Source organism: Sceloporus occidentalis, unplaced genomic scaffold, assembly GCF_023333645.1.
Source record: "Sceloporus occidentalis isolate IW3139 unplaced genomic scaffold, rSceOcc1.0.p SCAF_11, whole genome shotgun sequence".
Taxonomy (NCBI): domain Eukaryota; kingdom Metazoa; phylum Chordata; class Lepidosauria; order Squamata; family Phrynosomatidae; genus Sceloporus; species Sceloporus occidentalis.
The window spans coordinates 5669060-5813238 of NW_028316991.1; the positions used below are offsets into that span (position 1 = coordinate 5669060).

At 40.1% G+C, this 144179-nt stretch overlaps 4 protein-coding genes across 4 annotated transcripts; 1 reads left to right on the forward strand and 3 right to left on the reverse strand.

Annotated features, from left to right (window-relative positions):
• Positions 1 to 5243: 5243 nt before the first annotated feature.
• Positions 5244 to 100352, reverse strand: LOC149305478 (double-stranded RNA-binding protein Staufen homolog 2-like). The gene is made up of 14 exons (XM_089477375.1): positions 100121 to 100352; positions 99257 to 99387; positions 98690 to 98849; positions 97292 to 97427; positions 81372 to 81531; positions 79360 to 79467; positions 77847 to 78059; positions 68704 to 68841; positions 63955 to 64086; positions 63011 to 63068; positions 56023 to 56330; positions 42390 to 42503; positions 6199 to 6287; positions 5244 to 5337 (listed from the first exon to the last, which is right to left on the reverse strand). The coding sequence occupies exons 1-14, from the start codon at positions 100350 to 100352 to the stop codon at positions 5244 to 5246; spliced, it is 2073 nt and encodes a 690-aa protein (XP_089333501.1).
• A 9795-nt stretch (positions 100353 to 110147) lies between these two features.
• Positions 110148 to 120657, reverse strand: LOC149305479 (ubiquitin-conjugating enzyme E2 W). The gene is made up of 6 exons (XM_089477531.1): positions 120643 to 120657; positions 117407 to 117498; positions 113293 to 113395; positions 111929 to 112084; positions 110739 to 110814; positions 110148 to 110161 (listed from the first exon to the last, which is right to left on the reverse strand). The coding sequence occupies exons 1-6, from the start codon at positions 120655 to 120657 to the stop codon at positions 110148 to 110150; spliced, it is 456 nt and encodes a 151-aa protein (XP_089333657.1).
• A 3391-nt stretch (positions 120658 to 124048) lies between these two features.
• LOC149305480 (elongin-C-like) lies at positions 124049 to 125165 on the reverse strand. Its single transcript, XM_089477411.1, has 2 exons — positions 125066 to 125165; positions 124049 to 124239 (listed from the first exon to the last, which is right to left on the reverse strand). The coding sequence occupies exons 1-2, from the start codon at positions 125163 to 125165 to the stop codon at positions 124049 to 124051; spliced, it is 291 nt and encodes a 96-aa protein (XP_089333537.1).
• Positions 125166 to 131108: 5943 nt separating this feature from the next.
• Positions 131109 to 132292, forward strand: LOC149305481 (transmembrane protein 70, mitochondrial-like). Its single transcript, XM_089477532.1, has 3 exons — positions 131109 to 131198; positions 131528 to 131633; positions 131844 to 132292. Exons 1-3 carry the CDS (start codon positions 131109 to 131111, stop codon positions 132290 to 132292), a joined length of 645 nt encoding a protein of 214 aa, XP_089333658.1.
• The last annotated feature ends 11887 nt before the right edge of the window (positions 132293 to 144179 follow it).

Sequence of the window (144179 nt, forward strand, 5' to 3'; positions counted from 1 at the left end):
TAGCTTCCCGGTGCGGTTAAGGCTCGGCCAAAGCTTTGAGGTTCCATGAGGAAAGGTCCACTTTGACTTTCGGATGTGTCACCATTTAATATCCCGTACCTGCTTTGTAAACAATATTCAACACTCCAGAAGTTAATTAATGACATCAAAATATAAACGGTTTCATTCTCTGCACGTATTAGTGACATAATCCATTTAGCATATACAATAAATGGACACTTTATTCTTCAATGCATTTATTGCCCAATGACACAGAAATGTTTCCAATTGATTATAACATTTACCTTTAATTGAAGCCTATGTGTTGTCTAATGCATCACTGCTTTACACCATTAATTGATTTCTGGAACATATTACAATATTCAGCTCCTGATAGATTACGCAGATAGTAACTATATGTCATTAATTTATCTGTTATTCATTGATTTCTTATTGTGTGATAAATTGGGTCATTGATTATATCATTTATCCCGAAACACCTTTAATTGAAGCCTGTACATTTCCTAATGCGTCAACCCCATTAATTGCCTTCCGTGATATCTATGGGATATGGATGCTTCATATGCCAATTGAAAGATCAGGTTTCCGCAACATGACGGGAAACCCACATTAAATTACACCAGACAATTCTTTACTAACACAAGTTGAGTATTTTCATAATGTCATTTTTAATGGGGGTTGCTACAATTCCTCACTATGGCAATTTATGTAATGCATTATTCACTGAGTGAAAGATTTAGGAAAACATCAGTCTAAATAATATGAATAGATCACTTCTACAGCCCTGTTTGACAAGTGGGGTGTAACAAAGCATATAGATATCATGGCACTCATTTTTATATTTCAAGTACTGAAGCTAGGGTTTGCCTTTTTTATTCTATAGCCAATTTGTATAAAAATCTATACTTATTTCCAATACGCTTATTTTCTTATTTTCATGATATTATTCAACCTCCTGGTTTAGTGAAGTGCACTCATGGACCTTCTAAAAGGGGGACAGTCTGTATAAAAGCTTTCAGTATTATTTACAGAGGTACCAAATTCCGTCTCACCATATAAACTATGCTGTGCCAACTTGGCCCTCTTTGTTGGAGGAACTCGAAGGAATTTCAAACATGACATCACTTTTCCTCCAGTGCTCGTTGGCAAAAGAAGCCCGTAACAGTCCTTCAGCATCACAATCGGGAGGTTAAAGCAGTATGGCTGTTTGGGGTCCCAATTCCAAAAGGGCTTGGATTTGAGATATGTTTTATTTCTTCAATGTAAGGGACCCTGGAGAGGAAGGGTGTGGGCTGTTTTTAAACATGGGGGTCCGGGAGGTGGGTGATAATTTTGTAATAGGCTAAAAAATGTCTGCCATATACTCCTACACCCTAAGAGCAAGGTTTCAGTGATGAAGTACATTGTGGTTACAAGACAGGTCAATCTTTGCAGTTCGCTAACTGCATATAAACAAAAAAACATACATAGATGTATACGCACATAAACACATCCACATTTCATTCTTTCTTCTAACCACTACAGTCCTCCTACATCATAAAGCCAGGTGCAGTTTAGTGAAAAGAATGTACAGCACTGTGATACCAAAGTGATGTATGGATCCGTGCCCCCACCCAAGAAAAACTCCCACACGTTCTCAGGATATAGATTTTATCACCTCCACAAATGTTAATAACCACCAGGGGAGAAGACACCTCTCAGTTTATTCTTATTACATTTTTTAACTCCATGTTCACAACGTCGTAACATTTTCGTTTTCCAATGGAGGAGCAAACAGAAGAAAAAAAAAATCACAAATCGTAAGCATGACAGGCTTGGAACAAGGGCGCCCGTATCATAATGGCATGTTTCATTCACATGGTAAGTGGAACACACCATACATTATTTAAAGGCAGTCAATATTCTGGTATTGATTAGTTTTTATCTGTTTTTTAAATGAGGTCTGATTTGATTGAAGTAAATGAACATTAAAATGGCATCCTTATTTATTACCATGTACCATAAAGACCATGTTCGTCACCAAAAAGAGTCCAAAAAAGGTAGAACACTATAGCATGGAATCACATATACATGTGTGTGTATTCTAAAAGAACAGTGTAGGTGCATCTCCCACAATTGTCTGGTATAGTACTGTACACTTTTTTTTTCTTTTTTCCATGGAAATCCTTACTTTTATATTTGTTGAATTATCATCAACCTATATATATTTGTACCCCTGCCATGTCCGGCACCCGCTAGTGCCACAGACTCTGAGGATGGACAGAAATAGGGTAACACTGTGGGTGTTAGTTTGTACCCTAAATTTTATCTGAAAACCTAAGTCACGGCACATAATATTGGCGTGAATGAATATGAACTTGTGAGACCGGGGTTTAAAAATTTTCTGCTTGGTGGTAACACCATGTTAGTACGATGGGATTTGTGTAACTATCTGGATACCGTCCCTGCTGTCGGCTCTGACGGTAACCAAGGTCTCCTGGTGCACAATGGCTGTAAAAGTCATATAAAAGAGATTTACACCCCAGCTGAACATTGTGCTTTCATTTAAGGACAAGAAAAAAAACAAAAAACCATGCGGGGCTAAAGGCTGCCTGTTTATCTGCCTTTAAACCCCTGCAAAGTATTCTAGCTTTTAGTCAAACTGGAAAGAAAAAGGCAATAACGCTAGAGGGAGTGAGATTCTGTGAAACCCATGTCTGTGACAGCATTCACAGCAACACTAATATTGGTAAAGCAAGCGTTGGTTGGAAACTCAACTAGATTAACTTGTTCAACGCTGGGAGACATGGAGGAACAATGCTGATACTTGCAGGGCTGCGCAGAGAAACAGATTCCTGTTTCATTATACAAATATATAAATACCAGTGTGGGGCTTGGACAGGGTGGATAAGCAGGTTAAAAGTGATGGCCAATAAAGCTCTAGGTATAGCCACGCTATATAGAGCCTAGAAAGTGCTTAGGTGGTTATTTCACATTAGTGGCTCTAGCGATGCCAAAGAATGCTGATAAGACAGAGACTTCATATTCTTACAAAAGTGTACATATAATATGACATATGTGTGTGTATATATATATATATGTGTATTCTGGAAAAGTTGCTGCTGGCTGGGGGTATTTACCTCCTGATAGCTGGGATTAGGGTGCCATTAATTATGTTATATGCTTACATGCATGTGGCCTTCTCTCGTTTGGCGTAAATCACATTCCAAATGCAAATATGGGTTGAAAATTGTGTAGGATATCGCTTACAATATCATTATAAAATCGAGTTTACTAACACTTCTCTAAATAACCATATTGATTAACATTCAACTTTTTGGCACAGTGTTTCCATTTCTGGTGGAAGGTAGCGTAATTAGAGAAGTAGAGAAGTTCCAGAGCCTTGTAAGAAAATGGGAAAAATCCTTATTTTATATATGCGCTAATATATTATATGCTCTATGTATATGTATCTCTATTATACAAAAATAAGGATCTGATCCGATACACTTATTAGTCTTCATCTAAGTAAGAACTTGACTGAAGGATAAACATTACATGGTTGAAGTAGAGAGGAATAGATAACTTACACAATATATTATACCCTATTGGAAAATGTATAGTAAAGTTTGGTATGACCTTAACTGTTCACAAGCGCAATGCATCCTTTTTACCAAGTGTACAAGCTTATTTCATTTTTAGTATTTTCTTTTACTTATTTTTTACTTATTTATTCATCCACCGGGAAAGATAATTTTGAACTAGTTGTGTTATATAGGAACAACAAGTCATATGAACTGTTCTAACAGTGAAAATCTATTCAAAAGACCGATGTTGCCAACTGATAGGAAGAAGGCATAGATATTTGCACAGGAGTGAAAATGGCAAATTTTTGTGTGTTTAGTAACACATTTACCCATCGGAGTTCAGGCAAGCTCCAGACAAAAATAGGAATAGAATTCTCTCTCAAATATGGGAATTTATTATTTATTTATTTTAGCCTGTAACCTGCAATTATATTTGTTGGAATGAATTGGCATTTAATAGCTGACTTAAGAGTTAACAGATGACACTTTTTTTTTTTTTTTTAAAGAATTTACAAACCATCACACATTTATTTTTATGCTAACAGTAGAATACTATGTGCAGCTGACAAAAAAATGGGCAAGTTCCCAAACAAGCAGCAGATGTATATACAATGTATTGTTGTGTATTCATATTTGCGGAGTATGGTAAAGAAAAACCCAACTGCGGTTTAAACATGAACTGATGTGGTTTTACTGCATTTGGCCATACACGGTTTATAACATGATGGTGTACAGTTGCCCCTTCCAAATAACGCTTGGCTTATTATTGTTTCTTAATGTATACATGCATTTCTTCATTGGACAAATCGATGTCACAGAGCAAAATGCAGTTATTAAAAACACTCAGTTGATGTAAATTGTGAGTCCCAACAACACAATGGGTGTAAATGCGCTTCACACAAAAGCGTGGCAGTCAATTAAAACAAAAAAGGGGGGGAGCAAGGTCTTTCGGCAGACTAGATAAAATAACCTGGGGTTACGAGGTGACTTCATCTTACAAACATCTGCTCACATTTTTACCCGCTGGGTGTCAGACGGGGAGTGTATGCTGTACGCACACGTCTGGTACCCAAGGGGTTAAAGAAAAAGTTGGTCAGAGATTTATTGTTAGTCTGGATAATGATCTAAACGCCATATATATACTTTAGAGTGGAGACTGCGGAAGGTAAGCTGTGATTATATATGAAGACAACAACTACAACTCTCACAAAGCACTAAGCACTGTCATTGGTTAAAGTTTTAAAATATCAAAGCATATGCTAAAATCAGATGGACAAAAAAAAAGAAAAATAAAGATTTAGACGTATAGGTAAAACCAAACACAAATGCTTTCCCATCTTTTTTCATTTTTTTTTTTTAAAGTTTAGTTTTGTCTCAACACCTTAAGTAATAATTTGTAACTCGAAGCACCGGCCAGATCGGATTTCTACGGCTTCAAGTTAATAAAATGAAGATGTGGTCTCAGATTGCGAGCGAGCGGAAGTGCTTAAAGCTGACATCTTCCCCACTTTGTATAAACAGTACAATGTATTATCTCTTGCTTTAGGATAGTGTTGTCTTCACATAAGACTCGTATAATGGTATTAGTGATTCGTTTCCTTCTACACATACACCCTATTGCGTGTTGACAGGTTTATAAGGATGCAGTGGCGGCCGGCTGAAGATGCTGGAAAGCTCCTAGACAACAGCCTTTGAATCCTTGCAGTCCTGAGTGGTGGTGCCTGAGTTAGCCTGCTTATTGTCTGCCATCTCTCCCCGATGCTTGGCCTGTCTGAAAGATTAATACATTAACAAGAGGCTTTAGGGTCCAGGGCTGCTCATCTCAAGACGTGTTTATTAGCTGATGGCGCAGAAGACTCAAAAGGTCAAACTGAGGGGTGACATTTTAAAGTGAAACAACAATATTTATGTTTAGATGGCATGATGATGAGATCATGACTGGACCTCACTGATGGAGTCACTGTTTATATCTTAAAAACAATTCTCTATCTGCTCAAAATCTGAACATGTCAGATCTGAGGTTGGGGGCTATTAGCCACTACTCTATACTACTTAATGATTTCATTAAATGAACAGAAGAAGGTCGCAGGTTCCGTAACTTCATTATTTGTTTCTTCTAAAAGCAAACCATTGACCCGTTCTATATAATCCGTGGTAGTCTGCAATTACCTTACCCCACATCCTGCCCCCAAAAATATTTTTACAACCGGAGTGAGACTAAGACATGGTTTTAATCTAAGACTAATAGAATTTCAATTCAATTGTCACAGGGGACAGTAGTGATCAGAAAACATATTGCGCTATACAAAAAGATACCAGTTACTAACACTTTAAAGGGAAAATTATTTACACTTAACCATGGTCTTTTTTGAAACCCTTTAATACGATAGTCCAGAAGTCCTCAATTCTTATTGTTGGAGCCATTGTGTGTATATTTTATTTAAAGTCATATTATCATGTAACATTATCCTCATTTTATTAACATTTCCATAGGCCTACAAATAATATGAAAATGCAATTGAGTGACAATTCGAAAAATGCATTAGGATTCCATAAGAAAAAAAGGCAATGTACATTTCAAACTGAATGAATGTCCAATGGACATTTAAAAAGGGAAGCTGAAAATACTTACTCAAAGGGTTTTCCACTTTCAGACATGAGAGGACATTCCACCGAATCCAGCCCTTGTTCTGAAAACTGTTTCAAGGCACTTAAAGCTGCCTGCGTAGAGTCCAACGAAACATGATTTGGTTATAAGGAGGTATTAAGAACACAGTGCAAACAGAGCATGCAATATCAACATAATATCAAACATGAAATATTATCCGAGACATCACCTCACAACTATAATATGATTTAACATGCCTTGTGAAGATCCAATGCTCAACAATCTCAACACAACACATTGTCAAACCATTGTTTAAAACGCTGAAGCATTTCCAGATTCGGATTGTGACCAAAGCAAACTCGATATTCTTTCATTACTACTTGGAAAACGCCACTGATGGTTTTATACCCACTGGGCTTTACTTGTCAATAAGCGGAGATGAGATTCACAGAGAAAATAGTATTCATCTCACTGCACTGAAACTGTATGTATTACCGAGGACCAAACGGGCTCTTCATCAGCGGTGGCTGGGCTAGTGGGGGGCAAATCTTACACTTCTCTGTATCTCGTATAAAGCATTTATGGCGTTTACAGCCAATACTCAACAAGAAAAAAAAGTTTCCAGTGAATATCATTAAGTTGTCCCAAGGTACAGTTATGAGAATTTTTACAGTCAAGGAAATCATGCCATGGGGATTGTGCATATAACGTGATTTGTTTTGGTTTTGGTTAAAACCACCAAATGGACCATAATCATCTCTTATACATAAGCCTAATTTTGCTTTAACAACGTTTGTACATTCAGCTCTGGAACTTACAACGGTAAAATAAATATCAGGCTTGATTTTCACCTCTCACACCTGGGGACCCGGGATATCCTATTTATTTCTGTGACACAACCTATGTGACCAGTGACAATTACCAGTCACCAGCTGCTCAGAAAAGGAAGGCGTAAGTAAAGTATCCCTAGACTGCTGCTTAGGTTTCCCCGCAGGCCTTCTTATTGTAATGGATGGACAAGGTATGCAGGCGCAATAGTAATAAAATGAACTGATCCTTTCAACTGTTACAACAGTCTGTGCGGTTAATATTTCTTTTGCGACACACTAACTGCTTCCACTACAGGCATATTGGGATATTTTGTATTAACAAAACAAGGATTATTCATTCAGGATACTTGACGGCTGCTACCTTGTTTGTGAAATAAGCCTTCGTCAATCACAAATCCATGGAGAACGTTCTCCAATAGCTCAAAAGGTTTCACTTCGGCTTTTGAGATCTCCACATATTAAACAACGTGAACAAAAGATGGGCTCATGAAAACATGACTTCATTATGACTAATTATCCATCGGTTAATGTATTTTGTTATGTTTCATGCATTTAAATATATATATTTTTTCCTTTATAACTACTTTACTTCAATAAATATATAAAAAGTTAGTGGATATGTAAAATCTCTCCTAACAAGAAACACATATATATATTTTTATACTTTCTCCCAAGTCCAATAGGTGTTAACATTAAGGTATTAGTTCATAAAGAGTTTATATGTCCATGTAACATAAGGATACAGAACGTTGCCAATAAACGTGAACTTCTAGCCGATCGTATTTTACTACTTGCGTAACTACATTTATTGGTGTGAACAAGTCAATGGTTTTAAAATTGGATGCCATGAATCGCATATTTTACCATCTTCACCTAAAATCTATTTTTTTTTTGTTAAGTACAAAGTCATCCTTTTTACTAGCATTCTCTAATTCCATAGAAAAAATGAAAACATAAAAAGGAAGGTCTCTTTGCAGGCAGCGTGAATCTAATGTTTTATTTAAATAAGATTAGGACTCTTATAATTGGCATAGTATAGAAGCGTATTTTGCACCGGCGTTTGTATTTAAGCCATTCTGTTGCTGTCGATCCCTTGAGCTAGCCAAGAGGTGGTAGTTTATGGTTTAGAAAAAGGCAAAAAATACCTCTAATTCACTGGATTTTGGAATTTATTTATTTATTTTTTTTACAAAGAACCCAACTGAACTCCATCGCTCAGCCACAATAACTTTAGAGACACTAGAGTAGACGCTAGAAGAAAGCGGTTTTGTGGTGTTTGGCAGGGTATATGAAGAGTTGTCTTTTAATTACACCAACAGTACAAATGGAAGCTGTGTGCAAACCAAAACAAAGGGAATAATGGAGATTTCCACTTCCATCACACGAGTGGGTGCCAAATGCAAAGTGCTGCTCATTGAAGCCACATACACCAAATCATGCTTAATAAACGGGTGAAGGGCCTATCCTGCCATGTTTCCCTCGTTCAGGAGGAAATCCTGTAGCCTAAAGAGTGTTTTCATGTGAAATCCGCACTAGATCACTTAAGTCCTCCCCTTCTGCCTGTAAAGTATCAGCAGAGCTTCTAATGGTGCGTGAAGTTTACCGAGTAAAACATTGGGTATAATTTCTCCTTTAACATAGTTTCCCGATTGCTCTTGTAGTAGGGAGGAGTTACTTGTAACTACTTATATTTAAGTTAATTAATTTTAGGCAATATTACATTTCTGCAGTAGAGAAGAAACATATAATAAACGTAATCACGGCCACCTAAATCCGGCATTTGTTACTTACATGGCCCCTAACTGTTTTCGAGTTACAACTTGTACCAGCCCCACGGTCCAGAGAATCTTTCAAACCCACAAGTTGGAAAGCGACCGGAGCAAATAAGGTAACGGCGTTCAAAATGTTCCTCGCAAACACAGGGGAGCCATTAGCAAGAGGGCAGTGGGGAGTCAAACGGATGATTATGACCCAAAAAGAACTTGCCAAAGTCGCAACCGTGTCAAAATCTGGGCAACGTGTAATACGTTTTAATTATATTTGATATCATACATGTAGGGTTTGAAAAGTCTCCTGCTGATGAGAACTATAAAGCCTCGCAACCTTTACAAGAATAACCCGAAATTCGTCCGGCATTTTCCGGAGCAGCGGAGAGGTTAACAACAGATTGGCAAAGGGCTGAGAAACTATGCGCCCTCGCTTAATTAGTACACATGATTTCTCTAACAATATTTACACACATACAGAACGATATTTCACTCTACAAACATTTTACAATTGCATTGTGAGCTAATTCCCACAGGTTCCGAAACAGATGTTTTGCGAAATGTATAACTTGCTGCAGTCATTTTAGGATTGCCAGAAAGCGGATGCCAGCAGGGCTGCTGTTTGCTTTGGCCCGGAATGTCTTTATAACTATGTGTATCGGCATGAGGTAAATGTTTCCATTTGGGATTTTAATTTCTATCTCCCTTTATGTCAATCAACAATCAGCAAACCACATTAGAAATGTGCAATACGCACCCCGTGACGTTTCCATAGGGACTTGTCATTTTGTTTAGACAATATGGCAACTCTAGAAATCCCAGCACAACGAGACGCATGAGCTAAGCCCTCTTCACGCAGCAACCAAAGAAACTGGATACGAGAGTAAAGTATTTGATCTCTACGGTCTACATTACAATTTGGAGAGACACAGAACGATATGATTTATCAGGAAGGGCGAGGGACGCATGGGTATAAGAAACGAGGTAGTTGGCCAGAGTAGTAGATCATGAGGCTGTGTTATCAGCATGAGATAGAGAGCTTTTTACATAACTGATGGTCTTGGCCAGATACTTCGCAAATGATGTGATAGAAGATGATTCTGTTCCATAACGAGCGATATATCAACTAAAATAAGTGTTTGGAAGATGTAGGTAATAACACAACCTGAGAGTAGTGAAGGCACTAGAAAGAAGCACTCAAACATGGCGCTCGAAACGCTTGGAATGACTAATCGCAGCATAAAAACAGGTAAAACCCAACACTAATAATGCCATTTCTAGATATTTAGCCATAGTTCAGTACACACGTGGATGTGTCACATTTCCCAAATCCTGTATTTTTAAAAAGAAATTTAACAGTTTTCTCAAGATCTGCGTGGTTCCTCCCTATTATGCAATTTCCCACCAAATTGCTGATCATGCTTTGTCATTTTTTTTGCTGAATCTGTAGGCAAAAACAGGTGAGAAGGGTGGAGATGTCAGATGTATCACACACACAAAGCCAAATTTGTTTTGTTTGATGATACGGTCTACTATATAATGTTTTTATTGTTGATTTAAATATTTTTATTGCCCTCAGCTAAGTAATGCAAGCGGGGTTTCTATCTAAATGCATCACGATTTAGAGCGATTTCTCCTTTACTGTATGTCGTGGCTCTGTGACCCTCGTGGCTGAACGAATCTGGTCCAACTCCCTTATCACAGGCTTTTTGACTCATTCACTCCTTCACATTGGGACTATTTGCAGATAAAATTGTCAATCACTCCATACCAACATTTAGGAAAAAGTTTGCTGATGGTGGAGTCATCTCATGCCATAAAATTAGTATTAACAAAACTCAACTACTTAGATGTAGGAAGCCCACATCCTCTGATCTCAGATATCCAACTTATCCGTAAGGCATCAAAGTTAACTAAATCAGTCAACTCCATGCATCTCTTATATTTTGTTCAACTGTGGGACGGTCTACAGGCAGAAGTGGAGAAAATTCTAATTATACTACTAGAGTAGTTGCAAAGACAATGGTGATGTCCCAAAAATATATTCAATGAGAACTTATCAATATTAAATACTAGGCAGCATTAATTAAGGAAACGCAAGACACCTTCCTCGCTTTTATCAAAGTGAGCGGAAGATTAAAATGTGCAGTCAAAAGATTCAGAGACACACACCTGTTGCTAGATCAGCTTGTGTGGATGATTACCCATTGTACAGCACTACAGAATATGATGGCGTTATATAAAATAATTAAATGTCATAGGCCCAAACTACCTGATATACTTTCCTCATCCCCACTCAATTTAGATAAATGGGACAAACTAGTTAAAAAGATTCCCTTGCTGCCTAAGACTTCTAGGGCTACCCCAGTTTAACATTTGGAACATCACATTCGGTGCATGTTCCTATCGGACTGGAAAAGTAAAGGCAGGTGAAGACAGGACAATCTATTTGGCAAAGGCAGCTTCGCTAGCTATGATTTTTTCTTAGAAAAAAATACCAGTTACATTCATATTTGCAAGTTAGGCATCTCCTTCCACCAGAATCTAAAACCAAATAAACCAAATTATGCCACACGCCTAATTATCTCCTTATGTCTCCAAAACCCTCGGATCAAATGGGGCAACCTCAATTTGCTTTTCCAGTTTACTTAATCCATACTATGAGACAAAAATGCCCTGTATGATAACATGGGAACGGGTCTTAATAAGACATTTTTTGGAGGACCGTCAGGAGGTTGTTGAACACACAGGAGGGGTTTTGCACCAATGATATGATACTCCAAAAGAAACGTGCCGCTGATTGTTTGTGCAACATGTATCCTGGATCATCCCTACTATGCTGGCGGGGCTGTTGTCACACAGGGGTCTTATTACACATTCTGTATGGTGGTCTAGCCCTTTGTTACAGAAAATGAGGAACGCCATTCTATTGATAATTAAAGATGTCACAGCGGTTGAGTTACCCTCCCAACCAGAAGTGGTTCTTTTGCACTTTTCCCCTACATTCCAAAAAGCAGGACAACGAAAATTTATAATTTGTGTGTTAATTGCTGCCAAACTTGCTCTAGCAAGATCTCCTGAGATTCCAATTACCACAATATTTTTGGTATATTGGAATACACGGCTCACATGCAATCTAACACAATACCATATCATGAAACATTGGTTACTGAGCACATGGTACCCTCTCTCATTCTCACTCCTTAACTGGAAACAGGAGGGTTTGGCAGGGGCTGCTGCAGACATACACTTAAGGGTTGAAAGGTGGGTCTTAACAGGTCTAGGATTAAGTATGGAACCAGGGCCCTGACACAGGCCCACATAACCATTGCTTTTCCTCCGGTCTTTTGGTATTTGTTGGCATGCGGCGATTGTCATCTTCTTTATTTCAAAATTAGCCCAATGACTATGATGCCTGTGAGTTCACTGCATTACAGGAGCCTATACGGACCAAATGTAGTACTGTTTATATATTTTCTTCCTTTTCTCAAATTTTCTTTAGTCCGTCTTCTGTTCTGTTTTCTCTTCATTGTTATGATGTGCTGAATTCTCATTTTGCGAGGACTATTGTTGCCAGAGACACAGATTGTGAATGTCAATTTCAGCGTAGTTGTAAGACTTGCTCATGGAATCTGGTATCGTTGCTTATGTTGTACCCGGGAAATGCTTACTGTTCAACGTGCTGTATTGACGAAATATGGTATCACAATACCAGCAATGAAGCTTAAAATTAAGCATTCAGAAGATAATACAATTGCAGATCTGTTAAGGTTCATTTGCTAAACATGCTAGAGAGTGATGTTTGGACAGTTCCATGTCCTTTACTGAATTAATAAACTATCGTGCCGTTTATTACTTCAAAGAAACCACTAAAAACCGTGATAGTGTGCACCTGCTTTCTCTGACGTGTAAAGCATGGCAGAAAAGGGTGAAATTGGAGTAAATTCATGCATGACTCATTACAGAAATATACCAGGCTAGGAACGTTACATGAAGAGTGTGCTGACTTAAACATCCTCACCAAACATTAATAATTAAGTACTTAACAAGAACGTTTTCCATCCTGCGTGAATTAAAAAATGAATACACCCCGTGAACTTCCCCTGCGCAATTCCTCCACTTTGTACAAGATTTGTGCATTCAGATTTTTACCAACATAAACTAAATTTGCCAACTTTGTTAAACTGTACAAATACACAAAAACTAGGGGCTACCAAATGAAAACAAAAGAGAATTTTAGTGTGAATTCTTTGCTTTTTCTCTCTTACTCACGCTCTTTCACTCGCTCCAACTCTCTCTACCTTCTCCATCGTCCGCTTCCGTGTCTCTCCACTTCTTTCTTGCATCTTCTTGTTGTTCTGTTTTCTTTTATCATTCACTTCTCCCTGGTACCAGCTCTGTTAACATGACGTGATTCTACCTTTTTGTGGACGTACTCCAAGAAGCCAGAATAATGCAGAAGTATTGGTGGAAATGGAGACAGGGACATGGAAGATGCCATCCGGAGAAGGTAGGGAGACATTGAGAAGACAGCGTGAGAGAGAGCAAGAGCATAAATGGTAACAAATTTTGTTTCCAACTGGACAAAAGCCCTCTGAATATCATCCGAATAAAAAGGAGAGGAAACTAAATTCCTTTAAATTCGGTACATTAATTTTAATATGGTATGATTTTCATAAGGTATTATCAAAAAGTGGAACTCCTACTGGTAAACTTTTAGATGGTAATAGAACGATAAATGAGTGTTTAGAAACAATTAACGTCTGGAACATTTCTGGAACAAAACAAAAATCCAAAAGTGCTGAGCCTTACTACACGCGTGTGCCAAGTAAGACACACATGAACATACTGCTCTATAGCTACAGTACATTCTCTGACAATTATGAGTAGCCATGCCTTGTCTGTGTTTCATCTGTCTGTCATTTTGTTTGTGTTATACTCTGATGTGAAAAAGCTGTTTTTAATGGCCATGATATAAACTAAAAAGGTGGGGGGGAAGTAATTTGTAAAATTAATTCTGATATTGTACAGACAAAACATCCACGTTTTTTTAAATACTGCAACGTCAGAGCCTCTATCAGCTCCCAAGTACTTAAGCATACAGATAGATATACCGTCTACTTTGTTCTGGAACCTGTGTTGAAATATAGCCGTGTAATATAGAAAATATGCTCTTAATAGCACTTCTTTGTGCACCCTTCCAAAAACCATTCCCAGGAACAGTAGGCTCTGTATAACAATACCTGGGGATTCTTCAGGGTTGACGGGGCAGTTTCTTCTTCCTCCGGTCAGCGGTTTGGTGTGTGGCCGCTACCTACACAGATTTTATCCTGTTCTCCACCCAATTTCCTCGCACTAACCCAAGAAGAGCTTTGTGGCTTCACAACTCCACTGACCCTCAGCCAGGACAACGATTCTATACGATGCTGGCTCAGAGTCATGCGAGTTTTAGATTGGAGACTTGTAAATCACACATTCCACCGGACGGCTTTAATAAATATGACCGAGACTGCTTATAATAAACAGGTTTAATACTGGTAGAGGATTCTTGGAAATAGTTATATAGCAGGAAATAGCTGCAAGTTCCATGGAAAGCCCAACAGCTTTAAGCCTGGTTATAATGAACTGCAGCTCCAGTCATATTGTGAGCAAGGTCTAGACCACGTGATAAACTTTTCACATGCGTCGCCTACCTATTTTTACAGTCTTTTCTTCCCTGAGTGCCTTATTGGGGTTTAATCACTGAGAGGACTGGGATGGTCCTTTACTATGCATAGTTAATGCTATGAGATGAAAATTCTTCTGGTTGGGTGCTTAAGCTGTCAATCATTGACAAGAATACTACCTTTCATTAGAATTGAAGTACTTTTGTGCCACTGACTGACAGCTTCAAGCAATAAATGTCAGATCATGGAGGAAGAAAGAAGATTTTTCCCTTTAAAACACCAAAACATTGGCATGAGTTCCAGCTCCTAAAATCCCCAAATTCTGCAGTATGATGTTTCATTTAGATTCAATTTGTGAAATACCTGCCACATTGTTCTATAAAGGTATATAAAACCCATAGACAAGTGTCCTATAAAAAGCGTGATTTCACACGCCTAGATGTATACTGTATAAACTGGACTTTAAGGGTGTTATTTCTCTCATAGCTTTTACCATAAACTAAATGGATATACCTATAGTCTGCACATGTCAACTAGTCAGATTGTTTGGGGCATATTTAGAGCAAAATACCTCAAGGAGGTGAAATCAATGGCAAAGCCAGTATAACCGATCAATATCCTATTTAAAATAATGAGAAGATGGGCATAAGGCAAGGTGAAGGGCAGGATAGGTTTTCAGCTCGTGAAAGTGGTAGAAAAATGGATGACTAGATGTTCCGGATGAATGTTATCTGCTGGGATGGAAGGGTGAACCCAGCATAACACATTATGTCAGATGACATGCTTATTCCTATCCAATACACATTGACACAAAGGAAATGTAAAGAAAACCTATAAAGGAAGCACCAAAATAATCATGTAGATGCTGCATAAAGCCCTTCTTACCTTGGGAATTTAAAGTCAAACACACACAAACTATTGGAATAGCACTCACCTCTGTCTGCCAATATGTTCTACATCCTATGACTGCACATTTAAAGTTACTGAGCTCTTCATTATATTACCAATGTTACCAATAGTGCAATGACTGCCTATATGCTTGATTTTAGACACCTGTGGTGTATAACTCAATATATAACTACATACATACATCAGATCTATTGTACAGAGGTTATGTATTATAAGACCTTGTTCTTGCTTTCAGGTGATGTTAGGAAATGTCGTTCAGGTTGGTACACAAGAAAGCCTGGGTCTGATCAGCAAATCTCCCTTATATAAAACATTCTCTCTCCTTCCATCTTCCAGTGATCTTCGGACACACAGCAAACTCATTGTCTGCTCACATAATCTCTAAGACCCAAGCGTCTAGAAATTAAACCAGGTCTGACAGCAGAGAATGCCTTGTTATGGGGGCACCTACCCCTAATCCCAGAGACTTCTGATCTTTGTGGGAACGCATATTTGGGCTCAGATATGTTTTACTCCACAAAAAACAGACTCATTTGGCAATTTCAGCGAGCATTATAAAGAGACTGTATATAGATGCCATAGAATACCTAAGAATGGTCAACCAAAAAATAGTATTAATTTTGCCATCCCTTCTGATAGAATAGTTATGCAAAGGATAATTTCATCGCCCACCTTTGCACCAAACAATCTCCGCTTCCTACATCCCTTTTAAAGAATCACGTATAAAGATCTTAACTGAAATGTGTTTTTTTAGTACACTTAATGTCGGCTAAATGAAGTCCAGATGTAAAAGGCTGTAGGAAAGGTTCTCAGGACTGAAAAAAATGACATAAATCGTGCAGCTGACAGAGATCCCGCTGAGCTCAGTTGGGGAAACTCACAAAGGACTTGTTTTGGTCCAGGAAAGCTGCTGGTATAAAGACAGATGTGTACACTCCTATTAAAAAAGAATGATTAAAAAAAGAAGTCTGCAAACAAAGCCCTACCAATATTCCCGAAGTCCGGGCTATACGAGATTTATTTGCTCGAAGGTGGAAGTCACAAAAAAAGTGCTCGGCCTTATGATAAAATATTTGTTTTAATTAAAGAGTCATTGCATCAAAGCTGAAACAGGGAAAACCCAATGACATCTCACCCTCAATCTGAATAAATAGATCCAATTGTTGTTTACAGATGAGCTCATTTTCCCCATTTTTGACAAAATGCATAATGTTCACATCCTTGTTTATCCAGATGCCATGGAAAAAAAAAAGATCTTTTAGCCTGTTCCAGACTATTCAGCATGACTCAGTGTGAGCACAATGCACTTTGGCATAAGATGGCATGTGGACAACTAATCCTCCGTGCCAGACTTTGCGCTGGTCACACTACAACTCTGCCCTGGTATGTAAATGCCACTCACTTTCATTACACTTTAATGGTTCATTTTCTATACATCCTCAATTGGAGATTGTCAGCCTCTTACTGTAATTGTGGAACAGCTGCATTTTAATGAAAGCATGCTGTCAAAACACTCAACGCAACAAGCCTGCGTTAAATTAACGCAGCTTCCTTTCATAGTAGACACAGGCACCCTCTTTGGTGTAACTGCGTTTGTTTAGGGAAAAATGATCAAACAGCAGGAATGGTGGAAAGAAAAGAAATTGATTTGTCACGTAAGGTCAGAGGAGTTTATTGTCATATACCGCTTAAATTGGTTTTGTCATTAAATCAGAGAAATCTAAACTGTGTATAAAAAAAATAAATAAATGAAGATAGATGATGACATCATGCTTCCTCTGCTCCCACTTACATTTGAATTAAATTTAGTCTAGAAAACCTCTAATGAATACCATGCAAAATTACAATTACATATATTAATTAAAAATGTCCTCTTACCTGATCTCTCTGCCCCGAATGATTGATACATGATGTAAGTTGGGTTTGTCCAAAATAGTAGGCAAGCTTTTATAGTTGGTTAGGAAAAACTAATATATATATATATTATATTCATATTGACCAAACGATAGAACCTAAGCTTCAGATGCTTATATAATTGATTTCTCAGCATACACATTGCATATAAAAGTATATTTTATTCTGTAGAGGTACAAACTTCGTTAATGGGATCTCTAATGACAAGCGTGTGCCAGCAGAAACCACCACTGGCTTGTTCATACATTCTGACACCGGTCCAGAAAAGGCAGTGCTGGCCTATGCCACCTATCCGCAAGGATCTGCTGATTGTTTATTTAACAAAACTAGTAACAAGTATGTCGGTTTTTGTATCCCAGTCAAAGATAATGACAATTTCTGGACAATTAAAAGAAAAAAGTGTCAAAGCACAGAATATGTACTTTGTGAAATATGAAATGAAGCAACTAAAGAGAAGTGACAGCTACATTTACAGAAAAATAACTCTGGGCTTGGATTTGGGATTTCACCGGTAGCGGCTGCGGAGACACTCATGCGCTGTGAGTGATTCAGAGGTTCATTATAGACGTGACTGTGACATGGGCCTTCACTTCTTATTCACAAATGTTGCTCAGACGGAGCCCCTTGCCTTTGTACATTGTAACAAGAACAATGAAACACCCCAAGAAGTCTGTGTTAATAAACTGTCGGTTTTGTGATTGGGGAAGCTTTAAGAGCCAAATAAGAAAAGCAAGAAAATTAAAGTTTCTAAAACAATCTGAAACAGTAATGTTCACATTAATAATTCCTGCAGCGGGGATATAGAAAGATCTTTCTTCAACAAATCTGAAGACAGCCCAAGCAGTAGAAGGGTAGTCACCATCTATTGATATGTATTGGAACCAATCTTAAATTCTGCCTACTGTTTGCGAACAATACAATCGGAGATGTCCTGGTGGACTGACAATCCATGTGAAAACCTTACTGTATCACTAAATATAGCCTTTTGGATATATATATATATATAATATATACCTTATATTTTATACCCTTATAGCCATTTAGATGCCATTTGCTGCTGGTTCCTATCCCAACAACGCCTACAAATCTTATATATTTGCATCAATGGGTTAAAGATGGTTAACTCATTTTGTTTGGGGAGGTAGCCTGTTAGTTTAAAGAAACCAGGATCTGCATACATACAATGAGCTCACCTTAAGTCTCCATGTGACCTACATGAAAAGGTCAAGAATGCTGCCCTAGAAAGTCTCCCTGAAGACGTGACCTGAGCGAGACAAGTCTATTTAAGCTGATCACTCACGGGGCCCGATTCACAGAATGACAAGCAGAAAGAAGGCATTTTGCAGAATGTGTTTTATTGATGTCTGATGAACTAATGATGAGTTTAAGGATACACACAATGGAAATCCCAACATGGCGTGAAACTGGGAATTCTAAATAATCTGGGGGCTTTAGATAATTGATCTTTAGCAGAGAAAACCTTTTATTCAGACGGTATCTGAAATGGCAGGGGCACTGCACATAATGCGTCAAATACATAACACCGCCATGTGCTTTACGGTATACTTCACAGCCGAGTTTTGTTTCAGCATGATAAAGGCGTATGGACTTTAGCATTTTCTTATCCTAATTCTAAAATTGCGTTCTCCACAGTATGTGATGACCTGAAAGGATGAATCAAGAAAACTTGACATCGCTCATGGAATGGAACTGCATGCCACTTGCTGCAGGGTATCACTTCATACGTGCTGGCTAGAAACACGTGAAATGAGGGTATGTCCTGGAAAAAACGGGTGATGTGCCCACCTCTTTACACAATTATTTACATACATTAGCAATAGACTCAGGAATTTCATAAAACACAAATTTTTTATATTTAGGCTGGGGAAAGCAATTTTGTACACCCCGCAGTGTACTAAAATCACTACAGTCTCATAAAAAAAGACTGGTGAAGTTTATAGATGTGCAGTAATAATGGATGTTTGCAAACCAAGACACAAAGTTAACCAAATCTAGGACACATCATTTGTATATGCAAATTCAATTAGCACATCTGCTTTCTTCCTTCCTACCGTCAGGGACCTAGGTGGAAGACTGACTCCTCCAAGTCTGTGCCGAAATTAAACTTGAAAAGACCAGAAACCATTAGATCATGTGGGTGTCTGGCTACACATGAATGCCTATCACTTCAGACAACTCACACATTCCTGCTGGATGAACACAACAAAAGCCTTATTAAGCAACCACAAATATCCCCGGGGAAAGAAAAATCTAATTTAGAAAAAGATTAGTAATGCTCCAAACAGAAAAACGTTTGGGGTGGTCAAGGGAAAATAAATCAAAGGTCTATATTGTTAACCGCATTTTTATTGTAATGACGTTGTGACAATTGGGGCAGGTGGCTCTCTCGCAAAAACACAAAGTTACGCTTGCCAGCATGTAAAGTTTTCAGAGGTGAGCATAGAAACCTCTAGCTTAGAATTCCATGCATTTCCAGGTTATTTAGTCTGCTCGGCAATTATTGTTATCCATAATAATAATCAAAATGATGCATGTTTAGCTAATAATAAAAACCTGCCTTTAAAATTCATTTTTTTTCTTTTGATCTGGGGAAAAAAAAAAACTATCAGACAGAAATGCATCACAGAGCTGTAGGTAAAATGAGTGTATAATCCAGTGGAACCCAGGATATCAAAGACACTTTCCCGTTGGGATACCTGTAAACAAAATTATTGGATAAAGTCTTCGTTGTGAGGCTTTCTAATAGCTCTGAAGGAAAAAGCTGGCAAATGAAACGCTTAGAAAACGTGACTTTAAAAGCAAGTAAAGTAGGGCCGTGGACTACTCTCCACATAGATACCAGCAGAAGCCAAGGTTCCTCAAAGGATATTGCTGTTATCTAAAATGTATTACTATTTTCCTTCCTAAATTTAGTAATCTGAAAGAAACCGCAAAGTTGATGCCTCTCAATCAAATATCACACCTTGCAAAAAGTCTCACTTAGGATCATGGTCAACACGCACTAAACCTTTAGAACAAATCTGGTAAAAGATTGTCCTGTACCAGCCCTCTAATGCACCCAGCTAAATCTGGATTTGTGGCTGGGGACTTGTGGACCAACCTGGGATTCTTGTCCATTCTTCGCACCTGTCCATTAAACCCTGAGGACTCCACAGAGAGCATACAGTGGGGCAAAAAAGTATTTAGTCAGCCACCAATTGTGCAAGTTTTCCCACTTACAAAGATGAGAGAGGCCTGTAATTTTCACCATAGGTACACTTCAACTATGAGAGACAGAATGAGACTACAAAGGCCATAAATCACATTGTCTGATTTTTAAAGAATTTATTTGCAAATTATGGTGGGAAATAAGTATTTGGTCAATAACAAAAGTTCATATCAATACTTTGTTATATACCCTTTGTTGGTAATGGCAGAGGTCAAACGTTTTGGACCATTCCTCCATGCAGATCTCCTCTAGAGCAGTGATGTTTTGGGGCTGTCGCTGGGCAACACGGACTTTCAACTCCCTCCAAAGGTTTTCTATGGGGTTGAGATCTGGAGACTGGCTAGGCCACTCCAGGACCTTGAAATGCTTCTTACGAAGCCACTCCTTCGTTGCCCGGGCGGTGTGTTTGGGATCATTGTCATGCTGAAAGACCCAGCCACATTTCATCTTCAATGCCCTTGCTGATGGAAGGAGGTTTTCACTCAAAATCTCACGATACATGGCCTCATTCATTCTTTCCTTTACACGGATCAGTCGTCCTGGCCCCTTTGCAGAAAAACAGCCCCAAAGCATGATGTTTCCACCCCCATGCTTCACCGTAGATATGGTGTTCTTTGGATGCAACTCAGCATTCTTTCTCCTCCAAACACGACGAGTTGAGTTTCTACCAAAAAGTTCTACCTTGGTTTCATCTGACCATATGACATTCGCCCAATCCTCTTCTGGATCATCCAAATGCTCTCTAGCAAACTTCAGACGGGCCCGGACATGTACTGGCTTAAGCAGGGGGACACGTCTGGCACTGCATGATTTGAGTCCCTGGCGCTGTAGTGTGTTACTGATGGTAGCCTTTGTTACTTTGGACCCAGCTCTCTGCAGGTCATTCACTAGGTCCCCCTGTGTGGTTCTGGGATTTTTGCTCACCGTTCTTGTAATCATTTTGACACCACGGGGTGAGATCTTGCGTGGAGCCAAAGATCGAGGGAGATTATCAGTGGTCCTGTATGTCTTCCATTTTTCGAATAATTGCTCCCACAGTTGATTTCTTCACACCAAGCTGCTTGCTTATTGCAGATTCAGTCTTCCCAGCCTGGTGCAGGTCTACAATTTTGTTTCTGGTGTCCTTCGACAGCTTTGGGGTTGTGGACAGGTGTCTTTTATACTGATGATAAGTTAAAACAGGTGCCATTAATACAGGTAACGAGTGGAGGACAGAGGAGACTCTTAAAGAAGATGTTACAGGTCTGTGAGAGCCAGATATCTTGCTTGTTTGTAGGTGACCAAATACTTATTTTACAGAGGAATTTACCAATGAATTCATTAGAAATCCTACAATGTGATTTCCTGTATTCTTTCCCCCCATTCTGTTTCTCATAGTTGAAGTGTACCTATGGTGAAAATTACAGGCCTCTCTCATCTTTTTAAGTGGGAGAACTTGCACAATTGGTGGCTGACTAAATACTTTTTTGCCCCACTGTATATACGAAGAAACAAGAAACTTGCAGCAGAAGAGACAAGGACCAAAACAGGTCCAATAACCTAAGTTAATAAACCCCAAAAGTGAGACCATTTATTTAAAAACACTAATTCTATTTAGAACTCATATCATGGACAAATTACATTTTTTTTTGCAACATTTTACTTAACATTCTCTTCTATCGTACATTTTTTTTTTTTTTTTTTTTTTTAAGAGAAAGTGTGTTATAATTGCTATGATTTTTTTTAGCTGTGGAATTTTAACTGCAATTTCACAGAATTGTAACTATTTTTAATTTCTCAACACTAAATTCAGAAACCCATTAGATTATCCACAGATTATACTGAATGATCACCACTTCTGAAGGGCAGATGTACAGTGAAGTTATCAAGAAAGCTTCACGTGGCTTTTTTTTATTTTTTATTGTTTGATGCCATTCTAGTGGAACCTTTGGGGAATTCCTGTAAGTAATCAGCATGTATTTACAAACCGTGTGTCTGAATACATTACATTATTTGCCTTCTGTGGTAAATACATAACTACATCCATCAAGGAACGTCTAGGGTATTAATGCAATATAACCAAATGCTATCATAAGAAAGGGAAAAACATTTTTATGGAAGTTGACGTTGGGGTATTTCCAGATACAAGTAAACACGGTCAAGGACATCCTTACTAATTTATTAGAGATTCAGTATCTCGCATTATAAAGGTCAGTTAATTCCCAGAAAATAAAATGAAACTGAAAACACTATCAATATCAATTATTTCAACATTGCTTGCTATAAAGACCAACTTTCCATCAAATTCATTGCAAGAAGTCATCATTCAGCAGAGGAAACGAGGAATGTTGTGCCTTGAAAGGCTATCAAAACCATTGATAGGAAAAATAAACTATCAAGATTGATCTACGTGGACAAACCACCCCCTTGTCCCACCGCTCCAGTTGACTTTCTATGGCAGCATCCAGTCTAAGGCAGCCACAAGAAAACAATAAAGCATTTCTTACAGTTAAGCACAGCAATGGTCTAGAACAGAGCCGCGTATTATTCTAATATAACCAAAATATTTACTGTTATGCGGCCAGCTGGTCATGTTTATATAATTAATGTGCACAGCGAAAAGCCTTAATTGGTTGACAAGGAATCCTTACGTCGTCAGAAATGGTTTTATTCAAGTAATTAATCTTTTAATTGCTGGATCGGGAGCCGTTCCACAATTTTAAAAGATTAAAAACATTTTACGACAGAGGCAGTGATTTTGTATTGTATTCAGCTTTGGCTAAATAGTGAATACAAAAGAAAAGGAATAAAAAGAGGAAGAGAAATAAAATAATGTCCGAATGTTTAAATTATATGAGCTGCAAATGTGTTGTTGAGAGTGGAAATTTTAGCTTATATTTTAGGTTTTGCATTTGACAAAGACAGAGATCTATCTTTCCAGTTTTCTTCAAAAGGGCATATAGTACTATGCTCAAAAAATACCAAGGAAAAGCAAGAGTTAGTAAAATATGTATGGTAAAGCTCACTGGGAGCAGCTAATTTTTCTACAATTGTACAGTGAATCCTAATAATTCCTTGGGTTGGCTTGATTTGGCCCTGTGCGCTTATAGTTCCATATGAAGTGGACTTGTCTACAGATGTTGGTCAGCAGGGTAGTTTTTTCCCGATTTGTCTCTGAACAGCGTTAATATGTTCTCCTATATAATGGTATGGTTGCACATGTGTAAAATATGCTTAAGTTAGATAGCTTGACTGGTTGTGCACCTATTGGATTTGGAAGCCTTTAAGTTCACCACTGATGGTGCCCTACTATTTGCATATAATTCGTTTGACAAGCAGTATGAAGCAAGCAAAATGATGACAGCTGACAGAAACTAAACTTAATCTAGGTTTCTATAAACTTCAATGAAATTACATCAAAAACAGAATGCTTAGCAAAGGGGTGTTAATATGGAGACTTAAGAGGTAACAGGTTGCCTGCAGCAGTTCTCCATGTTTAATGCTTAGTTTACAATGATGTAGAAGTGAGCAAGAATTTTACTGCTAAGGTAAGGTGGAGATGCCAAGCAGAAGAGGGTGCTAAGGTAGCGATGATCTGTAAGAATAGACAACCTTGGTATCTGTGGTTTATATATAAAAAAAAAAACATTTGTGGTCCCAGTGAATGGTGAGATCATCTGGTGGCTTCAATACTGCAACAAGGAAGCTTTCATAAAGGTCATTCAGTTTTATTGTAAGGGAAAAAAGCCTGGTTCTCAATATCAAAAACAATCACAAACGACTAATCACACGGATAACACTATATTTGAAGTTCCAAGAAGAAAACATTGGGGAAAGTCACTGCACTTCGTAAAGAGAGGGAGGATGTAAATCTCTCCTTTGGCCCCATAGAAGGTAACAACAGCAGTATAACCATAGCCAGGTGTTCTGTTTTACTTTTTTCTTTTCAGGCATCAGTAAAACAAACCGTTCACCTCACTCACACTTTCACCCCGCTAAGAAGCAGGGTCTTACCAAATAACATTGTTTAGTTCACCTGCAGCCGCTGCCCACCATGTGACAGATTTAGTGTTAGGATTTTACCTCAGCTTGCTGGTTCATCTATGACATTGAGATTGATTTGTCAGGTGTTGTCGCCATGCCTTGGCACACATTTGAAGGCAGTAAAAAGAAATGTCTCCCTCATGAACCCTTAGTCTGAAAAAACTATGGAGAGCCCTGAGAGAGAAGGCCTTTAACAGTCACATTACCATTCAGTTGAGCTTCCAGGTACCATGACCACTAGGACTTAGATGCTTCTCTCAGGGGAGCAAGTCCTAGGGATAAACTTTTTTTTTTACATTTCCAAACATGTCAAAGGGCCAAGCAAGCTAAGCACATGGGGGGTCAAAAGGAATGGCCAAGGTCAAAAACTGGAGAAACCAACAAAGACAATATGTGTAGTCAAAGATCCACACACAGCCTTGGAAGCGCAAACAGTATTAAAAAAGTGCCACGGCAGGTGAAAGCTCAGCATTACGCCACCCAACTCAACTCAACTACCTGCTGGCAAACTAAGAGTAGACCCATTAAGGCTACCAAGAAGCATAAGGCTAGATGCAGGATAGATGCCAGCTATGATTGTTGAAAGTAATCGTCTTATTGCAAAAAAAATGTGGCTGTATAAATCAGAGGAAAAAGTAGCCAACATAATCTGTAATGCAAATTAAACCCAGTCGGAGCTACTTGATGGCTTGCCCTTGTTCTAGAGGAATTCAGTGTTTTTTTCCTGTTATCTCTCAACGCTGCACATGATCATTCAGTTTACCTTTCTGCACAAAATTAAGCTTTGTGAATTTATACTGTCAACTCTTTTGCGGGAAGGAAACTTCAATACCACTAATTTAGTGTGAGTAGGGAAGTGGATATAACAAGCTGCAGGCATTGTATCTCTGGGCAGGTAAAATGGCCAGTATATCATAAACTTATATCACATGCATATTTTTCTTGTTTTTTCTCAGTATGCACACATTTAGGCTCTGTACAGGAATCTAGATGTTGGAAAGGCAGTCATTAAAATAGTAAATTGCACATTTATGGGACTCATAGAAGAGTTTCTCATGATCAAGGGGATATTTTGACCTAGGCTTCTGCTGATGCCGCACGTAAATGAAAGCTGGTATCTGCTTCCTGGACACGTCTCTTTGTTACCTCCTAACAGTGCCGAGGGTCAGAATATGATATAATTTCCTACAAACTGCATTGTATTGCCTATATAGGATGCAAGAGATTATGGTCCATGCTGAAAAAGGCATTGACTAGATGACCATGGAGGAGACTCACCACTGAACTGAAATGGGGGGATTCTGCATGAAATGCCAGGTGGTCATGTTTTCCCAGAAACAGGGCTGTCAGACCTTACTGTCTAGCCTGTGAAGAATTTCATAAGCATCTCCTATTTTTTTTTTTAAAAGATAAGTACACTTTATAATAATTAAAGGTAACAAGTAGAGGAAGCGAAAGTAACAAAAACATGTTTACACAAAAGAATTAGCCCAATCAAGCTTTCAAAAAATAACCACTATTTGTTAATAGCTTTCTTCAAAAATATACCATATTTGCTCGATTATAAGACGACCCCCCAAAATCTGAATATTAACTTAGGAAAAAAAAGAAAAAGCCTGAATATAAGACGACCCTAAAGGAAAAAAGTTTTACCAGTAAATGTTAATTCATGTAAAAATTTTTTTTAAATAAAAGCAATGATTGAGAAAAATATTTTTTTTTGTTTTTATTTCCTTGTATTTTCCAACCTGCCCCCCAGTTACGCACATCTGCCCCAGGCTTGCCACACCAATATGGCACTGTGGCCCATGATATGCCTTTTAACCCTCTATATGCCACTGTGCCCCATGGTATGCCTTTTGACCCCCTATGTGCCACTCTGCCTCCAGAAATGCCTTATACCCCTATATCCCATTCTGGCATTTAGGGGGTTAAAATGCATATTATGGGGCAGAGTGGCATATAGGGAGGTATAAGGCATTCCAGGAGGCAGAGTGGCATTAAGGAAGTTAAAAGGCATTGTATAGAGCACTCTGCCTCCAGAAATGCCTTATACCCCTATATGCCACTCTGGCATTTAGGGGGTTAAAAGGCATATTATGGGGCAGAGTGGCATATAGGGAGGTATAAGGCATTTCAGGAGGCAGAGTGCTCTATTAAATGCCCCCTTAACGCCACTCTGCCTCCTGAAATGCCTTATACCTCCCTATATGCCACTCTGCCCCATAATATGCCTTTTAACCCCCTAAGTGCCAGAGTGGCATATAGGGGTATAAGGCATTCCAGAAATGCCCTATGCCCCCATTTAACACACACACACACGACACACACACACTTACCGGTGCTTCCAATTTCCTGCTGTATTGCCGGGGCAGCGGGTTGACGTCTCCTTCCGCTGCAGCCGGAAGGAGGTGGAGTTGGCAGCGGGGGTTTGTCTGCGTCCGTCGCGGATACCTTCCCCGGCTGTCAGAGATCAGAGTTCCCCGCACCGGCCCGCTGCCCCGGCAATACAGCAGGAAGCACCAGTAAGTGTGTGTGTGTGTGTGGGGGGGGGGGACAGGAGGATCCAGGTCCCCTGCAGCGGTGCGGGGGATCTGGATCTTAGTCTCATAATCAGACCTCTATTTGAGGTCTGATTAGAAGACGACCCCGATTAGAAGACGAGGGGTATTTTTCAGAGCATTTGCTCTGAAAAAAACCTTGTCTTATAATCGAGCAAATACGGTATAAGATATACTGGTAACTTAAAACTGTAGAATATGGAGGCTCCCTTGGTACCCAGGACCCTTTAACTTTAGATAAAAACCAGTTGACTGAACACTGTACTATAAACAAATAATATATTTTAGATGTTTCCTCAAAACATTACGTTTCCAAATGGACTTTTATTTACTCGGATTGTTCTAAACCAATACCATTGATCATACCATCTATGATCACCAACAGCTCTATACATCCTAAATCCGCATTGGAGGGCCACCAAGCTGGCTCCATCTACAAGTTCCATAACCTTTTGCTAATTTTCACTCATTTTCTGCTCCGCTAACTTGAAAGTTATTTCCTAAACAAAACAAATGATGGACAGCTTGAGTGAGTGATTATTCTGTTGGATCACCTTGTTATTCTAAGAGTCCTTTCTTTAGGAGTTCTGGGGTTGGTGGGGGCGACAGGGATGCTAAGGCAGAAGACAGAGAGTTTTACATTTCATTTCTGTTCAAAGACGAGCTAATGCTACTCCACTGACGTGCAATCAACTTGACAAATGGATGCTGTGCAGAACAGTGCCTCCCACTGAAACTCAATAGCTTGATTTATACAATATTCTCCCTGTAAAGTGAAGGGAGCCCAAATTCCAGACAGACTTAATGCTGATGTGCCGGGGAAAGAGCTCATCAGATAATTCTTCCCATATAATGAAATCTGATAATACTGGGAAAAAAAAGTCAAGAAGGGTGGTGTAAGCTAATGAGTATATAGCAATACACACGGAAGTTCTGCCAAATTGGAGAATTATATATTTTGCCAATTTTTACATTAAGCAATTCAACCTGTTAATGGGACAGATGGAAGAAAAGTGCTACCTTGGCAGGTACACACTTCAGTAGCGCCAGGAAGACTGTAACAGTCTAATAGCAGTTGGGGAGCTATGGACACCTAGCTGTTGATGTAATGCAGCTCCTCTTAAGCTCACCCAGCAATTGGCTCAAGGTTATGAGAGTTGTATAACCAAACACCTTCAATAAAAGTTGTTTCCAAACCACAGATTAAATAATTGATTAGTATTTCTAAACTGTTTAGCAGTTTTAACACATTTTAATATGTTCCATGAAATCTATATACTAAGGAACAAATTTGTTCATTGAAACACTCAAGCGCTGACAATTCCTGGCAACTGGCCACAACATATATTATTTTCTATATAAGAAAAGGCTTTGCTATTATATATATATATATATATACACACACACACACACACACTCACACAAAGGCTTTTTCTAGAGCCAGCCTGGCTGAAATGCTTTACTACAAAGGCTAGAATAAAGTTGGATCATTTTATCTGCTGCCATTTTTCTTTTCCAATGTATAAATACTATACAAAACACAATGATAAAAACAAGATGAATATTATGTAGGCAAACTTCTTCCTCTCTTCTAGGAATCGGCGTGTTTCATACACTTATCTGGCAGGTGGCAGCTCCACGTCTCTTAGATGCATACAGGCAATGGCCGCACACATTCACATGTTCCCAGTATACACACCCTTGTGGTTGGATTCAGAAACGAGGGGCCTACCATACATAACACACTTTGCAATAGGGAGAGAGTATAAGGAGGTAACAATATCAAAATAAAATGTTTTTGTTTGAACAGGATGCAGACTATATTTATGCTCTCTTCATTGGTAATGTTTTAGCCGAAGCACTTTCATTTATAGCAAAACAGATAATGAACAAATTGTTAGATGCCGCAGATCAGCGTCGTATTTAATACAAACAACCCGTCCGAATCTATGCTAAAGGGACACACTCCAGTCATGAATGCACTTTAATGCATAGGAGAGCTGAGCGATACCTTTATTTTTTGGCGGATATACTGCCAGTTAGCTCCAGGCCTGGCTCATCGGGGTTTGCGGTGGTCTAGACAAGATCCCCCAAAGGTGCTCCTATTGATTTCAGTGGGAATACTTTCTTGCCACACTTCTGCTTCAAGCAGCCAAATGGTCAACGGTGCCAAATGTGGGACTATGGAGGAGGCAGAGAACTGCAGCTTCTCCTAAAGGTAATTGGTTTTTTTTTGTAGGTTTGATCTAAAATATATATTAATGTAATAATAATAATAATAATAATAATAAAACATTTAATGTGGCAGATTTTTTACAATATTAATCACACACTGACTGGACTAAAATACTCAATATATATAACTTAAAAACATTTAAAAATGCAACAAACAGCCTCACAGCAGTGCTTACCACAAGAGATAGATATAAGATTGTTGCACTTACAATCCAGCAGCTAGTAGGCTAGAGTTTTGGCTACAACCTAATACCAACGAATGATAAATAAAATAGGGCCGCGCGTATCACCTTCATTACAGAGAAGGTGAAATTGATTGACCTCTTTAGTGAGGAGATGACATCTCAGGCAATCACAGGAGTCACTGAGTGAACTGGAGTCAATTCCCAATGCAGCAGGAGATCAGTGCCATATTTACACTGCCACCAGTTTGTCACGGACAGGGCTATATTTACTCTGCCACCGTCACAGTCTCAAACAGGCTTCCCTTCCCAAACATGTCGTGCTGGACCCAACGGATTATAACAGCTGCTGATTAAGAAACACTGACAAAGCCAGTGGGATGCCCTGCTCAATTAACGTCTTCAAATGTTGAGAAAACATCAAACAGAGCTTGGAAGGTTTCTCTGTGCGGGAGACTGGTTGCTGATTATAAACAGCGTGTACGTACCCAACAGGTGTGGGCTGCCATGTCATGCCGATTTGTCCATTACAAACTTTAGACAGGAGGGCTTGATTAGGGCTTCACACTGTACTGCAGACTACCTCCAATTATACTATCTATGCTAAGATGCAATTATATCTAAATCAACATTAATTTACTTTGATGATTAAGCATCTGTCGATTGTAAGCTGCTGTGGTCAGGGACATCAACACACGTGAGCTCATCCATAAGGTTATACTCTCCATTCTGTAATAATGCTGTAGAACATGCTGTCAAAAAGTACTAACAAAATCCATGCATATATACACCGCATGTTAAGCAAACCAAGGGCCAATCCTGTTCACGAAGTTAGGTTCCCAAAGATGAATACAGTCAGCAGCGGTGCTAGAAAAACCTAGAATTTCTTTGTGATGGAGATGCCACTAGGGCAGTGATGGCTAAGCAGGAAACAGCGAGATCAAAAATATGATTTACACAAACCTAGTCATAAAGATGTACTGTTGTGGTGTGTGTATATACTATTGAGGGGTTTATTGCTATGGAGCTCTGTGACACATTCATACCCACAAAACATTCTGAGTTCCTTGAAGTTGGGAAAACAAGGTGGAAATGTCTGACTTTTTATTAAAGAAAAAAAAAACATGGGAATAAGAATATGAGAGTATGATCATGCTCATGATCATACAGATAAATTAGTCATCTGTAAAAAGATGATATAGCAATCACAGGATTAGAATAAAAGTGCTTGAAGGGCACGTGTAGTATGTGGTATGTAGCGGTACTACAGGTAGGCTGCTGCTTGCCTCTCCTACCAAGGCTTCTTGTTGCCCCGGTGGGCCCATATGAAGCTGACACAGACATCTACTGCTTCGTAATTATCAGGTGTGCAAAGAAGCATGCAGGTTCCGCACTCCAAATGTAAAAGTCAAGTATTATTTTATTGAATAAAGTGCCAAAGAATCGGGATGTCTGTATACTTCATCGTGCTTCTTTGGATAGGCGCCGTGGACCCCAAGCACCCGTCCCCAGGGGTGTGTTCAGAATTGTGAGAGTGAAGAGTGTGGCGGTGAGCAGCCCGGAAAATACACTTTTTGTTTTATAAGAAACACGGCAATGCATTTTTAAATATCCAAACAATGTTTTAAACCTTTATACCTACTTGCGATTTTATTCTTGCCACATTTAAAATGCACCTCAGTTGTACAGAGTTTTATTAGTTGGGCATTATATGAGACTTGCAGGCATTTCGGGAGAGTTCTGTAATATTTTAACAAATATCTACACAGAGGAATAGGCAATAAATAGGTTAAGCTGTGTAGTACGGAGGAAGTTACACGGGCAAACATGCATGTAACAGCTGCTTTCATACACAGGCAGCTGGATCTTTCAAATGACATCATAATGTCCTCAAGTTTTTTCAGCGAGTTCAGTGGAGCTGCGCAGACCAAAACTCCATGGTTGTAGCAGAAATTGAACATTTCAGCAAGTACTGATTTAATGGAGATTCCTAGAGTCCTTATGTCTTCTGGAAATAGTTTGTAAACGTACCAGGTAACCCTCGAATAAGGATAGATTTTTGGTCCATTTGCACCAGTCTATAACACATTACAGAATGATGAACATCACAACTCCCTCATAACTAGGTTGACCTTGCATAAGACATAGTGACCTTGTCTGACCTTGAAGCAAATCCAGAAAACCGGTATGACCAATATGTTCTACAAATCATATGCATTTATCATCAATTATAATTGTGCATCATAAGCCCCAAATAAAAAAAATAAAACAAAACCTAATTATTGTAAAGACGAGTGGGTATTCACTATGGTGGGGGGATGAAACCTTTTAAATTTCCACAAGCCTTACAATGAATCAACCTTTGACTTGGGCAGAAATGGCGCTATATAATGCGTAGTTTAATCAGTAAAGTCTCACCATATTGACTACGCATTCTGCGGGGCCAGCGCAGTCTTTCCTGCAGGTGGTTGAACCTTCATAACGCATTGTGAAGTCCACGAGATGACATGTTTGCATTCTCTACAACTTAACTGCAACCCCTGGTTTAATGAATGGAGCATATTCAAACGGGTCTCATTTTTACATCAGTGAATGCCTTTAAGGAATCACAACAGTGATTCATTTGACTTTAACGTTACAACCCGGCACTAGCTGCCAAAATTCTATCCAAATCCACATGGGATTACAAAGGTTAATTATTTGATAATGCAACACTAGGGGTATTTTATGTTTTATAAAATATAAAAACCGGGCTCATCATGCTGATAAAAGCACATCAACTAATTTACCGGGAGCTGATCCCAAGTGGATCCTATTATATAATGTGTAATGAGTTTCCATCATAAGGATGTCACACCACGTAAGTAACGCTGGTGTTGGCTGCAATTTTTATATTTCAAAGAAAACAGTCGAATCACAGTTCATTAATCTAAAATAAATGGGGAATATATATAAAAAAAGACCCTATCAATAGAAAAAATGATATTAATGGAGATAGTTATATAGTATGGTACCACCACTTCAGAGGAAGGCCAACAATGGCCAACACCATTAAGTAAACAGCTCCTAATGGAGTTTCCAGTATGTCAGAACGGATTTCAATAAGCTCGTTATGTGTAATGCGCTAATCGGTCTGCTGAACACATCAGGAGTCTTTTCTCATCAGAGTTTGTCAAATGAATACAATGCCTCTAGCGGAGCTAGGTGACTAATGAAGCTTTACGACACAGAATTAAAAACAGTTCCGAAATAAAGCAGGGTGGGTTTTAGGGTTACTGAACCCCCAAATCTCACTTGATAGCCTAAAACGAGAAGCTACAGCAGATAAAGTACATTAAAAATGCCTTTAACACTATAACGCTGCACTACCTGGACAGTTTATAGTTTAGTTTTTCTTTACCTAACCAGGAACATTTTTGGGGGGGCTACTTTAGTGGTACTTGCACAAACATACCATATGCATAATAGATTTAAAAAAATGAAGAAAAAAAACCCAGTATTCAGATCCTGTAGCTATTACCACAGGTGTCCATGCCTTATTTCTCCTGTAATTAAGATTAATATTTACACGGCTAAACTAGAAATATGACCTTGTAAAACTTCAGAAATATGTTGTATGTCCTATAAACGTAATGACTTCCAAATGCCACAAGGCTTCAAGTCGTTCTGCAACGTAAATTTGGTTCGACTTGATCAGATTTCTAATCCCACGTCAAAAACTCTTCCGCATTGCTGGCTGACATTAAAGAGATTCTGCTGCGCCTGTCTCCCTGCATCTAATAACGTGGCTCTGTACTGGTTTATCTGCGACATCAATAAAGACAGGTTTACCACCTAATTGATATTTCAAGGAGCAGAGGTACACAAAGCACTTCGTATCGGATTTCACTAGTCATTTCTCAGAACTCTTTGGAGTTAGGCTTAAAAAAACAATACCATCCATCTTCAATAACCAGTCGAATGGCTCAAAACAGACAAATGTCTTAATTGATCCCAATAATTATGGGTACGCTGATCGAGAGCATTTAGAACCTTAGCCTCCCAAAACAGGAATTGCCTGCAAATGACTTTTGTAAAAATGTATCGTTGCTTGGAGTAATAAACTCTATTGGATAATGATAAAAAAGGGAGAACCTGGGGGTGCTTAGAGAGACCTTAATTCTATACTTATCTTTCTCGCTATTTGCTTTAAATTTGAAAACGTATGCATGGGGGGGCTATATGGTATAACCCGCAACAAATATCAATAGCCTTGTCTTTGTTGCATGGGTGTTGACACAGAGCAGCAATAATACAATATTGTTTGGGTTTTGAGGCAATTATGGAGTCTATAGCTGAAGTTCATACCTTTCCTTGGGCCAAAGATGTAGAATTGCATAAGCTTTTGGCAGCTCAGAGATCTCTTCAATCTGTTGCAATCAAACTGGTCTCCTGATATTTTACTTTACACGGGGACCCCCACATATTGTTTGAGTAACTTGTACCATACGTACAATAAGTTGTATATGAGCCTCTGAAATTAGGTCTGGCTGATGGTGATGGACCATGAGAAGTGCCACAGACTGCCAAATCCTGTATATTGGACACCAAAGTGTTTGCCAATAATAGTCCCATAACTGTGTTTCCATGTTGACTAAAATGGATTAAATTCCCAAAGTAAGATCCAGCCTTTCCAATCTGTATAAGCCGTACCAAAGACATTTTTGTGTGTAGAATGCGAAATGTAAACAACTCATTTAACGCTTCTGAAGACACAAACAAAAGAGCACAATCTAACTTAATGAGGCAGAGCGCTAAAAAAAAAGCCCCAGTATTATCCATGGAACCAAAACAAACCTATCAAAGCCATTTCGACAGCTTTGCCTTCATTCAACAATAAACAAGAACATCGCAAAACAGCATGAAGAAGGATAAAATTACAATGGTAGCTCGCTCAAATAAAATTACGTAGCTTAAAACATGCACCCAGCACTACGCACAGTTATTTTTTTATGGTCCATGCATTTTATCTTTATATTGACCAAACATTACTACTCCAGTAATATTGGAAAAACAGATCAGTCCCTATATGGAGCTATCCTCCGAGATTACATACACAATTAAGTCAAAAACATTTTGTGGTCAGCTCTGCTATGTGCCTTAATATGCACAATATTGCTCAAATTTAGCAAATTACTTCAGTCAGAAGCATGGTCAAGAGCCTGACAGCTGCAGTTTAATGTTTATAAATGTGAAATAATGCACTTGGGACATAGAAATTTCCAAGAAGAAAATATAACATCGGGGACATTGTTCTGCCGTGACAACAGAAAAGAGGAACTATTAGGTAAGCAGGCAATGCTACAAAGTATCCGAAAAAGTAAGCATGGGTGCTGGGTTGTATAGATAGTGGCATTAGTAGCAGAAAGAATGAGGTGGTTCTGCCACTTTACAGATCTCTGGTCAGACCTCACCTGTAATAGAGTATTGTGTACAGATCCAGAAGAATATACTGACATATTAGAGAGAGTTAAGAGGAAGGCTACAAAAAAGGTGAATGGCTTGCTGGATAAAAATCATGAAAGACTAAGAAACCTCATATGTATAACTTGGAGGAAATAATTGACAGATAAGGTACAATAGAAACACATTTAAGAAAAGTACACACGGATAGAAGGTGATAATGTAAAACTAGAGGGTCTGGAGCTTACATGTAACGTGAAGGAAGGTAAATGGAAAGCCTCCCAGCAGTAGTGGAGAGGCAAATACAGTAAAAGTATGTAAGCATGCATACAATAGGCATAAAATTATCCTTAATTTAAGAGCGGGGAGTCCAAATGCAGCCCGCAGCACGTCGAGGTGCGGACCGCGTGAGATCGGCAGCCAGGGCAACCGGGATCACAAGAGCCCTGCTGCTTACCTGTGGAAGGGTCTTTTGTACTGCACAGAGGAAGCGGAACCCAGCAGAGTCACGTGAATGTACGTGACATCACATGACTCTGCTCCAGTCCTGCTTCCTCTGTGCAGTACGAGAGAACGCAGAGGGAGGCCGCGCCCCCTGCTGAAGTCTGTGAGAGGCTTCGAGAGAGCTGCAGTGCAGGTAAGGCGGTGGGTGTTTGAATGAGTATACGTGATTGAGGGAATGAATCTGTGAATTAATGAATAAGAGTGTGTGTGATAGCATGGTTGTGCAAGTGCTGGAACCTAGGCATGATGGGACTGTGATTGCTGTTAGCAATCACACTCCTATCATGCCAAGTCAGCCAGTACATGCTGAAACCTGGCTAGCTGGCCCCCTTGTGTATTGATGCTGCCAGCAGTATGGGGTCTGCACATCACTTACCAGCATGTACTGAATGACTTGGCATGATAGGAGTTTGATTGCTAACAGCAATCACACTCCTATCATGCCCAGCCAACCAGTACATGCTGGAATCTGGGTATGTCTGAGATTGCTGTTAATCAGAATATATATATATATATATATATATATATATATATATATATATATATCATTGTTATGACATTTTTTTTACAATTTTGGTGTGTAACTTACTTTTATTAAAAGTGTGGGATTTTTATTATTTTTAAAGGTGGGGGGTTGTTTTCGGTTTCAGCTAAGTGAACCCTGAATTTTCGGTTTTGGTCCAGAATTTTCATTTCGGTGTATCCCTAGGATAAATAGAACTATTTCATTTTTACTTATCCAGAATCCTGAATTTTTAGTCACAAAACTTTCTAGGCCCAGAAATCAGTGAGAGGAAAAGGTTGTTTACTTTATTTTAATCTGCATATTTTATTAAAAGGCCATATTTTCTCACAGTGAAAATTTAGTGTGAAGTGGCACACTGCAGAAAAAAACTTGGACACCCCTGATTTAAGATGAGAGCAAGGGCTGATTAAAGTTCTTATCTGCCATCAAATTTTATGTTCCCAGGTCAACATAGAAACACAGGATTTGATGGCAGATAAGAGCCATTCAGTCCATGCTACTTAGATCTCTCCCACTCCTAGGGGAGTGACTCTGCGAGGGGACACTGCTAGCCCCAGACAACCTTAAGCAATCAGGGAGTATGAAGGGAAATGGATGGATAAACACGACTCCTCTGTACTAAGAAGGGGGAAACTGACTGGGAGAGTCAGAGAAGTGGTGCTTCACCCGAAGAGTCTGGGTCATACGTATGTGTAGAAAGTAGCAAACAAGAGAAGCCATCCAACAGTGGGTAATTAATACAAAATTGACATATCATGTTTTTGTGAAAAACAGTTTTAAGTGTGAAAATAATTTAACTAAATGTAAAGTGAGTGAACAGAAAATAAATGAATATTTGGTGTGACCAATATTTTGGTTGCACACAGTTGTTTTTTTAAGAAACTCGGCAGGTAGGTTGTTCCAAACATCTTGGCGAGCTAACCAAAGTTCTTCTGTGGATTTCGGCAGCCTCTGTTACTTCTCTATTTTCGTGTTATCCCAGACAGACTTGATGTTGAGATCAGGGCTCTGCGTCGGCCACACCATCACTTACAGGACTCTTTGTTCTCTTTACACTGTTGAAAGTCCTTAATGACTTTTAACTGTATTGTCATGCTGCAGAATAATCTTGGGGCCAGATGCCTCCGTGACCCGCCTCACCTGTTTCTGTAAGTCAAATTGTTATGTTATAATACATGGTATGTCCTGTCTACCCTTTGCACAGCGCTACAGAATTTGATGGCGCTATATAAAATAAATAATAATAATAATGACGGTTAAGTATCTGCTTGTACGCTCAGCATTGAGAAGACCATTAATTATGGTCCAATCCCCAACTCCTTGCAGCCCCTGACTTGCCAGGAATCTCCACCATTCTTTTCTGCTGCCTGCAAACACTTCACACTTGTACTGCTCTCTAGCCCTTTGGTGAAAAAACTGCCTTCTTCTACAGCCAAGTATTTCAGAGTTTGACTCATCGGTCCAGAGCCTCGGCTGCCATTTTCCTCTAGCCCAGTTCCTGTGTTTTCTTGAATAGTTGAATCGCTTTGGCCTTGTTTCTACATATGGGTTTTGGCAGCAAGTCTTCCATGAAGGCCACTTCTGATCAGACTTCTTCTGACAATAGATGGGTGCACCAGGGTCACACTGTTTTCTGCCAATGCTGATGGCACTTCTGGACATCTTCTGTAAAGGAAGCAAGCAAGATGGGTCCTTTCATCTGCTGCACTTCGTATCCTTGGACGACCACTGTGTCTACGGTCCTTAACATTGTCCATTTCTTTGTGTTTCTTTAAAAGAGCTTGGGAAGAACACCTGGTAACCCTTGTCTGCCCTGAAATTTCTGCATTGGAGAGACTTTGCTGAAGCAGTGTATTGTTGCTGTGTTCAGTCTTGCCATGGTATGACTATTTTAAACCTACATATTACATTGATGATGACTAGCACCTGTTTGGTATAATTGTTTAATCATACTATATGCTTACAAAATCCATGACTTCTAGAATAATCTGTTTTGAAGGCAAAGGGTGATCACATCAATATTGATTTAATTTAGATTTTTAGGACATGTAAACCAACATGAACTTTTGTGACCAAACAAGAGTATCAACAACAAATTAAAGTCTTGGAAACTGCAAAATATCGTTTTGGTTCATCATAATCATGAACAGCATCAACGATGATAAAATAAGCCTGTGGAATATACGTAATAACATGCTTAGAGAAAATGAAGTAGTCCTGCAAAGTTTGATACAGCAAGCAAAAAATAATCACTTGGCTAACATTACAAAGTACATTGCAGGAGAACCCAAAATGTAATCCCATCCTGAATTTTAACGGTTATTACTTTTTTTAAATGATGTGCTTTGAAAGTAATAAAAGCGTAACCGAAATACGTATTTTCCGAACCCTCAAAAGGGTGTAGCGCAGAACATATAGTAAGAATGATACTTTTACAGATCCAATTTTGAGATCCAATATCTCACTTTTCTAGTGTTGACAAACCCATTTATTATACAGTATGGAAGGAGTGCTGCGCTATATAAATAAAATAACGGTAACAACAGTGTAAAAAGCAACAGAACACATAAAGGCGGAATGAAGCGGCTCAAACGGCAGACTGGCATTTGTTAACTACCGTCAAACATCTGGTATAATAAACGCCCATGTATAACAGGCATGCTTAATTTTAGAACTAAAGTTGCAGAAAAACTATACACAGATGTCCTTTTAATTTATATTTCTGCACACTACACCCCCCCTCCCCCGGCCAAAGAAATTCAGTTAAAGAGGGAGGCCGCAATGGTAAGAGAACAGAGCATTATTCGGGAGCTGCTCTGACACAGGGCACATTTTCATTGAATTACATTTGAGATGAAATAACGTCTAGTTAGTGGGTAGCGTTATAAATATAACTAGTATCACTGAATCCTATCTATACCCAGTAGAGGGGACGGCAGCCAGGCTAGATCCCCTGTCCGAACTCCCCAGTTTTACAAACGTTATGGATAATGGGTAATGGTAAGACTCCAGTTGCTAGAGATATTTTGCGGTTTAACATAATTTGCACCATTTTGGGTTAAAATCACCGGAATATGATAATTAAGGAACAGCTGGCGTCACTACCGCTAACACAGAAATGAGACTTAAGCCTCACAAATAAGCCTAAAGCCACCCAAATGAATCAGAATGCCTGGGCTCCCTAATGCTGTGTCTTCCAGTAAGGATCTGGACACTTATACCATGTGGAGTTGTATTGAATTATACCAATCCAAGCTTGGCGTGCCCATTAGTACAAGGTAGAAGAAAACTGTTGAACGTGCTACACTTTCATTAGCAGTCATGTCTGGGTTTTCACCCATGTGTGGTTCGGAGAAAATTAACCCCTTCGTGACAAAGGCTGATTTTACTTTTTGTACCCTTCGTGACAATGGCCGTTTTAACATTTCTGCGCTGCTCGTGTTTAGCTGTAATTTTCTTCTTTCCCGTTTACTGAACCCACACACATTAGATATTGTTTTTTTCAGGACAAGAAGGGCTTTCTTTAGATGACATTGTTTTGATTGTATCATATTATTTACTATTAAAAAAAGTGTAAAATATGGTGTAAAATTTTGAAAAAAATGACTGTTTCTAACTTTTAGTTGAAAAATCTTTTACTCATCTATAAAAGGTAATAAAAAAACCTGCTAAATAGATTCTACTATTTGTCCTGAGTTTAGAAATACCCAATGTTTTTATGTTTTTTTGCTTTTTTCTGCACGTTATGGAGCAATAAGTACAGGTACCGTTTTGCTATTTCAAAGCCATTTTTTCCAAATCTGGTAATTCTTCCCCCCATGTGCCATTTCGGGTATCTTTGAAGCCGGCCAATGCAATTTACCCCATCAAGTCATATATTTTTGAAAACTAGACAGCCCAGGGTATTCCAAATGCTGGTATTTTAACCCTTTCCAAGCACTTATTCTACCATCAGCCTTTGTCAAACTTTATGGTAGTAATTTTTTTGCATTTGTTTTTTCACACACATTTTACTTTAGGTATAAATAAACAGGTTCTGGTAAATGTCACTATCAAAAAACACCCCAATATGTGTTTAGCAACATCTCCTGAGTACAGCGATACCTCACATGAATGATTTTGCCTGGCTGTTTGGGGGCAAAAGGGCCACATTTGGGGCATGCACATTTTTCAATGTTGCACTTTGGCATTTGGGGATCCACTGCCCATGCCCTATTTGGTACATCTTTGAGCCGGGCCATTTCAGTGTGCCCAATAAAGCTATATATTTTTGAAAACTAGACACCCCAGGGTATTTCAAATGCTAGTATTTTAACTCTTTCCATGCACCATATCTACCACCAGTCTTTGTCAAACTTTGTGATAGTCATTTTTTTCCATTTGTTTTGTCACACACATTTTACTTCAGGTATGAATTAAAAAGTTCTCGTATATGTCACTATCACAAAACACCCCAATATGTGTTCAGCAACATCTCCTGAGCGCAGTGATACCCCACATGAATGATTTTGCCTGGCTGTTCGGGGGCAAAAGAGCCACATTTGGGGCATGCACATTTTTCAATGTTGAACTTTGGCATTTGGGGATCCACTGCCCGTGCCCTATTTGGTACATCTTTGAGCCGGGCCATTTCAGTATGCCCAACAAAACCATATATTTTTGAAAACTAGACACCCCAGGGTATTTTAAATGCTGGTATTTTAACTCTTTGCATGCACACATTTTACCACCAGCATTTTTTTTAAAGTTTGCAGTAGTATTTTTGTGTGTGTATTTTTCCCACACACACCTACTTTATGTATGAATTTACAGCTCCTGGTATATGCCGCTGTCACACGACACCCCAATATGTGTTCGGCAACATCTCCTGAGTACAGTGGTACCCCACATGCATGGGTTTGTCATTTTTGGGGGGAACTAAAAGGCCACATTTGGTACGCGTGCATTTTTCTAATTGGAAATTAGATGTGTGGCCATCCTTCCCCCCGTGTTAATTGGGACCTTGTTGAACCCGGCCAATTCAATTTACCCCATCAAATCATACATTTTTTAAAAGTAGACACCCCATGGGCATTTAATATGCCAGTATTTTAACTCTTTCCATGCGAGAATTGTTTTAAGCTAATATGCTAATTTTAGGACTTGCTCACAAAAATATATTTTTTATATATATATATTTTTTTTTTGCCTTTTTTTTAACATTTTTTTTCAACTTGAAGGTTCCCCTGATAGTGACATCAGTGGGAAATTTTTACATTTTACTGTTTTTTTACTATTTTTTTTTCTAATTATTATTAATTTTATTTTATTTTTAATTTATTTTTTCTAATCACACTGTGATTAGAAAGCTGAGCTCCACTGACTTGCATGGTTGAATGCAGTACCTATATTCAACCTGCAAGTGGAGCCAGAGTTCTCTAGAGGGTCTGGAGACCGTCTAGCGAACTTGTTAGACTTTATTGTTTCTGTATTGAATTTTCCCGGACCGCCGCCATCTTGCAGATGGCGAAGATCACCGGCAGCTGCGGCTGTGACCGCTCTCCGGAGCGGTCACAGCCCATCCAAAGGTAAGTGTTTGGTGTCGCTGGATGCCTCCTGATCGAGGCATTCCAGCGACACCATTTAAGTTTAGGAGGCGATCGTTGATCGCCTCCTAAACGCTTTTGAAACGGGCGTCCGCCGCCATACAAAGTATGGCGGATGTTGACGCCCCGGGGAGGGGCCAGAGATGGCCCCTTTGTGCCGATAATGGCGTTGCTGAATGCCTCGAGGTCGAGGCATTACAGCAACGCCGTTTCGGTGCAGAAAGCGAAAATAGATCGCTTTCTGCACCCGTTTAATGACGTGCCGGTCCTGGCACGTCATTTGTCGTTATCGACATGAATTTCCGTGACGTGCCCGGACCGGCAATTGTCATCAAGGGGTTAAACATTACAGAAAACGACTCACTCTTCCCATTGTCTTCTATTCAAATATTACATAATAATGTTTCAAAAGCATAAAACAAAGAACGTTACACTGTCCTGTAGACTAAAATTGGCCAGGATATGACAGACAATGGGCATTTAGAATGAATGTGTGTGGCATGTACTGGCCCACTAGCCAACAAGGGCATTTATCTGACACCCCTTTATGGTAACTCCAGGTCACATAAGACGGGTACTTATAAAGTCCAGTGTGAACGGACGGACTGGTTAATGGTTTAAGCACAGAATTTATGTTTGTTTCAAGTATGTTTCAAAACATGCATAGTTTAACAGTACTCCAGAAACAAAAATAACGTCATGTGCAATCAATGTGATGTTCAGTTCTTGAACAATGACTGATGTGGCCTAAATACAATCCGCTTACGACAGGTTTGTGCTATTGCTAAAAATGCACTAAACCTAAAAGGTTAAAAAAAGTAAAAAAATTCTAGTGATGGGTACCTGGTCGTGGCTGGCTTCCACAGAGCTGCCAATGCCATGGAAAGTCATCTGTATTGGCGACAAAGTCAAGCAGGTCATGAAATCATTGCCGTTTTGTCGATCGCTGTAATTTACCTGTAGAAAAAAGCCAGCAAAAAAGAAAAAGACTTGACGGACAATTTCAACACATTGTGCCGTAAAATGAAGGAGATGGAAAGAGTCAACGAAATAAAAACGATTCCCCTTTAACTTGAATAGGAATCCATCTCAGGGCGAAACGCGTTGTATGGTACTGATGGCCTGATCTAGTTTCAAGGACTTGTTTTCTATATTTATTTTTATTTACTTTGTTTAGCTGGATCTTATGCTATGAATGATTGATGTTGCACATTTTACATGTAAGCTACTACTTTTTTGGGGGAATAAATTAGTTTATTAGATTTATATTGATTCATCTTAGTCTCACATTTTCTGGAGGTCAATAAGATCACCATTATTGCCATTGAGGAGCCTCTACATTTTCATCAATATGTAAGCGCATTATGTAAAAGCACCCGCTTCTGACATATCTGCATTAAGATACTATACATTTTATGTTGTTTCTGTTTCATATATCTCCAAAATATTTGAAGTTTGACTACATCATCCATATACATTTATGGATCAAATATGTAGACTTCTGGCTGATGAAAACAGGTAAACTTTTGAGAAGGAAGAAAGCACATAACATTTCGTAAAAGAACATGCGCAGCTGTGGAATGAAGAATGAAGATATCTCCTTACAGCAGTGATGTCCCTTAAGACCCGACCCTTTCCTAATCACCTCTCTTTTATCGCTTTCTGTCGAGAGGCAAGAAAATCATGAATATAGATGTGCAGCTGTAGATGCGAGATGACGCTTGGACGCAAGCAGATAAAAGCAAGGTGAGAAGTCAGGCCGTGCCTCGCAGCGCACCCTCAAATTCCCCTCGGCCCCTCTTCTCTTTAGTCTGATACTTTTAACCACAACGTTGTTGGTATCGACCTTCCAAACAAAACTCAAAGCACACATTCCTTTGTGAAAATCCGCGTTCCTGCGGCAGTACAAAGTGCGCCAAACTTTAAAGATTTTCCTATCCCACGCAGATTCTTCTTTGTGTAATTATCAAAAGGGAAATCAATCATACCTACCAGAGAGGCTTTATTTATATACGGCCCGTGATTAATACGCTGAAGGCTCAGGAGATCGCGCTGATTTTGCTTTGCTGCTCTCTCGTGTTTAATGGAACAGCTCGTAATGGATCAGATTGTTATCATCACGGACGATCAAAGGAACGGAGAGCTGCTTATGGACTGAAAGCGTAACTGACGTCAGGCACGTAGCTCTGACATTGAGGATTGTTAGTTTTAGGGATATCCACCTCCGTGCTGCGCATACCTGGGAACTTTCTAAATAAGCCGACGCTGAGACTCGTGTAATATTAGCCCTTTAATAGGCCATTGCGCAGATTCTACGTAGGGACTCGCACAACATACTAGCATAAGCAGAAACTGGGAGTCTTCGGTATAATCACGGCAGCGTAGAATGGGAAGGAGTCAGCTCCAGTCCGTGTGACCCTGAGGGTCTGCCCTTCAACCCGAGACAAATACTGAGAGTTCCCAGGTATGCCCATCGGCTTTAGACACCTGTAGAACCTTACACTGCTTGGCACATATAAAAGGGGTACAACGTGTGGCACATGTTTTATACAACAGAAAATATATATTCCTAATCCGGGGGTTTGCATTATAATTGAGCTCCCTGATAAAACTACACGTTATTCAGGGAATTTAAAGCTCTTTGGGTGTCTCTGGAATATAAAAGGCAAACAGTGTCCTGGAATCTTTGTGGTCCAGTATGTATGTTCTCCCAAGAGAATCTTTACATTTTATATTATGCTCTGTATTTATAAGGTAATATGAAAATGACATAAGTTAAAAGTCCGATTAAAGGGACATTTCAGCTATCATATGCAATTTAATACACATGATCAGGGGTGGACTGACTCATCGGACACTCGGGAATGGACCAAGGGCCCGGGAGGGTCGGAGAACTGCGAGGGGCCCGGTGGGGTCGGAAGGACTGCAAAGGATCTGGGGGAGGGGCTGCAGGAGCAGGGTGTGGCTAAGGGAGGGGCATTTTGTTGCCCGGGGCCCTGGATGGTCTCAGTCCGTCCCCGCATATGATAGCTGCGTAGCTGCATTGTCCCTTTACATTTTTGTGGTGTGCAAATGCATTTAGGGCTGCAACAACTAATCGATAAAATCGATAATAATCGATAATGAAATTCGTTGCCAACGAATTTCATTATCGATTAGTTGAATCGATTATTATCGATTATAAAATGAGGGTTTTTTCAGAGCAAACGCTCTGAAAAATACCCCTCATTATATAAACCGTTTCAGTGACTCACAGCAGCAGCTCCTACTTACCAGCCCCTCCCTGTAATCACTGTGACAACTGGCCCCGCCCCCTTCCTTCTCCCAGAAGGCCAGAACCACATGGCTGTGACACTCATCTAACTGTAAGTATAACATTAATATTTGGGCTACTGAAAGTTAGGGGAGGTGGGGGTTAATTTAGGGGCAGTTATGGTTAATGGGGTGTTTAGGGTTAATTTAGGGGCAGCTATGGTTAATGGGGTGTTTAGGGGCAGCTATGGTTAATGGGGTGTTTAGGGTTAATTTAGGAGCAGCTGTGGTTAATGGGGTGTTTGGGGTTAATTTGAGGCAGTTGTGGTTAATGGTATGTTTAGGGTTAATTTAGGGGCTGTTGTGGTTGACAGGGTCTTTAGGGTTAATTTAGGGGATGCTGTGGTTAATGGGGTGTTTAGGGTTAATTTAGGGGCAGTTATGGTTCATGGGGTGTTTAGGGTTAATTTAGGGTAGTTGTTTTGATGGGGTATTTAGAGTTAATTTAGGGGTAGTTATGGTTAATGGGGTGTTTAGGGTTAATTTAATGATGAGGACTGAGGGTTAATTTGATTAATTTAATAAAGTTAACTTAAGGCGCAGTTAGAGGTAAAGGGGGGCCAAACTAAGGGGAATCTAAATCCTGGGGGCAGTGAAGATTAACCCAGTACTTATTTAAAAAAGTATGGTGTCGGTGTGCTGTGAACGGGTCTGTGACTCTATGAGGGGACTATGAGATATCTGGGGGGTATAAGGCATATCAGGGGAGGACGGAGTGACATATCTGGGGGTATAAGGCATATACATTAAATAAGGCATATGTGGGGAGGGCAGTGTGGCATGTCTGGGGAGGACGGAGTAGTGTATCAGGGTGTATAAGGCATATCTGGGGCCACAGTGGCATATCTGGGGGTAGACTGGAGTGGCATATGTGGGGAGGGCAGCGTGGCATGTCTGGGAGGTAGTGTGGCATGTCTGGGGAGGATGGAGTGGTGTATCAGGGGGTATAAGGTGTATCAGGCACAGTGGCATATGTGGGGGTGGAGTGGCAGATGTGGGAGGCAGCGTGGAGTGGCAGATGTGGGAGGCAGCGTGGAGTGGCAGATGTGGGAGGCAGCGTGGAGTGGCAGATGTGGGAGGCAGCGTGGAGTGGCAGATGTGGGAGGCAGCGTGGAGTGGCATTTGTGGGAGGCAGCGTGGAGTGGCATATGTGGGAGGCAGCGTGGAGTGGCATATGTGGGAGGCAGCGTGGAGTGGCATATGTGGGAGGCAGCGTGGAGTGGTATATGTGGGAGGCAGCGTGGAGTGGTATATATGGGAGGCAGCGTGGTATATGTGGGAGGCAGCGTGGAGTAGTATATGTGGGAGGCAGCGTGGAGTGGTATATGTGGGAGGCAGCGTGGAATGGCATATGTGGGAGGCAGCGTGGAGTGGTATATGTGGGAGGCAGCGTGGAGTGGCATATGTGGGAGGCAGCGTGGAATGGTATATGTGGGAAGCAGCGTGGAGTGGCATATGTGGGAGGCAGCGTGGAGTGGCATATGTGGGAGGCAGCGTGGAGTGGCATATGTGGGAGGCAGCGTGGAATGGTGTGTGTGGGAGGCAGCGTGGCAAGCCTGGGCTCAAATGTGCATAAATTGGGGGGGGGGGGCTGGTTGGGAAATAAAGACAAGAAATGCATTTTATCAAAGTTTTTTTTTATTCTGCTGTTTGTATTTAATATTTGTTTATTACATTATTTTAAATAAATGAAAAATTTACATTCATTTTTTTTATCCGATTAATCGATTAATCGAAAAAATAATCGGCCAACTAATCGATTATGAAAATAATCGTTAGTTGCAGCCCTAAATGCATTAGAGGGATTATTATTATACTTTATTTATAAAGACAGACAAAGACAAGTACAATACAGCAATTGACATACAGATACATGTACGTTATGCTTTGTTATTCGGGTACTTCAGCAAATGGGCAGAAGCACCCCAAGAGGCCAGAACATTGCAGACTGATTTGCAGAGAGTTGCAGAAACGCTTCTTTTTATCCGCAAATCTGTCTACAATATTCCGGATTCTTGGAGTAGTTCTGTAAAAGTAATTGGATAACAGAACTAATACTGGGGAGAAGCGGATGAAGAAAGAACAAGAAGAGGAAAAGGAAGAAGCAGAGTTGCGGAACAGGGGACAGCAGTCGTGGGGAAGGTAGGAAGACAATGACAGGGAGTGTGAGCGAGTGAATGACAGTGTGAGAGTGAGAGTGAGAGAGAGCGAGTGCAAAGAAAGCAAAAGCAGTCATTTTGATTTTTTATCTAATAGGTTTGTTATATATTCAGGCCCTTCCTTTTATTAAGATCCAAAGTTTGGGGTTTTTTCTTGTAATTGAGGTTGTCTTATAATCGAACAAATACAGCAGTTTTATTGGACCAACAAGTATTAGGGTGGGCTTTTGAGATAGACAGTACTTTTTGACTAAAATCTTCCATTAAAAAATATGACCAAAAATAAATGTACTGCATTTATCCTGTACATAATACTTTAATTCATATAACTGCATGGCCCCTTCTAATTTTTGTGGTGTGCTTTTTGCAAATACATGGGGGGATTCTGCAGAATCCCCCATATGATTTCCACCTTTATCCAACACCCAGCTATTTTCACCCGCAGGAGACATGGTCAGCCGATTTCTCTATGCACAGGGTATACTCGCCTCCAGCGCGGCCTCGGGACACATTCTCATGCGTGGTAAGAGCGGCCATAGATTTTCAAGTATATCACCTGCTGGGAAATGTGTTCTTGTAAATGCAAGATAGCTGAAAGTGGAGTAAGAGGCAAATGCATATAGGAGGGTTCTGCATCATGAAATTGAATGATATGAAAGTGCATACGATGGCTGGAATGTCCCTTTACTAAAACAGACTGAAAGGCACTTTATTTCAGCAACTGTATACCACTTCTGTATGTTTAACGTACTGAAAGCGTAACTGTGTTTTAATAGCAGTATTTTAGAATCCGCCGTGAACTCCTGTAAAGTGTGCTTAAAGTAGACCGAATACAGAGTTGGGTACGTAGCCTCAACAAATATCTCCAGGAATGCTATTGTCCCTCTAGCTGTCCTTCGCCATGAATTCTTTCTGTATTAAATTATGTTGTTGTTTTCACGTTGGTAGATTAACTATGAGATAAATCAGCATAATTAAAAAGCAGAAACAGGCCTGAGCACTTGGGATTTGGGCTCACAGTTTGAAAGAAACCCTGCCTGGCAAGACTCTCGCAAAATTCATTCTCACTGAATGCACGTTTATTAGGTTAGGGCTAAATGAGACGGAGGGAGGGATGGTGGGGTCAGACAGAAGCAAAAAAATATTGTGTAACAAGGTGGCGTTCTTGTTCCCAAATCTGAAAATTGCTCTGTCTGATTCAGGGACCAGCGGGAGTCTTTGACGGTAAGACAGAAATATATCAGGCAATAAAAAAAAAAAAGTGAAAAAACTAAAACTGCCTGCTCGGACGTTCACAAATCTCCAGAATTAAATGGGCAAGACCTCAATGTCTGAACAAAAGACTAGGGCAGCTTTGAAATGCTTAACTTGAATTTATACAATCCTATAAATGCCCCAGATATAATGAAAAGATTTGCTGCACATGCTTTCCTTGTAAATAATGGGGCAGCTAACTCATCCGGACAGGGCAGTTAAACAGTATTTCTTGTGCCCTATGCCTGTAAAAGGAAACTATGAAATCACTAACGCATGAAACAATAAATGTGATTAAACGTACACATAAGTGTGACCGCACCTGCTTATCCCCCCGTCAGCAGTGCACATACTGGTTTGCGTAAGTCGCAAAACGTCTCCATGCGCAGCTAACGCACCAGAAATTCCATTTTGGAACCAGAAGATGAGGGGCCGGGAACAGCTGTTGCCAGTTACTACCAGAGGAAAGGCCAGGCAAGGGGCAGAACCGACAGAGAAGAAATAGTCATGGCACTAAATGCCCAACTCCTTACCCAGTGATCACAAGACTGCCCCAGAAGCCCAACAATCGGCCGCCATATGCAAAAGCAGGAGATTTGATGCTTTTTGGATGATGAGTTTCATGATTTGGCTTTCCTATTCGGTGGCTGTAATGGCCGGACAGAGAGGTGGAGTGGACTACAGAAAAGGAAATCAAGTTTTATGCTGGTAGTGCCAACGTTCACCGTAGATCATTGCTTCCATAAGATAAAGCATTTCCTTGCTAATGTACCATATATCTCCAGAACAAGCCGCATAGCATAAAAGACACACTTACACTTAGTTAACTTTCATTTGTTCTTTGCTCTTACTAAATAACTTCCATCAGACATGCCAACTCCAATTCACCAAGGACGACCAAATTCAGTTAGGACAAGGTAAAGGTTGAGGAGCACCAAAAATGCTCTACCAAAAACTAAGATTTAAACAGAAATGAATAGAGGTTCTATTTCTGTTAAGTTCTGCTAACGATTTTTGTTTTAAGGATAAATATCAGTTTTAAAAATGGAGTCTGTAAGCACGACAGAAGAATGAAAATTAGGATTTGTGATCTATTCATAGTCACCTATTGTCATGAAGACAACCCAGCATACACGTATGTCTTCCGAGTGATTAGAAGGGGGAACACGAACTGGAAAACAAAGGCCTACGGATTAATGCCACTTCGGATGCGTGCGCAATGTGAAGTGCTGTACTCATGGATTTGGAACATCTGTTTTCGAAAAGGGCTCACGAATTTGACTATTCCCACAGAGAGAAAACAAAGCCATTACTGATTTCCAGCCTCGGATTATGAAGTGATGGCTCTTTCCGAGGAATCTGGTGCCAGCAGAGGGGATTTAGAAGTGTGTGGCAATGCGAAAAATAATAAATATGGAACTGCAAATTTTACAATTTTTAATCCTTGTTACACAGACTTTGTTTTAAAACGTTCCATTAAGTTTGCTAGCTAGCCAGTGGGTTTTTATACATGCATGACATTCTTTAACAATCGCGAGCCAACAATTATCACATTTACAGAATGATGTCAGATTTGTCATCAGTTAAGTGTTTGAGAGGCCAAGGAATAATCACACACACTGTGTTCTGATGCAGAACATTAGAAAATAAGTGTTTATTTTGTCTCCAATATTTGGTTTAAAAGTAATAACTATTTCTATCAGGGATGCTCAGATCTGGGGCAGAATTTTGGCTAAGCTAGCAAAGTAATAGGGCTGCAACTAACGATTATTTTAATAATCGATTAGTTGGCCGATTATTTTTTAGATTAATCGATTAATCGGATAAAAAAAACCAATATGCAAATTTTTTGTTTATTTAAAATAATTTAATGAACTGGATGTTAAAAAACAACTTAAAATTTACATTAACATTCTTATTTTGTTATGATGTAATAAAAAAACAATATTTTCAAAGTACAAAAACCCAAACACAATATTTATGAAACAAAATAACCCCAAACATTCTGAAAAGAGGTGGACTATTACTGTTCAAGAAACTTTGCCCCAGCCCTGGCACTTTGCACCCAGCCCTTTGCACCCAGCCCTTTGCACCCAGCCCTTTGCACCCAGCACTTTGCCCCAGCCCTGGCATTTTGCACCCAGCACTTTGCACCCAGCCCTGGCACTTTGCACGCAGAACTTTGCACCCAGCCCTGGCACTTTGCACCCAGCACTTTGCACCCAGCCCTGGCACTTTGCACTCAGCCTCTGCACCCAGTCTCCAACTCTGCCCTGCACCCAGCCCTGCCCCCACATTCTGCCCTGCCCCCACACTCACACCCTGCACCCACTCTGCCCTGCACCCACACTCACACCCTGCCCTGCATCCCCACCCCCACTCTGCCCTGCACCCAGTCTCCCACTCTGCCCTGCACCCCCACCCCCACTCTGCCCTGCACCCAGTCTCCTGCCCTGCGCCCCCACACTCACACCCTGGCCTGCCCCCCCACCCCCACTCTGCCCTGCATCCCCTGAAACCCCACCCCCACCCCCGCGAATCGCTCTGTGCGAATGGAGCCACTCGCACAGAGCGATTCGCACAGACATGAAGAATACTTACCTCCGGAACGCGTCACATCCGTCACGCAACTAAAAGGCGGAGAGTGCAGAGTGTGTAGCGGAAGCGGGGAACGCTCACGGAGGTAAGTAAAAGGAGCCGAGTGCTCCAACAACGAATCGATCGCTCGATTAATCGATAACGGAAATCGTCAACAACGATTTCCGTTATCGATTATTATCGATTTTAGCGATTCGTTGTTTCAGCCCTACAAAGTAAAAAAAGATATTCTTAAGAGAAGAGAAAAAAAAATGTCCAAACAGGAGGAGTAGTAGCCAAGCGGGGATAAATAACCATACAGATCCTAGGAACAGGAGTTTAAGATGGTAGCGCCCATGATGGAGCTCCTTGATGGGGTTTTAATCACACTCTGATATACCAGTCCTAAAACTGTCATCCTTGTGCTACTTAACGTCTCACAGAGATATATACATGATCTACAAACCAAGATACATCCTATCGGTCTTTCCGGTGTCATCTGGGCCTTGCTTTCAAAACGCATGAGTTTCACAACACTAGACACATGGCAAAGTCCAGCTTAAGTCCAAAGAAAGTGAAGAGAGTGCTTACTGCCCAAGTACTTAGTATTACATAACTATTTCGTAACATACTGTATACGAATCGTATTAAACAGACACACTGTCAAACAAATCAACGCACTAACAGTATGTAAACTAGAGGTTGTCCGTGCGCCGACAGCGCACCGGCTAGTAAGGCAGTTCTTTTACTAGTCTCAGTGGGAAGCTGGCTAGCTTCTTGGCTGTCTGATGTTTTGTGAGGGTCACCTCCTGTGGAGCGAACCTAAGAAAAGCATGAAAAAAACACCCACATGTAAAGAAAGGCTGCTTACTCTATCATTAAAGGAAAATAAAAACAGACATTCAGCACTGATCTGGAACACAATCATTGTGTCAAGAAAACATATGTTTGATTAGTATCCCTCAGGACTATTAATCGGCCTGTCCAGTTCCCAGTGGGGGGGGGGGGGGTAGGTTCTTGAATTGTAATCGCTACCAGCACAGTTACGGAGAACTAAATCCTGACAACTAAATAAACATATGGGTGAGGTTTTTAAGGTCTTTCTTTAAAAAGCTAATATATTTACTTTCATTTAATAATAAAAGGGGTGGAGGTAAATTAAAATTTCCATTAAAAATAAAAAAAAAACAATTTTATTATATATGACCTTGTACTCTATTTTGACCTAAGTAGTAAGGTAAATCAGGTAGCACCATGGATATGTGTGCGCATGTACAGTGTACTGTTTACAGCCATAGTTTTTATATAGAATCACTTTAAAACTTTGAAACAAACAAACCAGAGCCCCAGAGGAGCGCCGGGAAAAAAATACAGATCTCGCTAGTGAAAAAGGTTATACTAAACTATTGGAACTGTTCTGCTGAGACAAGGATTTATTAGGAGGGGAATGTGGACTTTGTACAATAATACTATCATTAAGTAGAGGTTTATTACTAAAGGGAGTTTTGGCAACAGATTTGCGGTTTCAACTCCTCTATTTCACTATACATTCTGGAGCAACCTCAATAAGCTTCTGCTGAAGTAAGAGCTTGGCTGGCCCTGTAAAATGCATAGTTAAGTTATTGAGATTTCATCTGTCTCCTTATCCATTGAATTATACATTATACAGGGCCAGCAACCCTTCTTGCTGGAGAAACTTGCCAGTATTGGTCCTTCAAAAAGAATAATAAAGTGATGGAGTAGAAACCAAAACTCCCTGCCATTAAAGGGCTCTCCTGTGTCCAAGGTATGAGTCTCACCATTACTATAAAACTTGAACTTATGCATTTTAACGTAATCATTAACACAACTCTATATTAAATAGCCATCTTGTCAATTCAAGCATTGGAAAAAGACACATGCAGGCTACAGGTATGTGAAAACTAGAGCTACGCAAAGCAATTCAATATCCCTGAAGACAGGTACACGTTAGCACTGAGCTTGTTCTGGCGTCTGAATTTCTACCAACAAACTCATTTTTTTGGCACATTGACTAAACACGTTACAGGCTCTTCTCATGGGGAAAAGCTTCAGCGGTCCCTCGTTAACTCGGACCTTGGAACGTCTCACGGACATGTATTTAGTTCTTCTACACGTTGCTCCATTCGAAGAAAACTCAGTGCAGCTCAGGCTTTGCAAGCTCCCTACGAGCTGTATTCTAAATTCACGAACATGTAAAACCAGATCACCAGCCTGCAACAAGTGGATTACAGGCGTTTCTAGTACGGAAATACAGGTTGTCCTCAAATAGTATGTAGTGGACCAGGATCACAGTTTGAGGTTTGTGAAGATGTGCAGGGGGGTCGATATCCACCCCCGACTCAGACATAAATATGAATCCAAATGTATTATTTTGGTCATATAGTGAAGTAAAGACCCAGAAACTTTATAATACATGGCGCTCTCAGGTGTACACACCCTATGGAATTCCGAGACACAGAGAGCTTTCTCCTGGAGTAATGCTCACCGGCCATGTAATTAGAACCCCTCCATACCGAGCCATTTCCCACAGAGATTTGGTTCACAGTCTGTGTTGCTAGTTTGTAACCGGCTAACTGCATTATGTGGCAATACTGGGAAACATCGGGGTGCAGAATAAGAAAGAGAGAAAAAACAGCAGAGCTCGCGTATTCTTTTCCTTTTGTTACAATCCAGGTCTAAGGTACAGTTTGTATAATGCATTAAGATATAAAAAAGGAATAATGTGGCATTAACCCTTACAGCTGGCACTTTTATCACCAGGACTTCACATGCACAGTTATGAAGAGAAGTGTTTGCCTTTAAATCATGCAGATTACATCTTATTTATATTTACTTGTTGCTTTCAAGCTAATCATGTCTGCTTCCCTCGTGATAAACATACAATGTGGTCTCTAGTTAATGAACACCTTCTGTTTATTATCTGTTTATTGATCGCTGAAGTAGCATCCCATTGTTCGAGAAATAATCTAAACCCTTGATGAGATAAAAAGGTGCTGTTCCTGTTCTACAGACAAAACATCACAAAAGTTTCCGCATTTTAACAAAAGAAAAAGCTATGTTGTTTCATAAAAAAAAACCAAAAAAAAACAGAATGGCTCAGTCTTAATCACGTAGTGGGACTAAAGAAAATCTATGGTGGAACTGCCATAACGATGCTCCATGCTGTAATGATTTTCAGGTCATATCATATCCGTGAAGATAGTATGGGAGCACATATATGTTACGTATATTATGTATTTATTTAGCACTAACAGATGTTATTAATGCTTTACAGTTTCTTTACGGTGGCCATATAGACATTTTCATTAGGGTATATAAGGCCCCTTCCCCATAAATTTCAGTGAAGGCTTATTAAGGGATAATATTCAGGAATTCCTTGGGAAGAACAGTATTATCAGCGAAAATCAGCATGGTTTTATGAAACATAGGTCCTGTCAAACTAATTTAATTGCATTCTACGAACAAAGTAAGTAGAAGTGTAGATCAGGGTGTTGCAGTGGATGTAATCTATTTGGATTTTGCCAAGCGATTGACACGGTTCCACACAATAGGTTAGTATTCAAACTGAAGGAAATTGGTCCAGATGCAAATTCTTGTTCTTGGGTAGAACATTGGCTTAGAGATAGAGAACAGAGAGTTGTTATAAATGGTAAACTTTCAAGCTGGTCAAAAGTGGTAAGTGGTGTCCCTCAGGGTTCTGTTCTGGGACCAATTTTATTCAGCATATTTATAAATGACCTGGCAGTAGGCGTGAAAGTCATGTTTCTGTGTTTGCAGATGACACTAAACTAGGTAAAGTTATACAGGGCGAGCAGGATATTACTGTACTGCAGAGCGATCTAGATAGACTGGGGGACTGGGCACACAAATGGCAGATGAAATTCAACGTAGATAAATGTAAAGTTATGCACTTCGGGGTAGTGAATGCACAAGCAACCTACACCCTAAACGGTAGTGAATTAGGGGTCACGACAAATGAGAAGGATGTAAAAAGCAAAATAATTATATTGTATGGGTGCACTAATATTTTCTTACTTAGGCTTTGGCCAGGAAAGCTTACTTAGGTCTGACTTTAAACCTGACTTATACAAATGACTGCTAATACAATCTGTGTGCTATGCGTTAACAATGCAACCTTTTCAACTCACAGTCTATCATGATGAAAAGGCAGGACACCATCCCTAGGAATGATGATATCATCTCCTTAGACAGCATCTAAATATAATTAAAGGTAGTTACTATCATTATCGGAGTGATCACATACTCGCAGCAATTCTGAGGTTCTCTTTGGAAAGTTAATAACACAGAATATTAATTTCTGTGGATGAAGGTCTAGAAATTGTGTACACTCTACATGAAAAGGAGACATTTTTCACATCATTAGTCAAAGCACAAGGCGGACATTGCTGGGTAGAGACAGCCAGCAGGTAATGAAGGTGTATCAGTTTCGCACAGGAATTACGGAAAAGGCATTGCGGGTGCCAAGTGAAGAAAATATGTTAAAGAGACAGCGTAGAGTTAACTCATGAATAACTGAAAACAAAATCAGTAGTAGTTTGAGAAGAATAACTGGTCTGCAGTTTTGGATCCCATTATAATAATTAAGGCACTTTAGGCTAAAGGAACTAAAATTGCATTAATTTACATGGTGACCTTTAACAAAATAAAGGCAATAAACCTAAGCATCACATGGTTGAGAATTCCATAGAAGAGACTTAAAAGTAAAATCTAGAAAGGGTAAGCGGTACTTTTAATCACGGGTGTACCATAGACGAGGCCTGGACTAACCCTCTGCCGAGCCAACAAATATCTGGTGTGCTGATGCCTGACGGCACTCAAGACTTACCCAATCTGCCACTCCAACGGCAGCTTGGGTGCTGTAGTGTGCAGCCGTTGGCTGAATATCACTGGCCACAAACCGCGCAAGATTAAAATTGTAATTGCTGCACTTTATATCAATTGCTGGCCTTAGTTCCTGACTGGCCAGGAAAAAAAAATAAAAACACAACAGGGGTTTTATGCATTGTCATATTATACATTGACTATTAATTTTGTCCCACCTTAAAAATTTTGCCATCAATTGTAAAGACAAATACACATATAACTGGTTCATGAGACTCTTCCAAATGAAGGACGGCAACATGGAATCCTACCTGTAAGCCTTGTATTCCAGCCAGATATTCAAGCTGTTTGGAAGGTTGCACCGTAGAACTGGGACCAGTCAAAATGTTCCCAGTGAATCCTATGGCTTCTGCGGTTGGGGATGTTCCATTTGTTAGAAGCTCTCTAGCAATTGCAGCTGTGCAGCCCTGGCTTTCAGATGTGCTAAAAAATGAGCTGGATTGTTGGCCTAATTCTTTGGATGACAAATAGTTGACAGTCGCAGGAGGAACCGTCTTAGTGCGACTTGCCTCCATCTCTTGATAGACATCAGGGGAGAGATGAAGAATTCCTTTAGGGGCTGATAAGATAAAGACATTGCTGTAATTCCGGCAACAGTCTCAAAAAAAGATTTCAATGTCTATGCATTAACCAAACAAGTCACCCAAAAATAAGATCAGATTTATCTCCGAAACTACTCTTCAGATTTCAGAACCCTTACATTAAAAATGATTTGCTCTTTAAGTATTCACATCATGCCAAACCAAATATTATGTCAGACCAGGATCAGCAGTAGATAAAATGTAATAAAAGCCATTATATGCCATACTGGTGAGCTAGGGCCTATCCATGAGAAGACATGCCCAAACTCGGTGTCCTTCACCAGCCTTCATGAACTGAATAACTATGATCTAAAGATGTAGACGTATATTATGTGTGGACAATACGTTGTATCACCTTATATATTTTAAAGCTATACAGCGCCAATATTGATTTAATAGCTATTTTCCAGACCCAAGAAATAAATGGCTATATTTGATGAGCCTTCTCATTACAGTTGTTTGCGAGAGCACATACAGATTTACACTATGTTTTTTTTTTTTCTATAGGCGCCTCTTTTTGGGGCGCAAGAAGTGTATGCAAAGATTTCCCTATCAGTGCTTCCAAGTGAAAAGAGAAATTCATATAATATACACATCGACGTCTCTCTCCCCATGGTGCACCAATCCCTTCCGAACAACAATTAAGGCTTGAGTATAGATTGGTGGCTCAGACATATTAACTAGCGTTACCGGTGGGGGGTCGGGAGGCAGGATGGGTTTGAGGGGAAGGAGATGGGTATTGGGGAAGGAGGAAGTCTATAGTTGTACTAAAACCCGTGACAGTGTTTAGCATAACTCCACTTAAACTACTTATAACTTGTATTAACTATAGCTTTATTTTCCATGCAGGGTGATTGCTACAGACTACTGTGGCCAAAAATAGAAGATAGAAAACAGTGGGGAGGAATAACTATAGAGATACTGGGAAGAGGTAGTTGAGACGACTGAATTTAGACTTTTTTGTGAATTTATGTAATTGTTTTGGAGTCTTGTAAGCGCGCATGAGAGCTATAAACCAGAGGAGAGGACACACGGAGATCATCGGATGAGCGGTGAGACCGGTTAGGAGTGTATTTGGAAACGAGTGATGAGACTTAAGTAGAGGAACCGCTGCGAGGAGCTTTGAAATGAATCGTGAAGCGCACAGGCAACCAGTGAAGAGATGACAGGTGTTAGTAAATCCATAGGAGAGGAAGATAAACTCAGCAGCAGCAGTCATGGTGGATTGTAGAGGGGCGAGTATGAGGGAGACCAGCTAAGACAGAGTTACAATAATTACGGCGGGAGATAATGAAGGCATGGACAAGAGCATTAGTGGCATCTTGTGTTAGGAAGGACGCATGTGGCCTATGTTTCTAAGATGGAGACGGCAGTTTTTAGAGACAGACTGAACGTGGGGGGGGGGGGGGGGGGGGAGAGGTCAGAGTGACACCAAGGCAGTGAGCATGAGGAGACGGGGAGATGACTGCGCCATTGCCAACGAGCAAGACTGATGAGGGAAAGTTAGAATTGGGGGGAGAAGAAATAAGTTTGGTTTTGGAGAGATTGAGTTTTAGGACTTATGAGGACATCCAGTTAGAGAGAGAGGCAAGGCAGTTAGTTATACGATGTAAGAGCGAGAGATAGATATCAAGAGAGGATAGATAGATAGATAGATAGATAGATAGATATCAAGAGAGGATAGATAGATAGATAGATAGATAGATAGATAGATATCAAGAGAGGATAGATAGATAGATAGATAGATAGATAGATAGATATCAAGAGAGGATAGATAGATAGATAGATAGATAGATAGATAGATAGATAGATAGATAGATATCAAGAGAGGATAGATAGATAGATAGATAGATAGACAGATATCAAGAGAGGATAGATATATAGATAGATAGATAGATATCAAGAGAGGATAGATAGATAGATAGACAGATATCAAGAGAGGATAGATATATAGATAGATAGATAGATAGATAGATAGATACACAGATATCAAGAGAGGATAGATATATATATATATAGATAGATAGATAGATAGATAGATAGATAGATATCAAGAGAGGATAGATATATAGATAGATAGATAGGTCTGGGTGTCACCGGCACACAGGTGGTATTGAAAGTCAAAGGTTTATTCATTTACAGAGCTGTAACATGTGGGATTTGCGGCAAGTGACATTTCGCTTTAAAGTAAGCAGACTGAAAACTCCCAACAATCTAAATGTGCCGCCTGGAAAAGTAAATATAATCAGAATTGCACTTTATTTTACAGAAATCGAAAACCTCTACACCCCCGGGAACAGCGAATATGTTGCCGTGGTTTAAAATTGCTGGATAACTTAGATATTTCATATTTTTACTGCAGTGCTTAAGATTTTACTGAGCGAATAAAAAAAAACAAACATTTACAAAGGAAAATCTGACAATTTAAAAAGTGAATGTGTACAACTACACTTAAAAGCAGTCGCTTCAATTTGTTTGCCATGGTTTTACATTAATACTGCAGTTTATGAAATTTCCACTTCAATAAAACACAAGTATATCATAAATTCCATTCGTATGAGGTAAGAGTTACACTAAACAAACAGAAGGAACAGAACACGATGCTTCCAATAAAGCATCCCCTCCAAAAAAAGGCCCTTAAAGGAGTACGCTTTGAAAACCGAGAAATAACGCCTATACAGTCCACTTGCCAAATGACTACGGAATATATTTGCCTTAAATTTTGTGTTCGTATGCAGTTGTCCATATAGAGGGCAGCAGGTGCAAGCGCAAATAAACACTTCGTAATGGAGGAAATCATTGTGACTTGCACACAAAAAGAGAAGGAAAAACTTCATACAAAATACTAATCTGTGTGTGTGTGTGTGTGTGTGTGTATATATACATACACACACACACACACACATCTCACATTCACGTGGGATCTTTAAGCGCTTTTCTTCAGGGTGGATTTGCTGTCGGTTTTTCTTAGCTTTGTACATCTGAACATTTTATGATTTGCTATAATTGAGATTCTACGATTGATAACACAGATAAGTCACTTTAGGAATATTTATGGAACAAAGTGAGTTTGAAGAATAAAGTCTGCTTATAACGCTGACTGTCATCATTTATACAGTATGGGATTATTATTATTTTTATTATTATTATTGGTTACAGGCCAGTAAAGCATTGGTACAGACGGTACAGCGTCCCTAACACGTTTCTCTCTTTTGGACTTGATGTTATGTTTGGTGGGCATCATAATCTATGATCATAATCAGTGTTCTGATTATAAAGTGTCAGTCTTCTTAAAAATATTGTATAAACGGGTCACAAAAGCATAGTTAAAGACTTAACGGAGCCTTGTCCCCCCCTACCCACGTCCTCTAAACCTATCCCCTCTTTGGACATTTGAAATGATGATAAATTAAGCGGCCAGGAAATTATTATATATATACGCTGCAGATGTGAATGTCTATACAATGTATCATGCACGGTGATAACGCCATCCTCCACACAGTAACACAACTACAGAGGCGACACTGGGTAACGATCAGGCATGATAAGAAGTACAAACAAAAGAAACCCAAACCAAGCAACTTTAAGGGGCTTTTTTTTTTTTTTTTTTTAAAGGGAGTAAAGAAGTGTACACTGAGCTATAAAGACTAATCTTTCAAGTAAATTGGGGCTGGACACCTTCCAAACAAAGCTTTTGAGGATAAGGACACCTCCCAAACAACATGTATTATTCAGATGCAGTTTAAATGACTGTTTTGGAAGCACCTTCACAAACAAGCAGAATACGCTTTCCTCTGATCAGTATGGATATTCAGCTGATAAAACATTGGAAGTTCTATCAAAGAGCGAAAAAAAGAAAAGCTCCCCCCTGCGGGTATAACAAACATCTTCTCTCTGGGAGGAGGGACTGATTCCAAGGGTGTGAGCACAATTTGGTGTTCATTATGCAACCATGCACCCTGCAATGCACACGAATACATGCAAACGCACAAAAAAAGGGATTATTTAACAATCTCTTGTTTTAAATGGCATATCAAAGACATAGCAGATAGCACAACCATGTAATGAAGCCTAATCACTGACCCATGGGGTCCTATAGTCTCTAGTCCACTTAACTCCGCGGCTACTGTAAAGAATGAGACATTTAGTCTTAGTTGTGTTTTAGCTGATTTGCTGGAGGGTGAACCATTAAGTACATTATAGATATCAATGGCGTGCTTTTACAGTTGTTGTTGAGGTCCCCATTAATGTTACTTGGGAGGCACTCGGACCAGCAAGCGGTAACAAAAGGGAGCAAAGAGACACAGAATTTGGTGGTAGACACGAGCCATAGTCCATCTAATCTGCCAATGTTGTTCCTATTGTAAAAACCTCAACCTATTTGGTCCTCAATTTTGTCTTGTGTTCAGAAGAGCCGTATGTGCCATGCATGTGTGAACTTGCCAAAAGATTGCCTTCTCCTTCACATCGGTCTAGTGAGAGAGCCAAGAGATCTGCACTTCCAGTCTATATCTCTGTTATCCCTAAACCCTAGCAATGAGTTGGCTGAATGTTCAAAATGAAAAGGAACCACCAGGTATGATTGAGAAGTGAACTCAAATCTCTATGCTGTTTAAACCAAGCTGATGGTGAAGCATAAAAGTATGGTTGCCGTGAGCCATCACCCTAGTTTTCTAGCTGATAGAAGTACATTTCTTCTGTGATCAGAAGAAGTGATCAAGTCCATACACACTACTCCAAGTGCAGCTCCAAGTAGAATTAGACAATGGCTGCTCCCTAAAGGTCTTTATAAAGCGAAATATTTAGACGCTCAGCTGGCACCTATGTATCAAGAAGGTTGTAACATACAAAGCCTCAACCTCTTTCAGCCTTTTGCTGCTAATTCACTATACTTCCTTTCCCATAAATTACTGCCAATAATAGTTAGCGTAATCGGTGAGTCATGCATCACTTTGTTGTCCAAGAATCAGTATATCCAAAGTCCACATTATGTGTACGCTTGTTGTGAATTCCACACATTATAACTTAATATAGAGGAGCGCATTGTCAAGATAAGTAACTGTTACATTTCAGTTGGGTTCAGACACAATAGGTCATCACATTATATAACGTTTTCTTGCATTCCAACGTAATGAAGCAGAATAAGAACACTGAAGCCATCTGGCAGCCACATAGGCTAATGTCAAGTTAGGTAATGAGAACTTGAGGGATTGTCATACACAGAGAACACATTTGGGATGAGATTCCATACTTAATATGCACTATTGACATATTGCTGATTGCTACACAATAAAAGGAGGCTGTTAGTGTACTTTAGTTCCTTTATTGGAACTTATCCATTCTGATTGACTAATACTAACTGAAACACATACACAAGAATACTTTTAAGAAAGCTAAAAAATATATGTATACCCAAACTTAAAGGGGCACTGTCAATAGACCGTCACTAAGGTTTTTTTTTTTTTACAGAAAATACATATAGCTTGTGCTATTTGTCAATTATTCCAACTGTGGAATATTTACTTTAAGAGCCCAATTCATAGAAGCTGATCCAGATATCCAGATACTGAGAAAAGGGAGTTAAGATGGCTGCCCCAAACATATACACATTTGATGGGTTTCTAGAATACACACACACACATAGGTATATTTCCTATAGGTATATTAAGTGTAAAGAACAGTAAAACAGGCAATTTGGAAAGTGACAGCCCCTTAAATGTTCTCTTCCACAAGCCTATCTTATGCATTATACTGTACGATTAATAAACTTATGGGAGATTGGGCATTACCAGCTCTGTTGCCATAGCAACCCCATAAATGTCATATCTTTGATAAGGTTAACAGAAATCAATACCTGCGCTGCTTTATTTTCTTCCAATAAGCTATTGCACTTTTAATGATAATAGGGGGGATGTCTCATTTAAATCTCATAAAGCAGTCTACTATAAAACAAGCACAATTGTGCTCATCGTAAATATTGACCTGTGTATATATATGTGCTACAAACCCTTCCCCTGCCAGAGAATGTGTGCTTAGGGGGGAATCTTCACTGACGGACGTCTACAAAACAACTGCGCTTCACCCACAGCAGCCATGTTTTCCAGGACACGTTATTTTGCCAAATTTCTGCCCCACAGCGAGTGGGATGTATAAAGCCGTGAAAGGGAATCAATTACTCAGTTATACATTTCACACACTGCCAGGGATCTGTAAAAACTGTTGATGAATCCTTAGACGCTGTACATAAAATCAACCGAGGTCCATGAGATTTAATATATTAACAGGATGAACTGAATGACACTTTGAATGGAAAGGTTGTATAAAAGTGAAACAATACATAATGCACACAGGGCTGGAAAGCATTTCCAGCTCACAGGATCTGATACACTGTCACTAGGATCATTTCTTCTACTAGATATATTTTTTCCTATATTTCGATATCCGCTTTAAGTGCCACAGAGTTGAGTCAAGATTGTTCCTTTATGTCAGAATTCTGTTTGTGTATTAAATACAGATTCTGTATACAGATGATACAGAAGTCTTTTCATCGTAAGAAACCAACCTGTTTCCTCTTTTCAGTTCCTTAGGGGTTACATTACCTTGAATTCTATCCTTACAAGCATTCCCTCGTATTCTGTCTGCTGACAAAAACACTTACTGTTTGTCTGCTCAGCAGTCCCAGAGTTTTGTTCATTCCAGTCCTGGTTTTCACCTGTCTGAAAGAACAAAAAATTACTTTAAAGAAAAAATTATATCCAAATGGCAATAGGTGAATTTAGTCTTTGCCACATGTTTAAGATGAAAAGGTTTCACAACAAATATTATTTGAGATTTTTCACGTATTGCTATATATCAACACCACAATTTCACAGATACAAATGGAGGCTTTGCAGCTCTTAATTAAACCCTCTGGAATGTACCTGTCTGCATGGAACTCTGTTATGAAAGGTTTGTTAAATGGCACTGCTAAGTTGTTAAAAACAAAAGATCAACTTATTGAGACATTGAATTTTATTTTGACATGGCTGCTCCTTTAGGTTAGCGGCCTCCGTCGAGCCACCCCTTACTCACGTCACATTGCGTAGATACTTGGTAAGGGTCGTGACAACCTGTACCTCTCGTGATGTGGACATCTATGTGACTGAGAACGGAAATGTCCGTTTACACACTTGTCTACTGGTTTACTGTGGAAAGTTTGTACCTAAATGTTGTCTCCCTCAGCTGGTGCATCTTGCCTTCTTCATTATTTTCAGGTATATGAGCGTTGACTTTGCCCCAGAGCTCTGCAGTCTGCTACATGCCCTAAACCTCTCTCTCAGAGAATGAAGTCTCCTGCGTGTCCTGTCCTGTCTCCAACAATACACAGCATACCACTTGCCTGGACCACTCATATCATAATGGTTCATCTATGAGCATCTCAACCAACATGCAGTTGGTTGGAAGACATAACCATTACTTATTTATTCATATGGTGCCATCATTTTCCACAGCACTGTACAATGGGATTTACAAAGCATACAAATGTAACACACACACACACCATAAAGTATTGAGCATACACACTTTTATGCCATACTTATGTAGTGTTATCAAAGTTCTCACCTTCACAAGTTTATCTGAAGCCGGAGACGAAGCCTTATAACCAAGCTGCAATAACATGGCTTCTGCAGAGTTTCTCTTGGCGGTCTTCTTGTTGGGCCCCGTTCCTGTTGCAGTATGCTCACCAACTTTTACCTTTCAGAGTTATATGTAAAAGTGTTACTTTTCCATTTTTAGATTCTTGATTTTATAGAAAGAAATCATATGAGGAAGACAGTTCTCAAGATCACCCAGCCACATTTTTTCCAGAATTTGTTAATTCTACCCATTCTTATTACTAACATGGCAAGGCTCTAACTAGAGACACAAACATAACAGATAATCTGTTGTGATATATTATAAATACATTGCATAAGGCATCAAGGTAAAATCATATTTCAGTTAATGTAAAGTTTATTATGAACATTATATATATATATATTATATATATACACAATGCAGTTACAGTCAAGCATCATGTTGCTCACAACTCCCTCCACCTGCTAATGATTTATTTTACTTGGGTCACAATATTTAATTTACAGGGTTTCTTTTTTTAAGGATGACCGTTTGCTTCCCTCTAGTGGACCAGTGTTATGTATGCTGTGTCAGTTCTTATCCACACTAACCTCGCTGGAACAAAGGAAAGATATTGGGGGACAGTATACACCCAAAAGCTGGGTGACTGCCTCAGATGATAGCATATCCAGAAATGATCTGTTTTAACCCTCTGCAAACGAACAATATTCATGCAGAACCACCGTTCATAAATAGTTATCATTGTTAAACGTTTCCGATCTTGGATTTACCAGCCAATTACTGATTGTCGCTCAGAGGTGCTTTTACCTTCAGCTACAGCTCACCAACACATGGATCAAGATGCAATCTATGACATCACATTTCACCAGAAAATACTGTGAGACTGAAACAATGGCAGCAGTGCTATCCGAGTCCCTGTGAATATTAGAGGTATATTGATAGCACCGCTCTGCAAAGTATTGCCCAACACCATTTAAGGAAAAGTAAAGAACGTTAACAAGTAGGGCAAGTGGTCCATGTAACTTCTGCTTGCTGTGAAAGCTCATAGAGACATAGAAGTTGATGGCAGATGAGAACCATTCAGCCCATCCAGTCTACCAATTCTTCCTGACTCAGTCCTTAATTGTCAGGGTAGAGTTAGGATAGCTTTATGCCTATCCCTAGCCTACGCTTATTTAAGATTAAACCTCCTTAAGTGTGGAACTAGTCCATGTAACAATATGCTCACGCGTACTGGCCCTCTACTCCGCAGTGATCAGATAATTCTGGTTATATCATACTGGCTATAAAGCAGTTACAGGGGAAGAAAATTTATACAATCTGGCACAAAAACACATGGAAAGAGACCACAAGCTCAGCCTCAACCTCCGGCACGGGAAGAGTTACAACGCATGTGTGTCCTGTTAACACAACAATGAAAGCATTACAGTGTATGTGTGTCCTGTGATCACAACGATAAATCACCTAGTCCAGCTAAAGCAAATAAGAGTGATAGTTTTATGGGTATTGTTTTAACTGCTTTAGTGGACTGGAATCCATGCTAATAGGGAAACATTTTGTCTTTAAATAGGCCAGTGTGTGACACCTCCCCATGCAAACAGCGGCCTGATTTATGGCTTTTGTCACACACAGCCAGTGGGTTGTTGCTGGACATATTGGAGGAGATGTACTAATCTCTGGTATACAATGCTGGCTTTAGCACTTCCAAAATGCGATGCTCAGTACAATTAAACACTTCTGTGTGTTAATTCAAACTCGCAAGAAAATACTAAAGTATCAGTTATTGTTTACCAGGATGCCTCTAAAGGAAAAGAATGACCAACTTGTACCAACTGGAATATTCATGTTCTTTAATGGAACCAATGTATTCATAGACAGCCATTCAGGTTGGTTGATTATTGGATGCGATTGCCCTGGAACCCTGATATCTGGACTTTAATATCTGGCACCTCACACAAAAGCTCATGTATGAGCCCCACAGACCATCGGTTTGATTGCTCAATCCTAGAGCTTGGCCACAGGTTGGGAGCCGGGTCCTCTCTACCTAATGTATCCGTTTGATTCAGTCAATTCTAGCCTTTTCATATGCCTTAAATATATGTACTCTAAGAAGCGCTACGTAAACGGAGAGATAATAATAATAATAATAATAACTATAATAGTTGGGAAAACCTTAAGGTTCTCCAGTTATGGTGAGGTCTTTTTATTTGAAAATCATTCACCAAAGCCAGGCCACTAAGTACACAGTGATAGTCAACAACATGAAAATGTTAACAAGCCATCTTTATACCATCTGGTATGTACAATCGTAAAGTCTTCAGTGAATCAGTCTGCATATACAGTCTTCTCAGGCATACACCGCTGTTTTATTATCAAAGCTGTCTAGGATAAATGAGCTAGTTTTAAAAACTGCATGAAGCTAAAGAGTTAAAACGCCTTCAAACAAAGCAAAATTTCAACGGAATGCTAGGATGCGGACAGCCAGCCTCCCGTAAATGGATGGTCATTTTAAATTAAAAGCTGCCTTAAAAATCAATGGAGGTCAAGAAAATAATAATAAAAAAATAACATTAAAATAAGCCACTATTTTCTATATTTTATATTAAAAAGCTACATATACACAGTTGAATGTAATGAAGTGATAAATTTATGTAGGTCATAAAACTTTAACGGTCTTAAATTGGGCATAGATAAGACATTAATCCATCACACACAGCATGATAAATCAATTAAGTCTAGCCCACAAAAATTTTTAATGGGTTTAGTCATTCCAGCCTGGATTAAAGGTCTAATCACGATCAAACGCCATTCCTCACCGTATTTGTGTGTATTTTCATGTGTGAACACTATGAACTTGCCAGCCTCTTTTTTCTGGTCTCTGGTCTTCTTCATACCAACAGTCCAAAACCGCATTAGATCCTATTCCAATGTCTATTCGTTTTTTTCCCCCCCAATTATTTTTTTTAAAAAAGAATACAAATTATTCCCAGCTACCTACTTCTGGCCTCAAAGGATGTCGTGATTTCCAATTTCCAAATCTACTTTTGCTGTTAAAGATTAATGCTATAATTGTCATAACTGGAGCAGAAAGTTAATGGCCCCCACATTTCCATAACATACGACAGGCAGTAAAAAAAAAAGGTGACCTGCAGTAAATGGGAGGTCTGGTCACATTAAGATTCAAACTATTATTATGATTAATGGAGAAAGCCGTAGGATCAAAAGCACTCACAAAATGAATGATGCCAATAAAACTGATGCAATAACATGATGCAAACGAGGGTATTTCACAGTAATTTAGCGACAAGTGCACAATATGAAAGCCACACACCAAATGGTCTCCCAACTGCTTCGAGCATACAGTATAAGAGTCCAACGAATTGACATTATTGAAATAATCACAGAAAAGATGTACAGCCGTCCTTAATGTGCATGACATCCTCAGTGCTGTACAATAATTCACTTTCAAAATTAATGTAAAGCTCTTCACTCTCAAAACGGCCGCTTTGCAGCAAATATATGTAACAGAGAGAACGCTCGGATTTGAAAGTATCTAAGAAAACAAAAACCGCACTAATCTGAGTAGCAATAAATTTCAACTCTGCCAAATTTGTTGCATTGACATACTCTCATTTTAGGGCTATCGAGGAAAACACCCTGAAGGACATTCAAATTTATTTTATTCATTTCTATTCCAGTGAGACCATCGGCATCCATACCGTTGTAACATTGTGACTAATCAGTCCAGTTCAAACAGATTTTATAGATGTCCTTCAAATACTCCTAGACCTTGTCAGAGATAAAGTCCTTACACTGGACAGAAAAAACCCATCACACTCACGGTAGCTCATATATTGATACATCAATAATGAATCTAGAACGTGTCCCAAATACTGCCAGTTGCCACATCTGGAACGACATTTCATACGTAACTAAAGGAAAATATACTGGTGGTCCTTATCCAAACCAAAGAACAGAGAAAAGGGACATGTCAGGGGCCAACAAGATGTACTTTCAGAATGGCCAACTTGGCCGGCAGCACCGTTCTACAGACTCTCAGACTATTGCCTTTTATCGTAATAGATGGCAGCAAACCAAGATGTATGAAGGGGGTGGGGGTTCTTAATACAAGCGGCCTACTGATTTGATGCTTAAATTTTTTAGCGACCTTGTGAGGTGTAAGTTACGCTAGATTTTCATATGCAAAATGGCAATGGGTGGCAAGGCTGGTGGAGGAGAGACTTTAACTGTCTGTAATTATTACTGGAGTGTTAATGGCACCAGTGGGTACTTAACAGGTGCACTTCCAGGACTCCTATCACAGTGTTTTTGTAAATGTTACTGCTACTCTACTACCGAGACTAGGCTAATTATTTTGAGATTAAGATGTTGATGCCCCCAGACCACACTGCATGTGTGATCAAGAAGCCTAGAGCTACCAACTCCTGAAGGTCAGCCAGAATGGTACTGCTTGAAGTGCTGGATACTAGGCATTTAGTGAATGGCACAGCTCCCTGATGAACAAGAATTTATTTGAATAACCAAATACCTACCATCATGGAATTGCATTGGGTTCACAATCCCAATTAACTATTTGGCATCCAATCTTATTCTATGAACCTTGGGGCACTAAAAAGGTATGACCCACTTCTTTGGTCTGTTATTTCAGCCCACACGTAAAAATTAGACAATTGTGTAAATGCAGATTGTGTAAATGTGTAAAAGGCATATTACCTGCATAATGAACTCCCTTCTGCGCTGTATGCCTCTTTCTGAAAGCAGCACATACTCGGGTTCCTTCTCCTTTTTAGCCTGTTGGATTTGAGCCAGGCGACTGATCGGATTCATCCCCTGTCCATATTCTGGGGAGGCCTGCAGAAAAGACAATTAACACGCTAGAAAGCCACTTCACTAGACACAGCAGCTCAGAGACAGCGTGGCAGCAACAAAGTGTTTAAATCATGCGCTTAGTTGTTTGACCAAACACGAAAAAGAGAGCAAAATTGAACACAGATGTAGCACAAGCTCAGATGAACATTTGATTTATTTAGTATTCCACATAGTTCTGCCGTAACTTGCACATTTAGATGAAAACCCACAGCAGAAGACAGGCTTGCTTTTTGGTGATTGCATTATACAAGTAACATGTTCCTGAGAACATTGCGGAGTGGTTTCATACTCCACTAATGAATTGCTCCGTGAGGCCACGGTTTTCAGATCAACAGCATAAGAGGGGTAAACATAAAACCTTAATGGCAAGGGATTCTTGGAAGAAAAATCACTAAGGGGCTGAGAGAGCACCATCGCACCTAATGCAAAGATAAGAAGAAAGCTAGAACACAAGTGGCTACCAAGAAAGCCCCTCATCACAGCGGTGATATTTTAATAAAGCCTTCTGTAATTATAGGGAAAAGGAAAATACCGGAAAGCAGAACAGTAAATGTGATAAAAACACGTATATTACGTATTCACACACATATGTATGGAAAATAATTGCAAATCAAAGAGAGAGTGATGTACCTTCTCCTGCTACACACACAGTCCGCCAACATGGGCATATTAAACAGAAATATGTCCTTCCTCAAAGCATTCATACATTAAAAGCATTCATTAGCGAGCCTGCTTAGCGTATGTGACTTCTTTACAGCCTGTATCTTGCAGCTATATACACATTGCTTCAATATTTATATTATTCAATTAGTCATAAGCTAAGGAATTCTGAGTTTAAACCAAAAAGCCACAAACCAATCATAAATTCGGAGTGTTTCACTTAAACCGATACCTCATTAAAATATTTGGTTTTATCCGGCAGAGATAAGAAAGAAAAAAACCAATGGTGGCAATAGATGACGGGAAGAATCTGCAGGAGGAAGACATTTTAAAGAGGTGAAGGAGATAGGGAATGTGGTCAGGGGAGGAAGCGAGAGTCGCAAAGAAAAAAAGGCCATGGTAGGTTACATGCATTAGAGGTAACGAGAGAAGAAAAGTTATTCTGCTGTCCGATGATAAGTGTTTTTAAACAGGAAACAATGGATTTCTTGCAAAATTAAGTCTGCATGGGAAGCAGACTTCGGAAAAGCTGTTAAGCGCATTCTTCCTTTGGAACCTTGCCAAGCGTAGAGGGAACCTCTATAAAGCCAAGAGATCATCCACCTTTAAATGGCGTTGTAAATTCTTTATTTTCAGAAGACGGGACCCCCATAACTATTTAAATGCAGAAGTCTGTAAGCCATGCTTGTATTTCAATGTAACTGACCAGGAAGACTTCAGTAAATGTGCTAATGTCCGTTTTATGGACTTTTTTATGGCTTTGTTAGTGGGCTGTATATCTCGAAGTGACATGCCATTACCAGCTAGCACTGCCAGCGTGCGCCGTGGGCCCATTACACAATTATTTCTTTAGGGGCAGGTTGCAGCAGAAGACACATCGTAATAAATATGTGACGTTAAGAAGGTCGTCTCGTTAAAATGAAAAACTGGAGACCGCCTGAGCTGAAGCGCTGACCCAACCTGATGGCACCTTCTTGTTAAATCATGTGTGGGTTGGCTTTAATGTCAGCAAATTAACTATTGGACATGGACTTACAGAAACATATATTTAGAAGCACTGGATTTCACAGGATTAGACATATTAGTTAGTACTCGCAGCAACAACTATATGTTAAGAAAAAAAGGGGACACTCCAATGGCTTATGCAGCTCCACAAAAAAAAAAAGAATGCACATTAACGTACTCCCATATTCATTCTTTAACTGCAACATAGTGCCATCACTTAATATTGTACAATTGTTGCACAGATTTTGGCTGCTTGAAATAACCAATCACTGGCATGTTTGTAGGGGCCTCATGAACCCCTAGGAACTCTTGTGCAAAAGGAGCACTAGAACACATGGAAGCCCCCGGCTGAACACACCACCTGCAAGCCAAGGAGCAAGGAAAGAGGGAAACGTATGGGAATATTTTGATCAATCCCGCCATGCAGGGTAAAAATGCTAAAATAAAGAGCACACCAAGCTATTATATGCATTAAAGTGCATACAATGTCTGGAGGATAGATTTAATAGTACAATGCTAAAGAAATCCAGTAGTAGGAATTCAGCTGGAAAAAAACATGAAATATATTATATACTACATTATATGACCAAAAGTGTGTGGACACCTGACCATCACACCTATATGAGCTTACTGGACATCTCATTCAAAAACAATGTTACCCCCCAGTTACATCCTCACCCCTATCTTAGATATCATGTACCACCCCTTCCTTTCATTCACAATTTGATGTTGAAGACATTATCCATGACTCTAAGGCTGGTAAGCATACTGTATCTGGGTGTTTAGAAGGGATTGTGGTGCACCCAAGTTAAAAGAAAGGGCGCGTGGCTCAATTAGCAGAGATCATTGTTGTGTGGCACCGTAGGAAACACAGATAAAGAGGCATGGAGAGTTGGGCCATCAAAAATGATCCCAGATGGATTCTTTGGTGCACTGTTTCCGATGTGGGTGCTTGGCAATGCTCTTTGTCCTAGGAGTGAACACGTGTATGATGTGCGGTTAAGCTATAATTTGCTGTTAGATCAGTCTTGTAGCAGATGTAACTGGAGCCTACAGGTTGTGTCTGGATAATCATGAACCCTTAAACTAGACCTGCAGAATATCCAGAAGTTCTCCTCTGCATACTCAGAGGTTGTACACAGTAGGTCCATCAGGTTTTTTTTAGCAAAAAAAAAAATGCTTTCAAAAATAGTGCCATTTTCTTTTTTCAAACAAATAAACCGACAGTCAAATTCTTCTCTGTTTCTAGTTTTTGCATAATGTTTCCGGGCAGCTGCATATTACCCATTTGTATGTGTGTGTATTGGCTTTGTAATCATAGCATTATTTACCAAATACACTGATTTGTTACCATACGGCCTGTATGACTAAACAATAGAATGGCTCAGTTCTAATTACCTACCCATATACCTAGACTAATTAAAGTGTATGGAACAATAAACTTCATTAACCCCTTAAGGACCGGGCTCATTTTTCGTTTTGTACCCTGTGGGACCGAGGCTGTTTTAATACTTTTGTGGTGCTTGTGTTCAGCTGTAATTTTCTCCTCACCCATTTAGTGTACCCACATAAGTTATATATTGTTTTTTTCAAGATGGGCTTTCTTCAGATACCATTATTTTGATCGTATCATCTTATTTACTATAAAAAAAATAAAAAAAACATGGTGAAAAATTGAAAAAAAACAAATTTTATGACTTTTATTTGAAAAATCTTTTACTCACCTAAAAAAGAAAGTAAAAAAACTAGCTAAATAGATTCTACTACTTGTCCTGAGTTTAGAAATACCCAATGTTTTTATGTTTTTTTGCTGTTTTTTGTAAGTTATAGGGCAATAAGTACAAGCAGCGTTTTATGATTTCCAAATCTTTTTTAACAAATCTGGTCATTCTGCCTCCATCTCCTCTTTGGAACATCTTTGAAGCCGGTTAACTCAATTTAACCCATTCAAACCATATATTTTTGAAAACTAGACACCCCAGGGTATTCCAAATGCTGTTATTTTAACCCTTTCCATGCACCAATTATACAACTACACTTTGTCAAACTTTGTAATAGTAATTTTTTTTCACACAAATTGTACTTTAGTTATAGATATACAGGTCCTGGTATATGTCACTGTCAAACAACACCCCAATGTGTGTTCAGGAACATCTCCTGAGTGCAGTGATACCCGACATGCATGGATTTGTCGTGTTGTTTGAGATTTAAAATGCCACATTTGGGAAGTGCGCTTTTTTTGTCCATTTTGGAAAGTCTGTACCTATGCCCTATCTTTGAGCTCAGCCACTCCAATTTACCCCATCAGCCATTTTTTTTTATATTAGACACCCCTTGGGTATTTGAAGTGCTTTTATTTTAACTCTTTGTTGAGATTTTTGAGAAATTTTAGCACTTGCTCAAAATAATAAACTTTATTTTTTTTATTTTTTTTTTAATACTTTTTTTTTTTTATATATTTTTTTTACACATTTTGCTGGATGGTTCATCTAGTGACATCACTGCATAATTATTTTTAAATGTTAGCACTTTTAATTTTTTCCATATTTTTTTTTTTTTATATTTTACTAATCACATTGTGATTAGAAAGCTGGGCTCCATTGACTTGCATGGTTGAATGCAGTACCTGTATTCAACCTGCAAGTGGAGCCAGAGTTCTCTAGACCATCTAGCGAACTTTAAAAACTTGTTTGTTGCTTTTACAGGGCGGCCGCCATCTTGTTGATGGCGAAGAACACCGGCAGCTGCGGCTGTGACCGCTCTCCGGAGCGGTCACAGCCCACCCAGAGGTAAGTGTTTGGTGTCGCTGGATGCCTCCTGATCGAGGCATTCCAGCGACACCATTTAAGTTTTAAAACGGGCGTCCGCCGCCATACAATGTATGGCGGTTGTTGACGCCTCGGGGAGGGGCCAGACATGGCCCCCGATGCCGATCTCGGCGTTACTGAATGCCTCGACATCGAGGCATTACAGTAACGCCGTTTAAGCGAAGAAAGTGATCGTTGATCACTTTCTAAGCTTATTTTACTTTTTGACGGTTCAGGACCGTCAAAGGTCATTTAGTGACCTTCATGTCATGACGGTCCTGAACCGGCAAAGGTCGCGAAGGGGTTAACATTGCATGAAGAATCAGCTCAGTGTCACATGACTGACAACAATGGCTGCCCCCACGTCTGCAGAGTAAAGGAGTTTATTGGAACACAAAAGAGGTTTTTGTTAATGTTACGTTTGCTCAAGGAGGAAAAAAGGTGTTTTTTTTTTTGTTTTTTTTTTTACATAGGACTTCCCCTTTCAGCAGGAGGTCAGAATAATACTATATCCGGATCCCAAATTGCTATGTACCACCGGTCTGTTGCTACCTCTAAAAGAGGGCCCATGTTTCACTTTCCCACCGACCGGCCCCAGCTCTGATCACACATTTCTCGTCTTAAAAAAGAAAGATATATGATGAGCCACTACTATACATTAGAAATTAAAAACAACACATGGGGGCTAGCATTTTAGCAAAAAAAATAAATAAATAAGTAGATCTCCAATCACAATTACAAATGCTGCCCAGCTAATCATTTTTACATTTGGAAAGGTTTCATAAAGAAATCAACCCAGACCATGGCTTGCAAAGATATTTCACTAAAAGAGATGGAGAATAAGAGCGCTGCCGATTAAAACAAAAAAACATTAAACACAAAGATACGCCAGAACAGAAATGCATATACGTGTGTGTTAAATAAACACAAACATATACTACCCTATATCAGCAGTGAAAAAGACGTACCCATCATTGATTTTAGGACATGAGCTGAATGGACAATCAGAATGGATAATTATCTTTGGAGATGTGATGCAAAATAGTTTCTCTTCTTATTATCGAGGTCACCGGAGCGCTTTGTTTGACTACACATTAAATCACCAAGTCCGTTCTTAATCCAAAGGAAATGTGTGGATGTCTGCTCTCATAAGCACATCTGTCTGGGTTCTTATGTGATGAAATATACGATCTTGGAGGTCAAAGACACGGAACTGTGGATGGATCAAAGACAATAAAGGAATCAGGTGCACATTAGCAATGTCTGTACTACGTGAATGTGCACTGAGTTATTTGGCCATCTAATACTTAAAGTCGCAGAGTTAATGCACACAAAGGTACATTTGTCTTTGCAATGATTATTCTGGCTGGCTCCTGTATCCTAATGCATGATTTCAAGGTCAATCCATGTAATGCCAGCTTCCGCAAACTCCAAGTACTGGCGTATGATGCCAGACGCAAAGCAAAGGGGGCATTCTACGGGCCCAGGCGCCATTACGCTAATATGCAAGCCAATGGAAGCGACAAGCAATGAGACAAAAGGCTCTGGGGTATATTTACTAAAGTGGAAGTTGGCAGGAGAGTGGCAGTTTCAACTCACAATGCCCTACAAAGAACAAACCCCAGCGAGTTTCGGCTTGGCTAACCCCCCATAATGCATAGTCATAGTGCAGCGACATTTCTTGAAAGATGCCTAATGAATAGACTATGCATTATGCAGGGCCAGTTCAGCCAGAGATTATCCTTTACAATGTATAGTGAGTTGAAACAACTGTCTTGCTATCTCCAGTCAGGACTGTGCTGATCTAGTTAAGACACTTGGCAACTATGCGCTAACATATAGCTTCTCTTTCACATACGCTACGAAAGCCAAATAATAGTTTTTGTTTTTAGAAAGTCTTGTTAATGATGCTAAAAGACAAAAGAATAGCAAACTTAAATCAGATTGAACATGTTAATATTTATCATAAACTAATCTTAATGTGTTTTAGCCAAAAAAACAGAGCTTTTAAGACAATGCAAATCAAAGAAAACTTCCATCTTGAGTGGAAAATACCGTATAGTTTCCCGATAACCACATCTGTACGTTTTGCCTTTTTTCCCCGCCGGATAGCCAGTTCTTACCCAAGACTATTTCTATGTCTCATGGAAACCTAGCAATGGAAAGTACAATACTCTGCCATTTAAAACTGGAAACAAAAATCCGAGCTTCTTTGAAAACCATAGCTATCAGTTATTTACACAAGTTTCTTAAGAAAATAAGAGGTGCAGCGAGGGAACGTTCGTCATAGCCAAGCCATTGATGCTAGCGGCAACCACAACATCTGTGCATGGAATCCCAAGCTGACCCTGGCACGAGCGCAGATTCCTCAGACAGTTAATAGCTTATTATTCCAAACACAATTCCTCCTTCGTTTTGGAATCTGAGGGAGGTGTAAGTGATTGCGAATACTTCTGCTGAGGTGCCCGGCACAGTCTGCCAAGTAGGTAAACATATTTTTTCCCCCCCAGGGTACGGATACCTTGATTACAACCCTCCACCTGTAGTAAATCCCCAATGCTGATGGCTCTACACTGGGTATTTGTCACTTTTCACTTGGGGGCTTCATCAGGAGCTAAAAGCTTGAGCCCCTGATAAAACTAAGTGCAGGAATTAACTCCTGGAATTATATCTAGCAATATTATTGGAGACATTTAATTAGTTTTTACTTTCACGGTATATGAGGATTGCGCAAGCTATTGAGAAATTTTTTTCTTCTGTATTTTAATTCTATTGTTCTCACAAAAGTAACTTTGGTTAGCTACTGTTTAGATGATTAAAGAAAATATCCATAGGGGTTACCAGTCTGATGTAGAGTACTATATTAAACTCACTCACTTGGGCCAGAGCTTTTCCTGCCAGTGTGTATCTGCAGGCATAGCATAACGCAGACTTCAATGAGTTAGGTCAGTGATGGCAAATGTTTTTGGGGCTGAGTGCCCAGTTTTCTGCATGAAACCAAGTTGCAGACCTCAAAGCACCAACTGCACTGCAGTACTTTGATAAAAAAAAACCATATCACCCAAGCATATACTCACTTAGGAAAAGGGCAGCAGCAACGGCACGGGGGTCTCGCCTGCGAAACCACCAAACACATTGCCCCCATCCTGTTTTATCTAAATGAATATACATATATATGCAAACACCTTGCACCCATCCTGTTTTATCTAAATGAATATACATATATATGCAAACACCTTGCACCCATCCTGTTTTATCTAAATGAATATACATATATATGCAAACACCTTGCACCCAGCTTGTATGTATATATATTTAAATTACACACCTTGCAACCATCCTATTTAATCTAAACGTATATAAATAAACAGAATGGGCGCAAGGTGTCTGGTGGCTTCTGAGATGGAACCCATCTGATACGGCTGCCATGATCTCTCCTCATTTCTCAGCAAAAGGCGGCTTAGAATGCCGGTTGTGGCACACGTGCCATAGGTATACAGGTTGGCTCTTTAACAGTATATTTGCAATTTCATTCAATCTTGTTGATTCTAAATGTCATAGCCTTCTGCCCACCCCAAGCACAGGTATAATAGTATAATAGGTAGCTAGGTTCCATACCCTTTACTTGGTGGACAGTATAGAATTTCCTTTAAACACAGCGACTAAGAAGCATTCACTTGGGGTCTGCAGAGACACGTTTACGAAGACAGTATATGTGTACCCATACTTGGCACTCAGTCGTGTTGTCTGGAGAACTCTGAAATATTCTATTAACATCCCTCTATTCTTTCGAAATGCTTTTCTCATTGTTTGCGCCATACAAGTACTGTTATGTACGCCTTGCTGCACAAGCAGCGTAGCTTGTAATATCTTGGCTTCAAAGCAGTCTAAGACTTTTCATGTTAATGGAAAACCGCAGCAGAGGCTTAGAGACGGGATCCTTCCATCACAGATGGCACTTTGGTTACTCTATTGAAACCACGTGTGGTTAAGTTAAGTTGTACTTCCTCGTACAAAGAAAGGGAAAAAAATAAAAAGAACCAGCAACGCTTCGCTCAGAAATGCATTGCCGGGGACTGCAATGGCTCTGCATAGTGTTTCATGCAGAACATGGGACGGGATATGATTTCCCATCTCCATTGGGGAACCCACTGGTATTCAACATGTTAAAGATATGTCACAAAAGCCATTAGAGGTATAAACTCTCCTTAGGAAAGAGTAGATTATGCAGACAGGTAGCAGCCTGGTTAAATAAACATTCAATCATATAATATAGATCAGGACAGGGATTTAGCAGCAGTGACAGATGGCAGGATAGAACAATGTAGCCCTAATGTTCTAATTTGCACTAGTTATGAAAATGAAAACCAAGAGAATAAAACAGGAGCTAAGAGACATTCTCAATAGATGTATTCACATTGAAAGGACCCTGCATGTTGATCCATTTTCCAAACTAAAATATAAATGCAATTATTTTTGACAAATATCTGTACATTTTGGAAGAACGGTATCTACCTTTATTATGGTTTTGGGTCGCCTTTTTATGTAAAGTTTTGGTTTTTCTATTATAGGAAGCGGTGGGAGCGTTCGGAGTTCCTGTAAGACCGCGGCAGCTGCCCTCCTCTTAGCGAGCTTCTTGCTGTTACCCTCACCTTCAGCCGTGAATTCTCCCACCGTGACCCTGGTAACAAAACTCTTCATGTGTGGAGGGCCACTTTCTTTAGTCACCTGTTACAAAGAGCATATAACACCAAAAAAAATGTCACTCGGAGCCAAAAGCAACGTTCTAGCTAAGAATCACAGCCGCTAACAGCAGCCCTGTCATTGAAAGTTAAAGTAGTATAGTGATAAAATGCATGAAATGTCCATCACTGTGTAGAAGAAATGATCATTTCTGGGAATTAGTGGAAATGTCCCTTTCTGGACCTGGACAGAAACATTGTAAATAGATAAACCAAATGCTGTACAATTGAATAACATTTCAAAAGAATCATTGGTCCCTTGATCTTCTAGCTACTGCCACACTTAGCAGTAAATTCCAGGGTGGTCAGGACTCATAATCACTATTTTTTTTTTACAGAAATAACTTAAAACACGACTTCAACAACTGTCTGGTATTACATGTAATTGCTTTTTAGAGTTGTGTTGTTTGGCTTCCATTGCTACATTAAGCATGTGCAGTCTTTTTTCCAATTACCAACAGCAATCTCGCAATAACGTCAAAGTATACATGTGTTTCTATGTGTCTAAAAGCCACGAAGGGTTCCCTCTTAAGAACCCATCACCACTGGTCAATCCATGGCTGAAAAAATTAGGTCATATGTCTGCTCAATATACAAAACAGGTTTCGGAAAATAACACAGGCTCTTGACTTTTACAGTGCAAGACGGTTATTATTTTATTGGAATACCAGGACAACTTAACAAATACTGCCCCAAAAATGTTAAACAAAATTTAATGATTTTTATACTGAATAAAAAATCCCATTAACAACCATGATGATGCTCACCAGACCTCCTGTTACGCCTGACACATTATGTTTTAGAGACTACATTTACCCTAAGGAATGCTTAATGAAAAGCTTCTCTGCTCTTGATTAAACAAAGTCAATCATTTCAGGGCGGCTTCCCTTGCCGATTACATCAGAGTTTGTGCATGCTTCTGAATAATCGATAAAAAACAGAAAAGTAAAAAAATAAAATAAAAAAAAAGAATAATCGAAGGATAGTAAGGTAGCATACACAACTCGCACAAAATATTAAAAATTCAGTGTTACAAATTCTTTTTACACGTATTTACGACCTCATTTTACCTACTCATTGTAAATATCACTTACCATCAGAAAAAGTCGCCCCCCCCCACAGAAACCCACTGCACCGACAGACCCACAAAAACATGCGTAATTTCCAATATATACAATAACATATTCAAACACTATTATAGCCAACTGCAGAAACAAAATCCATCCAAATGACCATTTTATATAAATGTACATGCACTACTGACACTTGAGTTGTGCAAGACTTACCTCAAAACTCAGGGGAAGGTTGCGCTTCAAAGAAATCTCAAATACAAGGCTGATTTCTGATTTGTTTGCATCCTTGTCTTCATCAGTTCCTCGGTTTGCATCACCATTCTGGTAAAAAGAAAAGTAGTAAAATAACTAATAAAAACATTTTAGCCTATAATGAGGTTTCAGAAAATACAATAAAAATTTAAACAGACTGTTTTGTCTGCCAAATATATGGAACTACTCAACTAAAAACACAAGCAGATGTTAGGGTGCGTGTAGTGTACACAAATACTTAATTTTCATCTTATGTAGAAAGAAAAAAGCCAAAGTATATGAAGAATATGTAATCTAGGAATGCTGAGGAGAAATATTAAAGAGAAGGTGGGACTGGTGATGAATGGAGAGAAGGTGGACACATATAAAGGAAAATAAAGAAAGGAAATATTGGGTGGAAAATTTAAGATAGACAGACAAGAAGGAGAAGGGAAAGTGGGAGTGATATAAGGAAGGGAATCACTATGGGAACAGGGGTAAACAGTTTGTGGGTTTCCCAACAGTGAATGAGGAAATCATTTAGCTTCTAGAAAGTTGGCAATCCCTTAAACAAATCAAAAGAGAAATTAGAAAGAAGAATGGAGGAAAGAGAAAAACACACAAGAAATTAGGATTAAAAAAATGTAATGGAAGGCTGTCGGGCTTAGAGAAGAGACAAATGGCAGTGTTTATCGATGAAGAGAATGGTTCGAGTGGCCAAAAATTATCACAGCTGGATAATTGCAGAGGTCAGTTGCATCTTGGGGTTAGAAAGTCTCCAACATCACCACAAGTTGTTTGGAAGGGCTTCAAGAAAAAAACCCTCTACTCTCACCCAAAAACAAACTCAGCCATCTTCGGTTTGCCAGACACTACTGGCAATAAACACCAGAGGTGGGTTTGGTGTACACAGATAGGTAGCCATATGGAAAAGTACCCCACGCCCACGGTTAAACATGGTGGGACCTGGACATTTTGATAGGATGTATGGCATCATGCAGTCTATCAAATATCAACAGATATTAAATGGCCCGTGGTTGGATCTTCCAGCAGGACAATCATCCAAACATATATCAAATTCAACACAAACACGGCTTCTTGACTACAAAATCAATGTTCTACCATGGTCATCCCAATCCCTTGACTTGAACCCCATGGAAAACCTGTGGGGTGAACTGAAGAGGACAGTCCACCAGAGTTGACATCAAAACTTGAAGGATCTGGAGAAATTCCGTATGGAGGAATGGTCTCAAATCCCTTGCCGTGTATTCTCCAACCTCATCAGGCGTTATAGGAGAAGACTCAGAGTTGTTATCTTGGCAAAGAGAGGTAGCACAAAGTATTGACTAAAAGGGAGACGATAATTGTGCCACACATATATTTAACTTTTTTTTTTTTTTTTTATAAACCTGTGTAGTGTTTGTAATTGTTTGATATCCACAAGAGTATTTTGAAGAAAAGATCAAAAGTTAAATAATAAAGACAATTTTTCACAGCCTTCTATGCTCATATTTACCAAGGGTGCCAATGTAAGTGGAGATCAATGTAGGTGGAGAATATGTACTATGGTTTCCTTGTTTTTAGAATATTATAGATGTTTTGTATTTATGTCAATTAAAATTGGGGAAAAAAGATTATCTCAGATATTTGACTACTGGAACATCTGAGAACAGCTGCCACACATAATCAGCAGAAGGCTGCTCAGGCAGTGAGGTTCATAGTTTTCAGAACACAAAATCACAGGCAAACATCAACACATTCCAGGACGTATGTTTTCCAGTTCAGCTGCAGTATGATTACCATTACTATTTTTCAGTTGTGAATAAAAAAAAAAAGTTACTCAACAGAAGTATCTTTGACTGCACACGCTCAAGTTCTTGAAAATGCATATAAAACCAGAGCTGGGAGTAAAAATGAAAGCCTTATTGTGTGGTCTTGTAACAATTCCCAGAAAGGAAAAACTAAGCACCCAAAACCTTGAAGGTCAAACCCACCACTGACGATCTTTCTGGAATGGGCTCATTCCTCAGGGCCTGCAGAGCCTTCAGGGCTGCGCTGTGTCTTGCTGCCTGACGCGTCCTTCCTTCTCCATAAAACTCACTGCTGCCAACGGTCAGCTGGACATAAAAGGTTTTCATCATCGGACATAGGTACCTGATAAAGAGAAGTCAGCAATTTATACGTTTCCTACACTCCATCACTAAGACTTTAAGACATTTTAATTCATTTCTAAAGTTCTGTTCTTGAGGACTTATAGACCAACGTTTTATAGCAATGCATGTACATTCTTTAGAGTTGTATAGAATTGTCACATTAAACTATTCAAGCGAAGGCATGTTCCATCTTACCAACAAATACAACGTGCCAGATCTGCGCTGTTCTGATAAATTTAAATAAACAAAGGGTTATGTGGCGTGTCATCAGCAATTCCTGTGCATACAGTGCCAGAAGAAGCAGGAACACAAAAGATGTAGGAATGATGTCAGAACTCGTGACCTCATTACAGGGTAAAATTTATGCAAATATTGTTTTGTAAAAACAAAAAAACAATATGCCAAAGCTAGCATGCAATACACTCAGCCTAGAATTACTTTCTAGGTCTGACTTCATTATTGTTGTGCAATAAACTATTATTCAAGTACTGACATTATTGCTGCCAGGTCAACTCCTGACAGTTTGTTTCTGTCATATGATAACATAATACTAGGGCTGAAACAATGAATCGATAAAATCGATAATAATCGATAACGGAAATCGTTGTCGACGATTTCCGTTATCGATTAATCGAGTGATCGATTCGTTGTTGGCTCCTTTTACTTACCTCCGCGAGCGTTCCCTGCTTCCGCTACACGCTCTGCACTTCGTGACGGATGTGACGCGTTCCGGAGGTAAGTATTCTTCATGTCTGTGCGAATCACTCTGTGCGAGTGGCTCCATTCGCACAGAGCGATTCGCGGGGGTGGGGGTGGTGTTTCAGGGGATGCAGGGCAGAGTGGGGGTGGGGGGGCAGGCCAGGGTAGGAGACTGAGTGCAGGGCAGAGTGGGGGTGGGGGTGCAGGGCAGGGTGTGAGTGTGGGGGCAGGGCAGGAGACTGGGTGCAGGGCAGAGTGGGGGTGTGGATGCAGGGCAGGGTGTGAGTGTGGGTGCAGGGCAGAGTGGGTGCAGGGTGTGAGTGTGGGGGCAGGGCAGAATGTGGGGGCAGGGCAGAGTTGGAGACTGGGTGCAGGGGCACAGTGCAAAGTGCTGGGTGCAAAGTGCCAGGGCTGGGTGCAAAGTGCCAGGGTTGGGTGCAAAGTTCTGGGTGCAAAGTGCCAGGGCTGGGTGCAAAGTGCCAGGGCTGGGGCAAAGTGCTGAGTGCTGGGTGCAAAGTGCCAGGGCTGGGTGCAAAGTGCCGGGTGCAAAGTGCCAGGGGTGGGGCAAAGTGCTGGGTGCAAAGTGCCAGGGCTGGGTGCAAAGTGCTGGGTGCAAAGTGCTGGGTGCAAAGTACCAGGGCTGGGGCAAAGTTTCTTGAACAGTAATAGTCCACCTCTTTTCAGAATGTTTGGGGTTATTTTGTTTCATAAATATTGTGTTTGGGTTTTTGTACTTTGAAAATATTGTTTTTTATTACATCATAACAAAATAAGAATGTTAATGTAAATTTTAAGTTGTTTTTTAACATCCAGTTCATTAAATTATTTTAAATAAACTAAAAATTTGCATATTGTTTTTTTTTATCCGATTAATCGATTAATCGAAAAAATAATCGGCCAACTAATCGATTATTAAAATAATCGTTAGTTGCAGCCCTACATAATACATAGTTATGTTACGCATGTACAGTAATATTCAGATGGAAAACAGACCGAAATCATATTTCTTAAATACCTTGTACAAACACGCTACATTTAATTATTAAGGTCTAACTCATCAATATATGTCAAGGTCAACCTTTGCATGGCCATTTTCAAGTACCTTCCTTCTATTCTAGCGTGCGACAAGTCTAAAGTTCCAGAAGAATAAGTAGAAGGTAAAATAAGGGCAGATTTTCTTTATTTAGGGAAATTACCCGTCACCCACTAAAAGCAGATCTATGCATTGTCCCAGTTGAAAAGGAGCGTGGCATTTCATTTACATATCCATATCTGTATGAGGAATGAAGCGATAAGCTTAAATCTCCTTACAAAGAACATGGCTAGCACAATAAAGATACAAGATTTCCTCTGTGTATTTGATTAAGGAGGACCCTTGAACAACATAGAAAAAAAACTCTTCACGATCGATAAGGATCCGGAAAAGAACGTGCAAATGTCTGGATAACAAGCACATTCCTTATGGCTCTTGAGTGACGGCTCTGACGTTATCAAGTAAACACTTTTCGCAGCACCATTTGATAGCTATGTGCTTATTTATCTTCGCAGATAAAGATGTAGATGAGATGTCGCTTAGAAAGAGGACCCTTCAGGGCTTTTTCTTGTTTTTCCTTTTTTTGTGTGTAATTAATAGGTTTGGCTGAAAAGCAACAGATTGTTTCAGCATGCTCCTCATGTATGATTTCACGTTCCAGTAAAAATATAATGAACAACAATTTTTCCTGTCGCTATGGCAAACCCAGATTAGTTCCGCAACAAGCCCGAGTGATTTAACTTAAACACGTGCAAGGATTTTTGGCATCGTCTCCAAACCCGCTTTGTACTTTTATCTATATTCTCTCTGCTCAGAATGTTTGAAACAGCCTGTATTTGTGAACCCCACCCCAACATGATTATCCAGAAAGAAAACGCTTACTACTCACTTTCTGCCAGCATCCAAACCCCACATACTTAAGGAGACTGCTTTCAATTGTGTATCCAGCCGCTCAAATCCACAACACAGGTTTAGATAACGGATAACTTAGATGTGGTCTTTATGGTTTTCTTTAAGACACAATAATGCCTGAATAGCTTTTTGTATCCACATGTAGTAACGTACGTTCACGCGGCCGGCGGGCTTCGCATTGGTATTCCAGAACAGATGCTCACCAGGTTTACCTACAAGTGCGTTTTCTAAGGTGTAAATATGTAAGAATAAAAAGGTCATCCTAAATGCTCCCAAAGGACGAACTAAAGAACATAGTTCCATCAGATTCATTTCGATTATTTTATGGTACAGAAACATATTTTATCCCCCCCCAATAATGCCATACAGGCAAGGCTGTAACATTTTACACACATAAATCAATGACCCTAACATCTGTCCTATATCTTTCTCCTCTTTCTCGGACGAGCATTCATGTATTTAGTGCTCCGACTTAAAGTGCTCATGCTATTCGTTATCTATATTGTGATATTATATTAAATATACATTTATGTTAGAGGTCTGAACGAAGACAATTACAACTATAAAAGTAACATGTTGTTTTATAACACTACAATTGGGTGTTTTTCCAACTTATTGTTCTCCTCCATTAAAGATTCCACACAACTTTTGGTAGTCCCAAACTTTTCCTTTCTGGTTATTATTTTACTTCAAAATGTTTGCTCTCCGTTCTATTAATGCGTTAATCTTACGTTCAACTCATAATGCTCTACGTGAACCCCATAATCGTCAAGATCCATTTCTAATCGCTTGCTTCATATCTTTGGAATCTAATAGAACATCTACAATAGATGGCTTCAGGAACTACCTTAATATTCAACTCATCAAAAGTGCATTTCAACACACTCACATAGGGCGCAGGTCTTAAGTGCTACTCTCAGCTGCAAAAGCACGGATTTCACTAAATATCCATCCCTCGTGGACGTCAGAACACTTTCTATCAATTGCTTTTGTAGTATTGTCACTTTATATGGAAAAATGCTGGTTGGAGGCATAGAAAGTTTGTGCAATGTATCATGGTAAATTAAGGTTTTAACCTAATTTAGCACAGCATTGTGATAGTAGGTTATAGTTTACAGCATTACCACTACCCTAAATATTCAAAATAGCCTAGAACGTGCGCCTAGAACGTGCACGACTCCAGGCTGTGATGGGACACAGCTCTAGTCTGACACATGGCAAAATACAGTAGAGAACACTGGATTAAGAGATTTGGATTTTATGAATCTAGGGGTGCTAAAGTGAGGATACAAGCATTTTTGTTTACACAATTTAATAGATTACATTCGGGAAGTACTGTACTAACAATTTTTCAGTTATTTACATTTTTGAAACATTAAATGTCAGGATAGCCCAGTTAACTGCTGCAAAGCTAAATTTTCGGTAACTTCTAAATGCTGTTGGCCGATTTCAAAGGCTCATTAAGGAATAAGCAAAACCGCAGCCATGTGATACGCTTCACTTCATAGCTATTTGAGGCTTGGCCAGAGTAAATTTCACAGACTGCACCAGCCAGGCAGGGAGAAACTGGAAAGGTCATGCCAAAGACAGCAGAGGTGGCAGCACATAGTTGGCTAAGGGCTCAGATTTGGTGTTTGCTTCCATGGCGCAAACAAAACTTTTACTGCACAAGATTAAAATTTATAGAACATTCAGCGCTTCCAAGACTTGAGCTCATTCATGTATGGATCTCAATAAAGGGACACGGCTCAGTGACTCCCTCTGGCTAGAGCCCACAAAAGAAAGAATAGGTGAAGAAAGCGTGTGCCATCTGGGGCAAAGCGCTCTGCTCCCACTTACCCACCAAGAACACTTAGGAGAACTGATGTGTGGCCCTTGAGGGTTGAAGGACACACATGTTCCTCCACTAAATAACGTTTTGGATTAAAATGCATTACTCCAACTGAATACATAAACGTAAATTAAATGAATACAAATACATAAATACACTTAAAATGTAATAGTTTTAGTGGCAGTAAAAAAAGGTACATGAGGTAAGGAACACTACCAAGAGCAATGGAAAATACGATAATGATTCTAGTAGATGCATCATATCACAGTTAATCTTCATCGTCATCTTCATCTTCATCATACAGGTTCTGCCAAGTTCTTCCTCCGGCAGAAGCTCACTGGGGTGGACCTTCACAACGTATCATGAATCGTGGGAGCTAAAACACAACTCTCTTGCAACCTCTCCTGTCAATTCTCCCTTTAGTGAATAAACCCCACTGATGCACCAGAGGTTATGCGAGGAGATCTCCAGATTGAGAACAAATTATATATAGAACTTTACAAAGCAGATGACTCCAGGAGACCAAATACTACTTGTTGGATAATTGACAGATTAACCAACGCTAATGGTAAGGATCACCACTCAGGTCATTCAGTACATTTTTATGAAGAGGGAGCTCATTTTCAAATCCCAGTAAACAGGACTGTGGATGAATGGGAAAGTTAGTAAGCTTGTTTTACCTGTTGTTTCTGTAAGTCAAATTGTTATGTTATATACTGCTTGTTACAGCGCTGAAGAATATGATGGCACTTTATAAAACAATAAATAATAATATAGGACACCTAACAACTAGAATTGTTTCTTTTTTGGGTTTTTTTTTGGGGGGGGGGCTGGCTCTTCTGCACATCATTTGTTGAGCCCTTATCTTATCTATCCAAAGTATGCTTAGTCTTAACGACTCTAGTTAAGAATATCTCACCCCAAGAGCTGTCCATCTGCAAATATGTGACCCTCGTGTATTTATACATTCTATAGCATGTGTAAAACTACCACAGACTTGGTCGCGTTATAACAAAGACACTATGTAGTCTACTAGTATGTGCCAATACTATCAAACAATACATTGACCCATTAAAGTCTTTATAATAGGACACAAGAGACATATCTGAAATGCGTCTTGGCATTTTAAAAAGTCTGAATCTATTCTAGTTATACAAAAGACGTTTAGGTGGCCTGATGAAAACCACTTTGCCAAAGATTTTAAACTGAAGAATTTTCCTTCTTACAGCCGCTGATGGGAAATTATTAAATTCACTGTGTTGCCTACCAAGTGTGGCATACGGTGTACATGCAATTTATAAAACTTACCAATATCTTAAAGTCAAAACCCAATGGTTTTTAAACTTACTTCATCTACATCTTAAACCCACAACAGCAAAACAAAACAAACGGTGCAAACTACACAGGGGGCACAAAAGGTAGCTTGTAAGGATGCCTGGACACCCCCCGGGGGACAGCGCCCCATGCGGTGAACACAACCATAGGGAAAATTCCAGGGCATGTGACAGATGTGCGCTCCAAACACGGCCCTATCCAGGCTCCAGCCAGTGAAATGAAAATTTATATTATATATAAATTTATATATAAATATATATACTGTCTATATGCAATAAATACAAATATATTCAATGGTAAAAAAGGAGTTAGTGTGTAGCACGATGTAAGTAGTCAAGTATACGTAAACCGGAAGAGCATCTCAATTAATATATCATTTTCATTATAACGAGGTCTGTGAAGGCATGGTGAATGGTATATATAGTGTGGTGGTTGTGCTCACTCTTCAAATATGGAACAATGGTTTCTATAACAGCACGAGAAGTCAACGATTTATGAAGTCTTCATCAGAAAATCAGATCAATAATAAAAAGGTATGTACGAAATACTTGCTTTTTCTCAGAAAACATCTTGATTCGTGATATTAAATGGAGTTCTCAGACACTCTGTCATAGTTTGGAGACCGTTCCTTGGCCATTTCCTGTCTGTTCTGATTTTATCAAACTCCATCTCTTCATTAACTTGGCAACCTGGCTTATCGTTTACTTTTAATACCATTCTCAAGTTTCAGCATTTCTCCCCCCACGAACTTTGGCTTACTTTAGTAAATCACAAGCGTTCCCTGGGACTTGTTTTCCCCAGTTTTGTTACAACGTATCAGGACTAATTAAATATTTCTACAGTTTTATCAACCGACTTGTCAGGTTACGGATGTAAAATCTCAGCAATGGTAAAACGCATTGTAGCCCATGTTTAAGACGATACATAACAGAATGCGTGTTCCATGAAATGCATCTCTTACTCAGCAGCATGCATGCGCGGCATACTTAACAGCAAGCGCTGACCCTCAAAAGAGTTGTGTGTGGGGGGGTGACAGAAGGTGCTCCCATTGGTTTCCAAGCAAGCGCTTTCCTGAGAATGATTGACAACACCAGCTTCAATGAAATGCTGAAGGTTAAGTGTTTTTTTACATTCATGAATTTACTAACAAACTAAGTACCAATTTGCTTTTGGTGACGTGGTTGGGGTGGTGAACTCTCCCTTTTCTTGGCCTCATTTTCATCAGAATTGTATTTTTGTTGCAAACTACCTAGTTTCCTCTTTTTGATATTTATGGATTCAAGGTAAGCAAAAGAACAAGGTTCATCAACTTTAAGAGATTTATGTTGGGCAAGAGCCATGCCATCTACATTTTAAATGGGTGGTGGAGGTGACTATGATGTGTCAACGACAAACAAAACGGGACCAATAACTTGTTCCAAATGTGAATTACCACACAGCTGTCTAGTGTTTTCGGGCATCATCCAACCTAATCATCTTTGTGAATTATGCAAGATCATATATATATATATATATATATATATATATATACACACACACAGGTATATATATATATATACACACACACACAATCAGTAAAAAGTTCTTAATTACATATAGAGAGCATTTTCAACATACAGAGCTCAACGATCGATAAAAAAAATTCCAATAACGAACAAAAAAGGCTCTTGAGGGCATTAAGTAAACAAAATGTACTTTAAGTACTTACAATAAATTGCTTCAAATGCTGCTCGCGAGCGATGAGACAATTCAGTTTTCTTTAAGAAATAAAAAAAAAAGAGCACATATGTTTTACCTTTATTAAATTACAGACTTACTTTTCAAACAACTGAAATAGTCTACAACATAAAAGGAGCTCTGTCATTGCTTCCAATGCTTTGAATTTATAAATTCACCAAAATGACAACCGGAACAAAAGTATAGGAGGGCGAAAGCTGCGGCCCACCATGCAATTTCCTTCCACAAGTAAACTATATGAACCGTGTTGTGCGTCAGCAAACTGGATAAGAGGTTGAGGCTTAATGACACCATGCAATCGCGCAGTGCAGAGGCAGTAGTAGTAAACACTCTACTGACTAACATAACTTGTTATTAAAGGGCAAGTGTCACGCCAAGTTATTTTCTGATAGCTTCGTGTCCGACAATTGCAGCCAATATCCAGAAAAAGAGACGGCAGACGCAGGTAGGAGAAAATGACGAAATTTATATATTTTTATACATAATGTGACCGGCCCCTAATGTTGTTTAACACTATAGTATGCCAAAAGAGTGGTGGAGCCAAGTGGCTGATGGCATGGTACCCTGGCTATCACTGGCATGGACAGACCACATTGGGGCTCAGGCCAAAGTCTACGTAGGCGCTCAACGTACCCAACACACGCACAGAGGATCCAGATAGTGACGCTTACCATATTTAATAGAAGTTCTCCAGGAAAACTGAGGTGGGCCCCTTTATCACTTTGCATTTGGTCAACTATGCATTGGTAAGGCAGCCGGGTATCCTGAATCTCAGATGAGACCAGGGAACGATTAAGGTTTATATCTGAAAAAACAGGGGAACAAGATACACCAAATGGTTCTCTCATCTTCAATGTTTCTACCTGGTGCTATTTAGACCTAGACTTGGATTAATACCACAACAGCTGCTGGCCAAAAAAAACCAAAACAGAATCTTTACATACCACCCAAAAAATGTATGTAAAGGTTGTGTTTGTAGAAACGGGTGCTATATTAACAAAAATTATGAATCTCAAAAAATAAAGTATTTGAGGAAAGTCGGGTTAAGTTGAATAAAAGTTACTCCTCGCTTCCGGTGGCACCCAGAATAAAACCGTAGCTCTAGACAAATGCCTTGTCTGCCTGATTTCCACCCTATCGTCACCAGGCACTATCCTATATAAATATGGACTTCAGTAGTAATTGAAAATCCTCTTTTCTCCTAAAAGCCAGACTAGTCATTTGTTTAATTTGATGTGTAATATAACCTTTAGTCTGCTCTACATAAAGAAGCTACGTTTTACAACCCAATTACAACCTTGCTACGCCGTTGCTGACATTACCAGCAAAACTAAACTAAAACGGAATAATTAGAGCATAAATAGGTTGAATTTTAAATCCTTTTAACATACTTCATCTATATAGATAATAACCACCATTGCAGCTGGCATGGAACTCTCATCTCCCATGAAGTTTTGGTAGAAGATAAAAATAGGCAACAAGTAGGCTCTAAACCCGTTTTAGACTTTTGGAAGGACCCCACGTTCTACTAAGTTCTCTTAGCTAATTCAACATACACATTTCTTTTTGTATGTACTTTGCCCTTTGACAGTTCACAAATAATTTACACAAGAAATGGAGCTCATACCAATTATAGCTGTAGTATTGTTTTGTGGTGATTTCAGGGTATCATCTTGATTTTTGTATCGTAGAACAAATAAATGAATGGATTTCTAAACATGAGACTAATTTATAGGCGCTGGCAGCGACACCTCTTGGTAGGCACGGCTCTCGGGCTCTGGAAAAACATATGCTATAGTGACATTGCCCACTACAATGAAAGGATTTTGCCCGCACAATTTCCAGAATGACCAACAAGACCTAGAAATATGATAAAAGCGACCACACGTCACATCTTAAACCCAGCTCGAATAACTGTGAACCGTAAACAATGCAAACTAAAAACCGGTCTTTCAATGAAAATGTTGGTGGAAAGAAGGTTAGTAGGCGCCAGACCGGCCATGGCAGCTGAAGGCCATTCTGGACAGGTTACTCTGCCATTACGTAATCAGAGAACACACATTTAATGACAAACAGATGTTTAGGCTATCAACGTGTGTATACAGTTTTATTTTTTGGGCGGTTAGTCATAAATCTAGGCTAATGGCAATGAGCCGCGGTAAAATATTGCTGCAATAATAGGGCAATGCCACGAAAGAAAAATGGATTGACGATTGATGTCCACACATGAAGCAAAGTTAAAAGGATGAGCCTCTGCCAAATCCGACACACAAACCACTTTAACTCTATGCGATGATTACTTAAAGCCAGGAAACAAATCCTTGACAGGTTCTCCACCACCACAAAAAGTTAAATGGTGGTACATCTAGATCTATAGAGCTCTAGGTATTCAACTTAAAGACTGCTTCAGTAACCATTGGGTATTGAAGGAAATGCTGTTGCAATAAATTATTTAAAGGACACTTTTGGAGTTTTTAACATAGAGATTGCGTTAAAAGATACAAAACCGAAAGATCAACGGTTTTGAACGTATGTGGTTACACTCATACAACTTATGAGGAAAGTCCAGCTCCAAGAGCCAAATTATATTCACACCCAGGGCCGGCCCGACAATGGAGCCGAGTGGGGAAACCGCTCCAGGCGGCACTTTTGAAGGGGCGGCACTTTGCCGCCCCAAGCCCTTTTTTTTTTTTTTTTTAAAAGCGAAAGAGAGAGAAAGTGGTTTTCGCTTACCAAGCTGCCAGTACCCGCTCGGCGCCCCTCTCTCTCTCTCCTCTGCGGCGAGTCTTCCTGTTCGGTCTCGGTGCCGGCTTGTAATGCTGAGTGCCGGAAGATTTCCGGCGCTCACCATTACAAGCCGGCACCGAGACCAAACAGGGAGACTCGCCGCAGGACTGCTGAAAGGTAAGTACAGGGGGGGGGGGGGGCGGCAGGGACGGAGGGAGAGGAAGGGTAGATAATGGGGGGGGGCGGCATTTTAAAATTCGCCCCAGACGGCATTTTGCCTTGGGCCGGCCCTGTTCACACCAGAAAGGATAGGAATTATGCAGAGATGGTGGATGTCTATAACTATGGAATATAACCTATTCTAAACACACAGAGTCCCAAATCTAGGAGGTGATCGGCAACCCAACAGTTATAAAGCACGGAGCCATTGGCACTTTGGTCATCAACCGAAGGACATTGTTTTCAAACATGACTCAAACTACCACACACTTTTACTTTTCAAGTTTGAATAGTGAAGGCGCTGGCTGTTACAAAGGGATTTTAAACACTTGTGTAAGAACCGCAGAGACATCCAGACATACATTAGACAGCAGTGTAAGGCAAGCCGACACACAGGGGTTTATGTACAGGAAGGATGAACGCACGCCTTGTTTTTCTGTGTCTAGGTGGGGGGAGACTTAAATCTGAGATACTGCGCAACCGCAATGCTATTCAGCGACGAAGGCCACTACTTATATTTTTGTAGATCTCCTCCTAAAACTTTTTACAACTTTTAACGTTATTAACACAGATATCTTAGAAAGGAATGGCATGTGATGTGCCCCCGACTCATCAAAAGAATAACGGGTAATTATCTTATTAGCAACAATTTTTTTTTTTTTTTTTTTTTTTTTAAGAGATAAGTTGTAATTTTGTGGCTTCTGCAAGTTTTACCGGTTTGCGGGAACTTGCATTGAAGGATACTCTCTTTTTTATGGGACATCCAGCCAATTATCAACAGACAGAGGCCTCCAGCCCAGCCAAACCTCAGTTCTAAGGCTTTAATAGCCGGGGCCTTCTACAATGAACATGCTAACCTGCAGTTGCATCACACTCAACGTATAGAAGAACTCTTTTTGTATTAGGATTTTTTTTTATTTTTAATTGTACGTTGGAAGACACAGTAATAATCCATAGGCAGCAAACTACTGATCAGTTACAACATCCAAGACAGGGGGTCCGCAGTCCAGCCAACCTGTAGCTGGCTAACTATTACCTAAAACAAAGTTAATCCTACCATGTTGCCCTGGGCTAGCACCCTTTTATTGCAGAGGTCTGCCATCAATTAGGCTATTGGTACTTAAAAGTTCTCTGTCACACAAATCAAAACCGCAATATGAACCATGATTCGGAGTTTATCTCTTCATCATACGCCATCTCCCAGAGCCCTGGGAACAACTTCTTTCAGATACCGTCTGATAATAAAACAAGTCTGGAAACACTGCGGCGGACGCACTATAGAGAATACCATGTTCCATACTCCCTGACACTACTTCAAAAGGCTGGAAATTATTAAATTAGCGTGTCAACTATTTAAAAAAAAAAGCCTAAAATAAACCAGGTATGAAACCCAAGCAGATAACATCTCTGGAATGCGCTCTATTAACATTCGCAATGAATCAAACCTTCGCAGGCTTTTCTTGTGCCTCCTGATGACTTCAGTTTGGGTAAAGATTGTTAAAAATGTTTGACAGTTTGGAGCTATTGCCTTGGTGCTGAACTAATGTCTCTCTTTTTTAACCTTTTCTGCTCCTTTTTTTATTATTATTAATTATGCTCTGTTACGGGCTCGGTATAACTGAATAGTAAGCGTAGGAAGCAAACTGTCTCTAGGTTTACATCATTAGTGGACGAATAGGGCTGCCACGTTGGCCATTAAAATTTGCACGTAAATTGTGCGGATTTTAGGACAGTCTGACATATATAAAAATATATTTATATAAAACAAAGTTAGTTGTACAGTTTTAACAAAATACGTCCTAAATTTTCAGCTTCATTTATTTATTTTTTTTGAAACCATGGATCAGCCAAGAATAACATGCTTACTAAAAGCAGACAAACCATTAAAAAAAGAAAAACAACCCAATTCTAATCACATCAAGGCAGCTGTTAAATGGCAGCAAATGGCAGATGCCGACATTATCACATATACCAGAGCAGCTCATACTGGTATTCCAATAAGTTTTAATTTTTCAGTATTTATTTTGATTGTCGGGTCAATTAAGAAAAACAGCTGAACGAGACCCTGCCAGGCATTCATTAAAAGATTCAAACGATTTAAGAGGCGTCAGATTAAAAACAAGGTTCATTGCTTTTGTAATTTATCTTGAAATATGGTATAGATTTGGTGTTGGTGTTAAATATTATATATATATATATATATATATATATATATATATATGATCACCACTGTTTAACTCCAAGATTGCCAGCTACATAGGAGGCACACAGGGCATAGCTGTCTATGTATGCCCTGAACAGTCTCGCTCAGAGATTATCTTCATTGCCTGCTAAAAACGCTTTTCCGTAGAATTAGTTAGGCTTCCAGAAGGCTACCGAGCTGACCAACTGCCTTCCCCTACATCCCAATAAGAAGTCTTGCGAGTTTACGGGTACATGCGAGACTTTACTAATTTTCATAAAATAGAAATGCTTGGAATTAGGACCCAAAACAAATGTGAAATTCATACAGTGCAAAAAAGTCCACCCAAAATATGTCACAAACGGGAGTACTGTGTGATTTAACACACATAATACTGATAATTTGTTTGAAACACAGGGGGCTTTTTTCATTATGCAGAAGTCAATCACAGCTTCATATGAGAAACTGACCTAAAACGCAGCTTACAGCCAGAGAAAAGTTACATGAATAACAATTCCATAAGTATCTGCCACCTATATATAAGGATTTTGCTTGTATTTGCCTTTGCCCAAATGTTTACATTGACATGTAGTCCCCGACCAACACATACTGCACTTGGTTTAACGCCTTCATACTTCATGCCTAAAATGCTTTCTCGTTAACCTTAACATATACAAAATAACCGCATACTATGACATCCATCCAAGGAAGCGTACACGGACAAACTCATGGTAATCACGGGGGCTGGCCAGCTAGGTGCCCTGGGCGCCCCCTGCCTGTGGATAAATTATATGCAATTCAACATTAGGAGTGCAGGAACGTGTCAAAGCCCCCATCAACATGAGAACTAGCATATCAAATAAGGTTTTCTGCTAATACAAAATTTTTGTGAGTTGAAATGTACCGGAGAACCAAAATAGTCTGTATATTAAATCCAGGTGATGTAACTTATCTAGCTGTACAAAAAAAAAACTTTTATTCCTAAATAGGATGAAATTGAAAATAATCTAATAAAAAGAACCCTGTCCGAAGCTGGGAAATCTTACGCATTATTAGTCTAAATGTTTAACTGACCTCCGTTATAATTTATAAGACAGGGCTGTATAGGGAATGGGTTGTTGGTTGTACCCCACGGAGTCGCGTTCTGTGATCGTGATCTCCGGTCTCATTATTTAGATATGGTAACAGAGGTTAATGAAGCATTTATACTAAAAAAAAATCCCTGTTTTTAGATTTGAACAGGGTTCTTTTTTTTATCCTATTTAAGTTTTAATGATCAGTTGGTTTTTTTTTAAGATATACTTTTTCTTTGATTTATATTTAGTGAAAGTTAACCCCTAGTGTCTCTGATTGAAATCAGGGACCAAGTTAGTTACTGTAATGTGCAAACCAAAAGCCCTGCAGGGTTTGAGATATGGATAAAGTTGTCTTATGAGCTTATGACATATTGTAGTGTTCTCTAAATGCATTTGCTTGGTGACGTATAATCTGCGAAACACCAACAACGAGCACAACATACAAAGAATGTTACCAGTCCGGCGTAATAGCGAGACGTTTCATTTTAAAGCATGTGGCGGCCTCTAGTGACAAGTTTATGAATTACAGACATTAAATAACGCGAGTCAAATCGCCAGTCGCTCGCCCTCGGGATGCCCGTTCTGACATAACATATATTGATTTATAAAGCACCATCACATCCTACAGCGCTTTATAACGCAGAATTCACATCAAATAAACGACGGGGCATGTCAGCAAAAAAATCTCACAGAGCAGATGCTCTCAAGCTGTTCAGACCGTTTTCAATGAAAAATGTAAAAATAGGTTACAAAATGTAAAAATGGGTTATAGTTAAGATTGTGATTTTTCCATATGTCCATACAATATTACATATACAATATTTTTCAGACATAGAACAATAATTGGAGTATAAAGCAAGCTTGTTCTGATAGCGTTTTTATAAATAACATTGTGGACAACATGGACCGCAAAATAGTAAACATAAGAGATTAATGGATAAGAAGTGCAACTATTAAAGGCAATTAGAACCAAAAACAAAAGATAGAGCGCAGATCTGTAGGCCCTGTTGTAAGACAGTAACTATAAGTAAATAATTATCCCATTGTTGCATTAAATGTTGTTTTTAAAAAGTCAACAGATGGGCCCGATATCTCTATTTAAAGTGTGAGGGGAACTTACACATTTTACATATGAAGTCACACATCTGACAATATCACACTATTTTGTTTTTTCTATTTTTCCTTTGTGTTATTGCGCTCCCATTTTGGACACATTTACCCAAAAATATAACTGAATATTCCTCACTGAACAGCCACATCGCCCACGTCTTCTACTCACCTATGGAGTTACCGTATGGTAAACCTCTTCAAGCCTCCTATGTTCTCCCAGAACGGACACTGGAGATAGGAGCTAGGTGGGGGCAGTTCCACCAAAGGTAAAGCAGGAATCTCACACCAGGGCACGACTAGGAAAAAGGTGCGTGCATGTGGCCCAATCCCTCTCATATTTAACAGAGAACACTGTTGCAAGTAAACTCTGGCAGCATACATATTATTATTATTATGATTTAGTTTTATATAGCGCCATCAAATTCTGTAGCACTGTACAATACTGAACTCACTTGTCTGCCTTTAGGATCATTAAGGCGTAGACGAATGATCGGAGTGAAGGGAATGCAGCAGAAATATATATTCTGTTGAAAAAAATCTAGCTTTCCCCAGATTTCCAGAGATATCACCGCGGTTGGCAGTAACGTGCCCAGCGTGTGTCCAGTTTACCGGTCATAGGTTTCCCACTCTTAAGCATGAAGTTTTAAAAAGCATGGAAACCGAAAGCCATTTTGCCAGATAAAGGGTTAAGCAATTATCGCTTGAGTTCCTTAAACACTAAAGCAGGATGGATCAGACAACAAGATGCATCAGAGGAAAAATATATTTTTTGTGATGTTGCCTGCTACACACCTCAACACACATCAGAAACCAAGAATTTATGCTAAAAAACGAAATTTCTCCCAATCCCGATTGTTGTCGTTACGAGACAGGAGGTGCAGCGACACGAATAAGACTAACCTCTGGTTGTACATCCCTCTGTAATTGTAATTAGCCCGGTGGTTCGGTAGCGGTTTCGGGTCCAGTGGTCTGTAAATAGCAGGTTCCCCTCTCTTCATGGCCAGCCCATTTAATTCAACTGTTGGAGTTATGCTCCCTGTAAAGAAAAAACGGCACATTGCGTCACCCGTGGAAAAAGTCACAATCCTCCGTCATTAAAAGCTGGTTACTAGTTATGGTATTTGTCTTAATGAGTAGAGGGCTGGATTTACTTTTATTAATATATTGTACAGCAGAGTCATCAGGTGCTGAAAACAATCCAGGTAACCCTGTATCCCTGCCTGCATGTTCCTTCAGTAACTGGTTGCCTGTGCCCAAGCAGGGATATCCAACACCTGGGGCGTTTTTGTGGCCCTCGGGGATTGGAGCCTTGCGACCCTGATTTACAGCTTGCCAAATGTACGGGTCACTTAATAGGAAAAATATAATTTTAAGGGCAATCACAAGGTCGATAATTTGCACTAAAGAATTAGTCCAGATGTGTGTAACATGCGTGTGCTTATTTTTCCCAACTCCTGTGTACAGAACATAGCATGTGCCAGCATGACCCCAATACCATCCCATCTCTACATCTTTACATACAGAATATGCCTGACCACAACATAAAGTCCGAGGTAGAAAACATTTCCCTCTCCAGACACTGCGCCGCTACAGATCAACTCATCCAGAACATCTAATGGCTTAAAGGTCATCACCGAACCAACAAATACAAACCAATCCCGGGTATCAGAAGGTCGATCTAATGAAACCACGATCACAGAGAAACAGAGCATAATAATTGCCAAAACAGTTTAATTCCCACGCCAACCCGTGCATTGTTCCTAGACACCATGTTGTCTATTCACAACGCCTTGCATCACACCAGCGTCATGACATCACTGCCTTTCCGATCAAATATCGGATGCACACAAGCGCTAAAGAGAAACCTAAGAGCAGAATAACTTCCAAAGGCTGGAAAACATTTTCACATATTCAGATTCCTGGACAGAAATCAAAGAGTGGCTAACAAACGTTCCATTCATTGATGATATATAACTAGATGATGTGTCCGTCACATCCGTGTCCTCCTCTCACGCGGCACGCTCGGTGCAGGGCTCTGACGCTAGTGTTACAGGCCAGGTTTGCCTCTATGTTGTCATTGTACATGATCGTGGGATATGCATTTATATAGTTCAAAGACGCTTAATGATATTTTTAGCCTACAAGCAAAATAAAATGATCTGGGGGTGCCTACGTAACCACCTTCTCTCCACTTGCCATGCGCATGGTAGTGAGTTAACAACCTCCTGGGCCAGCTTAAGCTGGGGTGGCATTACCGGCGGGGACAGGTTACATAAAACCTTACGCGGACAGGCTTACCTGGGTTATTGTTGATATTGTTCTTGGTTTGTCTGGCTGCTGGTTTAGGAAGTGTTGTTTCAGACAGTGCTAGGCTGGCAGCCGCATGCTGGGCTTTCTTAATGCTGGTACTCTCGGCTTCCCATGTCTGACCTCCGAGAGTCAGTTGCACTGTAAATAACTTAAAAACAAATTAAGAGGAAGCACATTAATTGTATGCAACTCTGGGATGATTTAACCCGATAATCACGATAAACCCAAAATGAACATTTTTACACAAACATATGCAGCCGACGTACAGAATACCTACTTCTACTGAACACAATTTAGAAATATATTTTCCTAAAAGAAATACAGTTTAGAATGAACATATAAAATATATATTAATATAATATATAAAAAGAGGATATATCAGGAATGAGTGCAGGTTCTCAAGCGCCTCATTCTTAAACCTGTATAAAGATATTCCATCTGACTGTTTTAGTAAAAGAAAATCCTATGATCCAGTCTTCAATCACCTGCGTATTGTTGTGTGAAACACACTTTCCATTGTTTGGTGAGGATAACGTGGGGTTGCTCAGACTCTACCTTGGAATGTGCCGGTCCTCTCTCCTCCAGAAGTTTATACTGTGGCTGAATCCTATTGAAGCGGGCTAACTCATTTACCAAACACATCGGCGTTTTCTCTTTGGGGTTTGTCATGTTTTCTTGGAGAGGCACTGCAAAAAAATAAATAAATAAATAAAGATGTCGCCAGCAGCTTATGAAAATATCACTAGATCCAGAAGAGTTTTTTTTCTATTGACTGACTGGGACATGCGATGGTAAAAAGAAACATCATTAAAACATGCGCCCCCTTAAAAGCACCGCGGTAACCATAATGGGGCAGGGTAAGCGGCTGTTTTATCAAACTGGGTGCCAAGTTCTATGTACATTTGTTCTTCGCTATATAAACGGAACATCTCAAAAAGGTTACTGGGAAAAGACATCAGTCGCTAACAGCATTGCTTGTAAAACGATCCACAGGACAGTATACTACTTACGTCATAAAAAAATGCACATATAACACAGGGGGGTCCAAGAAGGTGGATTTGGCTGGTTCATGCAGCACGGGATACCGCACGGAACAGCTCTTTTCGCCCAATCGTTATTATGTCTAGCCTAAAACTTGGGATGAAGAGGCATTCGTATGTCGGTGTGATATTTCTACTCTGAGTAGTCACTCAACAGGCAAGCTGACGATAACAATATTGGCTTTTACGATTGTGATTGTATTGACGATTACAATTCTTGCTTTTAAAGCATCTTCCCGGATTAACCACACTTTGACTGGGGCTGTTTGTAACACCAGATCTCCAGTACATTATTCTCCATAACAAGGGCGCACACAGCACCGAATGTGCTCGTTTGTACCGTTACATTAGAACAGCATTTAGTTTCCACTTTGTTTACCTTCCAATAATTTGGTCTTCTCATCTTCAGTGGCCACACCTGGGGAGCTCCCAGAAGATGAGGAATCCACCAGACTGTCGGTGGGACTGGTGTCTGTGGCGGTTTCTGTGGCAGACCCATTCACAGAGGACTGGAGACTCACTTGACCGGCACTTGTGGCAGGAGGGCAAAGCACAGAGGGAAAGGAAGAGTCACACACGGGAACTGATGTCTGCGCCTTCATGTGTGCCATCCTCCGTTTCTGAAGAACACAAAGATTTGTTAGAAAGACAGCATCCTACAAGTAAATACACATTCCCCATCCCACCTTCATCACATCCTACACGCAGTTACCAACAGACACTTAACTTTCTAGGAAGTCTCAACAACAACTGCACATCTGTGAACCAAGTTAGTTGCCTCTTTAGTTCTATTGAGCGTTCCCAACCAGAAAGACTGCTGAATGCACACGTGACGAAGTGATAGCATTGAGCATCTGGTCTCCAGAGAACTGTTCATTGACAGATCATTAACTTAATAAAATTCACTTTGGCAGGCTCAGAGTAACGGCAATACCAAGTGGGCTATTGCTGAAATGATGGATGCCTTCCAGAGGTAACATTTGGACTACACTTCCCATCATGCTTTAGCTGGATTATTCAAACTGTAGTTATGGGCCACAGACTCCAGCTCCTGAGGGCCAGGAATTCTGTGTACCCCTGCCTGAAAACAAGCAGTTTAATGGATTTTTAATTTAGATGCTTGAGCTCACGCTGGGTAAAACATTGCGTACGTCCAGGAGGTCGGTAGAGAGAAGAAATGTATAGAGTGAACATCAAAAGGAGAGGGAATTGATGGGACCCTGAAAGGTGCAGTAGCGGAGATAAAGGATATCAACATACCCTCTCTATCGGCCACAAGCAAAGAGCAGTAGAGGTAGTGTTAAAAAAAAACAAGGTCCAGGTTTCAGCGATAGAACGCCGAGGTGGTTAGAAACAAAGATGCCATGAGTAGCAGTAAGTGTGTTCCAAATAGAACATGCACTCCGGAGGAACAAGAGAAGAGGGAAGCAGGGACCCAACGAACAGGTGTGTATTCTGGGATGTTGGGAGGACCAGTGTTGGGTTTCATGTTGACTGAAGCAGAGAAGATTGGGATTGGGATTTGCGGGGATGTGTTATCTTACCCTTAAACTGCTTAATAGCAGGCCAGGTGTTACGATGGGAAGAAAGTGGATGTGGAGTGAGATGTGGGGTGAGCTGGGGTGATGAGTAAGGAGGTGAGATGCGAAATGCACTGGGGTTCTTATGAGTGGTGGAAGAAAAAGTACATTCAGGAAGAGAAAAGACAAGAAGGAAAACCTGATAATAGTTGGAGGAAGTAAGATGAATAAATTAAGCACCCGTTTAATTCTTCATTACTGATTGAAATAAGGCCTACCAATTTATACGAGTTCCTCACAAGAGACAAGCTGAAGATATTTCACACCTATCCATTATCAAATACAATCAACACGGACTTTACAACGCAGAGCGGTGGTTTTTAACAAACAAACTCAGCAATTAAAGCGTACAATTTACCAGCCAAGAACACCGGGGTCAGCTATTCCCAGAGCACAACAGAACTAAGTGGAACCTGAAAGTTGTCTGCAAAGTTTAGCTTTAGTAAAAAAAAATAAAAAAAAAAATTCTAGTGTTTCCTGCTAAGCCAATGCATTGTATCACCTGTCTAGCTCTGCCATCTGCTGTGTATTATAGCCCTTTGCCGTGTATACAAAGCACTATATATACAGTAAGGCACATATACATTTTGTGGACATGTACAGTACTTCAGGGACGTGCACCCTACAAGAGCGCGGGGATATGACATAACTTCCCGGCCGCTCAGACACAACCAGCATGTGAGCGGCCCCCCGGGGCCAGACTTCCCTTCCTGAGCAAACAAAGCTTAATTGCAAAAAAAAAAAAAGAAGCGTGTATGTATTTTAGCATGTAAGTACTGCGTGCTAGCGTGTGTATTAGTATGTACGTGGGCATGTTAGCAAGTATTTTGTAAGAAACATATATATAAAATGTTTTTAAACAGAAACAAACATAAAACAAAGTTACGTATCGATAAGCTGTCAGAAATGTTGCGAGCAGAGGCTAGAAAGAAACCTTGCCCTGCATTTTGCCCAGGAGCCCCTGGCGCCTGCTTTGGTATGTCAGGGTGTTACATGTAAAGCTGCCCCCCCAAAATAATAAACACTTGCCACTAAACGGTTGGCGCTCGAACATGCATCATACAGGGTGGAAAATAACCCTTTTCTCAGGGTCTATGGCAGCGATGATAAACCATGCAGTAAATTCCGTTATATGCACGGAACGTACGCACTTATGTGACCAGATTCGGGTGAATATTGGCGAACCTGCTGAATGACAGTGAATGAATAGGATAACCCCTGGCAGAGGGTTACCTTCCACCGGGTCCGGCCCATTGGGTTTTCTGGACAGAATTTCCCAGATAGCGGGCTGTCCAATTGAGAGCCAGAGCCCGGGTCCCCCCAGCTTATTGACTGAATACTGGGTCACTACTGTGCACCATGATGGCTCCCTTGAAGTGGTGGTGCACTACCCACTAAACGGCGCTCATCATTTGCACTATCCGGATGGTGCTTGTGACAACAATGAAGCATGCATGGTCTGTGGCACCTGCCTGGAGTGAGTGATGCAGTGACACCCGGGGATATGTATGTTGCTTTGACATGTCTGCTCCTTCTTGCACTGCCGCCATTTCTTCCCATTGCGTGTTTATCGTGCCATTTCTAGCCACATATGACGCATTGCACTAAGATGGCATAATATCGTGTAGCACAGTTACCTGGCTGTCCCGGGCCGGGCTGCTCACACCTCCAACATTGACAAACCCTAAAGAGAATGAGCGTCTTCGTACCGCCCCCTCCGCTGACAGCGTTTGCGCACAACCAACGCATTACGCGGGAGGGAATTAACTATATAAGCGAGTTATGGGAAAATAACAGTATATACATAACCTAGATGTTTATAGATAAAATTATCTAAGGCAATTTCTAACGCCCCCTCATAAAAATATATTTTGATAGGTAGTTTACGTTGCTTGAAAGGGAAAAATTGATGATATCCCCCATGTCTGACACTTGGTACAGTCCACCGCCCTCACGTTAGTCGGCACTGAAGAGGAGCCATTGGTGACGGCAACAGCGGCTTCAAGTGGCAGGTGGTGGAACTGCACGGAGCGAATTCCCTAGAGAGGAAAGGTAGGCTGTATAGCGAGTAGGAGGAGGCGTGTCCGGTGGGAGAAGCGGGATCCATATTAAAAAAATGATTGCAATAAATTGGGGCTTGCGTGGAATTCTATGATTTTAGTAAAACGGAAATTGTCCCGGCCAGATGAAGCACCCATACCGTTACTGACATATGTTAGATGAGGAAGCTTTTTTTTTTTTTTTTACAGAAGATCACCAGTAGCTGCTTCCTGCATCAAGAAAAAAAAAGGTCAACTTTTGGAATCATTCTAGATGAAAGTCTCATAGTGATGGTTCCTTATTCTGACTGATTCAGAATTAACAGATATGAGTTCATGGAAGGGTTTATTTTAACTTGTAATTTTTTCAACCCAAATAAATGTTGAAGCAAATGTGGAGCAGTCACCACGGAAACGACAGGACTGTTCCTTTCGTTGAATAATATACTTACCCTGTAGTAGGAAAGAAGTGACCTACGGTATGTCACAGCTATCCAGTGTTAGAACACCAAATCTCCCAAGCACCTGTTTTTTGCTTTTTTGGACACAAATCTTTCTTTCCTTCTTGGTCGTCGATCTGTTTCCAAAACCTCAGAATCTGTGAGTGTATAAAAAACGCTGTGTATATAGTCAACAGAAAATATGTTTTTAAACAGGGCTGCGTGAAACGTTTTGTCCATCTTCTTCTAACCACACCGACCAAACCCAGTGTTCCTTTACGGCCATTTTCTTTGTTGGGAGGTATGGAGCACACATCACACTTCCCAACCAGCCCATTCTATGTGGAACAGATGGCTCGATAGACCAACTTTGAGGAGAGCCTCCTTTGTGTGCAACTCTGCTCGGAACGCCATGTCTCGCCTTTACTTGCTCCCTTTTGGATGAGCCTAAAATAAGACACGTAGGACAGCCCCATCCCTGACACCTGCCACACGCCCTGGTTTCACCAGGATCTTTTCACGTTTGTGAAGGAACAGGAGCTGGAGGGGGTTAAGCTGGACATTTGGTCCCTGAGGGTGATCTATAAGCTCACCAGAGCCAAATAACAGATTCCAGGTCTCCCTGATGGAACAGCAGAGTCGGTTTGGACTAATGTGGCATTGAGCAGGCTGACCAATAGACACAAAGACATGGCATGGAGGGCAATTAAGGGGGCCTCTCTCTTTTTGCAGGCTGAGAGCTGTGCAGGTGCAGACACTGCCCACAATGCATTGCAGCGAAAGAAACTTCACTACATCAGTTCTGGCAGTGTCTTTTTGCACAGGCCTTGTTTGGTAAATTAATTCAAAGGCTCTATCCTACCACTCTTTTTTGTATGGACTCTTTCCAGGAGCTCGCACGAAGGGGGCCATAGAAGTTTGGTGCTTAATACGTTGCGTTAAGGACGCTTTGTGGTTTGCCAGAAACCGCCTGATCCTGGGTAGGGAACACGTCATTATCAAGGACTGTTTAAGGCTGACCCTCAGCTTGCGAAGATACTACTTCATCATTAAGAGTCTTGAAGGAGATTAACCCCCAGCCCTTGCACTAATATTATCCATCATTGCACCTCCATCCTCGTGCTGTGCCTGTCACAAACCCCCTATATTAGTTCAATGTTTTTTTTACTGTCACTTGTACTGTTCTGTCAGCGACAGTACAGATTCCATACTTTTGATTAAGCTGTTTATGTTGGTGTTCTGTTCAGTGTTACATTTCGCATCATATGTAATAAATGTTCAGTACTTTAATACATTTCAACCATTCCCAAATCTAAGCACCTCAAGACCACTCCTAGCACTTTTTATTTTCATACATTAGCCACATTCTTTTTGGCTAGGGCTGTGGTGTATTTTTTACACCACCAGTGTAAAGGCCGTAGTCACACAGATTTTTTTCTTGCATTTAAAATGCACTTATTTGTATTGAAATATTTTACGGATACACAGATTCTCAACGATTCGGCATATCCCACAGTCGAGTGCCATCGCAGAAGATGAGGACTAAGGGAACTAGCGCCCATTGTGGATCTTCAATGACACTTTGGGCACCTGTTTTACCTTTTTCTTTTCTTTTTTTCAGCAAAGCAAGAAGCCAGAAAAAATCCCACTTTTCCAGCACTGTCCTGGTTAGAGGCCCTATTACATTACAGGGATCATAGATCAGTTGGGAAGATCATCTCTCAGGGTTGGGCAGGGAAGAAGTTGCCCCACATCTGCAGGCAGCGTGGTTAATGGGCCAGCTTTTACAGCACAGACATTCTCTGCAGTTCCAAGATGGCCAACTTGCAACACTCTGAAGCTGAGCGCCACGAGGAAGCTCTTCAGGCAAGGTGGACAAGGTGACCACATAACCCACCACATATGTACAGCTAAAACATTGGGGGTTATGAGTTACGTTCGCTGTCCTCATCCTCAACGATATTAACCCAAGCAAAACAGCAGGTATTTCAGCTACAACTATACATCGTGAAAATGTATCAATACATTTATAACTATAGCTACAGAAAAGCCATCTTCTATTTTAAGTGAAGGCTGCCTGTCTTGTAGGAAGCAGAGGTAGAGACATTCAAATTACACGTTTGAAAAAATGGGGGAAATCAAATCCAGATATTGAGAATGTCCTTATGAGAAACAAACATGTTTCCCCAAGTCTTTCCAGCAATCATCATTTTCATTAAAAGCTCATTCATTCCCGTGCCTGCTGCGTGTGTTGTGTGTCATGTTTGCATTGTTAGCTATGGGACGTAGGCCAATTTTTATTACCTGAAGCAGAATGGCAGGGAAATTTACCTGCGATTAGCCTGCAGGATACCCAGGGCTCGCTACAGCTGCATTACCTTTTGTAGCTGGACTTCGGACACTAATGGCAGTCCTAGTGTGTGCCGACGACAGAAGCACCATACAGTGCAGTGAACAAGTATTTGCCACAGATTTTTTTCAATTTCTGCATTTGTCACACTTTCAGATCAAACTAATTGTAATATTAGACAAATATAGCCCTAGTAAACATAAAGATGCCATTTTTAAATTAGCTACCAAATCAACCCATTAACCACATTTCATTGATAAATAATTAGACTTAATTGTACTAGACACACGGGCATAATTACTGCCAGCCCTGTTGAATCTAAACACCAATTAAAGTGGACTTAAAAGGTCTCAAAAAAACAGCACAAGATGCCACGACCTAAAGAAATTCATGAACAGATGTCATTGACTTTTTTGAAGTTACAGAGCCATTTCTAAGGCTCTGGGAATCCAGTGAAGCACAGAGAGAGCCTTATCTACAAATGGAGACAGCTTGGAACAATGGTACACCTTCCCAGGAGTTGGAGGCCTATCTATACATCCACAAAAGAAACCAGACTAACATGTAAAGAACTGCAGACCTCTTTGCCTCTGTTAAGGTCAATGTTCACAATTCCACAATAAGTAAGAAAAATGGCATCCATGGCAGACTGCAGGTGAAAACCACTGCTGAAAAACACAGCAAAGGCTCATCTCACATTTGTCAAAAATATCTTGATGACTCCCAAGACATTCGGGATAAAATTCTGTAGACTAAGGAGTCAAAACTGTTTGGAAGACATAAGTGGTGTAATATCTGGCATGAAGCACACGTCATACAACAATAAGATCGTACCAACAGTCAAACACGGTGGTGGCAGAGTGATGGCGGGGGCTGGTTTGCCATTTCAGGACCTGAGTGACTTGCCATAATAGAACCATGAATTCTTCTCTCTACCAGAAAATCCAGAGAATATCCGGCTATCAATTCGTGACCTAAAGCTTGAGCGCAGTTGGGTTATTGCGCAAGATGATGATCCGAAGTGCGCAAGTAAATCCACCTCTGAATGGCTTTAAAAGAAACTTTAAGGTTTTTTAAGAAAAATTAAGGTTTTTAGCTTAGTCAAAGTCCTGACTTGAATCCGATTGAGATGCTCTGACATGACCTTAAAAAGGCAGTTCACACTCAAAAACCCTCCAATGTTGCTGAATTAAAACAATTCTGCCAAGAAGGGTGGGCCAGAATGCCTCAGCAGCAATGTTAGAAGTATTATTAAACACTCATCTACAGACACCAGACAAGCCAGAAGGCTTGTTTTTCCCTCAGAAATCTCATGGTGCTTCCACAACCACAAGGGATTCTGGGTAGGCACATGCAAATAAGGTATTTTTCAGCAGCGATGTAAAAGACTCATTGACAGTTATGTTTATGGGGACATGTGGGTGATATAGATGTTGATTAACCCTTAACATCAATAAATAAAATGCTATCAATAGAAATACTTGGAAAGCTGCATTTGGTGCTTTATCACGTTGTCTTATATTAAAATTACTTGTATGTTCTAAAACATTTAAATGTGACAAGTAAGCCAAATATAGAAGAAATCAGGCAAATATTTTTCAAAGTACTGTATGTGAAACCAGAGTATTGTCACAAATCCAGATGCATTTTGCTAAAACATAAGGACGTTTCATGCCATTGGCAGCATATTTATGCAATTATATTGCATTCTGTAGCACATTTGATGCAATCTGTGCCATGTTCTGATCCCCAAGTTGCACAATTTAACTTCACTAATAGCAGGGAATCATTGGTAGGCAAGTACTCACATGGAACAAACCCACATATACATTCCTCAAAACCACCGGATAGCATATTAAAGTACCAACCTTAATATAGAAAGAGACTTACCTCTAGCAGGAGCTGCAATTCCAGAGCTGCAGCGAATCTCCCCTCCATGGTCTCATTTTTGCGCCACTGTTTGGCTTCATATAACAGGTGGGAGAGCATTTTTGGCTCATTCGCATTGGATGTCTCGTTGGATCCCCCCCATAACAGTATAACAGTCATGAGCCAGAGCTTGGGATGAGTGGCAGTGAGTATACCCCACGGCCGCAGGGCACGTGTTCAGTCACACACACATCTGCTGCCAGCCAAGTAGCTATGGGTTCGGAAGGTTGTTTTAGCACGTTTATAAAAATATCAGATTTTTACAAGTGAAATGCCTCAGACAGGAGACATCTCTCGCTATATAGCAGAACAGTATGTTAGTGCAAAGTAACAGGAATTTTAAATTCTATCATTGCTACTTGTATTTAATATAGCCCTAAATATAACCAAACCACATTTGATTTCACTGTGTTTGTCTCCAATACAGTAAAGGTAATAAATGGGGTATCACGCTTGCACACTATGAAGTCACACTGATGGTTTGGGTAGTATGACTTACAGTCCAGATTACGTCGGAAGTTTGTAGGTGCAATTAAATTATTTCCTAACGCCTGATGCAAAGAGAATTCATAATAAAGGGACGAAAATTAGGGCTCAGAAAAATGAGCCTGTGGAGCCCAAGCCACGGCCGCATAGGGCTAGTTCTCTGAGTTTTTGAACTACATCTTCTGTGATTCTCATTTTATGAATGACAATCATGGAAAATGCAGTTCAGGAGAACAAGGTATCTGATTCACCTAAGCCCTAAATACTAGCATAAAAACAATGATTTGTGAAGACCATGCCATCCTTTATATTTTATATAATAGAGTCAACTACAATATGGTAATAAATAACATAAAAAATAAAGAAATATTTATTAGCACTGCTTTTAGTTTCAGACAGCTGAATTTCAGTGTTTTAAAAATAAACCAGTTGTTACAAGTCTTCAATCAACAATGAATATGTGGGGCTTTTTCGGGGAACGCTGCTATTGATAAGAGCACTGTGTATTAAGAAAATATAATTTTACTTATACTGTATTTATGCGTGTCATTGTTGACCTACAGTTACTAGAGGAACCTGAACAAACAAGATGTTTTAAATATTAGATTTGTATTTTTGAAACATGACTTGCAACTTGAAAAAATTAACAGTGACAAAAAAAATTTGTTTCTTTAAGATAAATGAAAGAGGCCTTGTGGGGCTCATGCTGAAGGCTAGCAAAAAACAAACTAGAAACTAGTTATTTAAGAAAAGAAAACTATAATTATGTGATACTATGACAGGACAGGCAACCTCTAGCATTTTGAGCTGTTGTGGACTACAATGCCCATTATGCTCGGTCAGGAGTGGGAATCAGAGTCCACGGTGGTGCTGGATACCACGTTTTCCTGGACCTACACCGAGAATGCAGACTAGAATCACCACCCTTCCTGATAAAGCCCTGGCAGACGCACCTAAACGCTAGTATTTCTCCTGCGCTCTATTCTAGATCAATAGCTATTTACAACTTCTTATTTATAGTCCCATGCTGGCATGAGATATTGTACATGTCCATTGCCGTCACCAGAAAACAGCCTTACACAATCAGACATAAAAAGCAACAAGTCAATAAATATACAAAGTGTCCTGTTTTGCATCCTTAAGTCAAGCATGTGGAGCTACTGTGAACGTCGTGATCACGGCGCATAGTATCCCAATATCAGAGCTGGAAGGCTTCTTCCTTATTCCGATGCATTTGGTAAACATATCCATTAGGCCCTGTCATGCATTTATCATTGTTATTGCACAATACATGAGGACCTTTGAGATTTTGGAAAGCATAAGAAAAGAAAAAAAAAAAAAAAGGAAAATGGACTTCCATCCTGACAGCTGCATTAATCCAGTATGACTAATAAGGTATGTCGGCCGCATGTGCTGAAGCAGCTATTAACATGCGCCTGCGGTGCACGCTAGTAGAAATGCAGTAAATAGGAAGTAGTCTTCATGTTTAAGTCACCTTTAGTCATAGGTTAAAGTTCAAAGGATCAAAGTGCTCGTTTACTCAGTAGGACTAGCTTCTTCTAAAGGGGTCGTAGTCGTGGCATCAACACGTGTCATCTTTATAAAAGGAAGAAAGAGAAAAAGTTAGAAGCAATATACTGTGTATGACCAGAAAGAACACTTCAGCTCTGTCTGTGAGTGAAAAGCATAGACCCAAATACAATGAAATCTGTTATAAAAATTACAAAATGCAACTTCTCTACTCAAGCAGTCAGTGTACTTAACTACACAGCACGTACACCCATGGTAGCACGTGACAACTCAACCCCTTACACTGGGCTTCAGACCACATCATAGCGATCACATCCTTCCTTTAAAAAAAACATAATACATTCATACACACTTAAAGCCAGACACATGTTGAGCGTAGTCAGTTCCCGGGACAGTACAGAGAATCCACCCGTTTCTGAAAAGCCCACAGGCTCACAGGCAAGTATTGGCGCATAACACTAAACTAGCACTACTAATATCTAGATAAGAAAAACATGGCCATACTAATTACTTTGTTACCAACAGTGACACAGAATCATTCGCAATTTCCAAGAAGAACTATTTCCCAATGCATGAATGAACCGCGCCGAGACGCTTCTCTTCGTTCCGCTTGCCAGCCATGTTCTCCAAAATCAAGACTTACCGTGATACCACCATTTTGTTTTCTTTGGATTTTTGTTGCATGTTCTTACATAAAATGAATTATCTGGAGGTCTTCTCTACAAATATCCAAAAGAAAAAAAAGACATTAAGTATATAAAAGCATTTAAACCACGAAAATAAAATGAGCTCTGATTAAAATAGTGGAATTTATATTTAGAAAAATGTAACCGTTAACATTTTACTATACAGAACACATACGTCTGCAGGTATGGCGACTGCAGATACAAAGTAATTAGTCTTCTCCGTGATCTGTAAACCATCTACAGAAAAATACCAAGTTACATTAGGCAGCTTTTTCTCTCTCTCTCCCTTTTTCATAACAAAGATGTTGTTCAACTACTTTGCAATAAACATCAAATAGTATCCTAGATACCATGTAAAGCAGCAACCACAGATTCCACTTATACCCAGCTCTAATGAGACGCCTAATGTGGTAACAGCAGCCTTTGGAGGTTAACAGTATATGTCTACCATATGCATGCGCGCGCACACACACACACACACACACAATCCACTAACAAAGTAGGTAGAATCGCATGATGAGGTGTCTTGAATTTGTGGTTTTATGCATTTTTTGTTTTGTTTTTTGCAGTAAAGTATGTGTGAAAACACACACTACATGTGTAACATACGGATGTTTAATACACGGACTGTCCTTATATGACACTCTACTTTCGCTTTGTGATGCCCTCCACTGGCTCTCTAATTCCTCAAGAACTTAATTTAAAACCCTTCTCCTAACACACAAAGCCCTCCATGGTACATCTCCCTATACATTCCTGCTCCCCCACTCCATCTTTATGTTCTTCCCTTTGATTATAGCTTTCCTCCCAATCCCTCTGGAACTCCCTTCCACCTAACCTCCAGCTTCCATCTTTCCACTCAATATTTAGGGGGAAAAAATAAAAACCTGCAGAAGTTTACAATCTTATCTGCCATAAATGAAACTCCCACATTCATCAATTTCACACTTACACTTTCTCTATACCTCGTGTCTCTCGACACCCCGTCCTCTGAAGGTTATGAGCTGTGAGCAGGACCCTCTGTCCCTAATCTCTGTCACTTCTAGTTCTGTCAGACCCTTTGAACATATACCTTCTGTAGGAAGCGCTGCATGAATAGTTGGTGTAGTAATTGCAGTCGGAATATATGGAAGTTTTCCGCTCTTACCTTTTCTTTGCAGCTGGAAAGCATGCTGATGATGCTAAGACAAACAGACTGCACAGACAGAGCTGGAGACCAATCTTCTGTTAATATAGATAAACAGATATGACCATTGCTATAAACATGAGGATGGACAGGGATATTGTCACCAGTAAACATAACCTAGAAAGGAACAGAAAAAAAATATTATGTATTAAGACAGTATTAAAAGAAGAAATGTTTATTTGTAAAGATCCAGCAAACCCTGCAGCGATGAACACCATTTTCAGAGAAATACCACTTCAGCGTTCTTAGCGGTTCATTAGTGTTCGGTGATGAGAACATATAGAACGCTGGAGATCACAGACTCATTAGATCTCACTTAATATAAGAATAGTAACATCACTAAGATTTTTTTTTAAAGGGAGACATCTGCCATCGTATGCACATTTATATGGCAGCAATGTCACCTTTAGATTAAATGTTTTCCCCCCCTTGTAAAAGCATTGAAGGCTTCATAAGACTCCCCTCCATACGTTTGCAGAAGCGTTCTTGCGTTTTTCAGGGGGACTAATAAACACTCCGCGTGCAGAAAGTGCACCCACTGATTCTAATAGGAACACTTTCCCATCGGTAACCGGTCGCTTTTATTCTATCCTCCTTACAGGTGGAGAATGAGGAGCAGCCAGGTGCATGCTGGGAAATATCAACAGGCCTGGGATGTTATAAAGCAGTACAATGTTAAGACTATAAACATTTTATTATCAGTGTGACACACAGTAAAAAGCTCTTTCTGGAGACAACTCAATGGCTTGATTCTATACTTCAGGAGCCCCCGTGTCACATGCAGCTCAATATCCAAGATCCGGAAATTTGCAAGTTTAGGGCGACTCTGCAGGTCGTCATAACTTTAAGGGTTGCTAGAACCCAGCTGATCATTAGGAAACGTATTGGCCAACTAGAGGACTCCGTCTATGAAGGTTCTACATGGAGTTCAAGCTGACCCCGACTCTGGACCAGTCCAGTGGCAGGTTGTCCGATGAGCTGCCGCAGTAGCAGGGATAGGAAGATCTCTTGTCCTTGGACCCCAGCACCGTCCGAGCTGGAGCACCTGGATATCACGTCATTACCCACCATTTGCATAAAGCATGGAGAATGTAAGGAAACAACGCCACAACGGCCTTTAACTTCTATGGGAAGGTAGGTAAATGTACGTACATTCTTTGGCCAGTCCTGCTTCCAAAACTAAACTGGAAGGCCAATACATAATTTTAGCAACGCTGAACTTGCACTAAACGTCATACAAACAAATATGGTTTCTAAACGTGTTTTCCTTTGTTTTAATTGACACATTTTATTTAGATGCTTCGTATAGATAGAGATAAATTTACCTGAGGAGAATCAAAAGGATAACGGCTGCTGAACTTAAATAAAAGCTGAAATTTTTCCCCCTCGTATAAGGTTCCCGGTGCTCCTTCCATATCTACAATCCACCTAAAATATAAGAGACACAGGTAAAGGCACGAGCGAGACTTAACGCCGGTGCTTTATGGCACTTTACATATTCTAGTTTAATGTACACATTTTAGTTTTTGCTGTGAATTATTTTCTCAACAAAAAATATCATTATTTCAATGTTTCCCAAACTGAAAGGCCATGGCGATATGGAAATATGAGTCGAGGAGAGGGGGTAATGATCAGAGTTTCTCTCTTTTTCAGGATCAACATTACTCCTATACCATTCCCCAAAACTCAAGGGGGGACCCAACATAATCTCGGCCTATAAGCTTTACACCCGAGCACTATCACCATGTGTCCACCAGCAATGAAATGGTTAAATAGTCCCCTTTCCCAACAGAAATAATAAAACTGTCAAGTAAGATGAACCTTTCATACAGCATTAAATTACCGTAACTAATTATACATTGTATGTCATTGGCACCTCATTAGAATATTGCGCAAAACAAAAACGTCTTGGAATGACAGATAATCCCATTAAAGGTTGATTTTATCAAATGATCTCTCATTCGGGTTATTCCTTACTTTTAAGTTAGATTATGTGTTATATTGTGTAAAATGTACGCATCAACAGGGCGGGGGTGCTTTATGTCACGCCTGTGACCATCTGCATGGTCTACATAGGAACACTACCTGGTTTCACTACTGGTAGCCAGCAGAGGCCTTAAAGTTCTCCTGACTTAAAGTGACTCCATGCCTGCGTCACGTGCAGTGCAGGGAGCCAGCCATATATTTTAGAGCTCAAATATCTTTACGCAAGCCACCTATTGTTGGACAACTGGCCAAACCAACCTGTGTTTCTAAAATACTCCGCGTACGCAGCTTCCGAGGTCAGCTCAGGCTAGCAGCGCACCTTGGTGTCCGGAGTCCGGCTAGGAAAGGCCATACGCAACCGTAGAGAACGATGGATTTACTGCCTATAAATTATACTGGGAAAGCAGGAGCTACATTTATGTACATTTTCCTGCTCTTTTGCTTATCACACATTGCAAGGCGCCCACCTAGGTCCAGAGATCCCATCACATCTTGGAATTATACGGCCATATCTACTTTCCGTACCAACAATTTTAGGTCACAGGCTACATTGATTAGGGCAGATACGTTCCTCCAAGAGCACATGAAAAACCATACAAAACAGCTACTTTCAAAGCCACCCTTAAAGCAATACTCCACTTTAGAGGCGAGAGGTCTATCCGACGATCTATGTACTGAGACGAGGGGGCTACGTATTCAGTAACACTAAAATAAAAAATAGGAATTGCTACATAACCGTACAGACATACACTAACATACACCGCAAATCCTGCTCTCTACGTGAAGCTATTAAAATAAAAAATATCTCCACGCGATCCCTTTACAAGACACGTATTAGATTTCACAAGCGCCAGATCGTACCCAGCTATAAACCGAGCCGTTTTCATGAACTGATCAGGCTTTATTATTATCCCTAGAAGGTCATAATAATAAAAGCATCTGGATTTGTAAGCCTTGCAACAACCTCGCATATTCCATTTCAGTCACGTTCTCAAGAGGACCGTGAACTGTTGAACCAAATTAACTATGGAAGGGAAAGAAAATAAATGGGGTTCACTGCATGGCATCTTCATTACAGGTATTAAATAAGTGACCATTTCTGTAGCATTTGGACCACCCATCAGTATAAGACCTACCAATGTGAGAACTGGAACACAAAGGATAATTATTTATTATTTTTTTATTAAAAGTGTTTAAAACACAACCGAATATGATCCGGCTGTCAGTTCTACTGACCGCTTAGACAGCTTATTTGAGAAATATCCCTTACCAAATCTTTGTAAAACCCATTTTGGAATCTAATCTTAGCACGGCAGTAAGAAGTCTCCGAGCGTGAAGTCTGACGTGTCCTGAGGGCATGTGGCAGACAAAATTGTGCACATAATGCATAGCGAACAGCCAGCTTATTCAGCAAAACGTCCAGCCCTAATAATACGTATGCTTTACTGATTCACAACAAGCCGATACGAAGCAGCACTTACTGCATATCTGCTTCAAAAATAAACATTTCAAGGATAAGTCCGTTTTTTGGGGTGGTGGGATAGGTGTGTAGTGCGCAGGGTAACTAGTGCTTAGACAGTGTCGGGAGAAGCAGGGCCTTGTTTTCCCATCTGTATCCTGCCCGTCTTGTACCCTCACAGCGATCTAGTGTCCCCTCTGCCAGCCCGACCACAGACCAGCAATGCTTTCACACATCCCTTGTGTAAAGCCATGTATTGCCACCATTTGCATCTTCCATACAAGATTTAAAGAGTTTTTGGCCACGAGGCTTCTATACCAACGTATTACATGTGACAACATTGCTGCAGGGTTTGGAGCTTAAAGAGGCTTCCAAGTTGTGAGGGAAGAGATTTAGAGGTTGGTGCATCAATGGAACAGCTTCTAAGATGAAGTGGTAGAGGCTAATGCGGTGAGAGAATTTAAGCATGCATGAGACAGGCATGAAGCTGTCCTGAACCTAACGCGAGATCAACAACTGATTAAAGGTCTCTTTATCAAGAAAAAGGGACAGACTAGATGGTTCGAACGGCTGACAAACTCTGTTGCTATGAGTGCCAGAGAGTCATGGGTAGGCGAGTATTACTTACATAGGGGTGGTTGGAGTTCACCTTTAAAATGTACCTTTTCGACAACAAACATTGTCATAGGTAACAATAATATACAAACATTCAGACTTGCTTGATTAGAAGGTGTGTGCAGGGTAATTTAGAATGAGGATAAAATATCTTTCGGACGTCAGCATATTTCAGTGTGACACAGCATGGAAGTGTGCCAACAGATAAATACATCCATGCTGTGTTGAATTCACATGGAAGTGTGCCAACAGATAAATACATTAATATGAATAAAACAAGAGATACAACACGGCATGGAAGTGTGCCAACAGGTAAATACATTAATATGAATAAAACAAGAGATACAACACGGCATGGAAGTGTGCCAAGAGGTAAATACATAAGAGCTACAACACTGTACGTGTTCAAGAACAAAATGTAAGAGAAGCACTTGCATAGCCAGCACACACACACATCACACAAATACTGCAAACCTCAAACAGGCCATATAAATGCAAATCTAAGATAAAAACTCTAGGGCTTCAGTAATACATATTTATGCACTCGTTGGGCTGCCACTATATCAAAGAACCACATTTCAGTGGGTTTCAACAGAGACAGTACGGCGTCCTTTCCCAAGAGAAGCGGCTTTAGGCTGTAAAGAACATTAAGTGACATATCAAATGCCATTCAAATATAGAATTACTGCCATTTATTACCAGACACATGGGAAGGAAAGAAGAATAACAAAGGGGCATTCACTCAATGGCCTGCTCAGCAGAGCGGGGAGCACAACCAAACTTAACCCTTTACATGTGGCATTAAAGTAACTTTAAACTATATGTATGCTGGCATCATCCGGAAGAAAATGTGATGTGCAGTCCTGGCATCGGAATAATCCCAGGAGTTCTAAAAATGGCTCAGCTGTCTATTTTCAGAAACCATTCAGAGGCACAAAGGACAGTGAATTGTTCATTTAACATTCCGGCCCGGATTGAGAAATAGAACAGACTTTTAAAAATATATATTTATATATAGACTATTCCACTATTTTACAGAATGAAACCCATTATCTGCATCTTCACACAGATGATTGTCAAACTGTAGTCATCATACCAGCTCTACCTTGTAATTAAACACAAATACACAATACGCCCGCTAGTCTGAAGTCATAGTAAATATTGGAATTTGGTTCAAATATTTTCATTGTAAGGACTCATTCCATGTGTTTTCTACCCCTGTCAGAGGGGTTAATGCTCCCTAAAGGAGCCACCGCCAAACAATTACACCAACTGGGGAAAAAGCAAACTTTATACATAGTTTCAATAAATGATTTTAATGGAAAAAAGATAGAAACGCACGAGACAAGGTAACTGCTGAAGTGCTTCCCTCTACTTACTGCGTGATAGAATTCTGAACGCTTTTCTCATTCAAAGTCATGCCAGGTGGGGGTTCATTCTGCAAAGCCATCAGTTCCTTCTGAAGCCGCTTCTGCAAGAAATCATGGAAACAAAGGGTTAATGGCGTACTTATTACACGTCTCCCATGCCATACGTCCTCTACTGCAGGGATCATTTAATAGTAATCCGTTTCAAGTGCGCGGGGCGGCTTCATTCATTCACATGCAGCGGTATATGTGACCATAAATAGGGAAATCTGGGAGACTGTGCTTTAAGAATATTGGCTAAACATTCAGAGCTATTTATATAACAGAACTACGTGCAATAACCATATAACACACAATAACTGGGGGCAGGACGGGGCCTATGATACATAATCACCGTGTTTTCATACGCCAAAACATCTGCATTTAGGAAACCAATAGCAGCCAACTTTAGGAATAAGAATCCAACATCCATTTCACGTAGAAGCAATTATGTTATGACTTCGACCTTCAAAAGCGTCTGATATCCAACTCTCCCACGTAGGTTTAGAACCGTGACGCCCAAAAAACAGTATTTTACTGACAAAGCCTTCTGAGCCAGACCACAATATCCCAGCAGACCCCTAAAGACTTACTTCCGAGAACTATTAATCCCTTAAGGACAATGGGCGGTCCCTAAACCCATTGAAAACAATGCATTTTGAGCCCCTACATGTACAGGCTTTGTCATTAAGGGGTTAAAAGCGAAAACTGTCAACAAATTAATTAAAAAAGGAAAACACACTGATGCATCGTCCACACGTCCCAACCTCCTGACTTCTAGCAACCAGTAATTTAAATAAAACCTAAAAAGAAAGGGATGAAAAGTCAACATCAACTGAAAAATACTTCATTTACATTCAGGTTTCCGACACCCGAATTTTTAAATCGGACAGAAGCGAACTTCATTTACTTTCGTTCTCTTTGGCATAAACACGTTTTCTCCGTTGAATAATTGCAATTGTTCATCTGAACATCTCCTGAATCCATAACTGGAATCCACCGAGGACACGCGACGCAAACGTTTCATCAGATCCCCGGAAACGCAGGCGCGTCACTAAGCACAGCTGCCGAGAGGCGTTTAGGGAATAATGCCCAAAGCTTAACCCAATTCAACCCAAGGCGTACCGTCCGGAGGTCTAGAATGTATAATGTAAGCAGCGTGAGCGGCGGCATGGACGCGTCCGACCTCCATAACATCACACGCAGGTCATTTAGTGCTCAATGCGCTTTGGTTGGACCAGCTGATCATAGAAAACGAGATCAGAAGCAAGTAATCCCGAAAAACCCAACAAGAGATGTAACATGCATCGTTTCGGAATGTATACGTAACTTTAAATCCAATGTCATCGCCCGCATGCACACAAAAACAAACTCAAAAACATTTTTAGTTGCAGGCTTTAGAAATATAAATAGACATGAATTCCAGTTTTTAACCCTGCAGGTCTCCCTGGCAAGAGAGGCCGGAACATCGATAAGAGAACAATGCGGAACCTGACTTTCTCCCTCAATCAACATGACTCTATACACAAAGATTATATATAATGTATATATACCACCTTGCTTGTATACTATGGGACAAGCTATCTTGACTTCCTGTTCTCTGGATCTGATTATTCCTCCCCGTTAATTCACGCCTCCCTTGTGGTTGTTGCGGACTTGTTCAGGCACCCGGTGTAAACACACTGAACCCCGCCATACCGACACTCGCTTATCTAAGGGGATACCTGGAAATAACAGCAACTGTAGGGGGACTTAAGGTAACAAGTATGCAAGGATGGGGTCATGAGAAGAAGACAACAAGGAATTGGGAAACGAATGCCCACCGTGCCGCCCTAAAACAACGTATACGTTTAACTGAACAGCCTATATGGTTGAGATTTTGTGCTAAAGCCGTAACGGTAAGCGATCCCCTTTAAGGATCCCCGCATTAAAGAGGAACTCCGAGCGGGTATCAGATGAAGAACACCCATCGGTGATGACCTATATTACTGTCCTGTGTGTGCAAGGAGGGACTACCCCTTTAATTACCTTTACACGTTACATTACGATGATCTCACGCCTACGCCCTGGTAACACATCGGAGACGAGATTACGCAATCACATCCACAGCCTTCACTTATACACATTATATATATATATACACACACAAACTTTACGTCAACGTGTAAGTTATAAAGAAGGGGGGGGGCGCTGCGGATCTCAACCAACATGAACAGTGTAATTACTTCTTGTTTATGACAACATTCCAGATTAATGACGCCGCTGCAGCCACATTAATCCAAAGTATGTCACGTAATAAATGGTGTATTACATCATATGTTATCACAGCCCAGTCACTCCCCAGCATACCAAAGACACTTTTATTTTGATCAAACAAGCCAAACAGCTGTCACCCGGTTACAGCGGAGAAGAGTAAAGTACTATGGTAGTTACCACGATCACAATGACCGTACAATCAGGGCATTAAAACTAAATGGTTATATTTGATTCACTTTAGATTGCCTACTACGTGCAGCGGGGCATGTTCAAAGCATTACACGGTTTGTTTCACATTCAGGGTAACTTTTCCATAAGGCGGTAAACATCCAGTAACAGGACCACTTCTGCAGGAAGATGAGACCATGTAACCACCCTAGATTGTTCTAAAATGTAAAGCAGAGGACTACATAGAGAGAAGGGGTGTGATGGACATTTACATCCTTAAGGGGGATTCTTTGTGAATAATGTCAGAGATCCGGGTGTAAAGGGTCTCAGGAGATGGAGAAGAACATGTGATATAATATTAAGACTGTAAAGAGGCAGGGGGGGGCGCGCTTCTAAGCATAAAGTTTACAATGACATCCGGGTCAGGGAATGCCTCAGGGTGCGCTGCCGGGTGACACCTGCACGGTCTTACCGGATAAGACTGATAGCTGCGAGGTCAGATAGGCGCTGCTTAGCAATAGGATTCGGACGGTAGGCGTGTCGGGGTAAGGGTACGTGTGGGGCCAGGAATGGTGAAAGTGACGAGTACTCCGCGGCAGGACGGAAGGGGGTCACAATTACAGGTGACAACACGGAGATCGCCGAGGAGGAGGCAGGAAATGCTAAGCGGGGACAGGCGGACTTTTCTGATTAATGTCAGCAGAGCCCCGGTCCTCGCTTTATATCTCCCGTCGTTACAGAGCTACGACCTGGGTCACCGGGGTGAATATTCGCGCAGCACTCACCTGCATTGACGCCATGATGGGAACCCTCCCCCTCCCTCCAAAGGCGGTGTCACATCTCACGTGACCCACAATACGTCAACAACACTCGAGCGGATACGCGAGGGCTAATTAGACAGTTCTACGCATGCGCACAAACCGTTGCTGAACTCGTGTGTTTGAGTATGCGCACTAATCATGCTATGTACCGGTAGAGACAAGTAAAGCCTCTCGTGCAGTCAGCCGTCCGGTAAATAAACCAATTTCAAGACAAGCAAGAGTTATTCGCATGCAACGTGTACTTCTGATAAGTCACGCAGGATAATTGAGCAAGTAGCAAGTAGAGTGCAAGCTCAGTGGGGTAGTTCCCATTACTTTTTCTGCCGCCTTTTGCACCACCTAGCGTTTGCATTTGATATTAATAGCACCTGTGAAGGTTGCCAAGGTTGGTAACCTGGCAATAGTTTTCAAGCACATCAATAAAACTGTGCCAACAGCTTAGATGAGCTGCCCCAGCCTGCCACCCGCAAAGGACCAACGCAAACGCCTACCCCCCCCCCCACATCCTATAAACATACTAAGGGCTGAAGGCAGTCTGGATTAGGGTGATGGGAGCTGTGGCTCGCTAAAGCAGGTGCACAAGAGCAAAAGGCTGGCATATTTGTGAAAATGTGTCCTTTTTTTATATAGTGTATCGTGTAGTTTAACTTTATTTTCTGTGTGCTGCTCCACAGTGAGATTACAAAAATCATACAATAAAATCCTGTGTTTCTACTGTTTTTGTAAACTATGTAATCTGGCGGTCCATCGTATAACTCAAGTTTGTTTGTGGCACAACAGTATATATCCATGGAATGCACACCAATAAAATGATAAATAAGAAAAGCAAATTATACCATAACCTGTACATCTGGGGGGTTTCTAGAATCTTTGAAGAAAACAAATAATGGCTAAATTTGGCAAAGAGCTCCCTTCCAGAAATACCTTCTGTTTTATTTGCTCATAATTACGGTTACAAACCCGTATACTAACCGTGAAAAGAATGCAAGAAGTTGAAACAGCAATGAATGCCTTCTAATAAATTCCCTACAATTGTCACAAAAATATAGAAATTTCCAACAACAAAAAAAAGAAATTCTTTAGTAGCAATCATAACAAAATCATTGTATATTAATATTTCATACTAAATGTTGGACTATATATCTAAAAGTGGCATCAAAAGAAGGCCCTATCTGTCGTATAATTGGTAAGGGCGCAGTAAAAACGAAAAGGGAGAATCAGCTAAACAAACCTATTGCAACATCACCAAAAGAACCCTCTGGAATACAAAAGTACTCTCGGTAACGAAGGGGTTAAAACTGTTCAGGAATGTCCCGGACTTCACCATACTGGTCCTGTCAGGTCTTCATCAAACCGGGCTGGCTTTGTATTGTTCTTACTGGTAGCCAAAGGTAGTATGTCAGTTATAACAGCCCAGGGGGAAATCTATCGGCAGCTACATTTCTAAGAGGTGGGAAAGTGTCCGCGGTAAGGCTGGTATAAGTCATTTGCACATGTAGGCCATTTACTAAAACACCTGCTTCTAACAGACAAACCTCAGAGGCTCGGTAACCACAAATATTGCCTTATTTTAGTAGACACTTTAATGTCCCCGACACCCTCACTATAGAGGAATGGGTATTATAGAACTCCGAGAACTTTAATATACATTCTCCCACAATGGAAAAAATAAATAAGATAAAACCACTTGCCTGACATAGAAGAGGCTGCTCTCCTGCTCCTCCTCCATGGTGTGACTATTGCATCTTCCACACACGTAGAGGAAATCTCCCCTACCTGCGCCAGGTGAATGCTAGAGGCACACATATTCTGGCGTTATCGCCAGAGAAAACCTTAACATGGAGGTAATCTTGGCCACTATATATGTGAAAAAAATTAAATACATAAATATAATAGTGAACAGCGAATATTAAAGTGAACAGAGAATCACCTTGCTGCAAAAGCAGTTAAGTAAACACAAACTTCCATCCAACAAAAACTATACAAATAACCCTGCGCAAGAATGACACCCAAATGAGTGAACTCACCATAAAACAAATAAATAAACACTGAAATAACGCAAAATGGAAGAGGTGTCCTAATAGCCATCCAATATGACCACATCTTCTATTTTGAGTTATTTCTGTAAGTTTATCCATTTATTTTTTATGGCGAGTTCTCTTATTTGTGTGTCATTCTTGCGCAGGGTTATTTGGATAGTTTTTATTTATTGGTAGTGTAAGTCTTGCAGAGCCGTAGTTACAGGTTGATGTGAGATGAGATGCATGAAGACCTTTTTAACCAGACACCAAGTTGTGCAAAAACACAGTAAAGCTGTAGAAAACACTAGTAGTTATTTTATATACCGTAATACTTCCTGGGTAATGCTTCTGAATACGTTGCTATAGGTTACGTAAACATACAGTAAAGAATGAAGAATGATTATCCCGAGATCTTTATTGAACAATACTGTAAAGCTTTTTGTTTAGTTTGTGCTCTAATTTCCTTAGCATCAAGAGGGGAGAGCGGATAGCTCTGCCCCGTTTCAGGATATTATCCTAAGTTATACTATCAGCGCTGTGGTTAGTTTTTAATATAATTAACATATGCATTTATTTGCTTAATGTATCCCGAAAACAGCCTTGGAAAATCAGACATTCCTTTTCGGTTTTCCTTTTCATTGCTTTTAACGGTACAGATGTTCGCACCGTTTAGGCAGAGTTGCATTTGCGATCACCTGTCTGAACAAAGCATCTCAGAGGCTGCATCTTTAGGGACAGAACGTAAGTATCCGTACGTACATTTCCGAGACAAAATGATTATATGTAACAGCACTTCCCAGATGCTGTTACCATCTTCCACGCCAACGCCTCAGCAGGCATTTATCTGCCGAACGTGAACATACAGTTACCTTTACATGTCGTAGGATATTACCGGATTCAGACCCAACGGTGATTTGAAGACTTCCTACCGTGTTTTAGAACAATCTCCTCCAAGATTTGGGTGCTGCGGTCCAAATCAGGGAAGTATCACTTTTATTTTACTGTTCACTATAAGAGCACGTATTTTTGGTTTTATTTTTCACCGTGTTTTAGAACATACTGAATATTCTACACACATAATAAATAAGTCAATGAAAAGCAATGTCTGAAACGTACAAGTCAATGTCAAATTGTCAGATTTATTTATTTAGGAGATGTTGGGGGGGGATATAAGCCAAGGCGCAAAGCTTGTTTGAGTGCCCGCTCTGCCAAAGAGCGGTGTGGGTATACGTTACTGGAATATACTATACACGGCATGAAAACATGCTACGAGGAAAGAAACAAAAAAAGGAAGCCTTTAAATACAAAAGGAAACATTTAACATTGTAATTTAACATAATTTACTTTATTTAACAGTCTAGGAAGTTTGCAGCCATCAGAAGCTCCAGTGCAATCTCGGGTGCGATGGGGAATTCGGGGATTTCCGTGGAGCTGTTGGTATAACGAACTTTGTAAGTAAAATACATGCACACTTTGGATAGTACATGAGAAGGAATTTCCCGGAAATTCACTTCATTGGTTTCGTTTTCTGCAAACTGCCCTGTGAAAAAAAAACACAGCTGGTCAGTACAACAGAATCCTGCAAACCCACAAGATGCATTTACACCGCGCACAAGTGCCAAGTACACATCTAACATCACATAGCAAACGTTACCGGTCAGCCAAAGAGGGCATCAAGCCTCAAACACAAGGCGCTAACATATTCCAAGTGATTACGTTACGTAAAAGAGACCGTCATCAAAAAGGGCGGCTGAAACGCATTTATCTGCTTTTTTCACAATATTTCACACAAAGCTAGCAGTGATAAAAAAAAAATTCTACATTTAATTATTGGTTTATTTTTTTTATAAGCTTGCGAGCAGGGATCTCTCCACCTAATGTATCGGTTTGTCTTAGTCTGTCAGATTCTCGTCTTGTCATACCCCTTGAATATATGTATTGTGTTAAGTGCTGCGTAAACTGTTGGCGCTATATAAAGATAATAATAATGATAATATACCCCTAAAAGAATCATTGACTGTATTGTAGTCAGCTTTTCAAAGTAGATTATTATTTTATTTTACAGCCTCTTCGCTCCATAAAGCTGCAAAAAGTAATGCAGGCTATTTATTGAAGCCTAGATATTGTCTTTTGCAAGTAAAAGCGTGGCTGTATAACTTTCTCAAGCAAAACATATACCATGTGCCTTCCGAACGGCATAAGAATGCTAGACTACGTATCAGACGTTACCCAACTGTGAAGCTGCCATGGTTGAGAGGTAAGTTCTTTAGCATACAAGTCCGTGGAGCAGTTATTACAAAAGGTTCCTTCAAAGTCAAAGACCCTCAAATATAATGAACTACATCTGTTTTCTTCAATATACATACCTGGGCCACTTAACATTGCTTTTATTGTTCCTGAAGTCAGAGCGTGTTCTCTTTTAACAATGAACTCATGGCCATCTGACGAAATGAGTTTTACGTACATAGCGTCAGGGCCCTCACAGCCACCGTAGGTTTTCTCTTCCCCATCTAAAAATGTACCAAATAAAAGAATTAGAAAGTTTTTTTTTGTCACAATATGTTATGAAACAAACTCAGGCTTATTCTCCCAACAACTAACTTTTATAAGAGCAAAATGCCTTTTATACTGGCTGGGCAAGGAAGTCACTTTACAAAATTGGATACACTTTACCCCATCCACTATCAGAAATTATAATTCTTATTCCGCGTGGTTGGGATAGAGGCACCCGAAGCCAAGGAAAGGAGAACTAGATGCTTTTTCACGCGTGGGAACAACTAACACTTTGGACCCCCTGTAAGGCGTCAAATCTTAACACATTCTACTTGGTAGTCGAGACGGCTGCTTAAGGGCACTTCACCAGTAGACCCGCCCACGATGGAGGCCATATGGACCAAGGGGGATCATTTATAACTCGTGATCTACTGCAGGGTTTAGATTTACCCCTGCGCCTCCCTTTTTTCTCTGTTTTGCTTTAGAGGGGTGGCAGTCAGGTTATGTTGGGTTTTATTTTTAAATTCTGCTAGATGTAAGAGTTTGGCATTGATGTACAGATGGCATTTCTTTACGGATAATTTGAGCAGGCCTAGGAAATCTGATGCTGAGGGGGGCAGGTTATATTGCTGGGTTGTCTTTGTTGTATGTCAAGCAGGTTGGCGGTTTACCAGAGCATCCGATCACACAGGAAGCTGCCTCTTTCACCCCATGTAACTGAGGTTTGTTCATGCGCTGTGCATTCTTCCCTTGACATATGTGCCCCACAAAATGTTGGGGATGATTTTCTGTTTTGCCTTATTTTAATAAAAAATTTACATAGATTGTTTCATAAGAAACAACTTCAGAGGGTGTCTCGCAAGGCTTTGCTGCAGTTTGGAATAAAGAGCTATAAATCACAATGAGTTCAGTGTTTTACAGGCTATAAATGGGGAAGGACAGAAGAACCTAGTTTAAAGCCAATCATTCTGTTTATTTACTTGCAAATCTACATTCATGCTTAAATGCAGTTTAATTCCTTTAAGTGGTGTTATCTGTTCCTTTTGCTTATGACAAAGGTGCTCTCACTATGCCCATACCGCACAAATACACTTTATCTATATATCTAGCTAGGTTTCCTGCAAACTTAATATTTTGTTCATTAGCTATCCATCTGAATTTTTTTCTACCTCTTCTGTGCAATAAACTTCACTAAGGCCAACTTAAAATAATCATTGAGCTCTTCGGGCAGCTGCTTCGAGAAGCTGTTCTTCTGTTAGCTTCACCGTCGCAGTATTGCAGTTTCGTTTGCCTTCTGCTATCGGGCAAACGCACCCACTCCCACTTAGTAACCCCCAGCAGCACCCTTACACACCGGAGAGAGATTAATTACCACCAGCAGGACATTAGCTTTACAAGAATCGGTCCCAGAAATGAACCTACCCATGCTTGTTGGCTAAAGGTCCTTCTGCGAAACAAACGCAAAATCAAATAGTCTGGAAAAGAAAGAAGACGAATATTAAAAAAGGAAATGGATTTTCTCGGTTAATATTAAAATAACTGCACAACGTCTATTATTAAGAAGCGTTTAATCTCAGACCTCAAGGAGCTGCTTTGTATATAGAGATTTGAGAGATCTTGTTAATAATCTCCTGTACACACAATTACTTTTTTTCTTTAAAACACATTTCCTAGTAAAACACAGAGACCTTAGGTGTCCGGCTAGCTGTAGTCTAAATACCGGAGCAATGGAACGTCAGCATTTACTTCTCATAGAACTACATATTGTCCAATAACACTCAGATTGTGTTTAAAATACCGGACGTCTTTTGGAAACCAGCGAAATCAAACAGCGGCTCCCTGAACGGCCCGTAACGAGCTAGTGACTCCGGGACCAGTTGCCCGTTAAGACGCATCTGTTTCTATTCTCACATTAGTAACACGGACAGAACACAACAGATGTTCTGCTATTTATATAAACGGATTCACTTTGCATTGGCCGGCACTAGACATTTGTTACATAGAGCGGCCATAGGTTGATCTGATTAGTAAGCTGGAAGGCCGAGGCAGACAGGTGGACTTACTGAAGTTTAAAAGTGCCTTAAACACATATCCTCCACATACTGAAGAAAGAACAGCAGAGAAAGAATAGGCACCTTGGACCTCTCTGGAGTATAATCTGGATGCTATTTTCAGGCTATGCTAGGTTTTGTATCTCTTTGTAAATGTCTCAGGACAGCAGGGCTGTCTCAACATGGAGCAAGATCTTAGGTGTTGGGTCTGCTCTTAATTTACTTGGTTTAAGCAAACTGTATAGAGACCAAAAACAGCCCAAACTAGACAATTCTGATCACAATTTGTGATGATCAAACCTTTCCGCGGCTGCTATTTAGCGGGGAATAGATTGTTCCTGGCATTCCGCATTTAACTCCGAGGGATCTTTAATCCATCCCCTGTATAAAGGAATGGAAGCTGGTGCCATATTTAGTGGCGTACATACACACCCCAAAATATGAGCCTTCAAAAAACACCTAACAACCGGACGCTTTGTGGCTTGTCATAAACATAAACGCCCACCCGCGTATCTGCATAGTTTTAATTAAAAAGCGGCGAATATAACATTTTTTCCTCAAACACCAGCGGATTTAGTTCGTATATTGAGCCCTACGTTAGACAGGGCTGGGTAATTCAGGCGCCCAGGAACTGCTTTCTGCGTTCGGAACTTCTTGTTTCGTTGCTCACCCGGCCGCAGGCTCCAATAACGATCCCGCGGCCTCCACCGCTCTCCCTGGCGACAGAGGTAACAATCACTTCCGGAAAGGTCACACCCTCAGCGCTTCACCCCGGAGCCGGAAATTACGTTAAAGGAAGTGCAACACTGCTTAGAGCCGGTCCCCTGCGTTTTATGACCCGAACACAGGGGAAATGGTTACTGCCGGCGCCGGGTGGAATGTCACGAACTAAACGAGCTGTTTTGGCGAAGGGACCCTTAGTGTTAGTCGCTGGGGGCCTGACTGCTGTCATGGCTCATGGCTAGAAATGGTTAAAAGTGAACGGCATTACTCCTTAAGCGTGTACATTAACACCCACCGTTTATGGCGGCATTATACACCACCCAGACTTCTAACACTGCTGTGGGTTTATTAAGGGTGTGAGATCTATGTGAACTAATGGAAACTGCAACAAATAAAGCCGGTGATGCTGTTACTAGCATAGCGTAGTGACTGACTCTTTTTTGTTATATATAATACACTGGTATCTGAATGAGAACTCTCAGCACTAGCTGTAATACATGGCAAGCTCACCGCCTTCTCTTAGCATTAAAGCTCTGTAGGCTCAGGACATCTTATCTCTTTACACTGCCAGCTCAAACCCTAATGTGAATGGTAACGCGTCTTATGCAGATTATTGCATTGCGCTCTTCAGTGTTAACCCTGTCAAAAAATGCAACTTTTTCTTACTTCCGAAAAGCACTTTTTCTCTTTGGTTTTCTTGAGTCTTTTGTTTGATCTGAAGAACGGGGAGATTCCCAAACTATAGTCGGTTAGAAGCAAGTTCTGCAGTCTTGAGTACTGTTGCAAAAAGGTTACGCAGAAACCATAATAGTGAATACCAAAAGTCCATAGCGTTGCGTACAATCTTGGGTGATGTTTGAGGTGTATTTTATTTAAATGCCGGCAATCAATTCCTGTCACTGGTTCCATACTTCTGGATGGGGTTTTCTCAGTAAAGTGTTGGTATTACTTATAAAGCGACCTCAGTTTATCCTTTTCTTTTTCCGTTTAAAGGGTCTGTCCGTATATAACAAAGTTACAGATTATAATCCTTCGTCATCCCAGATGTTTTATCTGAGTAATACTGACAAAAAAAGTCCAACCTTGAGTCATGGTAACACAGGGAAAACATTTTGTGATGTGTGATCATTACTAACCGGTACGTAAAACGATACATTTTCTTGCGGGACTTTGGAGTTTATTCGCTAAAGTGAGAATTTTCAGGAGAATTATGGTTCTCAATTCACTGTTTGTTATGAAGGACCAACGCTAGCAGTACGGCCACAGGTTACTGATCAATCAGAACCTCTGTTGGCCTTGTATAAATTACACAGCCCAATATCAACATTAATGTGAATTAATACCCCAAGATAATTTGCTACACAGAATGTGGCCCATCTATACCCTCCAATTATTTTAAAAGCAGTCCTCTCAAGTCACGTCACCTGCGCTAAACCTCTGTTAAAAAAAATATATTTTTTTTTTATTTGCAGTGAATCTTTATTGGCATGTAAGAAGCAGTCGCGAATACCGCTTTGTATTTTTTGTGTGGAGTGTTATTTGTTTGAATGTGACTGTTCATGAACACCAGGTCTGTTTGAGCAGCAGCTCCCCGTTTGGGAGGCCGGAACCAATCTCCAGGAATCATTGTTGTCACCCGGAAACGAAGCAGTTGCACGATCCTTCTTCAGCTGTCAGTCTAGGGGCAGGTCGTGTGCTGTGGCTGAAAGAGTTGGGCAGCAGGCACGGGAGATGCTGCGCTTTTCCGTTTGCGGTCGGCCCGTGGCAACGGCGGTCTGGAGGACAAACTATAGGCCGTACGGGTGCCCACGGAGCTGCGCGCTCAGCTGCGGTTTACCGGCTCGTGGCACGGGGCGGGACGGCCCACACAGGAACCACGTGCTCCTCAACCAGGTGCTGTCACGTGACAAGTAGAGGTTAGAGTACTGCAGAAAGTACAAGTTATGTGGGCCCTCAGCTGCACCCTAATCGTGGCGGCAAATGTAGTGGGATGAGTGACATTTTATACTACACTGTTATAATATATATATATATATAGGCAGATATAAATATATATGTGTATATATATATATATATATATATATATATATATATATAACGTGTGTGTTTTCTTTTAGAGTAGCTGTTGTATAGTAAATGTGTTTTTCCATATGTTATTAACGTGTGTATAGTATAATTATATGGCGTTACTTAAATTGGGCCGTAGATATAACAGCCACCCTTTTAGCACCTAGCTTTAGAATTATTCTCTCTAAAAACTTTCCATTGGATTCAATGAAAAAATAAAAGTTATCTAAAAAAAACAAACCGTACCTTTCTCCAGAAGTACCATTTCACTGCCGCTCCTCCAAAGGCATCGCCCTCCTGCATGCCGCCATCACTGCTACCTGCCAGAGACTCAACGCGTTTATTAAAGGAGGGAGAGACTCCTGTGTGAGGCTTGGCTTCCAATATATGTTACACTAGTGTAGAAGAACAAAGCATCGTCATGCTCCTCCGTGAGACACAAAGGGCAGTGTGGTCTTAAACATGTCGGTTGTTTGTGATAATGGACTGTAGAGGGGCACAGGGCTAACATCCGATAGCATGTATATGTTTTGAGAAAGCAATGTATACGCTTCCATCTTACACAACCTTACTTCTCCTTAACTTATTAAGTAAGATAAAACTCTGCGTGGATGCGAGTGCCTTTTACAGTAAGCGTCTTTCCCTTCCTGACTCTTCCCAAGCAGGCTGTATTCTTAAATGGGAATAACATCCTTCATCTGCAGATCTGGCGGCTACCGTAACAGACAATGTGATATTGTGTGTGACGTTCCCGGATTAAACACCACACTGAGCCCATTCTTTATGGCAGTGCTAATGAGGTCTGTTGCTCCATAGACTTTCAGCCTAATAACCCTGACACCTCGTTCAATAGAATAATGCATATTAACTCTGTGGGTGCCTAAATAGGCATTCTTCCAAGACAGAAAAGAGAAATCACTTACCTGACACAGAAGTTGCGGTCCTGCGCCAAAATCTGCCTTCTTCCTCCATGATCTGACACTTTTTGCAAATGATTGGCTGCTTAAAGCTGTCAATCAGTGGCAGGAAAGGCTCCTAGTGAAATGTCACACATGTTTACTGTAGTGTGAGCAGAATGTTGCACGCAGAGTTCACCAGAGCCAGTGCGGGGAAATGTATTCAGCCGACAGCAGATGCGTTTGGGGGGATTCTGCAGAATGCCAAGGTACATTTACTAAAGAGAGCACATGGCATTAAAGTGCATATGATGGCTGAAGGGTCTCTTTATGAATGAACCATTCTGTTGTTTACACTGGCAGTATCATAAGGGGGCAGTGTTTGTGTATTAGATTGGGCGACGACAACACTATATATATATATATATATATATATATCATGCAAAAACTAGAACTGTTTGTAAAAAGTTATTTTTCAACGTTATACTACTTAAACAAAATTCCTCAGCTGTACAGGAGCATAAAGCACCATCAGATCCTCACAGTTAATGCGCAAAGAAATATACATTGTTTTAATTTACGCTTTTTTTTTCTGCAGGTCGCTCTGCCTTGTGTGAATGCGGCTCGCTTTGCTAACACTGCTTCTGGAAACTCTGAAGGCGGCAGATTGATCTATGTTGGGAATTTGGGCAGAGCAGTGCTTGGTATGTTTGGTTTCCATTTCATGTATGTTACAAATGGTGGGCCCTTGGTCAACGGAGGTTTTAGGCTCTGTAATGAAATACTGGGAGACCCTAGTATATATATATGCTATAATGGCAGTATATATATGATATATGATGCATGTTATGTGATTGCTGGCATCAGATATCATCGCCTAATGTTTACATTGGTTTTATTTCTTTTCCATGCAGGTGTAAAATTTTTTTCATATTCTACCAGTGTCTTCAGTGCATGTGTGGTTCCCTACCTTATGCTCAAAACCGGTATCGGAGTGGACAGCATTGCATTAAAAGTTGTGTTTTGCAGCTTTGTGGGCTTCTTCACGTTTGTCACACCAGTTACTCTGCATATGATTACAAAGGGATATGTGATACGGTTATATCATAACAGCGACACGGACACCTATACAGCAGTGACCTATAATGCTCTGCTTACTGAGAAAAGGACAGTATTCTCTCAAAAGGATGTGGATATCCCAGGAGTTAGCAAGATGTTTACAACATTTTATGCCAGGAAGAAATCTATGCTGGTGAATCCAATGCTATTTCCAAACCCTCGTGACTATAATCATCTTATGGGGTATGATAAACCCTTTACGTTTAATCCCGAAGAACTGAACCAGTCCCCTGAGGAGAAATAAAAGATCAGACTGTAAGAGGTGGTTTTATTTTTCAGAGTGATGTCTTTTTTCCTTTATGATTGTACCACACTTTGTCTGAAATGAGTATCATGTATATGTGTCTGATTAGATTTGGGAGGATAATTGCAAAACGTGCTGGGAAGAGATTAGGCAGACACAGTTTAACAATGCAACAAACTGCAAAAAGAGGAACTGAGGTACCGCACATGTGAGGGAATATTAATATTGCTGTAGAAGAAGGGGGTGGACAAAGTGCGCTCTGGGACACTGAACAATTGAACTTGGGTTACAATATTTGGTTTTTCCTGTTGTGACCTCGCAGTGATGTCAGCTTGCATCAACTTTCTACTCACCCACAGAGTATGCAGTCTATGACGCACTACAGTAGACTATTACCCTTAAGGGTTACTTCACTTCTAAATTCTAATTGATGGACATCAAAGGTGACCTCTCAGGACCCACGGCTTGCCATTTTATTGTTAGATTGGGAGTAGGAAATATTTTACTCTTGTATTTATTTTACTTTCTGCTACTGCTACATCCGCTATTTTTAGTATTTATCTTTATTAATACAAACTGAAAACAATAAAACAGATCGATGCCTGCTTTTGCAGTAATCTGTAAGACACAAGGATAAGTAGGACTGCGACGCAGGGCAATACACATTACAGTGAGACTCCAGTTAACGCAAAGCTCAAAAATCCACCAAAATACCTTGAATCTGTTTAAAAACCTCAAGACGTTCAAAAGACCACAGTTGGATAACTGCATCTAAAGCACCATGAGCACCAAGAGCAAATGTGCCAGATTTAGATGGCAGAAGACAGGCAGCAGCGTGGCAGATCTTTACAAGATAAGAAGGGGAGTAGTGTGTGTCTGTGTATATGTATAGCACTGGAGTCAGTCTGTGTGTGTATAAAGGTATAGTGCCAATACTAATCGCAAAACAAGTAATGTGTTCACCTACCAGGGGTCGAGTCCCCAATGAGGTTGGCCAAATGAGGTAAATAAATTCAGTATATCACATGCATCACATTGTTTGATATTTATTTCTTCGATGTTGTGGACTTCAATCCTATTGATGTTGGAGAACTGTTGACATACGAGAATACATATTACAGATCCATATGGGATGTTTCTTGCAACATACTTTGATCTAAATGTATATTGTTATTTGCCAGATTCGGTGTGTATGTGTGCATAGTGTTAGTGGTTATTTTTATATATATGTTGTGTTATTGTGTGTATGGTGTTGTGTATGTTATAGTATGGCATTAGCATGAGTGTGTATGTCAGCATATAGTGAGTGTGTTTGTGAGCATAAGACGTTCGTGTGTGACTGTATGGTGTTTGTGAATGTAAGTGTAAGAATAATGGTTGAACAAGAATGAGCCTTTTCACGAAGGGTTAACTGCAGTACTGTACAAAGTGGTGCAACACTGAAGAAAAGTGTGTTTCATGCCATATTGTTCTAATACATTTCGTTAAACTACAGACCAGCTGGCAATAAATGAAAATAAATTACTCAGAACGTTGGCTCCTAATTTTTTTGGCTAGCTCCTAGATCCAAACCCAATGAGTCGACCCCTGGCGGAAGCGATACTCGAGTATGCGCATGCAGTATTGGCAACATCCTCGAGGTGCTGCTCCTGAGTGGCCTTTGCTTTTAGGAAAGAGCCTTTGGTTTCGTGACCGGCCCTTAAACTGAACTTCAGTGATGTGGTGTTACACCATGAAGAGGATGTCATGTACAAACCTGTTTTTGTGGTCGCTGTCTTTAAAGTCTTAAATCAACAATGATTGGAGCAATGATTTGTTTTTGCGCAGCCAATTGGCATTTATTAACTGTTGGATTCAAAAATGTAATTTCCTTCTCTTATATCATAATACTCAGTTTATATTTAGATTATATCTTCCTCTCTGTCACACACACACACACACACACCTACAATTTGTTTAGTGAATAAGCCCCAATATATAAAACATCACAAAGTGGTCACATTAGCAGAATAAACTTCAAAATAGTCACAATTCAAAGGAAAATTATGTGATTTTTTTTTCCCACCCAATATTCCTGCTTTTGCAGTTTTCACGTATGAAGTTTTATTTCCATCCTGCAAGAATAAATCCCCCGGGATTATACAATCCGTTAGCGTTCATCGCCTGAAATCCTTTTATCTCTCTTTTCCACCTTGGTGTGCCTGCTCTCTCCGACTACTCCCACTAAACTGTCTTTGTGCGATTTTGGTGTACTTAGTAAACAATGAAGATGCCAAAGTTTTGTTTCTGCGTTCCGTTTGTCCCGCAGATTCACCCGAGCGGCTGTACGCTATTAACCGACACTTAATTCATTGGAAATTCTTGCTAATATTTTTATTATATGAGGCTCTTCTGCAGAAGGGGATTGCCTGAATGCAAGACTTTTACTGTATTACTATTCACTTGTTTTTATTATAGAAGCAGAAGTGGAAGTTAAATATTTTCTCTGCTGTTAATTTTATGGCTGTTGCTTTGCGTAAATTAACATAATAAAAGTCAGTGGATGTCCTATGTGAGACTCCACAATTTGGTACCAACATTAAACATGAGGCTCTTTATAGGGAGCAGAAAAGCCAAGTGCTGCCAGTTGGGTCCATGGAGTCCATCAAGCATCTAAAATAATCTACCATCCCACTTATTGCTGTAGTTTAAACTGACAGTAAGGGAAATCAAAAGTACTTTGCCATTAAATAAACAGTATGTTTCAGTCTTTTACACCACAGATTGCATTAATAAGGAACTTCTGTATCGGGATGTGTCGTGTATATTGTATATTGTTCATTTTAATATTTCTTTAATTTTGCGTTCTCTCTCATTGTAATGGTGCTAAAGAATCTGTTAGCTCTGTATGAATAAATAATAATAATAACTTTTTACTTCTACAATACAGACGAATTTTCACCCCTTTCTTTTTTTTCAGGTGACGTATATCTTTGCAACCGAATCAAATAACAAACAAAATGAAAGAGGAACTTGACAAAGCTGAATTTGGCATGTTTCCTGCTCAGGAGCATTGCGCCCGTCGGCTTTATAAATGTTTTAGAAAGTCGGGGACTTCTGATCTTTCAGACATGCTTTTGTCTTTGATATTGCTGTGTCTGTTTGATCTTGTATTTTTGGAGAATGCCAACATGTACAAACTCTGCCAGTCATCAACAATGGAATTCTATTACACGCTCTGTTGTGAGTAATAACATTTCTGTTCTATTATCAGCCTGATAGGACTACGTTACGTGTTGATAACCTGAGTTATTTTTAACAAAAGCCCATAGTGGTGTGATGGACCCAGAGGAGGTGGACGAAAGATGTTCAGGATACTCTTCAGTGGATTCAGGGTCAAGACCTCACCATTGTCTTTTTCTTATGCAAGACTAACTGCCATTGCACTTGAAGAATAGACCTCAGAGGTCTTCAAAGCTGATGTGGCTCTGCATCTTGCTTTGTGAGCTCTGGTCTACTACAATGTATCAAAGATGTTGCTTATAGAGTCAGAGGGTCATTGCTTATTGTCACATTTTTCTGGTAATTGCTTAATTTAGGTTTCAGTCTTTACATGAGATAATATAGTTAGACTAGGAGGGCCGATTTCTTTTTATCTATGTTTCTAAGAAATATTTTATGATCCCTCTTGTCTATTGTGGATGGTAGGACTTTGCCATCATCACCAAAGGCCAGTAATAGATAACTTTTTGAGCGCTACCACGTGATTAAATGTGTTAAATTTAATCATCCCATCACATACCACAAAATAATGTCTATTACAAAAATATTTTCTATTCATGTTTTTCTTATTTTACTTTATTTTTGCCTTAATTGCCAAAAAAATATTTCAAGTTTTTATTGACAGAGAATGAAATGAACTGGGTTTGGGGGTTCATAAAATCAATGTAGGGAATGTAGATTAATTAGATATGTGTCAGTAAAATATATCAAGCACTGTTATCCATACATTAACTCCAAAAATGGAGGGTGGATGTGAAAAAGGCATCGCACAAGTATGGGTTGCATCCATTAAATCTTTTAAGTAAAGCTTATCTGAAGGACCACTTTTCTTTGTGAGCTACTTCCTGGAGGTTCAAGTGCCAGCCATGTCTTTTGGGTTTATCAGCCATGTGCATATTTTAATTGATTAAATGCTATACAATTTTCTACTTCAACATGCGTTAATAAACAATTACGTTTTAAATGTGTTATATATATATATATTCAATAAGGTTTTACTTAAAACATTTTCGTTCAATGTTTCCCTTATACTTTTTAGATGAAAGGAGTAAGCCAATCATTTCCATAGAACCCTGTGCTTCCAGCAGACAACAAAAATTAAATATCAGTTTAACATGGATACCAAGTAAGGATTTGCGTTTACTTTCACCAGTTTTAGAATTAGTGATTATTATTCACTGGTAATTTTGTCATCCTTTATATTAATATTACATTATTAAGCCCATATATTTTTGGTCTAGCTTACTTTTTATTATATTATGTGCAGTACTAGATTGTTGCCATTTGAAAGATAATTTATGGCATGCAAGCAAATACCAGCTATTCATTTTTGAGGATTATGGAGATATTGTATGTTCACAGCCATGGACTTGCACCGTCTGCTTCTTACTGTTGATGTTTGGTACCAGTCTGCAAAAGTGTCAGAAACCAGAATGGATATTTGTACAGGGGTGGATGATGAATTTGACTTTTGTGGAAAATTAAAAGGAGGTAAGTATTGTTCAAAACATATTACTATTTTTATTAGACATATGCAAATGGACCAAAAATGTTTCAGACTATTTTTCCATTTCATTTTTGATCAATTCATGGAAATAAAATTAAATTTCCTGCCCTTTCTATTCAGATGAAATTTGACATTATTGTTGGCATTCCCTCATTCACTCTTACACTCTCTTTACAGTATCATTTACATTCTCTCACACTCTCATTCACTCTCTCTAACACTCTTTTTCAATGTCTCCCAACCTTCTCTGCTGACTACTTCTGTATCCTTGCCTGGTAAGGATATGATAGGAAAAGCAGAGTAGTGGTAAGGGAAACGCATACATTAATGATAAGATGAGGTGAAGGAATCAGTCTTCATTATTCTGGCCTCTCTGAGCACTTCCACAAAAGGGCATCAGGGGAGAGGGTGAGTGGGAGGCTCTGCCCTTTTGCAGAAGTGCTCCAGAAGGCCTGGTTCGCTTCTCCGTGAATGTATTCTATTCACATTGACTATAAAAGTTTTATATTAGTTGTGGTTGCCTGTGGGTAATTATATCTCTGAAAGAAGCTTTAATGTAGCAGAAAGGTAAGATGCACATTTTTTCCTGCTAGAGTGCCTGCATGCCTTCTGTTTTAAAACACGGAACATCACAGTCAAACAAAAAAAAAAGAAGATAAATACTAATAAAATATTAATTTTCAGCACCAAGCCCACAAAACCCGTAATCTTAATTTCAAGACTAAATTAGCTCGACATATAACCTCTAGACCACCATTTTGAGCCGAATTAGTCTCATATGCTAATGGATATGTTTTCTTTGCAGTGGAACAAATGAGCTAATATTTGAGAACATACACCAGATAAACAAAAGGTTTATTTACTAAAGTGGGAGTGCTGTATGCATTATGAAATACCAACCCTGCCAAGTTTCTCCTGCAAGAATGGTTGAGCTGGCCCTTCATGGTTCAATCTGTGAGTCCAATTTGCAAATGCATGGGGGGATTCTCAAGAATCCTCCCATATGCATTCTCCCCCTCCTCCTAGCTATTTGGTGTGCAGGAGATGTGTTGTCTGAATTCTGCATTCCCGAATAGGCTTAATGAGAACCCTGTGCACATGTGAAAAAACCTAACCATTTACACTCACTGGCCACTTTATTAGGTACACCTTGCTAGTACCAGGTTGGACCCCCTTTTTGCCTTTAGAACTACCGTCATTCTTCATGGCATACTTTCTACAAGCTGCTGGTGACTGCAGAGGGCATTAGAGTACAATGAACTCATTGTCATGTTCAAGAAACCAGTTTGAGATGATGTGAGCTTTATGACATGGTGGATTATCCTGCTGGATACGCAGAGTCTGACCGTGCCATCTGAATGTCGCAGCTGGAATCAGACCAGGCATCGCTCTTCCAGTCTTCCACTGTCCAGTTTTGGTGAGCCTATGCGACATGTAGCCTCAGTTTCTAGTTCTTAGCTGACAGGAGTGGCACCCTGTGTGGTCTTCTGCTGCTGTAGCCCATCTGCTTCAAGGTTCAGCGTGTTGTGCATTCAGAGCTGGTATTCTGTATACCTTGGTCTACAGAGTCTGCCCATTCTCCTCTGACCTCTGACATCAACAAGGCACTTTCGTCCACACAACTGCAGCTCACTGGATATATTCTTTTTTTTCCGGATCATTCTCTATAAACCCTAGAGATGGTTGTGAGTGAAAATCAGCAGTTTCTGAAATACTCAGACCAGCCCGTCAGGCACCAACCACCATGCCACGTTCAAAGTCACTTAGATCCCTTTTCTTCCCCATTCTGATGCTCGGTTTGAACTTCAGCAAGTTGTCTTGACCACATCTACATGCCTAAATGCATTGAGTTTATGCTATGTGATTGGCTGATTAGCCATTTGTGTTTAGAAGCATTTGAACAGGTGTACCTAATAAAGTGGCCAGTGACTGTATTTCACTAATGCAAACCACTGGACCCCATAATAGAATTTCTGTTCCAGATCTCAAACTGCAGCTTCTTCATAAGGTAAGTAATTTAGGAGGAAAAAGAGGGATGCCAGGGAAGGAAAGAGGGCCTGTCCTTCCTTAACAGGGGCACATGGGAAGTATGCTAAAATTGAAATTACCACCTTTCTGCAAATGACTGAAAAATAATCACCAAAGTGAATATATCTTAATTTTTAAGATTAGATTGGATTAAGTATGGAATGTTATTGTTACAGTGTTATGTCAACATGGGAATTGTTGACTTTGTTATGTTTACAGCAACAGAAATTATACTTTTTGGTTTCTTGTCTGTATAATTTGTTTCTCTGCCTTTTGGCTAAGATCAAGTGAATATATAGCATATAAAGCCTGGAGGTGTTTTTTTTTGTTTCACCCAGATTAGGGGAAAGGTCTGGGTGTGTGCACTAATCATGGGACATGTTTTGGACACTTGCACACCAAAATGCACTCTAACCTTCCAGAAACTTGTATTTTTACTTCACACTAGCCCTAGCCTACTTTTTTTTTTACTGCACCAGCCTTAGAATGCTGGGGTCATGATTGCCACCTTTTAATTTTAGTTTTTCACCTTTTTTGCCCTCACAATTTCGCTACTTTTTGTTGATATGAAATTATTTATTGTAATTTTTTCACTTACATTTTTCATTCACAGAAAATGGTCATGGTAGAACCGTATCCCCTGAAGATTTTTTTCTTGTTTGGTGAGGGAGGAGTAGTATCTCTTGAGGGTGCCTCCTACCATAGACATCTCTCTGGCCGAGAAGGGAGGGAAGGAGTTGTAAATCCCTTGGGGGAGTACGACCCCCGAAGATGAATATTGGGGATCCTGTTACCACTAAAACCCTTACAATTGCATGTTTATCACTGTTTTTTCACCTTTTTCATTTTCACATCAAAGCACTGAACATTTGGGCTTAAAAAAGTGTACTGTTTGTATTTGTGCAACTAATACTTTTTTATTTTTGTTTTATCTGCAGAAACGGTACACGTTACGCTTGAAAAAGGACTCGAAAAGTTTCCTCCAGTAAAGGTATGAAATGGTTTTTTTGCAGTACTTCACCTGAAATCACTACATTTAACAAAAAAATACAGATGTGAAGCCTGATTGCTTAACCGCGATATATTCTAACCAGTCATTTTAAAAATAAAATATTAAATCAGCTAACACAACTCAAGTTATTATTATTGTTAATATTATTACATATGTGTGGCTATTATTACCTGATCAATTGATACGATGAGTATTCCTGTTAGGGCTATCTCCAGTACGTTAAATGCTTAATGCTTTCAGTTTAAAAAAAAATAAATTCTGTTGTTATTTTTTCACAAATAAAGGGGATTTCTTGCAAAATTGTAGCCATCTACTTCCTTTTTGTGTTAATGGACACTGTGACTTTTGGCTTTTTTTCTTAGGCTATATTCAGTTTGTCTAAAACACAGGGAGTGTGATTAAAACTTAAAAATATAATAAATAATTAAATAATATTTATATATATAATTTTGTGTCTTGTGTACAGCTTTAAGCAGGTTCTTATAGAGAGACTTAATCTTAACCTGAAACAGGTAGATTGAAATTTTTATACTGTTTATTGGTTTTCCTCATGCGATATGGGTGCATTAACTGATCCACAAGACCATGTGTAGACTATGTGTCTACTGTAATCTTATACAGTAACTATAGAAACCAGCTCTTCGATGACCCTGGCTCTGCTGCAGACTAGGACTTGCAGTGGGGTGTCATCATTGTAGCTGGGAACTTGTGGGCTCCGGCACGTCAAGACATGGTCAGCACTGCGCACTGATGTAGGTGGGTGGTCCCACTGAAGTCACCCCCATTTAAAGGGGGAGTGTGCCAAGACCCCCCTCCCACAACCTGGAGGATTCAGGTGTTGACCAAGGTTTAAGTTCCCAGGTATGCTCATCATAGACAGTAGACAGAATATTTCCAATATTTAACTGAGAAGTGCCCCCAATTCTCCCATTTTTACTCATACGTCACATCTCCAGGGTCGCCACCGAAAAACTGTGGGTCGCGGGAATGGCATTCTGACACACCTCCCTCCCTGCCAATTTCCCCCTTAAAAAACGGCATGCCCTACCATGCCAGCAGGACCCCCCACTGACATTAGTGGGACTTCCTGCCAGCATCACACAAGGGGGGTTCTTGGTAGCCGGAGCCATAAAGTTCCCAGGCCTGTGTGTAGCCTGTATAATTTATCACAGAGCCCATAAAGCTCGATTATGACAGGACTTACTATTTAAACCCAGTTTACTTTTGAGTTTCATCAGGGTTGAGTTGAGCTCATTTGGAGACCCTGACACCTGGATTTTAAGCATAATCCTGGTTGTGCAATGCGGGAGAGCTTTTCTGAGACAACTCCAAAACAATTATACTGGTTGACAAACAAAAGGCTGGAAGTAGTTTTAATCAATTCATTTAGTTGTGATTTTGACATTGCATGCCACTTTTATAGATACTTACTATTTACGGTAATATTACAATTCTTGCATTCTTTATTTTCAGGGCAAGTTCACTGCAAATTTTAACCTATATGCTGGTGAAGAGGAAGAACTCGTCTTTTGCGCCACAGCCATTGGTATTCTGATGATTTAACTTAATAAAAAAGTTAAATAGGCGTGAATTTGTACTATGGATACTATATGTATATAAGCTAAACCAGCTGATTTACTGCAGATTCCTCCTGAGCCTTAATTGTAAGCTATATGTCTTTGCCGTGGAGCATTTTTGTTTCAGAGAATGGTAAACGCATAAGGATCCCTACCTTAATGGAAAAGTCCAATGTTGCAAAATGCAAGTTGAACTCCCTTTCGGTTCAATGGGAAATTTACTTGCATAAGTGTAAATTGGGATAACATGTCACTGTTCTTTTATTGAGTTCAATTTGTACACTTGTCAGCTGAGTGACAGTTACTGCCTAGATAAACAAATGAAACTCGTGCCCTTGAAATACCAAACACATGCCCTTGTTTAAATGCAGTATTTTTAGGTAATAAAGTAAGGTTTATGCAAAATGAACTGCAATGATTATTTAAAAAAAATATCCATTTAATGTCAGCTTTGACATTTTAGGATTATATTATGGAACATCGAGTAGATCCAATTATATCTTTAGGAACAAAGCTGTTCAAGCCCACAATGGAAGACAAAAGAGGGGTAGATTTAGAGTACATCATTGGTGTTTTATACATATGGGATGGTCGTTTAGGTGAGCCACATAAGCAGGATATTTTTATTATAAGAAAACAAAAACAACATTAATTAAAAAACATGCATAGTTACGCGTTGGGTTTCCTTCTTGCTCACACTCAGTGAAGGTAGCTGCTCTTTGTGGACGGTGGGCAGATGTTCCCCTGTCTTCTGGGCTAACTAGCCCCTTATGAGTGAACTTCTTCTTCCAACATTTTTATTACCGTATTTGCTCGATTATAAGACGACCCCCCAAAATCTGAATATTAACTTATGAAAGAAAGAAAAAGCCTGAATATAAGACGACCCTATAGGAAAAAAGTTTTACCAGTAAATGTTAGTTCATGTAAACTATGTGAACAATTGTTTGTTAATAAAAGCTATGATTGAGAAAAATATTTTGTTTTTATTTCCTTTTTTTTTTTAAACCTGCCCCCCCCAGTTATGCACATCTGCCCCCAGGCTTGCCACTCTGCCCCAGAAATGCCTTATACCCCATATATGCCACTGTGCCCCATGATATGCCTTTTAACCCTCTAAATGCCACTGTGCCCCATGATACGCCTTTTAACCCTCTATATGCCACTGTGCCCCATGATATGCCTTTTGACCCCCTATGTGCCACTCTGCCTCCAGAAATGCCTTATACCCCTATATGCCACTCTGGCATTTAGGGGGTTAAAAGGCATATTATGGGGCAGAGTGGCATATAGGGAGGTAAAAGGCATTTCAGGAGGCAGAGTGGCATTAAAGGGTTTAAAAGGCATTTCACAGAGCACTCTGCCTCCAGAAATGCCTTTTAACACTCCCCCCCCCCTCCTCCAAACTTACCGGTGCTTCTGAGTTTGGGGGGGGGCGCATAACACAGGAGGATCTAGGTCCCCTGCATCTGAGCCCCCGGTGCTTAGTCCGGGCAGCATGTAGAACGCTGCCCGGACTAAGCACCGGGGACTCAGAAGCACCGGTAAGTTGGAGGGGGGGCATAACACAGGAGGATCCAGGTCCCCTGCATCCTCCTCTGTTATGCCCCCCCCCTCCAACTTACCGGTTCTTCTGAGTCCCCAGTGCTTAGTCCGGGAAGCGTGTAGAGCTCTACGCGATTGTATCGTGTAGAGCTCTACACGCAGCCCGGACTAAGCACCGGGGACTCAGAAGCACCGGTAAGTTGGGGGGGCATAACACAGGAGGATCCAGGTCCCCTGCATCGCTGCGGGGGATCTGGATCTTAGTCTCATAATCAGACCTATTTGAGGTCTGATTATAAGACGACCCTGATTATAAAACGAGGGGTATTTTTCAGAGCATTTGCTCTAGAAAAAACCTCGTCTTATAATCGAGCAAATACGGTATATATGACAAACAATAAAGCTAAATCTAATTAGAAATTGGAGAAACAAAAAACGAAATCCAAATCAGCTCATATTGCATCACAATCAATCATCCCCCTCCATCTTCATGCCCCCAACATAACTTCACATCATCTTCATACCCACCCAGCATTGTTTCCCCATCGTCTTCATAGCACAACCCCCTCAATAAAGAAGATAAGAGCTGATCAGCTTCTTTTTGCTATCTTCTTTCAGATGCATTTTGGACTTTAATGGGAATATGATGTATAAACAAGGTGGCCAGAAGCTAAGAAATGATGTTAGCATGTATTTCTCAAGTAAGAGGATGGTGCACAAATGCAATGAAGGAGTTGAGTATATATGGCGGGAGAGTTATTGTGATATTCTGTACATATAGTACAATCAAGTTTCTAGATTTTTCTTCAGCTAGAAAATGTTTGCTAATAAGATGGCCCCTACACCTTCTTAGAAAAGGAACTGCCTTGTAGAGGCCAAACATCTCCCACAGCCATGTGTTTACTTGCAAAGATTGCAGTGTGCAATTAATAATATTCTTAATATATTTCTTAATAA

What these genes read in the sequence shown, in the direction of transcription:
- LOC149305478 (XM_089477375.1), bottom strand. Translation starts at nt 100,352, where the DNA reads ATGGCACACATGAAGGCGCAGACATCAGTTCCCGTGTGTGACTCTTCC. An exon ending in GAAGACCAAATTATTGGAAG is followed by an intron (nt 99,388 to 100,120) that starts GTAAACAAAGTG and finishes ATTTTTTTGCAG; the next exon opens with TGCCTCTCCAAGAAAACATG. An exon ending in CTTCAGATAAACTTGTGAAG is followed by an intron (nt 63,069 to 63,954) that starts GTGAGAACTTTG and finishes TTGTTCTTTCAG; the next exon opens with ACAGGTGAAAACCAGGACTG.
- LOC149305479 (XM_089477531.1), bottom strand. An exon ending in GTTCAGAATTCTATCACGCA is followed by an intron (nt 113,396 to 117,406) that starts GTAAGTAGAGGG and finishes CTTATATTTTAG; the next exon opens with GTGGATTGTAGATATGGAAG. An exon ending in TTTCCAGCTGCAAAGAAAAG is followed by an intron (nt 110,815 to 111,928) that starts GTAAGAGCGGAA and finishes GGATATTTGTAG; the next exon opens with AGAAGACCTCCAGATAATTC.
- LOC149305480 (XM_089477411.1), bottom strand. Translation starts at nt 125,165, where the DNA reads ATGTACGTAAAACTCATTTCGTCAGATGGCCATGAGTTCATTGTTAAA. An exon ending in AGCAATGTTAAGTGGCCCAG is followed by an intron (nt 124,240 to 125,065) that starts GTATGTATATTG and finishes TTTTTTTCACAG; the next exon opens with GGCAGTTTGCAGAAAACGAA.
- LOC149305481 (XM_089477532.1), top strand. Translation starts at nt 131,109, where the DNA reads ATGTTGCACGCAGAGTTCACCAGAGCCAGTGCGGGGAAATGTATTCAG. An exon ending in GGATTCTGCAGAATGCCAAG is followed by an intron (nt 131,199 to 131,527) that starts GTACATTTACTA and finishes TTTTTTCTGCAG; the next exon opens with GTCGCTCTGCCTTGTGTGAA. An exon ending in TTTGGGCAGAGCAGTGCTTG is followed by an intron (nt 131,634 to 131,843) that starts GTATGTTTGGTT and finishes TTTTCCATGCAG; the next exon opens with GTGTAAAATTTTTTTCATAT.